We start from the raw sequence: 144,179 nt of genomic DNA on the forward strand, positions 1-144,179 counted from the left end.
AGGAGAGTACTGTTGGTTTTGTTGTATCTAGTGTAGCTAGGGCTTATTTTTGGGGAGGCCTTATATTTTAAGCACCCCTCCCGAAAATTAGGATAGGCCTTATTCTGGGGTAGGTCTTATTTTTGGGGAACATGGTGAGTACTGCTCATCAGTTTCCAAAAGAAACCTGGATTCAATGTTGAAGACAACTCTGTTCAACTCCATAGCAGTCCAGTTTTGTTTTTCACGACACCACTACAAAGTAAGGCTATGGCAGGTAGTTATCAAAGGCAGTGTTACGTCCACAAATGACGCCCGGACCTGCACCTGCGATTATAATAATAATAATAATCTTTATTTGTATAGCGCCAACATATTCCGCAGCGCTTACATAGAGAGGGGGGAATACAGAAAGACAAAATACAAACATTACAGAACCACGGTTACATATAGTAATCAGTTGATGGAAACAATAGGGGTGAGGGTCCTGCTCCAACGAGCTTACATACTACAAGTAATGGGGTGATACAGAGGGTAAAGGGGCTGGAGATGTGCACAGTATGGCGAGGTGGAGAGTGAGCGATGCTATACACATAGACAATGGTCAGACATTTAGCCGTGTGACGGCAGAAACGGTGTGACTGCAGGAGCGGTTTATGATGGCTAGCAGGGATTGCAGTCAGTAGGTCAGGGAGCATGTTATCAGGCGGAGTACAGAGAGGTTTGTTTAGGGAATGCGGTATGCCTCCCTGAAGAGGTGCGTTTTTAGAGCACGCCTGAAATTCTGCGAGTCCTGGATTGCTCGGGTAGCTTTTGGTAGTGCGTTCCAGAGGATCGGTGCTGCTCTGGAGAAGTCTTGGAGGCGGGAATGAGAAGTTCGAATGAAAGGGGCACTCAGTCTGGTTTCATTAGCAGAGCGGAGAGCCCGGGCTGGTTGATGGATTGAGATGAGGGAGGCGATATAGGGTGGCGCTGTACTGTGGAGGGCTTTGTGGATGAAGGTAGCGAGTTTGAATTGAATTCTGTATTTAACGGGCAGCCAGTGCAGTGACCGGCACAGGACAGAGGCGTCCGAGTAGCGGCTGGACAGGAAGATGAGCCTGGCTGCCGCATTCAGGATGGACTGGAGAGGGTAGAGTCTGGTGCAGGGGAGGCCGATCAGCAACGAGTTGCAATAATCGAGCTGGGAGTGGATGAGGGCGACAATAAGCGTTTTTAACGTCTCCACAGTGAGAAAAGAGCGGATTCTTGCGATTATGCACAATAATAGCCCAAAGTGCAGCAACGCAAACAAACAGTAGAAAATAAACAGGAAGTCTTTACCTAAATAGGAGACAACGAGGGAGAAAGCCCTGCCTAACACGGCAGACTAATCGTTTCAATGGATACGGGCCTGAACTCATTCCTGGGTAACCCTACTTGGCCAACAAAATAAATGACAAGAAAAACCACCAAAGGAAAACAAAATGATAAACAGCACTTAGCTGGTAATGAAACCACAACACACAAAGTCATCCTTTGTTACGTCACAACAGACTGCACGCTTTCCATGGGAGCTACTTACTGCCAGCTCAGACAGTGATCAACTGAGAGATGATGAACACACCACTCAACCTCGCACACTAAAGCAGATGGTAAAGCTAGATATAAAAGCAAGGGATTAGTTTGTACATTGGCCAATGAAATTAAGCCGCAAAGCCGCGATCAAGGCTCCTCGTGTCTTGCGGTCCCTACTCTAGCAAGAAACAAAACAGGCAGCACAGGACACAAAACACCCAACAAGCTGCAAGCTGATCAGACACTACACACACAGCAGACTGCAAGCTGTCATGACCCAAACACAGGCAGACAAGACTGAGAAGATAACGCTTCCTCTTGCAGAGGGGCTGGAGTACATATCTACACCCAGACCCAGGGGATTGACTGACCTGAGCAACCACACCCAGCCAGCTCAATTAACTCCTACCTGTGAAGGTGTACTTCTGGGACCCTGAAATACAACACAGAGTCCAGCAGTACATGTAATGGGCGGCACGAAACCAAATATTCTTCAGCCAAGCGCTTGGAAATTTTTCCGACCGATGTAAACACCTGTAACAATGGTGCCACCTGTTTCTAGATGGCAAACAAAACAGCTGCTCGTGCTTGTCGGACAATCCTCTCTACTGGTGGTCTGTTGAGGGCATCCTGACCCTGTCGCCTTATGTGTGTGCCCTTGTGCATCCACTAGTCCTGACACCCCCTAACAGCCTGGCCAGAGCGGCCCAGGTGGCATGCAATTCATTGATACAACCATCCAGCTTCTTGTATCCCAATAATGAGCCCCCTCTCCAACTCTGTTAACTGGGCAAAATCTCTAGGATTGCGTCGTAGAGGAGTCTAGTGGTCAACAAGCTCTACACAAGCGGAAAAAGCTTGACTACACACAAGGAGCCTCTGAGACCTTTTTTATAGGCCAAGGGTGGAACTACTTTTAGGGCTTCAAGTAAGTATTACGGCAAAACGAGAACTCTTTCTAGGGGGCTTGATTTTTTTTGACAAAGGGTGTATTTATAGTAGGTATTGTTATGTCAAATATGCAAGGTTTATTTTATGTGGTTTCTAGTAAATAACATGTATTTTTATTTTTAAAAAATGGTGTTGTGTCACTTTCCTTAGAAAATACACACACACACACAGATATATATATATATATATATATATATATTAGAATTAAAATATTTTATTTTAATGCAATTATAGCACTTTAAAGGGAATTCATCAGCATCTTTATGTTGCCCTATAGCTAAGGCCAGAGAGAAGACGACTGAATACGGTCGACTCCAAAAAGAGATTACACTACCTGCAATCACTGGAGATAAACGCTATTACCATGCGGCGGCTGCGGGTCCTCCCGGGGCGGCCGGGCGCTGGGTCCCGTGGCCGGGGCGCCCCCCCCCCCCCCCGGCTTGTTGTCTGGCTGCCGGGGGCGCAGGTGGCTGGTCGGCGCGGTGTGCGCGCTCGTGGGTCCGGGCGGCGCCACGCACGCCCGCGATTGCGGATCCGTGCACGAGCTTCTGTATATTAGATCCTGCTGGGAGATAGCGCCCCCCTCTCTCCGCCCCTGGGCAGAGGCTTCTGTTTATAAGGCTGTCAGTGAGGTGCATTCACTGCCAGTTATTGGTTTCTGTCAGCCTGCATGCATCCTGCCTCTGTCAGTCTCCTGTTTGTCATTCCATTTGCCTCAGTCTGCGGTTATTTTCTGTTCGGTTAGTTCATCTGCCCTTCCTGTCGGTATTCTACCCCGTTCCATCTTGGTATGCCAGTCCTCCCTCTCAGTCCCTAGTGAGTGTAGGGACTGCCGCCCAGTTGCCCGCCTGGGGTTAGCCAGGAGTGGAGGCAAGTAGGCAGGGACAGGGGTTGCGGGTAGGATACTGTAACAATTGCACTGTAACCACTATCACTGTTTGGAGCTGCTATTTGTGTATAGTGTATGGAAACGGTATTATTTAGAGGAAGGCAATGGCAAACCACTCCGCAAAAACAGTCTGCCAAGAAAACGTCACGATGTGGCTTTACCTGTATAGTCAGTCACGACTGTGCTTGCCCCAGGTAACTTTACCTTACCTAAGGCTGAGCCGCTACAGAGTATCTACACTTGCTGTACCATAAAATTGTCTTATAGAATAAATGTTTCCTAATTTTTTTGGAAAGGTGGGTGCAAGCCATGTGAACAGCCCCGCTCCCATGGTCTAGTTAAAAATCCGCCACTGCTTTTGATAGTCAGTCTCTCAGTGCTGCAGTATGTAGTACATGATGTTCATGAGCTGTGGTATACATTGCATAGGAGAAAATTCAATCAGCAGCAGGGGGGGGTAAGAACAGCTCATGAACATGGATTATGGTGCCTCAGCACAGCATGGAGTGGACTAAATGCTGATTTTTTTGGTAACCGGTTCCCCTTGTCCTTTAATAAATCCCTGGATCAACAAATCTACACTAATTAACATGCAATATTCTTACACTCAAGGAAGACATCCGGGTCTGCTTCCTGTGTGACGGTGGTCACATTAAAGGAGATGTCCCGCGCCGAAACGGGTTTTTTTTTTTTTAAACCCCCCCCCCGTTCGGCGCGAGACAACCCCGATGCAGGGGTTAAAAAAACCACCCGCACAGCGCTTACCTGAATCCCGGCGGTCCGGTGACTTCAATACTTACCGCTGAAGATGGCCGCCGGGATCCTCTATCTTCGTGGACCGCAGCTCTTCTGTGCGGTCCACTGCCGATTCCAGCCTCCTGATTGGCTGGAATCGGCACGTGACGGGGCGGAGCTACACGGAGCTACACGGAGCCCCATAGAGAACAGCAGAAGACCCGGACTGCGCAAGCGCGGCTAATTTGGCCATCGGAGGCCAAAAATTAGTCGGCTCCATGGAGACCAGGACGCTAGCAACGGAGCAGGTAAGTAAAAAACTTTTTATAACTTCTGTATGGCTCATAATTAATGCACAATGTATATTACAAAGTGCATTATTATGGCCATACAGAAGTGTATAACCCCACTTGCTGCCTCGGGACATCTCCTTTAAGAACATCCTGTCAAGGATTCTTTGTTGCTATGCATCACATATAGTATCTGTTTACTGCCGTATATAATGTATCAATATCATCTCGTGGTTGTGAATCCCTTCAGCTATGCTCCAGTGGCAAATATAATATATATGTAAATATAGCACCTAGAGTGTTTATTGTATCATCCGGTTTTGTTCTTAAGGCGTTATGTCTATCCTATTGCACTTGATGAGTACAGCCCTGTGGCACACTATACCTGTCAAACAGAAGCTTGTTTGTGTGGTTGTCTGGGACTTCATGCTCTATGTATTCATGTGCTTAACACAGACATAAGCGTATTTACGCGATGTGCATAGCATTTTTGCGTGCGTCTGTGTGTACTTTACTGTATTCTGCGTGCCTCGTCTAACAAGTGGCAGATTACCCTCCAGCTATTTAGGGTCAGCCTCGATACGTCGGGTAGAATGGTGATCTCGTTCCCATGAAAGTTGACCGGGCCCCGCTCCTACGCCAGGCGAAGAATCTCTTCCTTCTGCCTATAAAAATGGACACGACAAATCATGTCTTTTGGTAAATTTGTATTCCGGGCCTCCAACTGTACAGGCGGTGGACCCTGTCCAATTCAATTGCCCTGTCTTCCAGGTGGTTTAACTTGTTACACACCGCCATAACACAGTCAGGTAGAGCTTCTGGCTGGATGTCCTCCGGGAGACCTCTGAGTTTTAGGTTATTGCGGCGGCTGCGATTTGCAATGTCGTCTAGATGTAGCGTCCGATCTCTAAGCTGCTTTTGTTGCTTCTCTACCGTGATGACAAGCTGTTGAAAGTCCACTGAAGGAGCGCCTGTGGTCAGTTCCAGAGTAGTGACACGCTCTGTAAGTGCCTGCACTGAGTGATGTACAGCATCAATGGCCGCCTCATGTTTCTCCTCAATCTGCCTCAGCTGCATTTCCAGGTCCACTTTAGTGAGTAAAGCGCGCATCATAACCCATAGCACCTGCAGGGTTTCAGTGTTATCTATAGGTGGTTCTGAGGGGTCATGGAGGGTGGCAGGAGCAGCAGACAGCATATTGCTCGATCAAGGACTGCGCATAACATAGCTTGTGCCGCTCACTGAAGAGGCTGCTGTGTGAATGATGGGAGTAATAGTACCCCTTGTCTCTGTCCCATGTTGTGCTGGAGGACTTATTTGTGGGGATTATGGGGCAGCCTCAAGATGCAGGCTGTGTGCTGGTTTGGTGGGACTGTGTGCTGGGCCCTGGGCTTTATACATAGCATTTTCTTCCTGCTGGGGCTCCTGCATGGTGGTGGGGGTGCTTAGGGGGACCTCCGGTGGTGGCTTCCCACTCCCTTCACTAACCGAGTGTGCAGTAACTGCTCTCCTGCGCGCAGGGAGGACGGCTCCACGTGGTGTCCCGGTGCCATGTTGCTCAGCTGCCTCTCGTTTTCAGCGGCTCCCGCAGCACTCAGGAACCTGCTGATTGGCGTTCCCGCTGCTGCTGTGGGGTCTCCCCACCGCTTTCCTCCTCTGATCATTGCAGTTAAGGGCTCGACATAGCTGGGGTAAGGTCTGCTGAATGTTCGGCGGCAGCGGAGCTCCTGGCTGTGCGATCTTACTCCTCCATGTCCAACCCCCCCCCCCTCCCATTGCTTTCAATGTGGACACATCTTATCGTGTTCACCTAGCAAGTGGTGGGGTGCTGCTACCGGCCAGATTGAAAACAATGGTAGATGCGATAGTATGCTCAAAGAAAGGACGTGCCATTATTTGTTTTTGTAATGCAGGAAAACATTGCTCATGTGTATGACCCCATTCAAAAGAATGGGGTTCATATTTGTGTGAGATTTGTGCGTCTCACACTGCAAAACTCACGTAATTTTCTTGCCCCTGTGAAGCCGGCCTAACAACCTGCTACACGTTTTAGCCTTGACCAGTGATACATCTTGTTGGATGGCTCATTTCCACTAAATAATAGTTCATAATGTAACAACTGAGAATTGCAGGCCATATAAGCGCATGTACACAGAATGGTTAGTCCTTTTATGAACTCCTGTTACAATGAAAAAAGCTCGGCCCATCTGATAACATATTACACACATGGGTTTTTATTCATGGTCACTCCATTCCACAGTTTTAAAAATAAAACTTCACAATTTCAAAACTTGAAAGCAGAAATACTTTACAGTTATATGAGGTACCTGTGTAAGAGGGCATCGGGTCTTCCCCTCCAACCGGAAGGAATGGTCACATGGAACATAGTATCGGGAGCAGGGGCTCATCCTGACTCTGGAAACAGGAGAGACAGGTCCAACTCTTTTAGGGTCACCACGATGTCCCTGTCCACGTACTCAGGTAGGGGAGCCAATAAGGACTCATACCTCGGCTCTGGCCAGATCGTTTTGGGAAAGGGTCGGGTCCGGAAATAGGCTCGGCCTGCAGGCTTCGCGGGTAGCTTGCATACAATCCAGAAGCCCACATCTCCGCTTTTTAGCAATAACTTTAATGAACAAGAACAAGTAAAACACTCAGCTCACCTCTCTAGGCTTCACTTTTTCTCGACCATTAATGGGTGGGTAGTCACAGAAGTTACACATGCGTTCTTTCAAATCCTTTTTTCCAGGTAGAATGGGTTTCTCAAAAGTCCTTACTGGGATTTTCAATCCTGCAGCATAAGCAAACGAGTCCGCTGTCATTGGTTGAAGATCTATTTGCCCACAGAGCTGACCTACTACAGTAGCGCAGTACCGCAGGAGAGGCTGCAATCCACACCTGTCCGCTCACCAGCAGTGTTGCTGCACCTCCCGCTCTTCTAGTTTCCAGTCCGAGTTCTTTCCAGCTCCTTGAAAACCGAGCCGATATATGTTCGTGTGAATCCAGCCCACAACTGCAGTTAAAAACCGCATCAAAAAACTGTACGGGCTTTTTAAACAAATGCATGTATTGTTAAAAACCACTCATGCAGTTTTTAACAATACATGCATTTTTTAAATGAGTTTTTTAATTGCAATTTAAAGCAGTAACAAAAAAGACCATTTGTGAACGCAACGTTAAGGCCTTCACACAAGTGACAGTAATATTGCAGCAACAAAATCACAGCGATATCACGGTGACGTGCACGCTACATTATTGCGCCTAGGCAGCAATTTTGTAGCGGGAAAAGAATCGCATCGCATTGCAGGCACATGCGATTTTGTGACGTGGCTTTGTTGCGTGGCAGAGTGGATCAACTCTTCACTGTTAGGACTCTAAAACGTAACCTTTAATTAACCAATTAAAATTTAAAATAGTGCTGACACAGACTGACACACAAAGTACATAAAAAAGATTATCTCTGAAGCTATATCTCAGAGAGTTTTTGAGTATGTAGATCCCACTATCTTTCTTTCTCGATATAGTGAAATATCAAAACAGATATCTCTCAGAGGCAACAAATGACTGTTTTTAAATGATGATACACCCCTCTCGTCGGGGTATCAGTTATCAGGGGAAACTGATGGTCCCCAAGACAAAAGCTGTTTATACTTTGGTATTGTCACCAAGAAAACTCAGTCTATATTTGGTCCTTTGGTCCGACGCGTTTCGCTCAACTCTTGAGCTCCTCAGGGACCTCTTATAAGTTTTAGGATATGCCTCTCGAGGTGTAAACCTAAGTGTTTGATGGCGAGATGGTAAGTATAGAGTTAGTCACAGGTGAGTATACATTTCGCGGATCAGATGTTGTCTGCGAAAATGCATAATACCTATTAGTATAGCAGCCAAACCTGGACTATTCAATGTTTGCCATGTAAAGTAGTCTCATATAGTTAGTGAGTGTGTTACATGGAGTTTACACACCCATTCCTTTCATCTATCTTAATAGCTTGCTGGTCCCTCTATATAATTACTACTTTCTATCTTCCAGTGGTAAAGTTCATAGAGATATTGCCTGATGAATTTAGGCCTCACACTGGAGAGTTTCTATGTGCTATCTACCTCCACTGATTAGATTCTGTTAGTGCATATTCCTAATGGAGTTTTAATTGCAGGATAGATATCCTAAAAGATCGCATTAAGTAGCAAGTAGATCCAAAATAATAAAAGGAGAGAGCAACAGCAAGCCAACCACCCTGATGGTAGGTGATTGGTTAATTAAAGGTTACGTTTTAGAGTCCTAACAGTGAAGAGTTGCACAAAACATTTTGGACTTTATTTGCCCCGGTGAAAAGCAGAGAGGATCAAGGTCCAGGTGTTCATTTTAAAAATTGGCCCTGCCCCCTCACAATCTCCTTCAAAGTCTTTTCCCATTTTTTGTGAGGAGAGCAAAGTGTGCAGTAGTTTATGTCTATAGAGGGAGAAATGCATACCCGTGCGTGTGATTCTTTACTACCGTGGTTAATTTGGCAGTTGTTTGGTCCGCAGCACAGGCAGCTGTCCAATGCGTCACGGTTCTCCCGCCGAACGTGGGTTCACCCCATGCTTGATACGCTGTCTGCCCTAGTGCAGGAGCGTTAATAGCAGCACCACTTCTCGCTCCCTTGTGGGGGATTTTTAAAAAAAAGGAACAAAACTGCATACGCTTAGAAAAATTGCCCCTATTCTATATGCACTACTAAAAGCTACCCCTGAAAAATGCAACTTGTCCCGCAATTAACCAACCCTCATTCAGCTACGTTACTTCCAAAAAAACAGAGTTACTTTCTTTTAAATGGCTGGAGAAAACAATGAGGGGTGGGGGGGACTTAAGGGGTTAACCCCTTCCTGCCACAGGGCGTAACTGTACGCCCTGAGGATAGCGCAATATCAGAAGAGATCCTGCGCTATACGGCAGCAGGAACCAGGTGTCACCGATAGCCGGCGTTCCCCTGCAACAGTGGGGGTACATAGGGACAACGACCCCCACTGTTAACCCCTTCCCTGCAGTGTTCTATGTAGATTGCGGCATGTAAAGGGCACACAGAGGGAGGGCACTCTCTTTATGCCGTCATCGGACTCTCGCCGGAAAAAAAAGAATCACTGAGAGCCCGACGGGTTGCTATGGCAGCAAGACAACAACTCTAGGCGTCCTGTATTGCCAGTGCCTATGATCACTATAACAAGCGATAAGGCATTGCAGGGCAGGGTTCGCTACACTCGGGTGAATAAGCCCTTACTCTGCAGGAACCGGTACAATCATGAGCGCCATCATGCAATTTGCAATCAGAGTATAGTGTTCGAGTAATTTACATTTAAGAATATAGGGCAGCGAGGGTGTGCCAACAGTACACATTTCCACAGACTGACTGCACCATGAATGTGGTTGAACAGGTTGGCATTCACACTACTGCATCTGATCATAAAGATAAGCAGCACCACAATCTGGTGGCCACTTATTAATTTCTCACCATGTGAAGGTGGACCAATATCTATCACTCAGTTATCTTATCCCTATGTCCAGCTTCACACCTCATGCACACAGACTGTGAATACAGTGAGAAGTCATTTAGGTGGGCCTATGTATATACTGCCTTACAATGCAACTGTTTTTAATGTAGTCTAGATTAAACCCCCCCCCCCAAAAAAAAAACAAAAAAAAACGAATGATGCTTAGATCATGTGACTGTGCTTTAAAAAAAGTGAATGGAGACCCACAAGACTGTGGCAGGAGCGGCTGAGGGGAGCCAATGAGGCGAGATTAGTAAATACATTTTAATTAGGCCACAGAGCAAGGTGTCTTCAAGGAAATCCAGGAGGCTTAACAAGTCTGAGCACAACGTCCCATCTATTACAATATCCCCCCACAGTACCCTGTCTGCTGCATTTCAATATCCCCCAGTCATGTGTCCCACTGCAATATCCCCTGCCCCAGACAAGTCTCCCCCATGACACATCTGTCACCCCTCCTATCACCCTGTGGCTCTTCCTCCCTCTCAGCACACTGTCAGCCTAAGGCTGCCTACAGTTGGCCGAGAAACCCACATGCGATTTCTGCATTGCGGGACGTGCGAATATGAACCCGATTCTTTTTGATGGAATCATATACACGAAAAAATCGTGGCATGCTCTGTCTTTCTGCGGTCCTCGGAAAGCACCGCCCATTGATTGCGATGGGACCTTCAAAGCATCGCATGGCTGTTGCATGCCATGCGACGTGCAGATGAGCTTCCTAGTGAAACACTACCCATCCTCTATCACACATGAAACTCGTGCAAGAGGATCGGAACCTCACAGATGCAGTGCGTTCTCGCCCGACAATCGCCTCGCACTCGTGGGTAAAGCGCGTAATCGGGCTGAGTTTCTGGGCCCCATATTGCACTCGCTTGTGTATTGGTAGCCTAATACCGGCTGCTGACCCACAGATGCAGCCTATAAACATGTAGCAGGAGCCTGCACTAGGCAATGAGCACTTTCCCTGATCCGACCAAGCGCGCCACATTCTCAATTCCGCACCCCTGCTCTACCACCACTTTTTGTACGATCTGAATCCTGAGCTGACTCACTTTGTGGCTCCCTCCAATCAGCCATTGGAGAAGGAAGCTTGCTGCCCAATATTTGACCTGCCTGTCCACCTAGAAACACCCTGAGCCTCCTGTGCACCCCAAAAGCTCCCACAGCCCCCCCATGCACTTTTCAAAATCTCTCCCAGATAACCCCCCACTCCCCTACCTCCAGGCCTGCAACTGCTACAGAGAGCTCTGGTAACACTCAGAGCGAGAGTCATGTGACCAGGAATGTCAGCTGACCTGCTGACGTCACACTTCCTTTAGCCCAATCCACTCTAGCCTCTCCCCAACTGAGGCAGTGTCTGAAGGAACCGGGAGGAGTCAAAGACAAGTGAGTATAGTAATGTTTTGCTTTTAATTTTGCTGACAGGGAGGTCGGGTAGGAGCCCACGTGACCGGGGGAGCGGCCCTAAACTCGGGTGGCTTTGAGTGACTTGACAGGTCTGTGAGCAGGATGTATACACTAATGGATGGAGGACATAACAGCCCTTATGTCAGAGGCTTCCAGGATACAGCGACACAAAAAAGGCGCCCAGTTTTACTAACGTCGCGGCTGACGTTCTTCAGCGTACCGAGCTTTCTGATTGGTTAACAGCTGATGTAATCCACCAATCAGAATGCTTGGACACAGAACGCCGGGCTCCTGTGAGCAGCACTGAGCACAGCGGCGCCTGAGGAGAAAGCGCGGGAGTTCCCTCAGCCGAGCCGTGGTGTGTTGTGTCCTAGTGATGTATATCCTTATACGGTGATTGCAGCGCTCCTCCTAGTACTGAGCTGAGGCTGATAGGATATTACCGGTCATCTCCCCACTTTACAGAGCAGAACATGGAATACTAACAGGAAGGGGGAGAAGCTGGGGTGCAGCTCATGTTAGTGGATGCCCTCAGTACCACAAAAATGGTGTGCAGCCAACGTTATCCCCCTAACGCCCCCCAATGCAGGCAACGTTATCCCCCTAGCGCCCCCCAACGCAGGCAACGTTATCCTCCTAACGCCCCCCCCCCAACGCAGGCAACGTTATCCCCCTAGCGCCCCCCCCCCCCAACGCAGGCAACGTTATCCCCCTAGCGCCCCCCAACGCAGGTAACGTTATCCCCCTAGCACCCCCACCCCCCCCAACGCAGGCAAGGTTATGCCCCTGGCGCCTCCCAACGCAGGCAAGGTTATGCCCCTGGCGCCTCCCAACGCAGGCGAGGTTATTCCCCTAGCGCCCCCCCCAACGCAGGCAACGTTATCCCCCTAGCGCCCCCCAGCACAGCCAAGGTTACCCCCCCCCCCGCTGCAGCCAAGGTTACCCGCTGCGCCCCCCCCCCCCCCCCCCCGACGCAGCCAAGGTTATCCTGCTGGCATCCCCCGGCGCAGCCAACCTCATCTGCACAACCGAGATCCAGCCATGTCCAGCACGGGCAGAACTCACACTGTAAGTGAACCCATTCATTAGAATGGGTTCATTCACACAAGAGATGTTTTATTTGGATTGACAGTCTGAGATTGAAAAAACACTACGTGCCCCATTTTCATACGATTATTACATGAAAATGAGACATAAAATGCAATTTTGGTCTATGAATCTGGAACAAAATAGGATATGCCTTAAAAAAAAACAAAACGCAGCACATCGGTCTATATATAAAAATTCATGTCTGAATATACCAGTTTATTTTAATGGGTCCGTGTGCTGTCTGTATTCAGTCAGTAAAGAAATATGGGCCCCACACGGACAGAAAATACAGCCGCGTGAATGCGACCTCCTCACAGTAATAGTGTACCTCTAATTAATAGATACCAGTTCTACTCAGTGACAGCGCAGTTGCCTTCAGTGATAACAGCGCTGCCAACGGCATCCTACTAGCGCCCCACCAGCGTGGTCAACAGCATCCCACTATTGCCCCCAGCGTGGCCAGTGGCATCCCACTATCGCAGCCAGTGGCATCCCGCTAGTGCCCCTCCAGTGCGTCCAACGGCGCCCCCTCGAGCGCTTCCAACGGCATCCCACTAGCGCACCCTTCAGCGTGGCCAAGGCCATCCCACTAGTGTTCACCAGCGTGGCCAACAGAATCCCACTAGCACTACCCCTCACCCCCCCCAGCGCGGCCAGCGGCATCACACTAGCGCCCCCCCCCCCCACCCTCACCCCCAGTCCGGCCAACGGTGTCCCACTAGTGCCCCCCTAGCATGGCCAACTGCGTCCCACTAGCGCCCCCCAGCGCGGCCAACGGCATGCCACTGGTGCCCCTTCCCCCAGAGAGGCCAACGGCATGCCACTAGCACGCCCCTTTCCCCAGCGCTGCCAACGGCAAGCAACTAGCGCGGCCAACGGCGTCCCACTAGTGCCCACCCAGCGTGGCCAACGGTGTCCCACTAGCGCCCCCAACGCGGCCAACGGCATGCCACTAATGCCCCTTCCCCCAGCACGACCAACGGCGTGCCACTAGCGCCCCCCCTCCCCCCCAGCGCGGCCAACAGCGCACCACTAGCGTCCCGTCCCCCCCCACAGCGCGGCCAACGGCGTGCCACTAGCGGCCCATCCCCCCCCAGCGCGGCCAAGGGCGTGCCACTAGCGTCCCCCCCCCCCCCAGCGCGGCCAACGGCGTGCCACTAGCGTCCCCCCCCCCCCAGCGCGGCCAATGGCGTGCCACTAGCGTCCCCCTCCCCCCCAGCGCGGCCAGCGTCGTGCCACTAGCGTCCCCCCCAGCGCGGCCAACGGCGTGCCACTAGCGCAACCCCAGCACAACCTACGGCATGCCACTAGCGCCCCCCAACACAGCCAACGCCAGTCCACTAGTGGCTAACGGCATCCTACTAGCGCCCCCCTCCCCCAGCGCGGCCAACGGCATCCGACTAGCGCCCACCACCTATTAGAAGATAGCATCCCTACTGGGGGCTCTCCCTAAAGAGAAACAGTGCTCCTTCTGACCCACATAATGGGCCTCTCACTAGCAAAGCCAGAAACCTACTGCCCACTGATGAGGGGCAAAAACCAACAAACAGTGCAGGAAGACTCTGGCTTATATTCCCAATCATTGTTAAAAGGTTGGATAAAAGGTGTGACATTAATATGCGGGAATGCTACCTTCGAATAGGTGGTGTTATAGAGGTATTATTCCACTTTCCCATCTGCATGGAAGGCCTCCTGCACACTGGCGGAAATTCCGCAGTGGGATTTCCCACAGAATTTCTGCCTGTGCCCGCTGCTATAGGATTGCATTAGATATTGCAATCCTATGCAGACAGCAGCGATTTGACCGAGTGAAAACTCGCGTAGTAACCAAATCGCGGCATGCCCTATTTCTGTGCGGGCCTCTGCGCCGCACAGAAACATAGCTGGTGACGCCCCGGCTCCGTTTTATGCATGTGTCGACTAGGAGACGCTGGGAGGAGGTGAGCCGCAGTGGTCACTGCAGGGGCACGGCTCGCATCCCACTGCGAGAATTCTCGCAGCTTGATCCGACCCCGCCGTCTGCAGGAGGCCTAAGGCTGAGTGTCCAAGGGCGGAACGGAATATCGCTTGTGCCATGGGAGAGCATTAACTTCACCGAGATTTTTATACGCGAGCGGTTTTCCGCTCATGTACATTGTGCTGCGCTTTCCATAGTTATCCTATGGAAAGTGTCATGTGTGCTCCGTGTGCGATTTATCACCGCGGATCACACTATGACAAATCACCCATGGACACTCGGCCTAACATTTGGATTTAGCTGTTGATTCATTGCTGATTTTACACTGCAGAAAATAGTCCCATGTGGACATGCCCAATCAGTATAATAGTGGAAAATTTCCAAAAGGAATTCCGGACACTCCGCAGATTTAAATATAGCCGGTTTCAGAATGTAAATTCTCTTATCTTGGATTACAGGAGAATATAGTTCTATGGAGATTCCTTTTGAGTGTTTTGAATATACATTGACAACCATGAAGGAAGGAGATGGCTCTCAGTCCAAGACAACTCTGGTTTGTGCTGATTATGACAGTGATGAGACAATGGTGGATGATTCTATCCCTGGTAGTGAGGAAGAAGAGGATGAGTTGTACCTTAAAAGGTTCTTTTTTAAATTTTAGTTTGTCTTGTACATGTTTGTAATTAAAGTATTGCATACCATAGGGAGCGATTAAAATATTTCTGATCAAGAATTAAACAAATCCGCTGACTGGAAATTGGGAAGTTGATATTTGACACAATGCTCCACAGTTTGTTCCTGTGGCTAAAGCAATGTGGATGATAAAATGATATCAGGGAGTTTCTGCATATGCAATTACAACAATACCGGAGCACATTTTCCAAGAATTCTGTGTTGTGACATATATTTTTTCTTAACCCTTTCCAATCCAATGTCGGGCCTGCCCCGACATCATAATTTCCCTCCACAGCTCTGATGTCGGGACAGGCCCGACACTGCAGTGCAGGAGTTCATCTGCACCCGATCATCAGACACATCGGGTGCAGATACACTCCTTCACTGGTCCTCATCGAGGACCCCCGAGGAAAAGGCAGAAAGGGTTTTTAACCCTTCCTGCCTTCTCCTTTACACATTACATAGCGCTCAATTAGCGCTATGTAATGCAGGAGATTCCCGCTGGCGATCATGTGACCGCCGGTGTCATCTGACCCCCAGCGGTCACATGAACGCCGAGCCGGAAGCCTGCATCGTGGGGGGCCTGCTTACCTGTCTGGTGTCTTCTGCATTCTCCCTTCTGTCTCCCGGCTCAGCGATCATGTGACCGCTGGGTGCCACCGGACCCCAGCGGTCACATGATCACCGAGCCGGGAGGCAGAGGGAGAATGCGGAAGACGCCGGACAGGTAAGCAGGCCCCCCCACGGTGCAGTGAGCATCTGCACCCTCCTGAACCCTGTCAGTTCAGGAGGGTGCAGGGAAATGTATTTTTTCTCATCCATTCTCACCAGCTCCAATTTATTTGGAGCTGGGGAGAATGAATGAGAAAAAATAATTGGATTGGAAAGGGTTAAATGTCGAAATATCTTTCTGTTTTTTGTATTCAGCTCCTATGCAGACCTATATGCCTCCAAGTTTACAGACTACAAACAAAGTGTATTCTAATCCGATAGTCATACTTTCTTAAATCTGTGTCCTACTTCTTGCTTACATGCATCTGACTGAATATTCTCTGGCTAGCAGCATGAGCCATGTTAGGGTGAATTAACACCTGCGTAGGGTTCAGTTCAGCGTTTCTGTCTCTCTGCTCTGTTTTTGGAGGAAAGAATCTAAAGTAAAAATGAAAGAAGCTGGTCAGCTTTTTTTCGCAAGTTATTCCAATGGGTTTTCAAAAACACTGAATTATTTGTTTGCTTCAGTTCTGCTTTTCTTTAGTTTTTTTCTACTGGAACAAATAAGGACTTGTTCACATCAGCGTCGGAAAACAGGACGAGATAGCACAGCAAACTGCGCCATTTTGTTCTTTAAACGCCATCAAAATGCCGGACTAGAGGCCGGAAATCGAACGGACCCCATTACAGTAAAAGGTTTCAATTCGGTTTCGTGATAAGACAGTTCCATTCTGCTAGAGAGTGCTGTCTTCTTGAACCCTGAACGGAACAGAAGAACGGACCTCCCTGATGAGCTTTAACACAGCAAACTGCATATTTTTTTTCCTGTTTAAAAAAAACCAAACTGAAGTAAACTGAAAGCATTCAGTTCGTTTGGAAAACCCATTGAAATCATAAGGGAAAAAAAACTGATCAGTTTGTTTCAGTTTCACTTCAGTTTCTCTTCTCCAAAAACAGAGCAGAGAGACAGAGTCGCTGAACAAAGCCTTAACGCAGATGCACTTTGGAACTATAGCAATACAAAGTGATAAATAGTTTGATCTGATGATGTTAGATGCATTGCTGATTGTTTTACTTGGAATTTAATAGGATACTAATAAATGATGACGTCTTCTCCACATCTGCAGTTAGCTTATGTCCTAAAAAGACAAATGTTGGTAAGTATCATACCATAATCCCTAAGGCTTTCACATTATGATTTTGCCTCTATCCCTGCCCTCTGTCAGGTTTCAGACTCACATGTCGATACTTGCAATGAGACTAAAACTTGCATGAGACCATAGCTTTTAATTTGTGAAATGGAGACCACTTTGGCATTTAGCATGGTTTCCAACCTTTTGAATTTTTTAGTAGGATAGAAAAGCGCAGTGGTCGATGCTTTTCTAACGTTCAAAAAAAGATTGAAAGGGACAGAAACATTCTAAAAGCACATTGAAGACTGTGGATCCGTCAAGGTTTCTGTCTCAACTCAGTTTCTGGAATATGACATAGAAACCAGAGGTGGAGAGTGGGAATATGCTAGAAAACCCTCTGTGAAAAGAGCCTGACTCTTATTGGGCTTCTTGAATATCATATTTTGTAGATTGGTTGAATAAGTACAATATTTGTAAAACTACAGTCCAATACAAAACTGGATGAAATGTATTGGGAATTTGCTGTCACCTCTGTACAAGCAACAGGATTGGAAGCTATTCGTAAAGGGGTGTTCCATAGTTAGAAAGCATAGTTGATCAATGGTGTTGACTTTTATGACAGGTTCTAAAGATATCCACTATCGACAGGATTGGGAATAACTTTATGATTGGCTTCTGACAGGTGATGTTACTGGGTCTTCTGTTTTGATGACATCTAATAAACCTGTCACGTGGAATACTAATATAGAAACCGTTGCAAGTTTAAGAGATGTCAGCGATGTCAACGGCTGTCGGGGGGCCTCTTATAGGCTGCAGCGGTCACATGGGTAACAACCACCTAACTGCTGCAGTTGAAGTAAACAGAAGGTGGAACAGTGCGGCAGCGGAGAGGTGAGTATTGGTGTGGTTTTTTTGGGGTGGGGTGGGGGGGGGGATATTCTCCCCACTACCACAAACGTGTTAAGTACTTGGTAAAACTCCTTTAAGGATGGAGCAAAAACCCTTAACCCGTTAGGAACCGCCCATGCACCTTTTTATGGCGGTCACTAATGGGCTTTATTCAGATTCATATGCTTTTTTGCAGCGCTGCATCAGAATACTGGCACGGGTACCCCAAGGAATGGGGGACCGACACCTGTTTTAACAGCAGGGACTAGAGAAACCGCCAATTCCCGCTGTTTAATCTTTTACATGTCGCAGTCAATGCGACCACTCTATGTAAAAGGCTGACAACTTGTCTCAACAAACATGACCTCATATGGCTATGTCGACATAAAAATGAAAAAGTTATGGCTCTGGGGATGCAACAGCGAAAAAAAACTTAAAATTGGTTAGGGCATAAAATGGTCCCGTCAGTAAGGATGATGTGTGATTTAACTGTGCATGAGTTTCATTTGATATTACAAAGACTTATTTATACAAGATAGATTTTGGTGCATTTTTGCATTCACTGGATCCCCTTCTAGTATTGATTAAAATAAATGCAGCAAATGCCTTTAGAAAAAACGATTATTGTTTTAAAAATCGTTCAAATGAGCAAAGATCAATGATAATCGTTTGGTCTAAATGCGAGCCAATAACTGAACGACGAACGGTAATCGTTCAGTTTTTAGTGGTCTACCCTTTTAAATACAGACAGAGGGAAAAAAAAGGTTTACCGACGCATATCAGCTGAATGTATGTCAAAAGAACATTCTTTTGACATAAATTCAGCTCATTGTACCCCATGAACACATTCACCGTATTCCCGACTATGGTGTGATCATAAGGAAAAATTAAACCTGAACATGACCTTACATAGCAGATTTGTACGTGGAAGTTTGCGCGGTGTGTTGATTGTGTTTTCATTCCTTTTTACACTCCTCCTTTTTAAAACTTTAAACAAGAATATTGAAGTAAGAAAACTCACTTTTTACATGGTTATTTCTAGGTGAGCAGTCGCCAGAAATCCATTTTATTTCTAAATTAATTCCAGCTGCACGTATTGAAACTGCAACAAAACAGGTAGGATTTATAGTGTTTACAATATCTATAATGTGACAATTTAATTTTTTTTTTTATTGCGGATCAAATATCACTAAATATTGTACATAACAGCTGTTCAGGAGCACTCTACTTATTTTAATGTTCTCCCTAGGTTTCTAATACACCATCAGATGAGGAAGCCTCTCAGTCCTTATTAAGGTACTCAAAAGAAAATGTGAGACTTATCGCCCTTTTACAAAGGCCGACAGTCTATGACTGCACAAGCGCCAATGTCACAGCTAAGGCCGTCAGCGCTCGTGCAGAGCATTTACACTGATAGACTTCGCCGCTGGATCGCTGGCTTCTCGCTCAGTACTTTACCTTCTATGTGAAGTGCTGAGCGGGGAGCGTTTACACAGAACAAGCCCATGATCCAGTGACCCAGTTTTTAAGTTGACTGAAAATCAGTGATAAAAACCTGTGACTGAATAGTGAGTGTTTTTTTTTTTTGTTTTTTTTTTGTGCATTTACACTGCACGATAATGGCTCAAATTTGTTTGTTTGAACGAATTTTGAGTGATAATCGTCCCATGTAAATGGCTCATAAGGCTATGTTCACTTCTGTATTCGAACCTCCATTCAAAGGTTCTGTTGTAGATCCAGCATAGAATGCTGGAAGAAGTAGTCCTGCATGAAGGACTTTTTTGTCCTTTAAAATGCCGGATAGCTTAAAGGAAACCAAACAGACTCCATTATGGAGTCAATCGGGTCTGTTTGGCACCATTTGGTTCTATCATAGAACAGATCTGTTCAAGCAGAGGATTCCCTTTTCCGGCTTCTATAATGGAGCAGGTAATTGGACATGGAGATGTGGACATGGCCTAAAAGACTTATCAAAGGCAAGTGTGTTGTATTGTATGAATAACTACCTATTCATTAAAGAGGTTGTCTCGCGAAAGCAAGTGGGGTTATACACTTCTGTATGGCCATATTAATGCACTTTGTAATATACATCGTGCATTAAATATGAGCCATACAGAAGTTATTCACTTACCTGCTCCGTTGCTAGCGTCCCCGTTGCCATGGTTCCGTCTAACTTCGGTGTCTTCTTGCTTTTTTAGACGCGCTTGCGCAGATGCATCTTCTCCCTTCGGCTGGTCTTGGAAGCATCGTCGTTTAGGCTCCGCCCCCTTGTACGCATCATCGCGTAGCTCCGCCCCCATCACGTGCCCATTCCAGCCAATCGGGAGGCTGGAACCGGCACACGTCATGGGGCGGAGCTACGCGATGATGCGTACAAGGGGGCGGAGCCAAAACGACAATGCTTCCAAGACCAGCCGAAGGGAGAAGATGCATCTGCGCAAGCGCGTCTAAAAAAGCAAGAAGACACCGAAGTTAGACGGAACCATGGCAACGGGGACGCTAGCAACGGAGCAGGTAAGTGAATAACTTCTGTATGGCTCATATTTAATGCACGATGTATATTACAAAGTGCATTAATATGGCCATACAGAAGTGTATAACCCCACTTGCTGCCGCGAGACAACCCCTTCAAGGCCCAATGTCCATGAGTGGATTTGATTTGTGGGAGATCCACAAATCAAAGCCCATAGGGATGGATTAGCGTCCGCAAAACAATTAAAAGCATGCGGATATCATTTTTCCCGCACGCGCGGGAATAAAAATTGCCGCATGCTCCATTTTCTGTGGATTCCCACACAGATCGCTTGCATTGAATTTAATGGAAGCTGTCCGATTCGCAGCACACCCGCAGAGAACACTGTGGACATGCCGCTAATCCGCGGGAAAGCCAGAGATTTAGGGTTAATAAAAGGGAACTGCGCATGTGCACAGCACGCCGGCCAACGTGCTGCGCACATCTGCCATACAGAAGGAAGAAGATCCGACCGGGACAGAGAAGACTCTCACCGCAGCTGGACAGGTAAGAAAATGTCCTAAAATGTCCATGGCTGCTGGCACGGTTAGAATCTGCCGTGGGATTCCACACTTAGAATCCGTGCATGTCCGTGGACATGAGGCCTAACGGAAATCTATTATCTCCAACGAATGAGCCCAATATATTAAACACTAGTTTAATTTACTTGTTTACTTCCACAAGTAAATTGTAGATCCCCATTAGGATGAGCTCCATGTCTGGCAATGCCATCCAGTGTGCTACTTGTGCAATGTATGCGGTCCTTGATCAGCCGATCGAGGGTGCATACTGTTGCGCAAGATGCATGCACGTCGCACATTTAGAAGCCCAAATTCTGGATCTAAATGAGCAACTGGCAACACTGAGAGCCATTGACAACATGGAAAGGAGTTTGCTGCTCACTGAGCAGACACTCGCTGGTGTAGAGGCGGGGGCGGATGGTAGTACGGAAGAACAGGGGGAGCAGGCAGTCAGCTGGGTGTCAGATAGAAGGAGGCGTAGAGGGAATAGATCCAGGGAGGCTGGTCCTGAACTGGCACAACCCAACATGTCTGCAACGTTGGCAGATGAGGGCGATGCCATTACAGAGCCAGCACCGCTGCAGCACGGCATGCCCTCTGAACGCCAGGGGGATGACTGCTCCAGTGAGACGGGGACGGGGAGAGCAGGGCAGGCTAGACAGGTTCTAGTGGTGGGGGACTCAATTATTAGGGGGACAGAGAGGGCAATCTGCCATAAAGACCGGGATCGTCGAACGGTGTGTTGTCTTCCTGGCGCTCGAGTTCGACACATCGCGGATCGGATTGACAGATTACTGGGAGGGGCTGGTGAGGATCCAGCGGTCATGGTGCACGTTGGCACCAATGAACGAGTTAGAGGTCAATGGAGGGCCCTCAAAAATGATTTCAGGGACCTAGGGCCCAAGCTCAGGGCGCGGACCTCCAGGGTAGTTTTCTCGGAAATACTACCTGTACCTAAAGCCACACTAGAAAGGCAGAAGGATCTTAGGGAGGTAAACAAGTGGCTCCGGAGTTGGTGTAAGAAGGAGGGATTTGGGTTCCTGGAGAACTGGGCTGACTTTGCTGTCGGCTACAGGCTCTACCGTAGGGACGGGCTGCATCTTAATGGGGAGGGTGCAGCTGTGCTGGGGGATAAGATGGCTCGAAGGCTGGAGGAGTGTTTAAACTAGGGACTGGGGGGGAGGGTAAAATGAGAAATAGTGGGGTAGCCAGTGTAACTATAGATTCGGGTCCAAGCAAAGGGAATGGGGGTCGAGCAGGGGGTGGGGATAGTACAGTTAGAACTGATAGACCAGCCATAAGTACGAATAGAAACAAAACAAATTTAAAAAACAAAAAAAATGATATAAATTGTATGACCACGAATGCAAGGAGTCTGATTGGTAAAGTGGGTGAGCTTGAAGCGAGAATGACTGATGAAAACTATGATATAGTCGGAATAACGGAAACATGGCTTGACGATAAGTGCGATTGGGCGGTGAATTTGCAGGGGTACAATCTCTTCAGAAGAGACCGAAGGAACCAGAAAGGGGGAGGGGTATGTCTGTACGTCAAATCGAACTTGAAGCCGAGGCTACGGGAGGATATAGGGCTAGGAGACGAACAGGTGGAATCTCTGTGGGTTGAAATACAGGGAGGAAAAAATAACAAAATCCTGATAGGGGTCTTCTATAGACCACCAAAAGCAACAGAAGAAACTGAAAACTTACTACTAAGGCAGATAGAAGAGGTGTCAAACCGCAATGAAGTAATTATCATGGGGGACTTTAATTATCCAGATATAACATGGGAGAAGGAAACCTGCAAATCTCACAGGGGTGACAAATTCTTGAGAGTAATTAAAGACAATTACCTGAACCAACTTGTGCAGGAACCAACTAGAGGGAGGGCCATTCTGGACCTAGTACTAACTAACAAACCGGAACGAATAAAGGGGGTACAGGTTGAGGGGCACCTGGGGAACAGTGACCACAATATAATCAACTTCCAGCTGTCAATCTATAGGAAGCCTTATCAGGGAGCGACAAAGAAACTAAACTTTAGTAAAGCAAAATTTGATGAGCTTAGAACTACTATCGGTAACATTAATTGGGACAACATCCTCAAAAATATCAGTACGGAGGAAAAATGGGAAAAGTTCAAAAGGATCCTAATCGCCTCATGTGAGCAGTTCATTCCCTTTAAAAATAAAAAGGAACTCAACTAAAAGGAAACCAATGTGGCTCGACAAGACGGTACGAGGGGCAATAAACGAAAAGAAGAAAGCGTTCAAACTACTAAAGCAACAAGGCAGCGAAGAAGCACTAAAATCATACAGGGAAAAAAACAAAATATGCAAAGATACGATCAAAACTGCCAAGGAGGAAGCAGAAAGACGGATCGCCAAAGAGAGCAAAAACAACTCGAAGCTATTTTTCAACTACATTAACAGCAAAAGGATTTGCAGGGAGAGCACTGGCCCGCTAAAAAACAATGCAGGAGAAATCATTGATGATGACGAAGGGAAAGCAAATCTACTAAACAGTTTCTTCTCAAGTGTATTCACAAAAGAAAAGGAAATGCCACACGAGATACAGGGGAATAAAACGAACCCCTCACAAAATATCTCATACCTAACACAGGAGGAGGTGCGGAAGCGTCTAAAGAAAACTAAAATTGATAAATTGCCGGGCCCAGATGGATTACACCCAAGGATACTAAGGGAACTAAGTGACGAGATAGCTAGGCCGCTATACCTAATATTTCTAGACACTATCAAGACCGGTATAGTACCATTGGATTGGCGCATTGCCAACCTGGTTCCAATTTACAAAAAAGGGAGCAAAAGTGAGCCTGGTAACTACAGGCCAGTAAGTCTCACTTCAGTAACGGGAAAAATCTTCGAGGGGATTCTGAGAGACGCCATTGATGAGTACCTCAAGGAAAACAAGGGAATAACTCCTCACCAGCATGGATTCATGAAGGGTCGCTCATGTCAGACAAATCTGATCAGTTTCTACGATGAAGTAAGCTCTAAGCTGGACCAGGGAGAATCTATTGATCTTGTATATCTGGACTTCTCTAAAGCCTTTGACACCGTGCCACATAATAGGCTAATATACAAAATGAGGCAGCTCGGACTGGGCGAAAACGTGTGTAAGTGGGTAAAAAATTGGCTCAATGATAGAAAGCAGAGGGTGGTAATAAATGGTGCGTACTCTGATTGGACCATAGTCGCTAGTGGGGTGTCACAGGGTTCAGTTTTGGGCCCCACTCTGTTCAACATATTTATCAATGACCTGGTAGAGGGGCTGCACAGCAAAATATCAATATTTGCAGATGACACAAAATTATACAATATAATTAATACAACGGAGGACAATGTGCGGCTACAAACGGACCTGGACAAGCTGGGGGCTTGGGCAGAAAAATGGCAAATGAAGTTCAATGTTGAAAAATGTAAGACTATGCACATGGGCAGGAGAAACGGATGTCACCAATATTCACTTATTGGGGTACCACTAGGGAAAAGTGATATGGAAAAGGATCTGGGGGTATTAGTGGATAATAGACTAAACTGGAGTAACCAATGCCAGTCAGCTGCTGCAAAGGCAAATAAAGTCTTGGGGTGCATTAAAAGAGGTATAGGGGCGAAGGACGAGAACATCATCCTTCCATTATATAAGGCACTTGTCAGGCCTCACATGGAATACTGCGTACAATTCTGGACACCGGTGCTCAGGAGGGATGTTGCGGTACTGGAGGGGGTTCAAAGAAGGGCAACTAAACTAATACATGGAATGACGGGACTGGAATACCCAGAGAGGCTATCCAAATTGGGTCTATTTACTCTAGAAAAAAGAAGGTTAAGAGGGGACCAAATAACTATGTATAAGTACATGAGGGGACAACACATGGATCTCTCCCGCGATCTGTTTACACCCAGGACCACGACGGTAACAAGAGGACATCCGCTACGATTAGAGGAAAGTAGGTTTCATCACCAACATAGAAGGGGATTCTTTACTGTAAGAGCAGTGAGACTATGGAACTCTCTACCGGAGGAAGTGGTGATGGCAAAATCCACAGAGGCGTTTAAAAGGGGACTTGATGTCTTTCTGGAGAAGAAGGATATTACAGGATATAAATATTAGGTGAAGTGTCAATCCGGGTATATAGGCAGGTAGGAACTATTAGGGGTTGATCCAGGGAACAGTCTGATTGCCATTAGGGAGTCGGGAAGGAATTTTTTCCCCAAAAGGGCTAATTGGTTTCTGGCCTTGGGGTTTTTTGCCTTCCTCTGGATCAACAAAGTAGGATAGACAGGCTGGACTAGATGGACAATGTCTTCATTCAGCCTTACATACTATGTTACATAGAAGCTGAAGTGTTGAGTCTGGGGATGTGACACCTGTACTTACCTTCCCCACCATTCCCCTACTGTCTGCTTTGAAAGCCATGGGTGCATGTATCCTGGCAACTACGTAGGCGTTTATATGAAGTTGACTTCCTATCTTCTGGGTAGGATTTCTACACAATTTTGGAGAGAGTTTGTGAGATTTAGTGCCCATTGAGTTAAAAGAGCATTTGTGAGGTCCAATACTGATGTTGAACGAGAAGGTATGGGCCACAATTGATGTTTTAATTTCTAAAAAATAATTCTATGAGGTTGCGGATGACTAAGTGCATTTTTTTAAAATGCATGACATTCATGGTAAATTTTATAGAAACATATATTTCGGGAGTTTACTTAAGTGAAGTAGGAAGAAAATTAAATAGTGATTTTGGAAAAGGCCTAAGCCATTGATGTCGTTAAATGGCTGTGATTGGCTGACACCGCGTGAGTTAGCCAATCACAGCATTAGATTTCTGGAGGTGGGGATTTCAAGCCCCACATCCAGAAAGCAATGCTCTGTCGGGGAAGAGGAGGGAGTGTCAGCCCGCAGCAGCACCGCAGAACGCCGGGGGAGGTGAGTACTGTTTTTTGTTTTTTTTTGACACCTTTATATTTGTATAAGGCGTATAAGACGACGCCCGACTGCAGAGCAGATTTTTCGGGGTTAAAAGGTCGTCTTATACGCCGGAATATACGGTAACTAAGCTTCAAAATGTACAGTATGTTAGTCCCTTATATTTGTTGGAAAAGCTTAATAATTTATAATTATTTTAGGAATTGGGAAAAAAATTCAAAGCCAATATTTCCACTTCTCAAAGAAAGTTGTCCCTGTCAGCCGACCATGGATCACACTGGTATGATTCTTCAATTAACTGCTCATTCATGTGGATAAATACGGAATATTTTTTTGTTATGCATTGAAATATTACAGAACTCATATTTATTATTTTTTTACAATATCTCTCACAATAATACTATCAATCCAGCTGGTCTAGTAAAGATCTAGTTTCTATTGGCACTGATATCTATAGTTAAAACACTTTGCGGCTCTTTGGCAGCAGGCAAATGTGCAACATATTCATAGGCTTCAAAAACATTTTTGTTCATTGTAATACAGTATTAAAGGACCAAAAATATGAAGTGTGTGTAACATCTCTATCATATGTACCTTATGTTTTTCAATCAGTCCACCTCTTTGCCAGGCTCTTAATCCTCACAGCCTTTATTTATACTTTACTATATACACACAGAACTTGTTAAGGCATGAACATCTACCATGTTTCCCCCAAAATGAGACCCTGTCTTATATCAATTTTTGCCCCAAAAGAGGTATTAGATCTTTCTTTTTATGTGGTCTAGCTAGGGCATATTTTCAGGGTAAGGCTTGCCGTGTTTTTGCTTTATAATACGCACTCCCCGCCCTCTCCCCCCCCTCCCCCCAAAGTGTGTGTGTGTGGGGGGGGGGGGGGGAGTTGCTGTGTCTTATAAGGCGTATGTGCCAGAAGTCTTGGCGTTACAAGTTGGTCGCGCTAACTAAATGGTGGTCACGCTAACTAAATCGCGGTCAGTTACCAGTTTTCTCTCCTCACCACTGCCGCCCATACGTGCCGCTGATTGGTGGTGAGCGCTGGTGGAAACTGCTGCTGCTTCCCCGCCTCCACCAATCGGCTTATTACGTTCCTTATGCCGAACAAGCAGCTCTGTGACACAAAGCTCCTGTATTTCACATCTTTGCTGCTCTGTCGCCCGGCACTATCCCCTGCACTGTCCCTGGGTGAGTTCAAAATAATTTTCCCCCTCTAAAACTTTAGAAAAAAAGACCCTTAGAAAAATATAGTTTTCCCAATGAGGCGCTCATCGCGGAAGATTCCACTGTTGATATCAATATAATCAGGTCTTATTGCCAGAGTAAGCCAGGATCTAAATAAGTTGTATAGATGTGTTCTAAACCACACAATCTTTTTAACGTAGGCAGGAAAACACGAGTGGTTAATATGAGGTTTCATTTACCTGTTCTTGGATATCATCATCCCCCGTTCTACAGGCATACACACCACATTTGATTAGGATTTATCATCCAGTAATTTTATAATTTACTGTAGTTTCGGTTTGATGTGCAGATATTGTCATGCCTCAGAACCACATTTTTGATGTGCTTTCGAGACCTTTCACATGACCAGAATATTTCTGCAAGATGCACTGAAAGACATGAAACATTCCACACTAAAATCTTCATATAGCTATGCGGGTATTGTAGCAGAATTTCAAAGCTGCAGATTAAGCTGTGTCTTTTAGGCCTCGTTCACACAAGTGTAGTTTACACGTTGCTACAGTTTTTGTTTTAAAGTTGGCGGGAAGAAAATGAGAAAAGAAAAGGGCAGCGTCTTTAAGGGCATGTTAACAGACAATAAATAGAATGATATTAATTTACACCAAACACCTGCAACTGCTCTGTCTTCGACTATTTCCTGGTGATGGAGAAATTTACCGTATCTTTGCTTGTAGCCTGTGACCGAAGGCAAATATTCTCACCAGCAATTAACTACTGATCATGATCTCTCTCCCTACCTTTTATTATCTAAACACCCTCTTCCTTCCCTTAGCAGTGGATATGTTCTGGATCTGTGTTTGCCAAGTGTTGTCTGTTAAGGCTGTATTCAGTGGGTACAGTTAAAAAATACACAGAAACACATGCGAAAAACTACATGTGTTTTTACAGCATTTGTCACGATTTTTGAGGCAGTTGAGTCCTTATTGCAAAAATGCTTGCAGTCTCTGTATTGTAACTGTATTTGTAAATACGCGCTTAGGCTAACTTAACACTGGCGAGTGCGATATGGGCCGTGAATCACGGTCACATATTGCGCTCCCCACCATGTGAATTCCCAGAGGATGCAAGGAGTTTTCATGTCAAAACATCCTTGCATCACTTCGGGGATGCAGAAATCCTCCAGTACGGCTGACAGCCGTGGCGGAGGATTGCAGAGTTTTTCCCATTGTTTTCAATGGGAAACCTCGCATGACGTGCACTTTGCACGTTTTGCGATGCGGCCGCTGGCCGCATTGAAAACATTGGGCGATGCGAGAGCATGTAGAAAGATAGAACATGCCGCGATTGGTTTCCTGCATGGTGGTGCCATGCAGGTAAGCATCTCTCATGTGTATGACACCAATCAAAAGAATTGGGTTCATATTTGTGCGAGATTTGTGTGTCTCGTAATGCACAAATGTCACATAATTTTCTTACCCGTGTGAAGGCAGCCTTAGAAGGCAATATACACTTCTTCAAAAAAAAAAAATCAAGCTCCTGGAAGGAGTCGTCGGAATTGAATGAAACTTTCTTAGTGTGATTGTAACATTGATATAAGTAAATGATTACAATATCAGAGCAAAAAGACATTTATAGCGGAAAACTGAACACTTGAAGGGAGGCTCTAGTCCCCTGTTCGGCTGTTTCTACCTTAGATGAAAGATGTGATATGAATGGGTAATGGGATAGGTTCCATGTGGTATCCTGCGGCATATCGGTCCACATTTGCTGTAACACCTTGCAGGCTGTTAAAGTTGGCATCCCAGATGATCCCATACATGTTCTACTCGCAATAAATCTGACAACTGGCCAGGCCACAGAACTGTGTCATTCTTGTGACACCCTTGTGTGTGCGGCCGAGCATTATCCTGCCTCTAGGAAGCCACCATGAGAGGCAACACTGAGCTGTTATTGTCCTTTGTACCACTACTAGAGGTGACTGTTGTATGCCGTGCCCCCCAGGCTATCACACCAGCAGTGGGGGCAGTGTGCCGCTCCACAGCCAAGGCTGGATTGATGCATTCATCCCTAAGTCTCCAGACATGAACACGGCCATCATCAGTGCTCAAACTGAATTTAGATTTGTTCTTGAAGACAGCCTGGTTCCACTTTGTAGAAGTCCAGTTTCATTGTTCACAACACCACTGCAAAGGAAAGCAACGCTGGGTGTCAAAGGCAGTCACATAATAGATGTTGTGAGACCAGATGTTCTTTAGCCAAACGCCTGGAACAGATGCAGGGGCCTGTAATGATGGTGCCACATATCTGGATGGCGGACAATGAAACAGTTCAAGCTGCTCCTGCTTGCTGGACAATCGGGCGACCCTTTCTACTGGTGGTCTGTCCAGGGCATCCTGAGCCTGATCACCTTGTGTGCCCTCACACATCCACTGGTCCCAATACCTCCTAACAGTCTGTTCAGAACGGCCCAGATGGTGGGCAATTCTTCGATACGACCATCTAGCTTACCACATTCCAATAATGGACCCCCTTTTAAACTCTGTTAACTCGGCAAAATCTCTTCAGTTGCGTCTAGTGGTCAACAAGCTCTACACAAGCAGGAAAAGAGGTCACTGCACACATGGAGCCTCCGAGAGCCTTTTTATAGGCCATGGGTGGAGCCACTTTTAGGATCTCAGGTAGCAAGACCGTTAATCTAATCACACCACAACTGTAATCATTTGTGCGCCTAAGATGTAACTCCTTCTAGAGGCTGGATTTTTTTTTTTAATGACATGAGTGTATTATAGTGGGGAGTCACAGCCTGGAATAGATCTGCATCACGCTTTGAAATCAACCATTGGCATCTGTACAGGAAGGAGAGTCCAGGAAAAATGTATGAGAGACTGCCATACCCAAAACTGTAAGGGTACTTTTACATTGACTGATAATCGCCCAAATAATTGCTCAAACAAGCGATTTACGGGCGACGGTTGTCCCGTGTTTGTCTATGAATGATTGCCTGTAAACTGTGAATTGAAGAAGGCGGCTGTAAGAGATCTCCAGTGTGTTCCACCTCCATTCAGTGAGCGACTATCACTACTGTGTGAAATCACAGGAGTAATAATCATTGGAATGGATGTTGGCCACTAAAGCTTCTGACAATCGCCCAATGAAAAAGTAGCCCAAAAAGCAATATGTAGGAAAAAAAACACAGATAACACCATAAATAACACACAGTGATAACTGTCTGAATATAGATAATGTGGAAGGCGTTATCTGCATAATAACAAAGTGGTAATTCTGAGTACAGCTGATGTAGTAGATGTCATCTGCAGTCCTATGCAAATTAGGAAGATGGAACAATACCTCTGCAGCGCCACCTATTGGAATGCAATATTCCTGCAAATTAACGTCAAACCCTTAATACAATCATTGTTATGACATAGATTTACAGAAATGCTGACTTCAAATAGGTAGCGCTGCAGAGGTATTGTTCCTTTTTTTTATTTGCATACTTTCAAGTGGAGCATGGATGGCCTTATAAGTCTTCTCACACACCTAGTTCCTCTCCTTAAGGAGAGATGATACCCTTCCCGACCTGCAATCCTTTAGAGCACCTCAGATAACACTTGGTGATAACTCTCTGGGGAATGTCAGATCCCACTGACTGGAGTATAAGATGCAGGGACTTTTTAGCCAGCTTTTTTCCTTGCTTAAAAAGTGTGTTTCCATAGTCCAAAAATATGCTGTATTACCTTATCACCTGCCTAAAGCTTATAATGCTGACATGTGCATGTTCTCACAGAAGCACGGGTTTGCTGTTTCTGCAGGTTTATGTGAAGATTCTCAGCAATTATTTGATTCTTCTGAAATTGAGGTTAGTACCATAGCCAAACTGCAGTTACTTTGTTATTATTAATTCTCTCAACTGTTGTTGCTGTTCAGACCTACAACAGAAGAGGGAATTACATACACACTGAACACGTCGCTGTTCACACCAACAAACAGCAACCCCACGCAGAAAACTCATGCATACAAATATTAAACAGAAGCTAGTGTAAGTGTCCTCACACCAAGGAAAATAAACGTCCTACACCGAACTGACATAAATGGAACAGTATCAGGCATCACCCACCTGACAACTCACATGACATCGGATGTCTGGAGGCTGCACTTGTCAAAGGAGAAGGGGTCTGCATAACATGCAGATGGGGGAATACAGGTATCCAGTCCGTCCTCGGGGAAAGTGGGAGAAACGCTTCAAACTATTATGCATCACACCAAGCTTTGAGTGGGAGTGAGATAGAGAATGAATAAATGGCCAGCACCCTCTACAAAGAGGGGCTGGTATATATATGCAGCAGACCAGTGGTGATTGGCTAGCTGGAGAAATCCACACCATAAGCCAGCCAAATCAGCCACACTTGCAGCAGTGTGCTCATGGAAACCCATAGAACTACAGGTCCCAAGAGCACAACGTGACACAGAAGCACAGTTTCATTAGTCAATTGTTTCTGACAAGGCTTCTGTAACTTTATGGAATTTATGCTAAACAGAATAGAGTTGTCGACTACACTCTTTGTTCTCGCATAAATGCTGGAAAGGAATGGAAACGTCAAACAGAGATCTGATTGGTTTCCCTTTGACTAATGAAAGTCTATGGTTCTGTTCAGGGTTCCACCTAAGGCTGCCTGTCCATGGGTGTTGCGATATCCCACGGCAGACCTCCGCCACCCGGGAGCAGGAGCCGTCAGACGGATCTCCGCAGTCCGCATATCTGCGGGAAACGCAATTCAAACCCGCCCGTGGACAGGCAGCCTAAATCGTGCTTTTGAGGATTCAGATGTAACTCCTTGTTATAGGTAAGATTGTGTTCACACCATGTTTTTATTTATTAATCTGTCAACAGAATAATTTGGTGTAAACCATAGAAATCTGCTAGTGACCCTTGCTTAAAGGGGTTGTCCGGCCACACAGGGTAAAAATTTTTATAATGCTGCTGCTTTCCTTTCAGTAAGGATAGTAACACACAGCATACAGGGGCTCAAACCGGCCGGCAGATCAGCTGCAATGTCAGTTTCTTACCTTAGATTCTGATCTTCACTGCAGCTTTCAAAGATGGCGCCTCTGTGCTGCCTTCCCACAATGCTCTGCGCTCTCCCTCTTCTGTGTGCGCGCTCTCGATGGTAGTAAGAGACATGAAAAGGCAGGATTTCCCTCAGCTCACGTCCTAGCCCCGCCCATGACACGCCCACCTCTATTGAACTGATCTACAGTCTCTCCCCGCCCAGGCCCCCCCCCCTGCTGCATACTATAATCAAAGGGGGTGTGGCCAGGGGAGACTGTTATACTCTCATGGTTCACGATAAAATCCTACCATGAGTGTAAACAGCAGCACAGTGTATAGTGAATGGAGAGGGGCAGGGGAGAGCCAAGAGAGAACTCTCCTGCAGCCCCCCACTGCAAAGCTACCTACTGCCCCCCCCCCACCCTGCTAAAGTAAAGTAAAACAAAACATTTCCCCACACACACATGCCCTCATAGTGCCCCTCCCACAGCGACCCCTCTCACAATGACCCCCCCCCCCCCCGGACTTCTGTCAGCCGGGTCCCTGCACACACACACACATCACTGCACCCCCCCCCCCCTTGCATACATCCATCCATCCATCTCTCCCTCTCCACCCCCCCCCCCCCCCCGCGAGAGCCCGCCCCTCCACTCATTCTTACCTTGGAGATGAAGAGCCAGCAGCCACGCCTCCCCTGCAGGCAGAACTGAGCTTCCCAGCGGCTGAAGTTCTTCTGCACATGCGCAGAGCTGTGCCGGAGAAGCTTGTCCCCGTCATCCCGACAAGAAGAGGACAAGAGACTTGTCGGAACCCATGGCAACCGAGGAGCAACACAGGGGGGGGGCAGCCCAAGAGGTAAGTGAATAACTTCTGTTTGCCTAATTTACAATGCACAATGTATATTACAAAGTGCATTGTATTGGGCAAACAGAAGTAATGAGACCTAATGTTTATGGCCGGACAACCCCTTTAATTTAACGATCACTCAAATGTCCTTTCTCACAATAAATTGGGGCCCTTAACCTTCATCTTCTTTTAGACTCATTTCACATTGTTGTTTGTTTGTTTTTTTATAAACACACCATGATTTACGTAACGTTTTTTCAAGGTGTTTTTTGTGTGCTAAAAACCCTGCGGCTACATGGTATTTTAAAGTGTATATTGAATACAAAACACTTTGTGGCATTTTTTTTTTGTCAGTGGCTTTTTGTTTTTCAAAATGTAGCATTCTCTGGGTATGACCACTTTCATAAGGCAGTATTTTGGTTAGTATTTTGCATCAGTATTTGAAAGACAAAGTCTGAAATGGATGTAAATATTGAGGAGGTGAAAACGGTTTCTTTTAGGACACTTTCAGATGAGCATATTTTTACTTCATATTTGGTCTGTTTTGCATACTGTAATATGGAGCTAACTTAAATCTATCTACTGTATGTACTCGAGTATTAGCCGACCCGAGTATAAGCCGAGTCAATACGTTTTACCACAAAAAACTGGTAAAACTTATGGACTCGAGTATAAGCCTAGCTATACTAGAGTATATACTAGGTAAAAAAAAACCCGCAATACTCACCTCTTAGCTGGCGCCTGTGACCCCGGCGCGATGCTCTCCCCGGCAGTGCGGCAAGCTGCTTCAGACTTCTACCCTCTGTCCTCTCCCTGGCTCGGTTTTCAATTCCCCCGCTGTCAGTGCTGTGTAACTAAGCGCTGTAATTGGATTGAGCGCTGGCCAATCACAGCCGGCGCTCGCTAAACCTATCACAGCCATTCAGTCATGGCATTCACTGAATAGCTGTGAATGATCGAGCGCCGGCTGTGATTGGCCAGTGCTTTATCCAATCACAGTGCTTAGTTACACATTGCTGACAGCGGGAGAATTGAAAACCGAGCCAGGGAGATGGCAGCGGGGAGAATTCTGAAGCAGCTTGCCGCACCGCGAGGGAGACCATCGCGCCGGGGACACAGACGCCGGCTGAGCGGTGAGTATTCCTTTTTTCTTCTTTTTACCTCACTTGAGTATAAGCCGAGTGGGGCTTTTTCAGCACATTTTTTTGTGCTAAAAAACTCGGCTTCTGTATTTGCACTCATTGGTATTTTGTGAAGGTTAAATACAGATTCTTATTAGAAAATAAAGGCCCTTTTACATGAGCCAATTTGTTTGGAGCAGATGCCTGACAAGTTTTCCCAGCCATAGTCGTTCCTGTGCTTTTACAGTGGAATGAGCATCACTTGTCAATGGAGGTAGAGTGGGGCGGTGACAGACTACTGTATTTTGTCTCTGCTTTGCATCCTTAAAACAGAAGTGTGTCCTGACCTGACCGTGGGTCTCCTGACCTGAACTCCATGCATCGTACACTACTATAATGTTTGGAGTTCGGCTCAGAAGACCCACAGTCAAGCCAGGACGCACTTCCGTATTAGGGACGCAAAACTGAGGCCAAAAGATGTCAGTGTGTCACTGGTCTTATGCTCCTTTCTTGCAGGGTTTATTGCTTTATGAGAGGGATCCTGATTTGATATTACTGATGTTTAGATTATATGTCTTAGTTAGCCAACACAAATGATCAAATAAAATTCCAGCAATACACCGGATTTAAAAAAAAACAAAAAAAAAACAAACAACAAAAATTGCATTCTGTGAGTAAGAAGTAGATTAAAATGGTCGTGCATATACTTATGTGTTGAAAATATTTGTCATTCATAACTCTTACATTTATGGCATATTGACAAGATATACCATAAATATATCCCTACGGCCTCCATTGATCATTAATTTAAAGGACTGGCACTCCATTTCTCATTATTTTGTTTTTATTGGTTGAAAACCATAGCATTGTTATTTCTTTGTCAGATGCAGGAGAATAATGGTGCAGATGAATCTCCGAAGAATAGTTTGTTGTCTGCCGTAATAGTAATAGACGTCTCCTGTCTTGAAAAACAAATGGTATTATTTTTAGATAATATTGACACCTCACAACCTCATATTATTCATTGATCTATTGCTGCTAAGCAAAATTACAAACGAGAAGTTCTTAAAACACATTCTAATTAAATTGTATAAGCCTACTAGCTGCTTCATAGTGAGCTTTTTCTCAGCTGTGTTATTGGATAACACAGTGAAGACCTCAGGTATTGCTCCTGTCACTAGGAGATGGACACTAAGCAAAAGAAGAATTAACTCCTCCTACCAGCCATACATTGTCACGTCCGCGGGGCGCTAGGGCACCGCGCCTCAGCACAGATGCAGGGAAGCGTCCTAACGAAACCCCAAAAACACAATATTTGCTAGGAAAGTTTACACCACACCAGAACTCCAAGGGAAAGTGAACTTCGAACTGAACTCATGGGAAGACATGACTCACAGGCAGACATAACAGGGACTGACATACGACCCAAAACACTCACACCTGCATACGTAGCCAGATGGAATAGTTATAGAATGTACTAGCTATTAGTTCGTATTTTGGCCAAGATACTGAAGCCCACCGACAAGGGTCCTCGTCTCGTGGGTCCCTACTCTCACAAGACAAATTCCACATGAATTCTGCCTGCATGCAGGACAATCGTCTCAATAGGGATGGCCCAACACTAGAACCTACAGACTTAGCTCGCTTCTTGATAGTAATCGATCCAAACAGACAGGACACAGTTTACTCCAATACACAGGGTGATGCATGCCACACAGAACAGGACTGTTCATGTACCACATGTCTGGCCACCTTGTTGTATTTATCCTTGAAAAAGAGGCCTTGGGAACCTCGAAACGCGTTGCCACATCTACTGTACCTTCTATTTGTTGTGTCTGAATGAATAAATTTGTGATTCAAGTCCGTAGACATAAAGAGACTTTCTTCTGGCTTTGAAACCACTAAGGGGGGCCTCAAGGAGGGACCCCCGCAGCAGTTAGTAAGTGCTCCTCCTACATTATTTCATTCATTTGGGAATTGCACATATTTCCTGTGAGCATAGGTTCCTTTTTTCTTTCACCTATGTTATTTGTCCTGGATCGTTATATGCCTTCTGGTGCTTGGACTACTTGCTCTCCACCCTGGTGGATATAGGAACCACAGATTAATCCCTCCCACAATCCCTGTAAGGACTTCCACACAAGCCTATGGTCAGCTCTTTTGAGCATGTCGGTGGGCCAAAGGTGAATCCTTATTTTCTACCATCGTCATTGTGTTACAACAATTTTTTCCCTTTGGAGCGCCATCCCTCTAATATAACTGTTTCTTGGACGGTTTATTATAGTTCACAGGGTGACAGAATTCCCCTACTGAGGATGGACATAAAGGTTGCTCTAAGTCCCCTGCTGATTTCCTGCCTCACGAAGGCAAGATGACACAGAGAAGCCCTAATTTTTCTGTGATCCGTCAATGAAGATTCTCTCACTGTAATTCCCTGGGCTCCTCTTCCTCACCAAAGGAAGGTGAGAAATGACAAAGGATCATGCTGGACATCTAGGGGATGGATATGTGGCACTTTCCCTCCAGGGAAGGTAATTTGCATGGCGCGTCCCCATCCTCTATAGTCCGCCTTCTTCCTCCTCCCTTTGGTTTACCCACACCATTTGTGCTGCTCCGCGGTCCGATCTGGCCCTCTCACAATCTGAGCGAGGTAATAGAACTATTCGCTGCAGACTTTTCAGGGGGGCAGGGTCTGCTCTCTTAGATGGGGCCATGTCACTTTTCCGGGCAGTTTTGACTGCCTGGTCCTTGTAGCCTTTCATGGTCTTTTCCAGTTCTTACGGACCATAAAAGTGTAGAATTTCTTTGTACAGTGAAAAGACTATCAGCTAGACAAGTACGATGGGCTTTGTTCTTCTGCAGATTGAACTTTATTGTGTCCTACCGGCCCGATTCCAGAAATGGCAAGGCTGACGCCAATGATGTCATTGAATGGCTGTGATTGGTTAACCCAGCGCTGGCTTTCATTGACTGAAGCGCTGCTGGATTGACCAATTAGAGGATTAGCTTGCTGGAGGCGGGATATTCGAGCCTCTCTTCCAGGAATAAATGCTCTGTCGGCGTGGAGGAGGACGCAGCAGTATGCAGCAGCGCCGCAGACCATTGTGAGGACCAGAACGCCGGCAGTAGGCGAGTGTTGATGTTTTTTTTTTTTTTTTACATGTAGTGTAGTTAGTTTCCCCATTGAAATGAATTGAAATGCCTTTAATCCGGAACGCATTAATGGCAATTCAATTTCTTTCAATGGGGAAAAGTGATTTGACGTTTTGGGTTAAGAGCTCCGAATTACACTTGTATGCCAAGGCACTACTGTACTTTATTGTGGATCTTATCCTTCTAAAGAAATGACTATCATCCTGGTTACAGTGGACTAATTCACAGAAGGGGCAGTCAAAAAGTCTCCAAAAGTATATATTAAAGCCCTATCACAGAGGGGACTTAGAATAAAAGAATACATTTTTTAAAGTGGTATATTAAAATAAAGCACACTAGGGCACAACAAATAACACAGATACACGTAAGTCGTTAGATGCACGGTACGACTGATTATTTTAGGACAAACATTAGTCAATCATTGGAGATATATATCAAGTGATCACTGTAGTGGGTCTCATATGATGTATCTATATCTTCGCATGAACCCAAAAGAGATTGACGTGATAACTTGACGATATAACCCTTTAATTAGATCCACTTGGAATCTTGCCCGAGAAAAGGGAAGTTGTTATGTGGTATAACAATAGGTCGTTGTGGATCTATATAAGAAGGGTTTTGTCTCCATCAGCTGGTCAGCTTCTGATTAATTTGTGGTGTTTTTTTACCTAGACACCATCAGAAGTACTGAGTTGCACAGCTGATTGGTAATTTTTACACTATCGATAGTACTTAATTCCAACTCTTCGAACCTCTTGGTGATATAGGAATCGAGGTGTTAAACTCCGATTACAGAATTGTTGAAATCTAGCACTGTCAATAATACTAAACTTCAACTCTTCGAACCTATTGATGATATAGGAATCAAAGTGTTAAACTCCAATTTTTAGGACTGTTGGACTCAACGCTATATTAGGTGGATCATCAGGAGTGTTACAGAGCTTGAATGTCGCTTGTTAGGAGTATACGTAGTAAGATTAGTAATACAAGGGAGAGATTGTTTAGGAGTCTACATAGACAGAATTATATACCAAGGAAATGTATGTCCTAAGAACAGGATCAATTGCACTTCCAGATATGGTTGAAGGTGACCACAATGAGTCAAAAAAATTTTATTGGAGAGATGAAAAGCTGCCTATTGTTCTCACAGGTCAAACTCTTTATCAGATGCAACTGGAGAGCTAGTTTCTTTCAGCATTGAATTTTGAAGTCATACAGCCCTCACCGAACCCTTCTCAATAGTGGTCAATCTGGAGGGGGCCTGACTATTTGCTGAACTGGTCAGATGGTTAAACCCTTCTCTGTAATCTATAGCAGAAGGGCCCCAAGGCAAAGATGCCCTTTAGGGGTTATTCAATGCTGAAAGAAACTAGCTCTCCAGTTGCATCTGATAAAGAGTTTGACCTGTGAGAACAATAGGCAGCTTTTCATCTCTCTAATAAATTTTTTTTGACTCATTGTGGTCACCTTCAACCATATCTGGAAGTGCAATTGATCCTGTTCTTAGGACAAACATTTCCTTGGTATATAATTCTGTCTATGTAGACTCCTAAACAATCTCTCCCTTGTATTACTAATCTTACTACATATACTCCTAACAAGCGACATTCAAGCTCTGTAACACTCCTGATGATCCACCTAATATAGTGGTGAAACGCGTTGAGTCCAACAGTCCTAAAAATTGGAGTTTAACACTTTGATTCCTATATCATCAATAGGTTCGAAGAGTTGAAGTTTAGTATTATTGACAGTGCTAGATTTCAACAATTCTGTAATCGGAGTTTAACACCTCGATTCCTATATCACCAATAGGTTCGAAGAGTTGGAATTAAGTACTATCGATAGTGTAAAAATTACCAATCAGCTGTGCAACTCAGTACTTCTGATGGTGTCTAGGTAAAAAAAACACCACAAATTAATCAGAAGCTGACCAGCTGATGGAGACAAAACCCTTTTTATATACCACTTAATAACATTTATTCTTTTATCCTGGTTACAGTGGACTGACTCACAAAAATGGCTCACTTTATCTCAATCAAAGAGATTCCCACAGCTGAACACACTGCGGAAATGGTGATCAGGGAAATGTTTAGACTTCATTGGATTCCTGATGACGTGGTTTCGGACAGAGGGCTTCAGTTTTACATCCAGATTTTGGAGGAACTTCTGTATGGCCCTAGTGATCACTGTTAACCTGTCTTCTGCTTTCCATCCCCAGTTTAATGGTCATGCCGAGAGAACGAATTGGACTGTAGAGCAATATCTCCGCTGTTTTATTTCTCACCTCCAGGATGATTGGGTGGATTACCTACCGCCTTGGAATTCACCTATAACAATGCCAGACACAGTTCCTCCTCTCAGTCCGTTTTTTAAAATTACAGAATACATCCTGTCTTTATTCCGGGCCTGCCTGTCAATACTCTTGTTCCAACCGTCACCCACAAACTGACGGCATTACAAGAAACCCAGAAAAAGTTAAGAGGTACTACGAGAGACCCAAGAGAATTACAAGCAAGTAGCAGATAGACAGCATAACGCCTCTCCTACCTTTTAGGTAGGACATAAAGTATGGTAATCGACCAAAAACTTAAAGACACATGGTACCCACTCCCAAGCTGGGGCAAAAGTTAATTAGGCCATTCCTGATTACTGCAAAGAGAGACCAGGTGTTATTCAGTCTGGATCTTCCTGACAGCCTGAGGATCCACCTGGTTTTCCAAGTGTCACTCCTTAAACAATTTAAAGAAAATCCCTTTCCGAGAAGGACTCAGCCACCAGTGAATGTCCGAGGCGAGGAGAAGTACGAGGTGGGAGAAGATCCTGGACTCTCGGAATTTTAGAAAAAAGCTACAGTACCGGGTCCAATGGAGGGGATATGGTCATGAGGAGATATCACATCTGTCTCCTGAGACCTGTGGTACTACAGGAGCCCTGGAGTTCTCCTGCTCAGGTGTGGGGAATTGTGCTGGCTCGACATGTGTGTGTTTTGAGTCAGCCAATCACTCCAGGTCAGTACATATAAAATCTGTCTTCCCAGGTGTGGGTGTGGTCAGCTTTCTCTGTTCTCATTCTCTGGTGTAAGCAGGTTCTATGTGTGGTGGCTGTAAGAAAGGTTTTGTTTGGTTATGTCGCTTGACTCCTGGCTAGTGTAGAGAGTCTCAGGGGGGCGCTATTACTACTAGGGGTCGCTGTAGGGGGTCACTATTACTACTGGAGGCTACTGTGGGATGTCACTATCACTACTGGAGGCTACTGTGGGATGTCACCATTACCACTGAGGGCAACTGTGGGATGTCTCTATTACCACTGGGGCCTCTGTGGTATGTCCCTATTACTACTGGGGCCGCTGTGGGATGTCCCTATTACTACTGGGGCCGCTGTGGGATGTCCCTATTACTACTGGGGCCGCTGTGGGATGTCCCTATTACTACTGGGGCCGCTGTGGGATGTCCCTATTACTACTGGGGCCGCTGTGGGATGTCCCTATTACTACTGGGGCCGCTGTGGGATGTCCCTATTACTACTGGGGCCGCTGTGGGATGTCCCTATTACTACTGGGGCCGCTGTGGGATGTCCCTATTACTACTGGAGCCGCTGTGGGATATCCCTATTACTACTAGAGCCGCTGTGGGATGTCCCTATTACTACTGGAGCCGCTGTGGGATGTCCCTATTACTACTGGGGCCGCTGTGGGATGTCCCTATTACTACTGGGGCCGCTGTGGGATGTCCCTATTACTACTGGGGCCGCTGTGGGATGTCCCTATTACTACTGGGGCCGCTGTGGGATGTTCCTATTACTACTGGGGCCGCTGTGGGATGTTCCTATTACTACTGGGGCCGCTGTGGGATGTTCCTATTACTATTGGGGCCCCTGTGGGATGTCCCTATTAATACTGGGGCAGCTGTGGCATATCGCTATTACTACTGGGGCCGCTGTGGCATGTCTCTATTACCACTGGGGCCACTGTGGCATGTCTCTATTACCACTGGGGCCGCTGTGGCATGTCCCTATTAGTACTAGGGCCGCTGTGGCATGTGTGCATCTGTCCCTAGGGGCAGTAAGGGCCCTTTTGGAGCGATGTCCCCACTCAGGTAGGTCTTTGGTCATCTTGTAGAAGATAGGGAGAGGTGTAAATTGGTGGTTGTTTCACCTGGTGTTCCCTGTCTTTGGTAACATTTGTGTGGACCCGGTGCTCACTTGCCCACACAAACATAACAGGAGAATTCCTGGGCATCGGCCTCCAATGTCTATGCTGACAAGGGAGCTCCACCGCAGGTACCCAGGAAAGCCAGCTCCTGGGATGTCCAGCCATCCTGGAAGTACCCAATTTGCTGTAATTGAAAAAAAAGCGTAAATAGGCACATGTCGTTCTAAAATCCCACTATTTATACAAGGGAATATTACTATAACTTCTAAAAAGTCTTTCTTCATACAGTAAATGAATTTAGGAAATTCTAAAGCTGCTTTACATCATATACTGAATATAAGTCTGTTACCTTGCGCACCTTATCAAAAAGATGTGTGAAATCACAAAGGTAGTGGCCTAAAATAAATGCAGAGAAAAGCAATTGCCCCCACAAGTTAAAGGGAACCTCTCAGCACCTTTGAGTCCCATAAACTACATAATGGGACTCAAAAGTGAAGGAATGGGGGCAATGATTGTGCACATAGGGTGAATAGTATGATGGAAGTACTGTAGTATGACTAGTATAACATATAGTATTCATACTAAGTGCATACTCATACTCCAAGTTTTCAGTGAGAAGAACACGGCACCATGGCCCGGTCACAGCCCGCAGTGATTGCTTTAGCACGTCTGCTCGTTTCTAATCAGCATTGCGTACTGCCATGCTGGTATTAACCCAGCAACAGTGTCCAGCTCCATCCCTTGGTTCAGAGAGTGCGGTCTCCCGTATTGTCCAAGGTTAATGCTCGCTGCAAGGAGCCCTATTTCTGTTGGTCATGATCTCTTATGCGGTCAGCAGTACTGTAGTGTGGAAAAAGCATTAGATGGGCAGTCCAGCACTGGTTCCGTATCATTCGTAGCAATACTCATGGCTGTTTTTGGAGCGTAAATTTGCCTATAAAGTCATTATTGTGACCTCTGGGCGCAAGCATTGTAATGGAAGAAGTACAGTTCCGAAACTTTACAAATAAGATGAGCGTTTTAATAGTTTGAAACAATTAACAGAAATAGACGACCTGTCATTTCTGGACGTGCCTGAAGATGGCAGTGGTGAGCTGAGCCCTACCATGTTTGCAGCAATTAATTCCATTCCAAATCCACAGGTACAGTCTGCCAGAGATGGAAACAATGTAGAGGAAGATCATCCTAACAGAGGAGAGAATAGGGACTTCAGCAATGACCACACACAGATGCTTGGCTTGTTATTTACAGATGAGAGCTGTAAACATAAGCGAAAAGAAAATGAACTCTGTATACAAAAGACTGATGAGGTATGGTTAGCACAAGGCGACCAGGCTCAGGACGCTTTCCACAGACCACAAATAGAGAGAATTCTCCGATTATCCGACAAACACGAGCAGCTCCAACTGTTTCATTGACCTCCATCCAAAGACAGCTGGATCCATCATTATAGACACCTGTGTCTGAACCATTTTCAGGCATTTGGCTGAAGGTTATTTGGTCTCACAGCACCCATTATTTATATTGCCTTTGACACCCACCATTGCTTCCGTTTGCAGTGGTGTCGTGAATGATGAAATTGACCAATGGAGTGGAACCAGGTTGCCTTCAGCAACGAATCCAGGTTTGGGTACTGACGATGGCTGTGTTCGTGTCAGGAGACCTATTTGTGAGCGCCTCAATTCTGTTTTTGATGTGGAATAGCACACTGCCCCCCCCATCTGGTGTGATGGTCTGGGGGGGGAGACTGTCACCCCTAGTAGTGGTATGAGGGATAATGACAGCTCAGTGATATGTACAGGACATCCTGCAGCCACATGTGTTCCTCTCATGGCGGCTTCCAAGAGCCATTTTCTTGCAGGATAATGCAGGGTCACAATAGATAGTTGCCAATAGAACGCGTGGGACCATCCGGACGCCAACTTCGAAGGCATAAGAGTTTGCACGCTCTCGAGGCTCATTTACAGCAAATGTGGACTGATACGCCGCAGGATATCATATGGAACCTGTATGCCTCCATGCCTGTCTGTCTCACATCTTGCATCCAAGCTAGAGCCGGTACAACGGGGTACTAGAGCCTCCCTTAAAGTGTCCAGTTTTCCGCAATAAATTATCTTTTTGCTCTGATATTGTAATCACATACTTATATCAACAATACAATCACACAGAGAAAATTTCATTGGATTCCAAGAACTCCTCCTAGGTGCTTCATTTTTTTTTTCATAATGAGTGTATTGTAGGAGTAGAAGACCTGATATAACAAGACAGTGCTGCTAGATGGCAGTACGCATCTGTATTAATCATGTTAGCTGAAATGAATGTCCCGTTTGCCAATCCCATATTCCCTGGCATATAAGTGCTCACTCTCTTGTGGCTTATACGGAAACAGTAGGGTCGGGCTCACAGGACCGTATCTCACAGAGTGCAGGCTACAAGATATACGCGTGCGCCGCACACTCAGTACGCAATGACATTCCATACTGGCTGCATGCCACCCATCGTCATGTACTATCTTGGCGTGTATGTACAAGTAATACATGCCAAAATTTAAAACATGCTGCGTTTGGTACCATGTTAGCCAGTAGTGTCTCTAGTAGTAACCTACAATTCACAGCTAGAGGTACTAAGGAAGACTGCAAAGAAACTCCATCATACCCTACACAAGGATGACCGTCTGAAAGCCATATTCCCGGAACCTCCCCTCCTATGTTACAGGCAGGCAACCTCCTAATTTGAGGAACTTTATAATCAGGAGTGCATTGCCCTCAGACACAAAAGGAACTTATCCCTGCAAAACCTGCTTACATATACTGACCGTGGACAGGATACGGATCCCCAACACACAGCAGGACTATAAGATCCCGGGGACATTCACATGTTCCATGTGCAATGTAGTGTACCTGATCCTGTGCAGTAAATGTCCTGTTGGGGGGCTTTATATCGGGGAAACAGGACAAATACTGAAAGCCAGGATGAAATCTCATCGCCACTCAATTAGAGAGGGAAAGACAGAATTAACTGTGGCAAAACATTTTTGTGGTCACGGACACAGCATAGAGCAGATGAGAGTTATCATACTGAAGGGCAACTTTGAATCACAGTGTCACAGAAGAATTTAGGGGTATAAGATTATGGCCATGTTTGATACCCTTAAGAAAGGAATGAACCCCAGCCCGGGATTCTTGCATAAGTGGGGAATATGAACGGTCTAAAGGAGGTCAAGACGGGTGTCCTCTTCCCAATCATTGTTTGTTCTCATAAAAATTCAGAAATTGATTGAAGAATTTTGCCATCCCATAGGTGGTGCTGTTGAGGTAGTATTCCCATCTTCTTCTATGTGCATTAGAGATAAGAGACATCATAAAACTGTCACATTCTTCAGCTCAGTGGACTGATATAGTATTTATCTCTCTGCTCAGATTGGCTTGTGTTATTCTAAGTCTCAAATTTCTGTATGTGAACATTTATTTAGATCAAGAGGGATGTCCCCCTCCCCTCTGCATCTGTATGTTATATTTGTGCGCCATCCAAACTGGTTTACCTCAACAGCCTGGCGAAGGGTCAATAGAACCTGAAAGCTTGCTGTAACATCTATTTTTGTTAGCCTTCAAAAGGTATCCTATCTACAAGATGACTTGGTTCCTCTTACTGAGAACAATCACAGTTTTTTTTGATAAAATGCTGAATAATTTTCTGACCTGCTTTATTGCTGAAAGGAATACTAAATCCTTCTAGTGCTGTTTGTATGTCTTTGTAGGATATGCACCGACACCTTGTTGGTTTGTCAGGTGAAACATAAAGTATAACGAGATCCAGCATGTCCTCACAATAAAAACCGTGTTTTATCGAATATTCGGCATAAAACATGTTGCCAGTAATAAAATGCTTACGCATCTTGAACTTGGTTCCTTCTTAAAACATTGCTTTAAAAGCTGACAACAGGTTTTATTGCAACATGCTTTATGAACATTCAGTAAAAGCTGATTTTAATGTGAGAATGTGCTGCATCTCTTTATTATTTTTTTAAGTAGCTAGGTTGGCTCCATATCACCTTTCTCTGTTTCTGTCCAACAAAATCTAGAATGGTATACCAGGCAGATCTCGATTGAGGTTAAATGAATTGTCCGATCAGTTTGAGGCCGGATTCACATGACCGCAATATACAGTGAATAGAACCCATTGCTTTCAATGGGTTCGTTCAGAAGATTTGCTTACACAATTTTGCAGCGCAAAAAATATTTTCCTATGCATTTATGCAGGCTAACAGAACATATGAAACTAATTAACTAATTAGACTAATTAGCCATTTCAATATACGGGACCGTGACTGAGGTTTGTGTGCACGCAAAAAGTGCCACAAAAAACATACATACATGTGCAAATATGCAAATTCTGATGCACAATAATGTGGCGTAAATGCGCTTGTGCCTGTGTAAAGCCAACGTAACCCTTTACTATTTCTCCTATTAAAGCATTTGTCCGAAAGTTAAAAAACAAGGAGCAGAAGAGCAGAATATGTAATAAAAATAACATATTACTTATCTGTTAAATCTTGTGATGCTCCAACTTCTATGGTCCCTGCGGTGGATCAGCATGACGGCACAGGAGCATTGATGATGGAGTAGCAAGGTGTTTACCATATGAGTGAGAGTAAAATTTGCCTACCTGAAATTTGCTTCCTGAGTTCGAAGTAGCAACCAGGGTTTTATATCCTAAAGGCCATTTTACACAGAGTGATAACCATTCAAGTAATCAATAAATGCTTTCACGGCCGGCCAATATGCGCTGCCATCTGAGCTGTCTTTCCTCCCCCTCATCGTCTGTCATCTCCCCTCTGGCTGTTTGCAATGGGAGGGTGGGTGGAGCTAAGCTCCCACCCCTTGTCTGCAGCCAGCAATGGGAGGGGGCAGTGCTTAGCTCCGCCACCTCCCATTGCAAACAGCCAGAGGGAAGGAGAGTGCAGAAAGCCGGTGAGGGGGAGAAAAGTGGAAAGACAGCCCAGATGGTAGCGTATATCGGCCGGCCGTGAAAATGGCGGCCAATATATGCTTGTGTAAAAAAGCCATTATGGATAGATAACCTTTAGTACAGCAGTTATTGACTGATAGCAGTGTTATTGAAAAAAATTATGTGGTTTTAGCTAGAATGTTAGATATTGAAATAGCCAGAGAGCAATATCACATTCTGAAAGTGCAGGCAACTGCAGGGAATGATGGGATATCGCAGGGTATTCCGGGAGGATGCAGTTCCATAGTGCCTGTCCAACCCTGTCAAAGGAATCTGTGGATTCGCACAACAGTTTGGGGATTTTTTTTACTGGGTCTTATTCACTAAAATGGTCATTTTTACTGAGGGGAGGGGAGTAAAATTGATTTTTAAAATAAAATGTACTTTGGCATTCGTGGTGATAGGTCCTCTTTTAAAGCTTTTATTAGATATTTGTTTCCTGAAACAAATGTTCTATATTGTTAAATTATATGTTGCTAATAACCTGCAAATAATCATCTTATAGAAGTATATTTTGCTTTAGATTGTACTTTTGTTATACTTAGTATCACTTACTTCCCTTTTTAATGAAAGTTTTGCAATTACTTCCTATTTCTTTACCCACTGTATAACTACAGGAAACACTGCCAGAAAAGGATTTGACCGAGAGAAGCACTAGAAGTACACCTTCACTGTGTAATAGCTTTGGATGGGTTCCCAGTGATAGCAGCCATCTTTACAATGTGAAAGAACAATCAATTACACAAGAAACATTTCAAAACTTCAAGTAAGGAAACTGTGTTATTAAATTTTCTATATAACAGTCAGCAAACATCTGCTACCCCATATCAAGATAAGGCTGTATTAACCCTATTCTAAAATGGATTTATTTTGTATTAAAGGAGATGTCCCGCGCCGAAACGGGTTTTTTTTTTTTTAAACCCCCCCCCCGTTCGGCGCGAGACAACCCCGATGCAGGGGTTAAAAAAACCACCCGCACAGCGCTTACCTGAATCCCGGCGCTCCGGTGACTTCTCTACTCACCGCTGAAGATGGCCTCTTCCTCCGTGGACCGCAGCTCTTCTGTGCGGTCCACTGCCGATTCCAGCCTCCTGATTGGCTGGAATCGGCACGTGACGGGGCGGAGCTACACGGAGCTACACGGAGCCCCATAGAGAACAGCAGAAGACCCGGACTGCGCAAGCGCGGCTAATTTGGCCATCGGAGGCCAAAAATTAGTCGGCACCATGGAGACCAGGACGCTAGCAACGGAGCAGGTAAGTAAAAAACTTTTTATAACTTCTGTATGGCTCATAATTAATGCACAATGTACATTACAAAGTGCATTATTATGGCCATACAGAAGTGTATAACCCCACTTGCTGCCGCGGGACAACCCCTTTAAGTATATTGCATGAATTCCAAATTTTGAATTAAATGTTACCAAATGTATGTGGACATCCCTTCTAGTAAGTTTAGTTATCGTATCCGTACCCCCATTGTTAATGGGTGAAAACAATCAATAAAGTAAGGCCTCACTCACATGGTTTTATGCTTATTTTTTTACATGCAGTACGCAGCGACTGCGCATGTAATCTAGAACTGCTTGTGTATAAAAGCTCAGTGGCTTCCACTTGTCATTTATCAGATTTCCTTCTATAGCTGCCCCAGTGTTTTGTAATATACATGCAGAAAGGGAATATGTGGGTAGGGATAACTAGCTGATTAGTGGGGGTCCGACCACTGGAACCCCAACGGAGTCCCATGTCACTTGTGAAACTCGCAAAAGGAATGGAGAGGATACATGCAAACTTGGCCACTGCTCCATTCATTTCAGTGGGAGCACTGAAAATAGCCTTGTTCAAGTGCTGGGCAATATTCATCACTTTCATCAAAACAAATGTGGGACACATAATTTCTTTTGGCAATCGGTGGGGGCCCCAGTGATCTGGTTCTCTCACTGATCAGCTAGTTATCCCCAATAACCTGATGTCACCGGAATACCCCTTTAAATTTGAAAATTAGTAAAGAAACATTTACTGTACTTAAGAAGCCATCTAGAGAACAAAACACAAAAGTTCCCCTATTAAGTACTGCTGTATAATAGTTTCTTATAATAGCAATACATTTCTTAATTTCTACTGCAATTAGTGGTGGATCATCATTACAGTACATTTAAAAATGCATTTGTAGTTTGGCTGTGTTGTTTCCATCTGCCATATTGATAATACAAAAGGTCGCATTAATGTAGAATTAATGGAGCAGAAATCTGAATTTATCAACGTATTTATATCCATGTACCTCACAGTGAGAAGTCAACACTTACTAAAGGTGACTGTAAGAATGTCAGCAGGAATGATACTTCGTATTCACAGACTAGTCTGTCCCTTCTTGAACTAGTAAAGCCAGCTAGTGAAGTTTCCAAAACTGCTATTTGTGATATAGAAGTTAGGGAAAGACAGAGAATTTCCAACAACAGTAAGTTTTTTTTTTTTGTTATTTTTCAATGTTTTTTACTTTTGCTAAATTTTAACTGTTGTGACGTGAATTATCAAGAGGAGGGAGTTATATTACCTACTGACTGTCCTCTGCACTGTTGCCCTTCAGATATGCTGGTTCTTGGCCAATACGGCAGATGAAATCTTTTGACTACCTAATACCCACTGTCCATTAATAATGTGTTAGACTACGGCCATGTTGAACCTGCTCTCTGATTGGCCAGCACTGCTTACGTGATTGACAGCATGCATGCAGACATTAGCAAAATAACTGGCACCCATGACAGGGGCCAAATCTTATAAACTTTTGTTATCGCTGATTGGCGGGCCAGGAGAAACACCTCTCTGTCAACCAATTAGTCCATGAACCTCAGGAGATGCTAAAGCAGAGAGAGAAGGAACACTGAAGTATTCCCAACAGGCAAGACCTAAGGGACTTTTTGCAGTGACATGATTCACCAAGGAAATCACGACAGACAGCTTCTAAGAGAACTTCTGTACTGACAGGCAAGAGGCATGCATGTTGCGGATAACACACCCCAATCTGCTACCCTGATTGAGGCCAAAAGAGTAGCCTCTGTTTCACCGCTATAGTAGATTATATTATTCCATGCAATGGTATACAGTAAAAAACCTACACCTTTTTTGTAATGAGACTTTCTGGGTGATGGATGTCACTGTCTGCCTGGTATCCATCAGAGGTTTCCTTTCTTTTACTTTACATATTAAGAGATTTTTCCTTTGTATATGTTAAATGGAGACCATAATTATGATGGGAACGTAGCCGTACCTCTTCTCCTTGCCATAGTTTCTTGCTCCATTGCTCCAGCATTCCTAATATTTGGTGTGTGAACTTTGATCTTGCAAGTAAGCCTTGTCTGTGACCCTTACCTTGGTCTATTCTTACCCTTACCTTGGTCTAGTCTTACCCGGACTCCATATACCTCTGACTACAGTCATCTTCTAACTGTGATGAGTTCAACAATATTTGCCGCTCTTTGCTGCTTTATCCTGTGTTGTCATATTTACTAGTCCCCAAAAGAAGCAACCCTGACATTTCTTGAAATCCTAATCATTCTAGACATTGACATTATTTGAGACCAGTTGATCAAACTTTATCATTACAGTTTTTTGTCGGGACTAATAAAACGTATAATGAGCTGGGAATGTAAGAAAAGAGAAAAAGCAATACTCACCTTCTTAAGTTTTTTTTTAGTCCCAGAAATCCCATATATGGCCTATGATGTAATTATACATCATAAGTCACAGAGGGTATGGAACGGGCACGGGAACTAAGCCCACTCCTTACTTGGCAGGTGCCAGCTGTGTTTCCAGCCCCACAATGTCTCTCCACCCACATTATGATTGCGGGGTGCTGATAGATCGTCATGGGAGCTGGGCACCTAATAAAGGCCAATGAATGGTTTAACTCACTTAACTTACTAAAATAAAAAGCACAATATAATGCCATGCAGAAGTATAGTAGTATGTTGTACGAGCGCGTTCTACTAGTGGGACGAAAAAGTATAATTAAGTTTAATAACATTTCTAAAAATAATTTTTAAAATATTTTGTTAAAACTATTTTTCCAATTTTCCACATGCAAAAAATCTAAGCAAAAACATAAATCAACATAATTAGTATTGCTGCGCTCATAAAAGGCAGAACTGTTAAATTATCACATTATTTATCCTGCATGTCAATGTCGTAATATAAAATACAGAATGCCAGAATTTCTTTTTTTGGGTACCCCGCCGACCAAATAAAATTTAATAAAAAGGGTTGTAAAAAGTTGTATGGCACCAAAAAAACTGCAAAAAACAACCCCACAGACAGTTCAATTAAAAAAGTTACTGTTTGTGCCTCACAATCTGTAGAAAGTAATTTTTTAAGTTTTTAAAACCTAGTAATGCAACAAAAAAAAGTATGAGTCTGATAGCGCTGTAATAGTAATAATAATGACTCACAGTACAATTAATGGTGCCATTAATTACATGCAACTTGCCCAGCAAAAAGCAAGGCCTCATATAGATATGTTGCTAGAAAAATTAAAAAAAGTTATGTATTTTGAAAATTGGGGATGAAAAAAAGCAAATGCAAGAAAAGTGGAGGTGTGATGTACTGATTAGTCCTTTCCATCTTGTAATATACAATATATTTAACTTATACAGTTATTTTGTAACCATAGATGATATTGCGAACGAGCAACGACCATCTGCACAAGCTTTTAAGGAACAGGTAAATTTCAGCTTTTTGCTTCTTTCTACAGTGTCATGTCATATTGTTACACTGCAGGATGTTTTTAAGTTTTTTTTTTTCTTCAAGAAATCCAAGCAAGTCATGATTTGGATATTTCATAGATTATCTGTAGCAATTCCTGATGCACTAGAAATCATTAAAGGGGTTGTCTAATCAAAATAATCCCTTTTCTACATTTAAGTAGACCTGGTGACACAGTCCTCCTGCAATTTGTTGTACTTCCTTCCATGGGCTTCACATTGAGCGATGATTTTTAGCAAGATTTTGTAGCCTGTGCGGATTCAGCCTGATAGTTATATAATTTGTAGCGTAGTAATACTAGTACTACGTATTAATTAGATCATGTAATACACATTAAAACGAGAAAATCACTGTAGCAGGAGACTTAAGGTCTGAAAAGAGCTTCACTGAGTGTCTATTTTCTTTCTAAAAGATAACTTTTATTAGATCAAAATAAAATAAAACCAGCCTATGGCTAGGAAGTGAACAAACACAAAAAATGAGGACACAAGCGTCCAGAAAGTACTACGCTTGTATCTACAGTAACAGCATAAATGATTGGCTCAATAGCCAATATACCATATATACTCGAGTATAACCCAAGGCACCAAGTTTTACCCCCCAAAACTGGGAAAACTTGTTGACTCAAGTATAAGCCTAGGGTAGGTTTATACTCAAGTGAGGTCCATGCATTATTGCTTTTAATGGGGCCGCCGCTGCTGCCGGTGGTCCCATTGAAAGCAATGGGCTGCGTGCAGTGATCTTTGGGGAAGGGCTTTAAATATAAGCCCTTCCCTGAAAATCATCCGTAACATGAGTAAAAAATAAAAAAAATACCTCTCTGCCGCTGTCAGGGCTCAGGCAAAACTGCATCATCGCCGCCCCTCCATCCCACCACAAACTGCATCATCGCCGCCCCTCCATCCCACCACAAACTGCATCATCGCCGCCCCTCCATCCCACCACAAACTGCATCATCGCCGCCCCTCCATCCCACCACAAACTGCATCATCGCCGCCCCTCCATCCCACCACAAACTGTATCATCGCCGCCCCTCTATCCCACCACAAATTGCATCATCGCTGCCCCTCCATCCTACCACAAACTGCATCATCGCCGCCCCTCCATCCCACCACAAACTGCATCATCGCTGCCCCTCCATCCCACTACAAACTGCATCATCGCCGCCCCTCTATCCCACTACAAACTGCATCATGATCATCATCGCCGCCCCCTGCCCCTCCAGGGCCTGCACCGACGGAAGAAACAGGATGTAAGTGCCACCACCCAGGAGGCCCTGCATGCCTCAGGGGACAGAGAAGCAGCGGTGCAGAAGCTTACTCACCGCAGCCACCAAGGAAGAAGTCTCTGTAGCGCCGCAGGGGTGAATCCAGGCTGTCACCGCCGGAGTGGTGAGTGCAGCTAATCAACCACTGGGGGCGTCACCTGGCTACACACACCACTTCTGGCACGGACAACACAGCGGCGCCCGGCGTGCAGAAGAAATGAAGAACGGTGATATCAGCCCACCGCACCCAGATGAACGGAAGAGACCGGTGAATAGGTAAGCAGCATGGTTGGCACCGTATTCACTCGAGTATAAGCCGAGGGGGGCTTTTTCAGCACAAAAAAATGTGCTGAAAAAGTCGGCTTATACTCGAGTATATACGGTATATCCCAAAAGGGAAAATTAATTTATGCCGAACGATAATCTCTCACTTAGAATACAAAACGCTTATCCATCAAGTGTGAAAAAAAATGAGATGGATAAGCTAAGTAGTAAATGGTTCAGTTGATCGGTTCTACGTGTTTCAGCTGTAGTAGTGCAGCCTCATCAGTAACCATTGATTAAAAGCTGAGCCATAGATCAAAAAGGTACAGAGTGAATCTCAGAGAAAATTATAAATATTCAAGTGAAAGTCAGGGGATGATGCAATGGTCAGGCCCATTGAAAATAGGCATAAGGTTCAGGAGAGAAATAACCCCCGCCCCAAACAAACAAGCCCCTGTTCAAAGCAACAAAATAACAAACAGCATACCCAGCCTTGATGGTAGAGCGGGGATGAATAACCAGATAGTGATGTGTCTGTTCTTTTATAGCAGGAGAATGCACCCGCCTTATGGGGGTGTGAAAACTCACAGGCCAATCACTGTGAGAGATGTCATCCAGGAGGACCACCCACAAAAAGGGGGGAGGGGCGCGGCGGAGGAAATTATTGCATCAGTACTAAATGTCAAATTGTATATACACTTTTGAAGATCAGAGTAAACATGCCTCATGGGGCAGCTGCAGGGCAAACATCCGATCTAACTAGTAGTCAGAATAGGCCAAGGCTCATACCCTCTCAGCATAGTCTGCAACCTCCGGTATACCGGGAACACGAAAACGCCTGCTGGCTGGTGTTATATCGCGTAATCGCACATTGCCGTGGTGCATCCAATGGGGACATCAAAACGTGGTGACGTCACGCCGCAGGTGCAACCTCCGGTATACCGGGCACACCTAAGCGGATGCAGCCTAATAGTTATATAATTTGTAGTGTACTAATATTAGTACTACGTATTAATTAATTATGTAATACAAATTACAACTATTTGCTTTAACACTTGAGTACAATATAGGTAGACAAGTCACTGCTACTAGGTAAAACAAAAGGAAATTACAAACTGAGTTCCTGATATTTAATCTAAAAGAAGCACAAGAATCTACTGAGATACAAAAACATAGGAGTATCCAGATGTACACTGTGCAGGACTTCCAGGCCATAATTCCTCCAACAATAGGCCAAACAATTGGGATACATTTCAGCAAAACAAACTGATGTATAGTACCATCTTAGCATGTTTTTCATTAATGTTTCTAAATGCGTGTTACCCTTGAGACCTTTATGAGTCAGAGAAAAAGCTTGCTTCCATTCTTTGTCACTAAATTTGTGGCCCAACGCCTTCTCCCTTTCTCTTAATGGATATGTTTTTTGGAAACTAGCACGTTCGTGTAGCAACATATGTTGGTGTTTAGTTGTATTGCTCTGCTAGATTCAAGGAGATTGTGGCATGATCTGACCAGGTGATCATCTCAATTTCGGTCTCTTGAGAAAGCAATAGCAAATTCCCATGTAAAATGAACATATCAACCAGTGAATAACTTAAGAACATCTGAGTAGGAGTAATCCTTCTCAGAGCTGTGCATTGCTCGCCATACTTCAAAAAGTTCTTCCTTCCACCATATGTCACCTAGGAATTGAGCCTGATTGTGCAAGTTGGAGGTGGTGTCAATGCTATGTGAGACTGGATTGAAATCACCACAGAGAAGTAATTTGCCTTGTTTACACTTTTTAGGGCTCATGCCCACGAACGACGCGGGATACGCCCGTGGATTTACGCAGTGGGAGTACCGCGATTATAAACAAAAAACTGTTTTTCAATGGGACTTTCTAATGTTAAAATCGCATAGCACAAAAATCGCAAGTTTGTGCATTTGCGATTTTTATGCGATGCGATTTTAACAGTAGAAAGTCCCAGTGAAAATGTGGGACATTGCGATATTGCAGCGTTAAAAAAAACGCTGGTGGGTAAAAGCCCTTATACGGAAGGCACATACTATATATGCCTCTTATGCACAAAAAATATCCAGGGATAACTTTTTTACATTTTTCCACATAAATGCATTTTTTAGGGGCTGTTGAGCCCTTTAACATTTTGCTATACTACCTTAATCACTGTTTACCAGTAAACTAAAGGAGAATGTTTACGAAGAGTCTTTCACAGTCAAAGCTGTACAAGGTTGTCATTATAGGAACATCTTTCTTATGCCAAGCCGGGCCTCGTTTACAACAAAAAAAGAAGAGAGAGAGCAATAGAAAAACACAACAGTTACAGTAAATAGTTCCTAACAAAAATCTGATTTACAAGGAAAATATAGCCAGTCTTCCAGAGCGGAGTACCATATGTGGGGGTAAAAATTCTCTGTTGTTTCCGAAGTTTCACACCAGCAGGGCAGATTTGGCAATTAACAATAAGCTTGTTTGCAAGGATTTATGACTTGCCATTCCTCTGGCTGGTGTTGGCTGGATTGTCTAGACACTTTCGTAGGTAAGGAGACATTTAACTGCCATTTTCGCAATCCAATGATTTGACAACAAAGTATTGCTGTGGGTTATCAGCACTTGCACAGGTATTCCCCATTTATATGTGATTGCATGTGTTATAGTGGCAGGAAGCTATTGTCACCTTTGTGCCACAGTTGCCGCAGATAGATCAGGGAATTAAGAAAACTCTTGACATGGCGCAGGTAGTGGGCTCATTTTCCTGCCCACCTCCAAGAGTTTCTATTTAACATGAAAGAAGTGAATACGTGTCAAAACGTCTCTTGGTACATGATCCGCTAGATGTTTAGAATTGGGAAGTCTGTAGACCCTGTCTATTATACAATCTTGCAAGGGACATTCTGGTAACAGTGTTTTCATGAGATTTTGCCAGTATTCCATCAACTCAGAGCTTTAGAAAAGGTTTGATCACTCTTCCATGCATCTGGTTGCCCCTCTAGAGAGTACATTTTCTGTTCTTGTTTTGCTGGACTGGCTGAAAGAGAAGAAGCCATATGGCCGGGAAGATGATGATGATGACTGTGTTGTGCAGATTCCCACCTGGCTTTCCTTCAAATTTGCGAGTGAGCTTCCGAGTTTTGGCTAGAAGATCCCGTTAACCAATAGCTCAGAGCTGTTCCTTCACTGCGACCCTTTGGACTTCGCACAGTCAGGTTAGCACTCCGCAGGTTCAGACACAGAGGAACTTCCCCTACAAGCTTACAGCCATGTCATCTTGGTCCCAATCCGGGGACTGAGAGAAGTAAAAATTAATCTGCTTTTCCATCTTGGCTGTTCATCGCTTTCCTCTCCGCGGCATCCTGGATGTCTAGGCAGCAGGTAAGGCCCATTCAGCTAAAGTTTTCTCGCTTTTAGGTCGCTGTGGAGCCCTAGTTCAGGAGCTCCGCAGTTAGGCAAGTATTTACTTCTTCAGCCAAGGCATACCCCTGTTTTAAGCCATTTTCAATTCTGCATTAAAATCTGCTGATAGCCTGAAAGGTCCTATAGGCTTCCCATTGTACATGGAATGTAAAAGGAATTAGCTCACGGGATCCCATATCAGCATAGTATGTTAGGCTGAATGAAGACAATGCCCATCTAGTTCAGCCTGCTTCAACCTCACCCCTTGTTGGTCCAGAGGAAGGCAAAAAAAACCCCAACAAGCCAATTTAGCTCATTTGGAGAAAGGAAATTCCTTCCTGACTCCATAATGGCAGCCTGAATAATTTCTGGATCAACATTTGAGATCAACAACCCCACTGGACACCTAATGTCTCTATCCTGTAATATCATAACACTCTAGAAAGACATCTTTTCCCCTATTAAACTCCTGTATGGATTTTGCCATCACCACATCCTCAGGCAGAGAGTTCCACAGTCTCACTGCTCTTACAGTAAAGAACACCCTTCTATGTTGGTGATGAAACCTGCTTTCTTCTAGATGTAGAGGATGCCCTCTTGTTACCGTCGCAGTCCTGGGTATAAACAGAGCACGGGAAAGATCCTTGTATTGTCCCCTAGTGTATTTATACATAGTTATTTGATTGCCCCTTAGACATCTTTTTTTCAGGGTAAATAATCCCAATTTTGATAGCCTCTCTGGGTATTCCAGTCCTCCCATTTCATTTATTAATTTAATTGCCCTTCTTTGAACCCCCTCAAGTACTGCAACATCTTTCCTGAGCACCGGTGTCCAGAACTGACAATTGCCTTACATAGTGGAAGAATAATGTTCTCGTCCCTCGCCCCTTTACCTCTTTTAATGCACTCCCAAGACTTTATTTGCTTTTGCAGCAGCTAATTGGCATTGATTGCTCCAGTAAAACTTACAGTCCACTAGTACCCTCAGGTCTTTTTCCATATCACTTTTACTTAGCAGTACCCCATTTAGTGTATATTGGTGACATCCGTTTCTCCTCCCCTTATGCATAACCTTACATTTATCAATATTGAATTTCATTTGCCATTTTTCTACCCAATCTCCCAGTCTATCTAGGCCCTTTTGTAGCCGTACATAGTCCACTGTTGTATTAATTAACCTGTATAATTTTGTATCATCTACAAATATTGATATTTTACTGTGCAGCCACTCTATCAGGTCGTTGATAAATATGCTGAACAGAATGGGGCCTAATACTGAACCCTGTGGCACCCCACTAGCAACGGTGGCCCAATCAGAGTACAAACCATTTATTACCACCCTCTGCTTTCTATCTCTGAGCCAGTTTTTTACCCAACTACACACATTTTCCCCCAATCCGAGCTGTCTCATTTTATATATCAACCTATTATGCGGCACGGTGTCAAATGCTTTAGAGAAGTCCAGATATATGAGATCAATAGACTCTCCCAGGTCCAGCCTAGAACTTCATCATGGAAGCTGATCAGATTGGTCTGACATGATTGACCCCTCATGAACCCATGCTGATGAGGGGTTATGCCGTTGATTTCCTTGAGGTATTTTTGGATGGCGTCTCTCAGAAACCACTCAAATATTGAAGTGAGAGTTACCGGCCTGTAGTTACCAGGCTCTCATTTGGACCCCTTTTTGTATATTGGAACCACATTGGCAATGCGCCAATCCAATGGTACAACCCCGGTCTCGATAGTGTCCATAAATATAAGAAATAGCAGTCTAGCTATCATATCACTTAGTTCCCTTAGAATCCTTCGGTGTATTCCATCTGGGCCCCGCGATTTATCGATTTTAATCCTCTTTAGCCGGCTCTGCAATTCCTCCTGCGTTAAGCTTGCAATATGTAGCAGGGAGGGGGGGTTCGTTTTATTCCCCTGCATCTTGTGTGACATTTCTTTTTCATTTGTGAATACACTTGAAAAGAAACTATTTAATAGATTTGCCTTTCTTCCATCGTCTTTTATGGTTTCTCCTGCATTATTCGTTAAAGGGCGAGTGCTCTCAGTGCAAATTCGTTTACTGTTAATATAATTGAAGAATAGTTTAGGGTTATATTTGCTCTCTTTGGCGATCAGTCTTTCTGCCTCCTCATAAGCAATTTTGATCTTTACATGTTTTGTTTTTTTCCCTGTATGATTTTAGCGCTTCTTCGCTTCCTTCTTGTTTTAATGGTTTAAACGCTTCCTTTTTTTTCGTTTATTGCTCCCCTTACAGTCTTGTCGAGCCACGTTCGTTTCCTTCTGCTTGTAGTTCTTTTCTTTTTTAAAGGGTATGAACTGCTCGCATGAGGTAATTAGGATGTTTTTAGACTTCTCCCATTTCTCGTCAGTACTGATATTTTTGAGGCTATTGTCCCAATTAATGTTACCGATAGTAGTTCTGAGCTGATCAAACTTGGCTTTACTAAAGTTTAGTTTTTTTGTCGCTCCCTGATAAGGTTTCTTATTGAATGACAGCTGGAAATTAATTATATTGTAGTCACTATTTCCCAAGTGTCCCTACACCTGCACCCCTGTGATTTTCTCTTGCTTGTTAGTTAAATAAGTCCAGAGTGGCCCTCCTTCTATCTTTAATTGTTCTCAAGAACTTATCACCCTTGTAAGATTTCCAGGTTTTGTCTTCCCATATTATATCTGGATTGTTTCTTTTGGTACAGTAGCTGCACTACCATGGAAGGTATACAAAGGTTTTTTATAGCTCTGTACAAATATGTTGCTAATGGAGATGGAAAGGCAGCACATAAAGTCCTGTCCTGCCCAATAATTCTGTGCTGTGGGCATCAGTGCTTATTGTACAAATGCAAAATGCCTTCCTCACATGTGTGATAAAAAATAATTACACAGTATTTTAATTCTAAGGCTTGGAACCATATAGTATAACATAGATTGTTTTCCATTAATAAGCCAAAATCCTTTTATTTTTAAGATGAACCAGCAACAGGTGGAGCTAAGCGGATCTTCAGAGAGCAAAGAAGTACAAGATAATCACTTAAGTAAAAATAGCAGTCAAAAGACAAAGCAAAGTCAAAAGGCACGGACAAAAAGGAATTCATTTGAAAGGTATGATAACTGGAATGATTTGTACAACAATAATAATCCTTGTTACACTAATATGTTAAGCGAAAACTCAGGGGTGGGATTCAAATTTTTAAAGGAGTTTTCCATGGAAATACTATTGATGGCCTATCCTGAGGATAGGCCATCAACAGTTGATTGGCTTGGTCGATTCAGCTGATCAGGTATCCACTGTCAGTGCCACTACACACAGGGCTTTTCCTACTTGTAAGATATGCATGCCAGGTACCTGCTGTGTAGTGTGCCGCAGAAAATTATCCCTACACCTACAATCAAATAAAACTATTGCAATCCTTAAAGCTCTAAGGACATGGATGCAGTTGAAACCAGGGGGAAACCGAATCAGCATCCCTCTTGTGCCCTGTTCTGGGATTATTTTAATTTACCTGCTTAGTGACTTCTTTGTTCATTCGTCAGTCGGTTTCTTTTGTTGGTCTTGATATTATTTAACAGTCCATTATTAAACCTTAAACTTGTGTGGGATGCTGTGAACTGAAATAAGTGAGGGGAGGGGGAATTCCTTAACTAACTTGCCTACCGTGTTTCCCTGAAAATAAGACAGTGTCTTCAAACCTTTTTGAACAAAAATTAATTTAACTTTTTTACAAGTGTAGCTGCCTGGTCACTATTTAAATTGACTTTTTAAATGAACTGTTAGCATAGCTTTATTTTGGAGTAGGGCTTAGATTTCAAGCATCCTCAAAAAGCCTGAAAAATCATTTTGCATCCTCAAAAATTCTGGAAAATCATGCTATGTCTTATTTTCAGGGCATGTCTTATTTTCAGGGAAACAGGGTATTAGTGACTTTTTTGTTGCTGAATTTCATTGGCTAAATCTTCTATTGTACGTTTGTGTTCAGTCTCATTTTGTATGTTTGTGTTTAGTCTCATTATTCGGTCTTTTATGATATTTCTACTGAGCGGTAACTCAGATATCCTCTTAATAATTGTATCTTTATTCTGCATATCGTGAAATAGACCTGGTGCACATCGTAGGAGAGTGTCTTTAATAAATTCTCCCTCACAGAGTGCTTTTTCATGCTGAGCTATGGAGTGAGCGATGCTCAAACTTGCAGACGTTAAATTTGTAGAGCCTTTGACAAATTTAAGGATGGAATTAGATTGGCTCTTATAAAGGTGTAGCTGCCTGGAAATGGATTCCTTCCTTTCATCCTAATTTTTTTTCAAGAGCTGGGAATGATTAGTTTCAAAATGTCTATTTATATTCCACGTTCTGCTTAATACCGTTTCAGTACATAGAACGCAAAATGATCTGCCATTTTTTTCTATAATGCCATACATCTCGATCCACATCTCTTGAAAAGGTCGGCTACTGCTACTTACTACTACCACCACTCCCTTTACTTAACCTTGGGTTTTTATTTTTTGGGTTCTCCATCAGGGCGGCAATGACACAAGGTAGATAAAATGACAGAAGATAGGTAGAATTATACTGCTGGTAATGGTGCTGGTGCTTGCCGCTATTTAAAATGGCTGCCGCACAGGCCCTCCCCTCATTTATCTCAATAATCGTGCGCTGGGTGCCTGCTGGTAATGGTGCTGGTGCTTTTTAAAATGGCTGCTGCACAGGCCCTCCCTAGTAATGCTGGTCACGGTGGATGCTGCTGGTAAGATGGCCACCAGAGATGCCTTCTCCTGCGCACTCCGCTGCTAGAAGGTCCGCTGGCCGGAAGTGAGGTCAGCGGCCTAACTGGAAGTCCCGGCAATACTAGACGCTCTGTGCCGGAGGTCTGTGGTTTTGGCATACAGACCTCCGGCGCAAAGTGTCTACCCACCGCAATGTTTTATCCTCGGCTACTGCACCTGGCCGTGCAGGAGCCGAGGTTGAAACATCCCGATTCTCGGCATGCGGCCGCATACTCATCTGTATGTGGTCGCATGCGGCCGCGTGTCAGCGAACATGGCCGCGCGTGTCAGCACTGAGACGCGTGTCATAGGTTCGCCATCACGGTTATAGAGCATAGGGAGCTGACTAGATTGACATGTATTTTCATGTGTAAAGACTCAGTATGAGTTGTACTAGATTCATTCATATCTCTGCACATTACGAGCCAAAAAGACCGATGGCCAGGATGTGCAGAGCTATAAATGAATAACAACCTGGATCTTTCCCCACGAAACTGTATGTCAAGCAGCTCTGCTCCTCCTGCTCTAGAACATGCTGCCTGCTTTTTGGACAGCTTGTTCAAGCTGACAGACTCCCTTAAAGTGCATTTTGTAGCGGAATGATATGATGTGAAACGCCTCAAGTTATGTCAGTAATCACTCTACACGACATGTGCCTCCTGGCTGACATTTGTATATATAATTGTCAGCCAGGTAGCAGATGTGATGAATGTTCATGAAAGGTATTTTATGTAACCGTTTATCTGAGCAGATCGATCTACACTATTATGAGGAAGGTTGTATAACGCAGTCTGTTTTAAATTTAACATTTTTTAGAACTTAACAAAAAAGGTACAAAACTGTACAAAATGGGAAATGCTACATAGTAGCCCAGCAGAAGAATGTGAGACAGGCCCCATCTGCATCCGACTTCATAACAGCAACGGATTCTGAGGGTTCCGCAGATGCTGGAGAGAAGAGAAAACTATGCTTTATAAAGAACAATTATAGTATTCACTGTGCAGGAACGGAGGATGCGACGAATATGAAACGGTGCTTACTTTTCCCTTACCTCTGAGGTCCAGAGGTCACTGAACAGAAGTGCTGCTTTCTACTCGCTGCAACCCGTTCCTATGTCCCAGTAATTCCCCATTTACACTGGACGACCGATCAAGCAATCAATGCCCGACAGTTCGTCCCATTGATGCATGCTCCAGTGGTGTCGCACAGAAGCGAGTATTGCGAGCATTGCTCAGAGCGCTGCTTGCATGGAAGCACAGCAGGCTGGGGAGCGGTTTTCCCCCGCCCGCCTACATGCTCTTTAGTCTGCTTTAACTTGGCCGAGAAAATCGCTTTGTGCATTGCGAGACACAGAAATCTCGCATTAATATAGATAAGCGATTTTTTTAAAATCCTGCATCGCCGGATTACTAACTCACGAGCAGAATTAAATTTTTTTTTTTTTGCGTCAGGCAGCCATGTCAATGTACCGTTCGTAGTACCGAACTAAAAGTCTCTGTGTGTGAGACCTTTTGATCGGTACTATGAAGAATACCTCGCTTTACATAAAACACTATACAGATGAAACAAGTACATGCAAAACTCACCTTGAGGCCGCTTCCACACAAACGACGCAATAACGCATCTGTGTTCTGTTTTCTCACAAAAATTGTGATATCGCAATTTTGTGTTGCTACAAAGTTGTGCGACTTTGTAGCTCTCTTTTGTCTGGATTTTCGAGGTGGGGGCTTGAAATATAAGCCCTACTCCGAAAATAAGCCCTAGCTGCGGTAAAAAAAACATGCAAAAGAAAACATCACCTAAGAGGCGCTGTCATCTCTGACGCGTGTCTCCTCTTCACCTCCGGCACTTGTCTTTAGTCTTCCGCCAGTCCTTCCTGGATTAGAGGATCAAGATTCCCGCCTCCAGGAAGGGTTGTGATTGGCTGAGCCACGGTACTCAAGAACCAATCACAGCCAGCCCTTCCTGGAGGCAGGGATTTTGAACATCAATCCAGGAAAGGCTGGCAGAAGACTAAAAACAAGTGCCAGAGGTTAAGAGGAGATGTGCTGCGGAGATGAAAGCTCCTGTTGGGTCATGTATTTTTTTTTTTTTTTTATGCAGCTAGGACTTAGTTAAGGGCTTTTACAGTAGGATTTCAACAAGTCTTTTTTTCTTCGCAAAAATGTATTTATGCCCACCTAAACAAAGATTCATTCAAAAGCCAATCCACATACTGACAGCAGACAAGGGCTTTTTCTTCACACTACTTATGCACGCCCTGCTAGATAGAGATTCTTTCAAAAGCCAATCTACATACCTGCACAATATCAACGGTTTTTTTCTTTTATCATATACACACGCCCACCTGAACAAACAATCATCCACTTAACTTTACGTGTAAACACTACCAAAGGACCCAATGAAGGAGCGCAATGACAAGCATTTTAAACGATTATCTTTATGTGTAAACACTCATAGTTGGAAAGCAAAAGACTCGTTGAGTCATTCGCTCTTTTAAATAACAATTGTTGCATGTAAATGGGCCATAAAATATCAAGTTGTTTTATCTTGCGTAGTGAACGCTGCAAAAAATGAATAAGACCACAATTGCTGGTTTTTCTTCATCTCGCTTCCTAAAATAAAAGCAAAAAAATGTGATCAAAAGGTCATACATACCCCCAAATGGTACAAATGAAAACTGCAACTTGCCTCACAAAAAATGACCTCAAACTCAACAGAAAAATAAGTAATGCTTCAAAATATGACAAATGTTTTTTTTTATTTTAAAAAGGGTTTTCTTTTGTAAAATTAGTAAAACATAACTTAAACTATATAAAATTGATGTTGCAGTAATCAAAATGACCCACAGAAAAAGATAATTCACCAAAGGGTGAATGCTGTAAAAACTCTACAGCGCCACCTATTAGAGGGTAGCACTCCTGCAAGTCATTGTCTGACCCAATGATAGCTAAAAAAAACAAACAATTGCAGCATTACTGTCTTTTTCTATCCCCCCCTCCCCTGACCAAAAAAAAATGTTCATAGTGAATCTTATATACTCAAAATGCTCATCCCTTACTACAATAAACCCTCATACTACAACCTTAGGGCTTATTCAGACGACTGTATATCGGCCGGGTATTCACGCTGGACGGTATAAAGCGTCCCTCTCTGCAGGGGGAGGAGCCTGGAAGAGTCGGGAGCAGTGCACTGAGCTCCTGCCTCCTCTCCGCCCCTCGGCGCTATTGGCAATGGAAAGGGGTCGGCCGGGGACGGAGCTAAGTTGCAGGACTTAGCTCCGCCCCCTCCCATTGCAAATAGTGCCGAGGGGCGGAGAGGGGGTGGGAGCTCAGTGCACTGCTCCCGGCTCTTCTAGCCTCCTTTCCCTGCAGAGAGGGACGCCGTATATCGGCCGGCGTGAATACCCGGCCGATATACGATCGTCAGAATAAGCCCCTAATGAAAAAATTAAAAGGGTATGGCTTTCAGAACATAAAACAAACAAAAAAAAATTGCTGCTTCGTCAGTTTTTTTTTTTTTTAAACTTTGTTTTATTCAAAGATGTTGCAACATTGGTACAAGATGCATAATTGTACATAGATTTTACAGCGTTCATTCTGTCTTTGTACACAAAGCAATACAAAATAAGCAAAAATTATAAAGAGAATGCAAAATTTCTTCACACATTTCCCCTCCTCCCTCTCCTTTTTTTTCCTGCTTCTTATAAACAGAATTATTCTGATTTTTTTTTTACCTCAGAGGGTTAAGTCCAATTTTGTGTAAAATGAGTTCTTTACTAATATCAATCATGTGACAATCTTTTAGCCATATAAATGATTTTTTGTGGTGTTTTCTTCTAGATCGTGCAGAGTCTGTGACGATGAACAAGCTTGCCCAAAAGGTAAGTCAGTGACTGAATTAAGGGATAGCAGAAGCAAGAACACAACAGGTGATGGAAATAAATAAAGTTATCCATTATGTGATTGCGTGACATGATGCTGTGCTATTCAGTAGCTATTATAATTGTTGTAGGGTAGTTAAACATTATATTTATATTTGAAGGAAATGTAAAGGCGGCTTCACCCAGAGTGTAAATACTACGGAATATCCTCAGCTTATTTTGCTGCAGAAAATCGGCAGCATTTTCAGTTCAAGCCAAGTGGAGGAGATTTTCTAAATCTGTACATGGAGCAAAAACCATGGCCAAATCCACATCATTTAGGTGAGGAAGTGGGCATTAAGGATTTCCAACTAATGTGCTGCTGGTTTTCTGCTGCAGGATACAGATGAATGTACCATAAAGGTGTCCGTACATGCAGCGGTTTACTGCCACAAAATGCATGCAGATCTCTGTGGATTGCTGGGAGTCACCTGGTCTTGTCAGTTGGAATAATAGTAACATAGTATGATATGTGTAGTGCACCATGCCAGTTTGCAACATGTTCATGAATTAATGATACCACATACAATTCAGCCCAGGGGGTTGCCCTGCACTTCATAGTGAACCACAGTGGTCCAACACCCAGGACCCCCTCAGGATCTAAGGTTCCCTGTCCACGGGCGTTGCGTTATCCCGCAGCGTGTCGGCGCCGCCCGGGAGCAGGAGCCGCCGCCGAATCTCCACCGGTCAGCCCTATCTGATAGATAGGCTGACTGCAGAGAATCAGGGCAATTCGCAACATGCTGCGAATTGCCTGCTGCGAGTGGAGGATCGCAATTATTCTCCGCTCATGTAAAGTGTGCCAGCGCTCTCCATAGCAGTGCTATGGAAAGCTTCAGAGGGCGTGATTCGCCGGCGGCTTACAAGCACCCTAAAGCCAGAATGCTTTCAGCAAATAATAATAAACACAAGTATAAGTCGATATTTTAGCCAAAATACACAAGCTACCAGTCATATTTGAGTTTTTGTCCCTTTGTAGTGTTAGATTTTTTGAACGTTCGTGTAGGGACTTGCAAGATAATAGGGGTTTCTTAATGTGGGTTGCGAGCTTGCGTGATCAAGGCTGTTAACCCTTTAAAGGCCATTGTCAAGTCTGACAGCTACATTTATATGTCCCGGTGGATTGGGATTTAAATACCCTTCCTCCCCATGATGACATGGCACCCTGGAGCCTTCTGAAGTCTGTGGCACGTCTTAATAAGATTCCTGTTGAATCAGATGCCTATCTCAATAGAATGCCAGTTACAATGCATTATAATGGAGTACCATGGTATTGCATTAGGGTGGCTTCACACGAGCGTGTTTTTGTGCGTACATAGGTGCGCACCCATGTACGCCCAAAAACACACGTGTACGAAGGTCCGTGTATTGCCTTCAATGGAGCTGCGGCTGCTGCCGGCGGCTCCATTGAAGGCAATGGTCTGCTGGCACCCCTAAATTGTTTTTCAGGGAATGTTTAAATATAAGCCCTTCCCTGAAAAACAAGAATTTTAGTGTAAAAAAAAAAAAATACCTGTCCGCCACTGCTGTGTCCCCGCGGGGATAAAGAACACATCTGTCGCATGGAAAAAGAATTTACTGCTGCACCTGCCACATCTGTGACAGATGCAGCAAAGGAATTCTTTATCCCTGCAGGGAATAAAGAATTGCTTTGCTGCATCTGTCACAGATGTGGCACGTGCAGCAAGGAATTCCTTTTCCACGCGGGGACGAAGAAAACATCTGTGTTCTTCATCTTCGCGGGGACATGGCAGCGGCGGACAGTTGAGTATGTGTGTGTGTGTGTGTGTGTGTGTGTGTGTGTGTATATATGTATATGTGTAAAAAAAAAATATATATATATATATATCTTTTTTTTTTTTTTACACTACACTGTTTGTTTCTCAGGGAAGAGCTTATATTTAAAGCTCTTCCCTGAAAAACAATGACAGGGTGCGGCTCCATTGAAGACAATGCGTGCATTCTCTATTGTGCACACATGTCCTATCTTTACAGGCACGCACCTGTAAAACACGGACATGTGAACACACCATAGGGAATGCATGTGTTGTAATAGAGGAGTGTTTCTGTGTGCGGATGCATGCACAAAAACACGCTCATGTGAAGCCACCCTTATACTGTATGGCTGGGTTCACATGGGGCGGATTTGCCACGGGAATTCTGTCCGGAATTACGCCGCGGCAGATCCGCCTGCGGCCGCTAATCCCGGTATTAGCCAGCCATGTGGACGAGATTTCTCAGAAATCTCATCCACACAGGACGGCAAATCCACCGTGGCAAAGCCGGCACTGCAGCGCAGATTAGCCGGCCGCAGCATGTTCATTCTTTTTCTTCCTCCGCTGAGGCCGCGCTCTCCTCTATGGGAGCGCCGGTAGCAGCAGAAGAGCGAGCAGCTGGGCCGCTTCAAAACCCGCGGCTAAGTGCCGCCGGTTTTGAAGCAGCGCCTCTCCCGGCGGAAATCTCGCTGTTTTTCGCTGCGGCCAAACCGTGAGATTTACGCCGGGATTCCGCTGTGTGGGAACCCAGGCTATAAGCGATCAAACAATCGCGAGTTCAGTCCCCTACAGGAACTATAAATAAAAGTAGAAATAGTAATAATTAAAGATTTTTATAATTATTTAAAGTAATGATATTATTAAAACAAGAAAATAAAAATTTAATGAAAATATGTAATTAATCCCACACGGTGAACACCATTTTGAAAAAAAATAGACACAGTTCCAGAATTGCACTTTTTAAAAACAAAATGGTACCAATAAAAACTACAGGTAACCTTGCAAGAAAATTTAACCTTCACACAGCTATATCAACGGAAAAATAAAAAAGTTATGGGTATTAAAAGATGGTGACAGAAAGCATATTTTTTTAAGGTAATTTTTAAAGTAGTACTACATAAAAACTATAATTGAAATTTGGTATCGCCATAATTCTACTGACCCTCGAAAAACATATAACACGTCAACTTTACTCCACAGTGAACGCCGTAACAACAAACCCCTCAAAATGCTTACTTCCCATTTTGCACCACTTTGAAATTTATAAAATTCTTCCAATACCTTACATGATGTGTTAAATGGTGCCACTGAAAAATACACCTTACCCTGCAAAAAGAACAAGCCCTTATGTAGATATGTCACCAGAAAAATAAAAAGGTTATGATTTTTTGAAAGTGGGGATACCAGAACTGGACACAGGAGCATCAGTGACCCTTGGTCATGAAAGGTGTTTAATATGCATGTGAAAGCAACAGAGAAAAAATCACTTCCAACACTCTTTTCTTGTAGCAAGCCATTTGAGGAAAAGAAAATGTAACACTAGCCACCCGGAAGAGCATGAAAAGGTAATTTTCAACATTTTTGTTCCACTTTAACTGTACTTTAGAAGCATAAACTGTGGAGATTAATACAACCCGCTGGTACCCTGTTTCCCTGAAAATAAGACATACCATGAAAATAAGACATAGCATGATTTTTCAGAATTTTTGAGGATGCAAAATGATTTTTCAGGCTTTTTGAAAATGCTTGAAATATAAGCCCTACTCCAAAATTAAGCCCTGCTAACAGTTAATTAAAAAAGTCAATTTAAATAGTGTCCAGGCAGCTATACATGTAAAAGAGTTAAACCTTTTTGAACAAAAATTAATATGACACTGTCTTACTTTCAGGGAAATACGGTAATATGCTCCGCTGTCCTTCAGCAGGCTTCAGCTGACCACTGTGCATGACTACCTAAGCGGTATAGTTGTGAGCCACCTGACAGCATAGAAATAGTTTCCACTGCTGGATAGCTTAGGGGCTTAAAGGGGTTGTCCCGCGGCAGCAAGTGGGTCTATACACTTCTGTATGGCCATAATAATGCACTTTGTAATATACATTGTGCATTAATTATGAGCCATACAGAAGTTATAAAAAGTTTTATACTTACCTGCTCCGTTGCTGGCGTCCTCGTTCCCATGGAGCCGACTAATTTTCGCCCTCCGATGGCCAAATTAGCCGCGCTTGCGCAGTCCGGGTCTTCTGCAGTCTTCTATGGGGCCGCTCGTGTAGAATGCCGGCTCCGTGTAGCTCCGCCCCGTCACGTGCCGATTCCAGCCAATCAGGAGGCTGGAATCGGCAATGGACCGCACAGAAGCCCTGCGGTCCACAGAGACAGAGGATCCCGGCGGCCATCTTCAGCAGGTAAGTATGAAGACGCCGGACCGCCGGGATTCAGGTAAGCGCTGTGCGGGTTGTTTTTTTAACCCCTGCATCGGGGTTGTCTCGCGCCGAACGGGGGGGGGGGGGGGGGGGTTAAAAAAAAAAAAAACCCGTTTCGGCGCGGGACAACCCCTTTAATGTAACAAGTTTTAATAACCAGCAGATGAAGGTGTTCTTTTTTCTGCAGACTGAATTGATTGATGTAGCATCCACTTTTGCACACAATCAATCTTCAATAATAAGGAGTCTCAGTGCCTGTTCTTAGTGAGAAAAGATGGCAGCTCATTTGCAGTGATTCTCCATTGAAATAAATGGAGGATAGAGAACAGCTAAGTGCTTTCTGACCCCCCGACAAACACAAAGTATTGAAAACAAACTACAAAAATGCCATATTTGCATTAATCATGTGGAGCTTCAGTTAAGTGTGTCTCTATTATCTAACCTCTTCACATAAAGAGAGATTTTTTTACTTGTCAAGGATGTGTGTACATACCATTGTGAATGTGTTTGCATTGTGTGTATTACTAATGCCATTAACAATTGTCGGCGTATGTTATTAAAACCATTAGTCCTAACTAATTGTTAATATTCTGCTATTGCACTTGAAATAACCCTTGATGTTAATGGCTGTTTTATGCAGAGTGTTGATTGATGGATAAGCCCAAATAAACATAGAGCAGGTTGGAAATACTGAATATGTGTGGTTTGCATATTCTGGAATATGGCCAGACGGTTTAGGTGTGTCTCAGCTGTTCACATAACAAGACCATTCATGCAAAGAGGCAATGCTGCATTAAAATTAAAGAGTATGCCCACCTTTGAACTCCCTTTTTATAGTTGTTATATACTGTACCTAATGTCTAATTAAATGTTTAATACGTTTTTAAACACATTGCATTACTTGTCTTGTTCTGATCCTGATTTACAGTCTGTATAAGGTTAAATTCACATGGGCGAGCATGATATGGCGCCGTGAATCCCACCCCATATCGCACTTCTCACCGTGTGAAAATCCCTGTGGATGCAAGGCGTTTTCATGTAAAAAACCGCCTTGCATCATTTCGGGGATGAAGGGAACCTCCGACGCAGCTGTCATAGCCGCAGCAGAGGATTGCAGAGTTTCTTCCATTGCTTTTAATGGGGTCAGCAATCCTGCCGCTGGCTCTATTGAAAACAATGGGGCTGCAGTGGGAGGTCACATGGCCAGATAGAACATGCTGCAATTTGTTTCCTGTATAGCATCCCATCGCTGCGCCATGCGGGAAAACATCGCTCATGTGTATGACCCCATTCAAAAGGATGGGGTTCATATTTGTGCGTCTCAAAACGGCTTTATAGTCCAGAGCTGCATTCACAATTCTCCATCCACACCTCATGTTTGCTAAACTCTGCCTACTACACACATGATCATCATACTTCTCACTCTGATAACAGTGTAGTTTATGAGAGTGATTTTGGCTGCTGTTCTGTATGTATTAACTTTCTATACTGCAAAGACAAACTCCCACTGTGAAATCAGAAGAAGCCATCTGTCGTGTGATAAGGTATACAAGGTGCTGCCTTCCCATCCTCACCAGGTGCCGCCCTGATACAGATCAGTGTAACCCCTGCTCAGACTCCCTTGATTTGTTCCTAAATCTCTTGCACCCGGTCTAAATGCTAGGATTATGAAACTGAATTTTGTTCCTGGAAAGAAGGAAGCAGATGCGCTGTGGTAGATTTCCATCTCTGGAATGGTAAGGGTAGGTTTCAAACTGTGCAGCAGTTGCTAGTTGAGGAATTGTCTATAGTGTTATATGAAGTAAACGTAGCTGTAACATGAATTTGCATTTCCAAAACTGAGTGGTTGGCAGTCGAGTAGTTGCCTAATATTTATTTACAGTTATATTTTAGATAATGCTACAGGCAGTTACTCAGCTGTCAACCACTCTGTGTTTTCGAAATTGAATTTAGTGCTAGAGCTACTTATATTTTAGATAATGCTACTGGCAACTGTTCAGTGTTTTGGAAATGCAAAGTCGGAAGAGCTGAAAATACTGAGAATTGACAGCCGCTAACTACACAGACCTACAGCCGCCTCAAAATCCACGCAGTATAAGAGATCACTAGAAAATGACTCCTGCGCTGATTTTTCTGTGCTTAGTGAGAGAATAATTAAAAAGTTGAAAATTTACTCCACAGAGGGAACTTGGATGCCACTAAATTTCCCCGGATCCAAGTTCGCAGATAGGAGATTCACCCCAAGGGTATGAGGGTACCTTCCAGTCATTTATTTTACAAGGTGTACAGATCAAGATTTAATTAAAAAACTGACAAAAAAAATAATTATATATATATATATATATATATATATATATATATATATATATATATGAGGGAGGGTAAGAGCAGGTTTTCGAAGGTATGCAGTAACCTTTTTTAAGCTGGTACTTTGGTAAAAATTATGTCTATTTATACATGTGTGTATGAATAGATAAAGTGATTTCAGGAGTTTTTGCTTACCAATTAAAGTGGGTGGGTGGCCTTCCATGTCCTCTAGCATGATTTAGTTTAATTTGTTTTTTTCCCTCCCTCGTTCTGCCCAGCGGTATGTCGGAGAGGTGGTGGTCGTTGTTAAATCGCTATGTAACAGCAGACATAGGATATGTCTCTATTAGCTTAGCACATCTGGACACTGGTATTCCTGCCAAGTCTTCCAAGCAAAACTGATCCAACTCCTTCAGGTTAGATTGGTTATGTTGGCTTCAAGTCATGCCACAGATTTTCAAGGGGATTGAGGTCTGAGCTTTGATTCAACTATTCCAAAACATTACCATGTCTCCCCTTTTGACCCTTCAGTGTTAAGGCCCATTTAAACCCAACGATTCTCACTCAAAAATCACTCAAAGCCGACTTTTGTGCGAGAATCATTGGGTCTAACTGCACAGACATCGTGGAGTTTTAATTAATGAGTCATTGATCGTTCTCTTTCAGCAAGCTGAAAGAGAACAGTGAGCCTTATCAGTGCCATGCATGGAGTTCTCAGCGGGATACCGCTGATACTATTGTTTCAGTTGGTATCCTGCTTAGAGAACACAGCTGGAGTATGAAGAAGACAGCGCTCCAGCTGTGTTCTGCATACCCCACTCGGAGCACTCAGCTGTATAGTGTTAGATATACGGTTACCACTGGGGGGGCGCCAGGGTCCGGTCGTTGCGGGGTGCTTGTCCAGGTGCTGTGGGGGCCCGGCCTGGCAGTTCTGTTCGGCGTTCCCCCCACTCTGGTGGTCAGTCGCGGCGGCCGGCAGCGCATCCTGTGCGTCTGTCCGCTGGTCGGACGTGCGGCGCTCGGCTGCTGCGCGCCACCGTCAGGAGGCGGCTTTATGATCCCCTCTTGGTGTCATGTGACTTCACCCCACCCCTCTGGGCGGAGAGTTTTGTATATAGACCTGACTGGCTCAGACGCTTGTGCCAGTGTTTGGTTTGATTTATCTGCCTACACCCGCATCTTCTGACCTGACTTATATGTGTTTTGACTTCGGCCTTGTATTTGACTCTGCTTCTGTTTGCCCTCCTGTACTCTGCACGTGCCTTTTGGTTTGACCCGGTTTGTTCATGACTACTCTCTAGTTTGCCTCCTTGTGTGCTTTCAGTCAGCTACGCTGTGCTCATCTGCCTGTATCCCAATCCCTCCTCCTGTGGGGTCCCTGTCACTAGTGCAGCGCAGGGACCGTCGCCCAGTTGTCGCCCTGGGGCTTAGCCCAGTGGGGCAAGTAGGTAGGGATATGGGAGAGGGCTAGCGTGGGGTTCCCCTGTCCATCTCCCCCTATGAGTTCTTCATTTACACACTTATACAAAGTGAACGCTCAAAACTGTCACTCAAACTGCCATTTGAGTAAATTTTGAGCGATCATCTTGCCGTGTAAATGCACACAAGGATTATCGCTCAAAAGATGTTTTTTGAGCGAGAATCATTGTGTCTAAACCAGGCATTACTTTAGCAGTAGGTTTAGGGTCATTATCCTGCTTGAAGGTGAATCTCACAGCCCAGTCTCACATCTCTGGCAGACAAACAGATTTTCCTCAAGAAGTGCCCTGTATTTCCTCTCATCTATCTTTCCTTCAATCCTGGCCAGTTTTCCAGTCCCCAGAGGATGATGCTGCTACCACCGTGCTTCCTTCTGGGAACAGTGTTCTGGGGGTGATGGGAACTGTTGGGTTATAGTTTCCCATGGCGGTCAAAAAGTTCTTTTTTTTTTATTGCACAAGAAATTATTTTATTGCGCAAGAAATTATTTTATTGCGCAAGAAAGGATTGTTCTAATGTCACAATTTTAAATAATGATACAAAGTCTCATCAAAAGAGAAGTACAGCTGATTTTACATATAAAAGAGCCTTTTTTCAAATTGCAAAAAAAACAAAACATAGCAGGTGGCTTGCAAATGTGGAATCACTCCAACAAGGCTCCATCTAAAAACTCAATAAGTTTATGTAATGTTAACATAAAGTATATTACAGTATATTTGCATAGTTTCCATGTATATTTGATAATGTACTCTCCAACCTGCAAGTGTTACTATAAAGGGTGGTAAATTTAGCAGAAATGTCATTAAAGGGGTTGTCCCGCGGCAGCAAGTGGGTCTATACACTTCTGTATGGCCATATTAATGCACTTTGTAATGTACATTGTGCATTAATTATGAGCCATACAGAAGTTATCAAAAGTTTTATACTTACCTGCTCCGTTGCTGGCGTCCTCGTCTCCATGGTGCCGACTAATTTTCGGCCTCTAATGGCCAAATTAGCCGCGCTTGCGCAGTCCGGGTCTTCTGCTGTCTTCAATGGGGCCGCTCGTGCAGAATGCCGGCTCCGTGTAGCTCCGCCCTGTCACGTGCCGATTCCAGCCAATCAGGAGGCTGGAATCGGCAATGAACCGCACAGAAGCCCTGCGGTCCACAGAGAGAGAGGATCCCGGCGGCCATCTTCAGCAGGTGAGTATGAAGACGCCGGACCGCCGGGATTCGGGTAAGTACTACCCGGTGTGTTTTTTTAACCCCTGCATCGGGGTTGTCTCACGCCGAACGGGGGGGGGGGGGTAAAAAAAAACAAAAAACGTTCCGGCGCGGGACAACCCCTTTAAAGAACATTAGGTGTAGAGATGAGCGAATATACTCGTTTCGAGTAATTACTCGATCGAGCACCGCGATTTTTGAGTACTTCCGTTCTCGGGTGAAAAGATTCGGGGGAGGCGTGGTGGAGCGGGGGTAGCAGCGGGGAACAGGGGGAGCTCTCTCTTTCTCCCTCTCCCCCCCACTCCCCGCTGCAACCCCCCACTCACCCACGGCGCCCCCCAAATCTTTTCACCCGAGTACGGAAGTACTCGAAAATCGCAGCGCTCGGGCGAAAAAGGGGCGTGGCCGAGTAGGTTCGTTCATCTCTAATTAGGTGATTACCTTCCCATATATCTGAGACTGACATTATCCTTGCAATAATCCAGTTAGTAATTAAGATATCTGGAAGGGGATAATAGATTTGGAAATTATTATGCATTTTTATGCTGTGACCCCCAGCTTCAATAGTAATATAAGGAGATTTAGAGGCAGAAACTCCCAGAGTTATTCTCTTTCCCCTATTGTAATTCCAGATACACCTTCTGCATTCCCTATCCATTTCGCTAAGGGCTCCATGATTAGAGTAAACATAAAGAGAGATTATGTGGAAGACCATTTCTAGAGTTAATGTAAATGCAAGGAAACACCTTGTGACTAGCTAGCATATGTGGGTATAGAATCTTCTGTAGAAACCTAGTAAATTGCAAGCACAGTTCAAAAACTGCTAGTAACACAAATTAACATCAGACATATATTTGAGTATGCAAAGACCCTTTAGTAATAATTCAAAGGGAGATTATGCTGGGTTCTCACACGGCATAATCCCGCCGGAAATCTCTCGGTTTGGCCGCAACGAAAAAACGCGAGATTTCCGCTGTGAAAGTGCTGCTTCAAAACCCGTGGCACATAGCAGCGGGTTTTGGAGCGGTTTGGCCGCATGCTTTTCCATTGTGACTGGCACTTCCATAGAGGAGAGCACGGCCGCAACGGAAAAAAAATAATTGACAAGCTGCGACCGGGGAATCCGCGCTGCAGCGCTGGCTTTGCCACGACAGATTGGCCGTCCCGTGTGGACGAGATTTTTTGACAAATCTCATCCACATGGCTAGCTAATACCGGGATTAGCGGCTGCAGGTGGATTTGCCGCAGAAAAATTCCAGACGGAATTTCCGATGCAAATCTGCCCTGTGTGAACCCAGCCTTAGAAGCTAAGAACATCTAAACAAAATGTGTGTGTATGCTACTCTTGGGCTACGATGCACATGGTATGTAGGGCATCCTGGTAAGGTTATTCAAAAGAAATATAAAAAAAGGTAACCAAAATGTAACCACAATAAATAATGTTGTAAAGTAAGAAATAGTTATGCATGCTCTTTAGAGATGAGCGAACGTACTCGTCCGAGCTTGATATTCGTGCGAATATTAGGGTGTTCGGGATGCTCGTTACTCGTAACGAGCACCACGCGGTGTTCTGGTTACTTTCAGTTTCCTCTCTGAGACGTTAGCGCGCTTTTCTGGCCAATTGAAAGACAGGGAAGGCATTACAACTTCCCCCTGTGACGTTCAAGCCCTATACCACCCCCCTGCTGTGAGTGGCTGGGGCGATCAGATGTCACCCGAGTATAAAAATCGGCCCCTCCCGCGGCTCGCCACACATGCCTTGTGACTTAGCTGAGGGAAAGTGCTGCTGCTGGTGCTGCTGTAGGGAGAGCGTTAGGAGTCAGTGTAGGCTTCAAGAACCCCAACGGCCCTTCTCAGGGCCACATCTACTAGTGTGCAGTACTGTGTTAGCACGGTATTTTTAAATTTTTTTTTGTCCAAAATTGGATCTGCAGAGCATTGCGCCCAGCAATAGGGACAGAAGTGGGGGTTAGGCAGGGAGAGTGTTAGGAGTTAGTGTAGGCTTCAAGAACCCCAACGGTCCTTTCTAGGGCCACTTCTATCCGTGTGCAGTACTGTCCAGGCTGCTGTTAGCAGTGTTGCATATTTTTTTTTCTTCTCAAAACCGGCTGTGCAGAGCATTGCACCCGGCATTAATACTACAGGGATAGAATTGTGTAGGCAGGGCCAGAAGACATACATTATTCATTGAATACACGCAGTGGGGTCTTCCCTTTGCGTGTACAACGTACAAAAATCAGACGCAACCAGCTACGCTTTACTGCAGCCTAGCGCCATTGTGTATCCTGACTGGCAAATACCTGCTCTGCTAGAGTTAATAACTCTGCTACACTATACTTGTGTGATACTTTTTGAGGGCCACACCACAGATATTAAACTTCTTGTTCATTGAATATACGCAGTGGGTGCTTCCCTAAGCTAAAAAGGAAAAGAAATTATATTTGGCCTGCCTGTGTCAGTCCTAAGGTCTGCGTGTACGTGTGTGCTGCGTGTACAACGTACAAAAATCAGACGCAACCAGCTACGCTTTACTGCAGCCTAGAGCCATTGTCTTTCCTGACTGGCAAATACCTGCTCTGCTAGAGTTAATAACTCTGCTACACTATACTTGTGTGACGCTTTTTGAGGGCCACACCACAGATATTAAACTTCTTGTTCATTGAATATACGCAGTGGGGTCTTCCCTAAGTTAAAAAGGAAAAGAAATTATATTTTGCCTGCCTGTGTCAGTCCTAAGGTCTGCGTGTACGTGTGTGCTGCGTGTCCAACGTACAAAAATCAGACGCAACCAGCTACGCTTTACTGCAGCCTAGCGCCATTGTGTATCCTGACTGGCAAATACCTGCTCTGCTAGAGTTAATAACTCTGCTACACTATACTTGTGTGATACTTTTTGAGGGCCACACCACAGATATTAAACTTCTTGTTCATTGAATATACGCAGTGGGTGCTTCCCTAAGTTAAAAAGGAAAAGAAATTATATTTTGCCTGCCTGTGTCAGTCCTAAGGTCTGCGTGTACGTGTGTGCTGCGTGTCCAACGTACAAAAATCAGACGCAACCAGCTACGCTTTACTGCAGCCTAGCGCCATTGTCTTTCCTGACTGGCAAATACCTGCTCTGCTAGAGTTAATAACTCTGCTACACTATACTTGTGTGATGCTTTTTGAGGGCCACACCACAGATATTAAACTTCTTGTTCATTGAATATTCGCAGTGGGGTCTTCCCTAAGTTAAAAAGGAAAAGAAATTATATTTTGCCTGCCTGTGTCAGTCCTAAGGTCTGCGTGTACGTGTGTGCTGCGTGTCCAACGTACAAAAATCAGACGCAACCAGCTACGCTTTACTGCAGCCTAGCGCCATTGTCTTTCCTGACTGGCAAATACCTGCTCTGCTAGAGTTAATAACTCTGCTACACTATACTTGTGTGACACTTTTTGAGGGCCACACCACAGATATTAAACTTCTTGTTCATTGAATATACGCAGTGGGGTCTTCCCTAAGCTAAAAAGGAAAAGAAATTATATTTGGCCTGCCTGTGTCAGTCCTAAGGTCTGCGTGTACGTGTGTGCTGCGTGTACAACGTACAAAAATCAGACGCAACCAGCTACGCTTTACTGCAGCCTAGCGCCATTGTCTTTCCTGACTGGCAAATACCTGCTCTGCTAGAGTTAATAACTCTGCCACACTATACTTGTGTGACACTTTTTGAGGGCCACACCACAGATATTAAACTTCTTGTTTTTCATTGAATACACGCAGTGGGGTCTTCCCTTTGCAAAAAAGCGAAAACATTATATTTGGCCTGCAGGCTTGTGCCAATTTATTTCCTGCCTGGGAAATCAAATCACTGGTAATACAGCATGCTGAGGGGTAGGGGTAAGCCTAGAGGACGTGGACGTGGCCGAGGACGCGGAGGGCCAAGTGAGGGTGTGGGCACAGGCCGAGCTCCTGATCCAGGTGTGTCGCAGCCGACTGCTGCGCGATTAGGAGAGAGGCACGTTTCTGGCGTCCCCACATTCATCGCCCAATTAATGGGTCCACGCGGGAGACCTTTATTAGAAAATGAGCAGTGTGAGCAGGTCCTGTCCTGGATGGCAGAAAGTGCTTCGAGCAAGCTATCATCCACCCACAGTTCTGCGCCGTCCAGTGCTGCAAATCCGAATCCTCTGTCTGCTGCTCCTCCTTCCTCCCAGCCTCCTCACTCCACTACAATGACACCTGCTCAGGAGCGGGAACACTCCCAGGAACTGTTCTCGGGCCCCTGCTTAGATTGGGCAGCAGCGGTTCCTCTCCCACCAGAGGAGTTTATCGTCACTGATGCCCAACCATTCGAAAGTTCCCGGGGTCCGGGGGAAGAGGCTGGGGACTTCCGCCAACTGTCTCAAGAACTTTCTGTGGGTGAGGAGGACGATGACGATGAGACACAGTTGTCTTGCAGTGAGGTAGTAGTAAGGGCAGTAAGTCCAAGGGAGCAGCGCACAGAGGATTCGGAGGAAGAGCAGCAGGACGATAAGGTGACTGACCCCACCTGGTGTGCAACGCCTACTCAGGACAGGTCTTCAGAGGGGGAGGCAAGGGCATCAGCAGGGCAGGTTGCAAGAGGCAGTGCGGTGGCCAGGGGTAGAGGCAGGGCCAGACCGAATAATCCACCAAGTGTTTCCCAAAGCACACCCTGCAGAGGCCGAGGTGCTCTAAGGTCTGGCAGTTTTTCACAGAGACGCCTGACGACCGACGAACAGTGGTGTGCAACCTTTGTCGCGCCAAGATCAGCCGGGGAGCCACCACCAACAGCCTCACCACCACCAGCATGCGCAGACATATGATGGCCAAGCACCCCACAAGGTGGGACGAAGGCCGTTCACCGCCTCCAGTTTGCACCGCTGCCTCTCCCCCTGTGCCCCAACCTGCCACTGAGATACAACCTCCCTCTCAGGACACAGGCACAACCGTCTCATGGCCTGCACCCACACCCTCATCTCCGCTGTCCTCGGCCCCATCCACCAATGTCTCGCACCGCACAGTCCAGCCGTCGCTAGCGCAAGTGTTGGAGCGCAAGCGCAAGTACGCCACCACGCACCCGCACGCTCAATCGTTAACCGTCCACATAGCCAAATTTATCAGCCTTGAGATGCTGCCGTATAGGGTTGTGGAAACGGAGTCCTTCAAAGCTATGATGGCGGCGGCGGCCCCGCGCTACTCAGTTCCCAGTCGCCACTACTTTTCCCGATGTGCCGTCCCAGCCCTGCACGACCACGTCTCCCGCAACATTGTACGCGCCCTCACCAATGCGGTTAGTGGCAAGGTCCACTTAACTACGGACACGTGGACAAGCACAGGCGGGCAGGGCCACTACATCTCCCTGACGGCACATTGGGTGAATTTAGTGGAGGCTGGGACAGAGTCAGAGCCTGGGACCTCTCACGTCCTACCCACCCCCAGAATTGCGGGCCCCAGCTCAGTGGTGGTATCTGCGGCGGTGTATGCTTCTTCCACTAAAGCACCCTCCTCCTCCTCCTCCTCCACCTCTGTCTCGCAATCTAGATGTGTCAGCAGCAGCAGGACGTCGCCAGCAGTCGGTGTCGCGCGGCGTGGCAGCACAGCGGTGGGCAAGCGTCAGCAGGCCGTGCTGAAACTACTCAGCTTAGGAGATAGGAGGCACACGGCCCACGAACTGCTGCAGGGTCTGACAGAGCAGACGGACCGTTGGCTTGCGCCGCTGAGCCTCCAACCGGGCATGGTTGTGTGTGACAACGGGCGTAACCTGGTGGCGGCTCTGCAGCTCGGCAGCCTCACGCACGTGCCATGCCTGGCCCACGTCTTTAATTTGGTGGTTCAGCGCTTTCTGAAAAGCTACCCACGCTTGTCAGACCTGCTCGTAAAGGTGCGCCAGCTCTGCGCACATTTCCGCAAGTCCCACAAGGACGCTGCCACCCTGCGCACCTTGCAACATCGCTTTAATCTGCCAGTGCACCGACTGCTGTGCGACGTGCCCACACGGTGGAACTCTACGCTCCACATGTTGGCTAGGCTCTATGAGCAGCGTAGAGCTATAGTGGAATACCAACTCCAACATGGGCGGTGCAGTGGGAGTCAGCCTCCTCAATTCTTTTCAGAAGAGTGGGCCTGGTTGGCAGACATCTGCCAGGTCCTTCGAAACTTTGATCAGTCTACCCAGGTGGTGAGCGGCGATGCTGCAATCATTAGCGTCACCATTCCTCTGCTATGCATCTTGAGAAGTTCCCTGCAAACCATAAAGGCAGCCGCTTTGCGCTCGGAAACAGAGCCGGGGGAAGACAGTATGTCGCTGGATAGTCAGAGCACCCTCCTGTCTATATCTCAGCGCGTTCAGGAGGAGGAGGATGAGGAGGAGGGGGAAGAGACAGCTTGGCCCACTGCTGACGGTACCCATGCTGGTTGCCTGTCATCATTTCAGCGTGTATGGCCTGAGGAGGAGGAGGAGGAGGATCCTGAAAGTGATCTTCCTAGTGCGGACAGCCATGTGTTGCGTACAGGTACCCTGGCACACATGGCTGACTTCATGTTAGGATGCCTTTCTCGTGACCCTCGCATTCAACGCATTCTGGCCACTACGGATTACTGGGTGTACACACTGCTCGACCCACGCTATAAGGAGAACCTTCCCAGTCTCATTCCCGAAGAGGAAAGGGGTTCGAGAGTGTTGCTATACCACAGGACCCTGGCGGACAAGCTGATGGTAAAATTCCCATCCGACAGCGCTAGTGGCAGAAGGCGCAGTTCCGAGGGCCATGTAGCAGGGGAGGTGCGTAGATCGAGCAGCATGTACAGCCCAGACAGTGCAACAGTCTTTAAGGGCCTGGCCAGCTTTATGGCTCCCCAGCAAGACTGTGTCACCGCTCCCCAGTCAAGGCTGAGTCGGCGGGAGCACTGTAAAAGGATGGTGAGGGAGTACGTAGCGGATCGCACGACCATCCTCGGTGACGCCTCTGCCCCCTACAACTACTGGGTGTCGAAGCTGGACACGTGGCCTGAACTAGCGCTGTATGCCCTGGAGGTGCTTGCTTGTCCTGCGGCTAGCGTCTTGTCGGAGAGGGTGTTTAGTGCGGCTGGGGGAATCATCACAGATAAGCGTACCCGCCTGTCAACCGACAGTGCCGACAGGCTTACACTCATCAAGATGAACAAAGGCTGGATTTCCCCAGACTTCTCTTCTCCACCAGCGGACAGCAGCGATACGTAAGCAATACGTAGGCTGCACCCGCGGATGGAAGCTACGTTCTCTCTCACCATCCAAAACGGGGACATTTCTGCTTCATCAATCTGTGTCTAATATTCCTCCTCCTCCTCCTCCTGCTCCTCCTCCTGAAACCTCATGTAATCACGCTGAACGGGCAATTTTTCTTAGGGCCACAAGGCTCACTGATAATTTTTCTAAACAATTTTTAGATGTTTCAATGCTCTGAAAAGCGTTGGAACTTTAACTTGAACCAATTTTTCGTTAAACTGGGCTGCCTCCAGGCCTAGTTACCACTTAAGCCACATTAACCAAAGCGATTAATGGGTTTCACCTGCCCTCTTGGCTGGCCATGGCCAATTTTTTTCAGGTACATTAGTACTGTTGATACAGCAATTTTTGTGAGCCCTCGCCTACACTGTAATCAAATAAATTTTTAGCCCACCTGCATTAAGCACGACATTACTACCTCAGCTGTGTTGGGCAATGCAATGGGATATTTCTATGTACCGCAGGTGGCTTCCTGGCACCCACCCATGCTGTAGGTGCACACGGAGTTTTTACTACATCGGTACACTTGAAAAGAACCCCAGTCTGACTGGGGCATGCAGTGTGGGCCGAAGCCTACCTGCATTAAGCACGACATTACTACCTCAGCTGTGTTGGGCAATGCAATGGGATATTTCTATGTACCGCGGTTGGCTTCCTGGCACCCACCCCTGCTGTGGGTCCACAGGGAATTATAAATGCATCTGTGTCCACTTGTAAAGAACCCCAGTCTGACTGGGGCATGCAGTGTGGGCCGAAGTCCACCTGCATTAAGCACGACATTACTACCTCAGCTGTGTTGGGCACTGCAATGGGATACTTTTATGTACCGCCGGTGGGTTCCAGGAAGCCACCCATGCTGTCGGTCGACAGGGACTTCACAATAGGGAGTTGTACCTGCCTGTGTCTATGAATTAAAAAGCCCGGTCTGACTGGGGCATGCAGAGACACCTTGACAGAATGAATAGTGTGTGACACATAGGTTCCCCATTGCTATGCCCACGTGTGCAGATCCTGATGGCGGTGGCACAGGATTCTATTTCTCATTGCTTCTGTACAGCATTGTGGGCTATCGCCCCGCCCCTTTTAAAGAGGGTCGCTGCCTAGCCGTGCCAACCTCTGCAGTGTGTGCCTGCGGTTCCTCCTCATGGCAGACGCACTTCTAAATAGACATGAGGGTGGTGAGGCATTAGGGCAGCTGAAGGCTGCGCAGGGACACTTTGGTGTGCGCTGTGGGGGGGAGGGGGGGGGCGGTTGGGCAGCATGTAACCCAGGAGAAGTGGCAGTGGAGTGTCATGCAGGCAGTGATTGTGCTTTGTTGGAGGTAGTGTGGTGCTTAGCTAAGGTATGCCATGCTAATGAGGGCTTTTCAGAAGTAAAAGTTTTTGGGAGGGGGGGGCCCCACTCTTGCCGCTATTGTGGCTTAATAGTGGGACCTGTGAACTTGAGATGCAGCCCAACATGTAGCCCCTCGCCTGCCCTATCCGTTGCTGTGTCGTTCCCATCACTTTCTTGAATTGCCCAGATTTTCACACAAGGAAACCTTAGCGAGCATCGGCGAAATACAAAAATGCTCGCCTCGCCCATTGACTTCAATGGGGTTCGTTACTCGAAACGAACCCTCGAGCATCGCGAAAAGTTCGTTCCGAATAACGAGCACCCGAGCATTTTGGTGCTCGCTCATCTCTAATGCTCTTCAACCCTGCATGGGAGAAGGTGTATGGCCACTGAATTATATCATTTTCATCTTTAAGGGGTTGATTTTGTCACCCATTCATCTTCCAGTCTCATAGCTTGCTTTCCTCTAAATTTGGGAGAGCAGGGAGTCCCCAGTCCTGAAGAAGTTCTTCCAGCTTGGTAGGAGAGTGAAAACTGTTCTTGTCCCCTCTCTTGTTACCACTAATTTCACAGGAAATGCACATCTGTAGGGGATATTGTTGGCATGCAGAATTTTCATGGCAGTAGCAAATTTATGACATTTGTCAGAGTGGCCGCAGATAGATCGGTAAACATAAAAATGTCTTTGTCTGGAAGGTTTTGTAGAATCCTAGCCACTAGCAGTAGTTTATCTTTAAAATGGTGGAAATGTAAACGGGCAATGACCTGTCTTGGAGTTGATGTAGGCAGAGATTTAGGTTTTGGTATCCTGTGCACTTTGTCTATTAACAGATCAATTTGAGATTATCTGTAGAGATGAGCGAGCGTACTCGGAAAAGCACTACTCGCTCGAGTAATTTGCTTTATCCGAGTATCGCTGTGCTCGGGTCTAAAGATTCGGGTGCCGGCACGGAGCGGGGAGCTGCAGGGGAGAGCGGGGAGGAACGGAGGGGAGATCTTTCTCTCCCTCTCTCCCGCCCGCTCTCCCCTGCTCGCCGCTGCGACTTACCTGTCAGCCGCAGCGGCACTTGAATCCTCAGGGATGAGCACAGCGATACTCGGATAAAGCACATTACTCGAGCGAGTAGTGCTTTTCCGAGTACGCTCGCTCATCTCTAATTATCTGGAAGGAGCGCAACAAAGAAATATTTAAGATAGGCCGCCTGCACACAGGCAGACTTGCATTGTGGAACCTGGAGCATGCGTGAGCCTACGGATTCCGCAGCAAATACAGCCCATAGCATGCTAAGGCAATCCACGATTTTCATGTCCACAAGCGGAAACGATTGCGATTTTCCCCTCACGAAGAAGAAATCACACGGACGGCTTCCTTCATTACGGAAAGGTCACGGGATCCATGTCATCACCTAGCAAAGGCACGGCCTATTCTGTAGTGCGCATGTGTGTCGGGGGTCACTAGTTCACACTCCATTGTGGGATCCCGCATGCGGAGTCCGACCCGGTCGCGTGCAGGCGGTCATATTCTGCAAGCTGCTCTGCTCTGACTCTTCCAGCTACACAGCGATAGCAGAATTGCACATTGTTACAGCGAGACCAATCTTCCAAATCTGCTACTTCAGATGATCAGTGTGATCACTGGCTGCTACTGTTGTGCCCTGTGCTTACACATGTGCTGCTGCACAACCGGTGGGGGTACCATTCTTTATATTTATCTACGCTTTTCCTGTGTTCATGTTGGTCGCTCTGCACTATGTAGCACTGTTTTGTTTAATTTCAGTGCTCCTAACTCCTCCTGTAGGACATTGTTTATATCCACTAACTTTTCATGAGTTGTTGAGAATCCTGTCATTTTAGATTTAATCTGAGTAGGATGGTCTCCCAGTGCTGTAAACTCTGCTTCTATGTTTTTAAAAGCAGCGTTAATGTCATTCTGGAGTGATGCTCTTAACTCCAGCAACAATCCTCAGACACTGGTTTGAGGAAGAAGGACAGAGTGATCACACTGAAGCAAGTTCTGCTGAATAATGTGTTGCTGATCAGATACAACATGTGCAGTCACCATTTCAGAGTTAGCTGCAACACTTACATGTCTAGCAGGTTTGGTCCTCCTTTTTGCACTGTGAGTTCAAGTAAGGGGTAGATTACCGGAGCTTTCTTGTGAAGGATCAGGTGATGAAGCAGGTGAGGACACTTGTGGAGCTGCAATACTACTACCCTCTGATTCAGTGAGCGTGCTGCTGACTCCATTTGGGGACCTTGTGGAAGATAAGAACTCTGTGACTCTTGCAGAGTTCATCTTTCCCCATGATGCAGGAGCACTAGAAGAGATATGTGAACCAATTCTGTCACCAGTGACCCGCAAAGGATGCCGTGGAGAGCTGATTTTTAACTCATGGCAGTGTAACTAGTGAATATGCAGCTTTCTCCATGTGCTTTAGGTCAGCCCCACCACCCGAAAAAAAAAGAATATTTAAAAAAAAGTTCAATCTTATTCTCATCTAACCAAAGAACATTCTTCCATGAGCGGAGTCTCTAATTAACTCCCTTCTTGCTGGCTCTGTGAGTTTCGGTGGGTGGCCTTATGATGTCAGGTTTGTAGTTATGCCATATTCTTTACATTGTGTTATAATGCATGTAATTGCGCTCTGTAGGATGTTCAAAGCTTGGGATATTTTTAAGTAACTCAACCCTGATCTATACATCTCCACAACTTTGCCTCTTACCTGTTTGAAGAGTACCTTAGTGTCCATGTTACTTGCTATGTGCTGCAGACTTACGGGACCTTTCAGAATAGATGTCCATATACTGACGACGTGTGACAGATCATGTGACACTTTGATTACAAAGAGGACTGTATTCAATTAATTACGTGGCTTCTGAAATTTGTTGAACCAGACCATATCTAGGGCATTCTTAGTGGGTAAATACATAGGCATTCACAACTCTGTTTTTATTTCTTCTTTTTTTTTAACAAAGTCTTTTTTTTTATTCCCCTGCTAAAATTTGGAATATTTTGTTAAGTCCATTACAAAAAGTCAATTTTAATTCCAGGTTGTAATGCAACAAACCCTAAAAATATCAATGGGTGGGATGGTAAATACATTCATGAGGTGCTGGGAAAAAAAATTAAAATATACATATGAACACCATCTTATACTTCTGGATATGGTTGTGCTCATAATTAGCCAATCCAATTGAATCTGCCATTTATTCACAACGATTCTGATTTACAACATATAAAGTTCAGCTGTTTTACCGTAGTAGGATTTTCCTGACATTTTATTAGTTTCATTTTTCAGTAAAAGCCATGGTCTGTAAAGAGCTTACAACACATAAAAGGGATCTGATGGTTGAATGATATCCGTCATGAGAAGGGTACCAAAATATTTCCATGGCACCACATATACCATGGAACACAGTAAAGACTGTCATCAAGAAGTGGATTAAATTTGGCGAAACCGTGACATTGTCAAGAACTGGACATCCCCCAAAACACTGTTCACCACATTTTCATGGTCTTTGTATATGCAATCAAATGAGGTTATTTACATTTCTATGACCATCAGGTAATAGAATATTACCATATCGCTAAAACATTAGCTCTAATATTTAACATTTGGAGATGTGGAACAATGAAATTAATAAAATACACAATTCATGGTTACAAGGTGAAATTTATTTGGAATTTTTATGACAAACTATCATTGCATGGGCCAAAGTACATAATAAATAACTAAATAACATTTATTGAAATCTCCCGTTTCAGCGCTTTCTATTTGCCTTCCGTTTGTATTGTATCTCTGGAGCGTCTCTCTTGATTGTCCAGCAGTGGCTCCATTACCGGGCTCCATTTCCCTTCATACCTTTTCTCATTACTTCATCTCTCACCATGTCCATCACTGACGGCTCCACTGTTTTCTGGGAGGTGGACATGAAGAAAGTGAATTTTCAGAGACATGTAAACCCCAATTTTGTGGTAGCACATGAGCATCTCATCCACCAGCTCTTTGCAATTGGACACACACTTGTTTCCCAAAAGGCCTGCAGCAACAGAAGCTCCTTTTACGTAAGGAATTTCTGGCTAGCACTGGTTGTGTAGTGCATGTAACAACCATCTCCTGTATCCATCTTATGTCTGGGCTGTTGGGTGGGTGGCAAAACAGAAGCCTTTCCTACCAAATGAAAACAACCATGCCCTGCTATGTTTTTCCAAGACCTACATCAAGTCTGCAAAAGTATGTGTGAGAACGTGTTCTGATCTGATAAGAGCAAGGTAGAACGTTTTGTACATAATTTTAAAAGGTTTGTTTGGTATAATGCCAATGCTGCGCATCACCAAAGAATGCCATACCAACAGTGAATCGTGCTGGAGGCAGCTCTATGGCTGTTTTTCTGCTTCTGGAACTGGGGTTTTAGTTAAAGGGGTTCTGTCATTAGAGAAAAAAAAATTTCTTACCTTTTCCTCCCCAGGGAATCTTCTTACCGCATCTTCTCCTCAACGATCTTCCCCTGGCTCCTGCAGGCCCCCCATGTCACGTCACCTCCAGCCAGCTGGATCATTTTCTTCTGGTGACGAAGCGTCCATTCTTGGCAGTCTCCTTTTTGCAGGGCAATGTACGCTAGCTCACTAGTGACGTAGCGTTCACTGCCTAGCAGGGAATGCCGAGCTCTTGCTGAGACTGCGCATGCACACTGTCTCTTTGCAATAGTATATGGACGTGCGCGGCGAGAAAGCACGCATGCGCAATCTCGGCAATAGCGCGGCATTTTCTGCTAGGCAGTGAACGTTACATACCTTGTGACATAACCTACACTGACCTGCAGGAAGGAGAATGCAGAGAATGGACGCTACATAACAGAAAGAAGAGAATCCGGCCAGCTGGAGGTGATGTGACTCGGGGGAACTGCAGGAGCCAGGAGAAGATGCGGTAGAAGACTGTCTGGGGAGGAATAGGTAAGTATTGATTTTTCTTTTTTTTCTAATGATAGAAACCCTTAAAGGTGGAGGGAATTATGAACCGTTTTAAATATCAGTCAATTTTGGCACAAAACCTTCAGGCCTCTGCTAAACAGTTGAAGATGAAGAAGAATTTCACTTCCTACCACGACAACGATCCAAAGCATACCTCCAAATCAACAAAAGCATGCTTTCACCAGAAGATCAAAGTTTTAGCATGGCCTAGCCAGAGAGAGACCAGACATGAATCTCATTGAAAATGTGGGTTGACCTGAAAGGGCAGTACACAAGAGATGTCCTCGCAATTTGACAGATTTGAAGTGCTTTTGCAAGAAAGAGTCAAGATGTGCCCTGCTGTTTAACACCTACTCAAAAAGACAGAATGCTACCAATAAAGTCAAAGAGTACATCAACAAAGTATTAGATTTCAGTTGTTTTTCAATGGAATTGTAAAGATAATGAGTCACAATGAAGGTGCAAATAAATCTGAAATGATTCATCTTTATTGGATTTTGTAATATGACAAAATCATGAAATTTTAACACGAGTGTATAAACCTTTAATATCCACTTTATAAATATATATACATTGTCAAAAAAACAGGCACCTAGAAAGAGTTGTCAGAATCAAATTAAACTTTCTATATGTGATTGTAATGTTGATATAAGTGGTTACAATATCAGAGCAAAAGGATAATTTATTGCGGAAAACCGTCCCCATGATGGGAGGCTCTAGTACCATGTTGGCCACCTTTTGCTTGGTTGCAACATACAATATGGTTGGGCATGGCGGTATTCAGGTTCAGTTTGGTATCCTGCGGCAAGTCGGTCCACATACGCTGTAACAGAGCCTCCAGATTATGCAAACTCGTAGGCTGAGGAAGTTGGCATCTCATATGGTGTCATACATGTTCTATTCGTGATAGATCTGGCATCCGGACAGGCCACGAATGTGTGGCAAAGTTTTGGAGGCATTCCTGTGACATCCTTGCTGGAAAATGCCTCTTGGAAGGCCTGCCATGACAAGAACACATGTGGCTGCAGGATGTCCTGAACATATTGCTGAGCTGTCATTGTCCCCTGTACCACTACTAAGGATGACTGTCATATGTGATGGGCCCGACAGACCATCACACCAGCAATGTGCCGCTTCACAGCAAAAACAGAATTGAGGCGCTCACCCCTAGTTTTTCAGGCAAGAGCACAGCAGCACTAAACCTGGTTTTGTCACTGAAGACAACCCGGATCCTCTCCGCAGGAGTGCAGTTTCATCGTTCACAGCATTACTAAATGGAGGTGACGGTGGGTGTCAAAGGCAGTACATGTAATGGGTGTTGTGAGACCAAATGTCCTTCAGCCAAACACCTGGAAATGGTTACAAAAGACACCGGTGCCTGTAGAGATGGTGTCATCTGTCTCTGGATGGCACTAAACAGTTGGAGCTGCTGGTGCTTATCAGACAATCCTCTCTACTGGTGGTCTGTTGAGGGTTTCCCACGCCCAGTGTCTTATGTGAAAGCCCTCATGCATCCACTGGTCCCAAATCCTCCTAAGGCCTCCCTCACACAGGCATTTGCAGAAACACCCGGTTATAGCAGCGCTGGCATCCGTTATGCCAGCCTTTTGGCTGCGTTTTCAGCACAGCGCTGAAAAAAATCAGTACTCTCCTAGTAGGGAAAGCTGCTGTCGGGACCTTGTGAAGCCAGTAGATTGCTGTGATTGGCTGAGTCGGATGGCTGTGATGGCTGGTTGAATGGCTGGGATTGGAACGCATTCAGCGCTGGCTCTGATTGGCTCAGCCAATTAGAGCAATTTCTTGCTGGAGGCGGGGATTTAGAAGATTTACCAGCGAAAGTTTCCCTGCCGGCTGATAAGTCCCGAGAGCACCGCCTGGGACAGCGACCTCACCTGCAAGGTGAGCATTGATTTTTAAATTTTTTTTTTTTACTTGGGCAGTGTAACTAGGGCATTTAGCACTGTCAAAAGCACAGTACCAAGTTGTGCCGCGTTTTTAGCAGCGCTGAAACCGCTGCCTATTCATTTCAATGGGCAACTCAGGGCTAAAAAACGGCCAAAAATAGAACATGCAACGCTGTCAAAGCGTTGTACAGCGTTTAGTGCTGTGCTGAAAAAGCAGCGCTAAACACTGTACAAAAACGCCTGTGTGAGGGAGGCCTAACAGTCTGGTTTGAACTGCCCACCTGGCGGGCAATTTCTCACTTTCCAATAATGCGCCCCTCTCAAACTCTGGTAACTGGGTGAAATCTCTTCTCTGTGTCGTAGAGGCGTCTAGTGGTCAACAAGCTCCACACAAGCGGAAGAAGAGGTCACTACACACAAGGAGCCTCTGAGAGCCTTTTTATAGGCCAAGGGGGGAACCACTTTTAGAGCCTCAAGTGACAAGACTGTTCATATAATCACACAATTGTAATCATTTACACATCTGCCTGATATATAAGTGCATGATGAGTTTTGCAGCAAAATTACAACTACTTCAAGGTGCTTCATTTGTTTTTTTTGGTAAACAGTATATTTATATTCGAAATCTTAAACTCAGGTAATTCTTCTTGTCTTTAAAGGAACAAAAAAGTACAGAAAGTACCACAGCAACTGAGATTGTTCTGAGGAAATCAAGTAGACTCGAAATTCACAGAAATGCAAGAAGCAGTGGTAAAAGGTACTATTCCTAAGTTTACTGAGGCCCACGCATTTAAGCCCATTTAATGTTAAGCCTTTTAAAAAATTAATTTCAGCAGTATGTTAGTGACTGCTCTACACATTTCTGTTCTATAATCTAAGCGATTGACCTATAGTAAACCATACGTTTTCAGAAAGAAAAGGACAGACTCAACAAATAGGATAGGTGGACAAGAAGAGACCAGTAACTGTACTGCTCCCATTCAGATTGCAAGCATTCGGTTAAACAGGAAAGGTAAGACTGTTCAGTGCCACATTACTGAATATTACTGTGGATAGATTGTAGACTGATCAGTTTGACTCTGGTATTTTTGATAGAGCTAGCTCATCATTTTAAACTTTTAACCCCTTAATGATGCGGCCCCCCCTTTTTTTTCCATTTTCGTTTTTTCCTCCCCCCTTTAAAAAAAAAAAAAAAAAATCCTAAATCCTTTATTTATCCATCGACGTCGCTGTATGAGGGCTTGTTTTTTGTGGGACGAGTTGAATTTTTTAATGGTGCTATTTAATGTACCATATAATGTACTAAAAAACTTTTTAAAAATTCTAAGTGGAGTAAAATGAAAGAAAAAAAAATGACATTCCGCCATATTTCAGTGCGCCTTGTTTCTACGGCGCACAAACTGCAGCAAAAACGACACAATAACTTTATTCTATGGGTCAGTACGATTACTACGATACCAAACTTGCATCGTTTTTTTTTTACTGTACTTTTTTTTTTCTTCAAAGACATTTAATTTTTTTCAATTATTTTCTGCCGCCATCTTGTGCGTGCAATAACTTTTTTATTTTTTCATCAACGTAGTTGTGCGAGGGTTCATTTTTGCGGGATGTCCTGTAGTTTACGTTAGTACCAATTCGGAATACATACGACATTTTGATCGCTTTTTATTCCGTATTTTCCGGGCGACGGTACCTGAAAAAGTGCATTTCTGGCGTTCGTTTTTTTTTTTCCGGGTGACGTTCACTGTGCCGAGTAAATAATGCGCCACTTTGATAGATCGTACTTTTACGGACGCAGCGATACCAAATATGCCGGCTTCTGCAAACAGCTTCTGGAGGTCCTTTTACTTGAAAAGGATAAAGTGCTAATGGCCATAAACACTTTATGCAAATAGATCGCAAAATCTTTCAGTCGTTTGAAAAGTTATCTTTGCGTGTAAATGGGTCTTTACTTGGACAGGGTTTATCACCGAGGCAGAAAAGTTCCCATCAGTGACTCAACTTTACTTGGACAGGGGCTTCAAATAGGAATACAAACCCTCACTGTTGTAGAACAATCGATGCAGTGTAGTGTAATGTTGAACTAGAGGGATGATCGGATCCAAAGATGTTTCAAGGCAAAAGTGTTTTTACCCATCTTTATAACTTTACTGCCTTCCATTTTTTGTTTTCACATATATAATATATTTATTTCTTTTCCTTATTTTTTCTCTTGCCCTGGGTCTCTAGACACGTATTAGCCCTCTTATAGTCCCCAGGAGGCTTGTATTATTCTTAGCCATTGGTGATTATATGACCGGGTACTGCTCACTGCGGCCCTCCGTGACACCTCCGGGTTCTCGGCTACCTTTGGCAGCCAGGAACAAGGAGATTTTAAATTTCCCAGGTCCACTATTGCTTCTGTGCTTGCGTCCGCCATTTTGCCGACAGGTGCATGTGAGTAGCCGGGAAAAAGTCCGTGGGGGAAGATAAAAGTTTAACTTTTTAACCTTTTTTTATTTTCACGTGATCGCCATTATCCATTGGATAAAGGTGATAACATGACTAGGGACCCCACACCGTTGCCCCCAGATGACAGCTCCCCGATCCCAAGGCTTTATTCTACAGGGCCACCATGTTTTTACGGCCTTATAGAATATAGCCCAAACACCCAGGATGTGAAAACACTTATGGGTGGTCACTAAGGGGTTAAAGGGAATCTGTAGCCACCTTCTTGCAGTCCCCACTGAGAGCAGCACAAGGTAGTGACAGGCACGGTGATGGGTCATATAATCACCGTTATCCAATGGCTAAGAATAATACAAACCTCATGGGGACTATAAGAGGGCTAATGTGTGTCTAGAGACGCAGGGCAAGAGAAAAAAAAGGAAAATAAATGAATATATTATATCTGTGAAAACAAAAAATGGAAGGCAGTAAAGTTATAAAGATAGTGATACCTACTGCATGAATCTGTGTTGATAGTAACTTTCATTTACAAATTAAATTACCAATTTGGTCCATTATGCAGCCTGACTGAATTAAATAACAACGGGCATTGAACGTCGCCAGAAGACAAGGATGAAATGAGAAAGAGGGGAAAAAAGGGGGGAGGAAGAGAAGAAAAGATAGAGTGAGGTAAAGGCAATATGATAAAATTGCATAAAAATTTCCTTGCTCCCGATAGCCAAGAGCCTGGAGCAGTGAGCGGAAGCCCCGGTGTGCGGTCCCCGGTCATGTGGTCGCCGTTATCCAATGATAAAAAAATGTAGCGATATACCTCTGTTGAAGTGACACATGTCAGATTTCCATAATTTGTCCTGGTCATTAAGGAGCAAACAGTCTTGGTCACTAAGGGGTTAAATAGAACTGCAGGTAATTGAACATTGTGTCTGCAGATAAAGGCATTTCCAATAGTAACTTAACATCAAGGGATTGCTATTTACATAATTACCAAATATACTCTGTTGTGTTGGACTACTTCCCAAAGGCCCATTTACACCAGCCGATGATCGCTAAAAAAATCGCTAATCGGCGATCGTTTTAGCGATAATCGGTGCGTGTAAATGTGCGCCCATTGTCCGCTTTTCGGGCACTGTTAGCTGATCGTTAAATTCAAGCTAACCTAAAAATCGTCCTTCACTCTTATCAGCAGTTCTCGCAGGTAGTGCTGATAGCATTGTTTCCTGTGGAGAACAAAGGATCTGAGCGCAGATAATAGCCCTCTGGCTATTAACTGCATTCAGTGAAGGCTTCATTTGCACACTTAATTGGTATTTAAGTAGCTGAGTAGCTACTTAATTCTTTATGCTAAATGATCACTCAAAGCTGTCAGTCAAACTGTCGTTTGAGCGATCATCGGCCCGTGTAAGCCAGCCTTTACTAAAACTTGAGATCTTATCATGTTCCCTGTGTCCAGGAGTGAATTTAAAACCTGTGATAGCACTTGAATATGAATTAATTTGCATATTGTATTGCATCACCCTAACTGGGTTGCTCTAACATTTCTTTTTACGTACTTCAAATATTGATTTTTCACCAACAAATATTGAATGCAGCATACACACTGTGTTGGCTAGGTTGCAAAAATCATCTAATGTGGGAATGATAAACAATAGAGGAGCTTTTCCTGACATGGTTCAGTAAAGCTACAAAATAGTAGGCCGAGCACAATGATGGCGTTAATTACGAAGAGAGAAATGTTTAATTTACTCCGATCATAAAATAAATATCTGCAGTATTCCATCGGTCAGAGGTCACAGTAAAGTAAATCCCCTTGTAAATGTTATATTATGTTGTATTTACAAGGCAAATTGGCTGCTTAGGGCATTTTTCACTAGTACTACAGTCATGGGGTGTGAGAAATGGCTATGTTTATATAGGTAAAGATAGATGGAATTAACTCCTACTTTATTATGTATGTCCTACATCAGGTCAGTCCCAAAGTGCAGTGTTTGGGCCTATGGTTATCTTTTTATATGGAATGCAAATGTGGAGCCTGATTTTATAAAGGATAAATTGAACTCCCTCGACAAGTCCAACGTATCCTCCTCCAACAGATGCACATTATATATTATATTCCATGTTCCCTTACAGAGGAGAGGTGGTCATACATGCACAGTCACTCTCCATTCACTATAATGAAGGGTGACCATTCATGTTTGGCCAATTCACTGCTTCAAACAGGAGACGTAACCCCTTTACTTGGCACTGGAGGGATCCAAGCAGTCTAAGTACTGGCAAACATTTTTGTTTGCATGAAGGCATGCATTAAACTCGTTACACTCCTGGGTTTGGGGTTCTTAATCCGATAAATGGAGTTCAAACTGCTATAAAGATATTTTTCTCATGATGTATTTTGGAGCGCTGTTAATTCTCGGGTGCTTTGCATTTGACAAACAGGTTTGAGGTTTAAATACATTACATTTATAAAACTACAGGAACAATAAACATCTGCTAAGAGAGAAGATTGTAAGAGGAAACCAGCTTCTATGGGCCAAAGAAATACTGTACCTGCCTCAGCAGCCATGCACGGCTTCCATTTCACCCACAGCACAACTCCTGTACTTGAGGATGATCCAACATGCAGATGTTAGATTAAAAACTCAAAGCTTATTTCATGCAGTTAAAGCGCCACCAATATGTACTGCTTACCTGTTTTAATGGAAACTAGTCCTTAAAGGAGTTGTCTGAGATAGCATTTTTTAAACCAGGTCCCTCATGACAAGAAAATTACTTAGGCTCTCCCTAGGTTCTGCACTGACAGCTTCAGGTCACCCCTGTGACACATTGTTTACAGGCTGCAGCAGCATGTGTAAAGGACTTCACAGGCTGCAGCAGCAAATCGAAGAGCCCAATCCTTGATCAATGAGTTCTGTTATTGGCTGCAGAATATCTTGGACAAATATCTTGGGCAACCCCATTAATCGTAGCTATGATGAAGGACAAATTTCCATCCAAAACCTGTTAGCGGTCTGCAATATATGTTGGTGGCTTTTTAACTGCATGCAATACGACTTTTCCGCCCGCTGTCCATGCAAGTAGCAGCTATCTACCGCCCCCAGGTGCTCCCTGCCTGTTTCTGGACCTCATCCTGACATCTCCATCTCAGTGTGTGGCACCACCATAACTTCCAGACAGCACACCCGCTGCCTTGGGGTTATATTCGACTCCGATCTCTTCTTTACCCACTATATCCGATCTCTTGCCCGAACATGTCAGCTGCACCTCAAGAACATCGCAAGAATCTGCGCTTTTCTCACCATGGACACGCTAAAAACGCTCACAGTTGCCCTCCACCATTGCATTACCAAAAGCTATCCGGACAATCACTAAAACACTAAACGTCAGGCGTGCTCTAAAAACGCACCTCTTCAGGGAAGCATACAATATCCCCTAAACCAAACTCCTCTGTACACCGCCTGATAACATGCTCCCTGTCCTACCGACTGCAGTTCCTTCTAGCCGTAATCATCCGGCACCTGCCATCATACCGATTCAGCCACTATACGGCCTGACCATTGTCTGTGTGTATAGCATCCCTCACTCTGTACCTCTCCGTACCGCGCACATCTCCAGCCCCTTTACCTTCTGTATCACCCCATTATTTGTAGTATGTAAGCTCGTTGGAGCAGGACCCTCACTCCTACTATTTCCATAAATTGATTGCTTCATGTAACCGTGGTCTTGTTTCTATTTCCCCTGTTTTGTAAGCGCTGCGGAATATGTTGGCGCTATATAAATAAAGATTATTATTATTATGCAATAAAGTACAGGATTTTTAACCTATTAACCGCATGATTCTTCATTCTCCAGAGGGAGAGAGGACCCTACTTGAGAAAGCTTGCACAAGGAAGGAGGTGGTGACCGAAGGTGAGGGTAGAAGGTGTTCATATAGTGGTGGCTGCAGGGTTACCAAAGCTAGTAGGCTTGTCTGAAGAGGTAGTTTTTCAGTTTCTTTTTGACACTTTCCAAGGTGGAAAGTCTGATGTGTTTGGGTGTGAATGAGAGACCAAATATTCCTCCACTCCCACCAGCAGAACAAAGACAGCTGTAGTTGAATCCACATAATAGTGGCATTAAACAGCCCGTTTCTACCTATGAAGTGAAAACTGCTAATGACAGTTGCTTTGGTATCAGGGCGGATTAAGGATACCAGGGGCCCGGGGCTGTATGAACTGAGCTTACTACATAGATATGGTACCACAAGTGAGCTAAATATTTACTACTGTAAGAATTAGGCCAGGGATACACAGATTTTTGACCATGATAGGTTGCACAACCAAAGATTGCTGTGTTGCCCTGCGATCCTGCACTATCAATGGGATCACGGTGCAACTCACAACTGTGTAAAAGCACAGGAGTGAGCATCATCGTCCCATGCAAAAGGTCTGATCTGATAGGGCTCTACCCAGTTGATTGTGTATTTTTGAGAGCCAACACCTGTTTGGAGAACATTACTTAGAGCAGCAGCTAAAGAACTGGGAGACTGGGAGGGAGAAGAGGAGCCCTTCAGGGGGGATCATATTTTTGTCAGAGAGGAGGGGCTTGAGGGGTAGGAAGCAGGACTACCCCTCTGACATCACCTGGAGCAACTCCAGTCTAGCCTCGTCCATTTTTGTATTCATTGGTTGCCTTAAATACCGTATTTTTCGCTTTATAAGACGCACTTTTTCTGCCTCCAAAGCGGGGATGGGGGGGGGGATTCCTGCGTCTTATAATGCGAATGTGGCGAAAATTCGTTCCGATTGCCATTTTTAGCGCGATCGCGAATTAAACGCGCGGACGCGATTTATTTAGCGTGATTGCGCGTTAAATTCGCAATCGCGTGAACAAATGTGCGATCAGTTAGAAGATTTCTCTCCTCCTGTCAAAAAAAAATCAGTACTCACCTCCCCCGGCGTTCTGCGGCGCTGCTGCAGGCTGTCGCTCCCTCCTGGTCCCCGACGCCGTCAGCCAATCACAGCCATTTAATGACATCACGTGCGCCTTCAGCCAATCACAGTATTAGCTTTCTGGAGGCGGGGATTTCAAGCCCTGCGTCCAGAAAGCAATGCTCTGCCAGGGACCAGGAGGGAGCGACAGCCTGCAGCAGCGCCGCAGAACGCCGGGGGAGGTGAGTACTGATTTTTTTCCTCCTATTTTCCAGCTCTAAAACGGGGGTGCGTCTTATAGACTGGCGCGTCTTATAAGGCGAAAAATACGGTACTTTGAGCAAAAAGAAGCGAAAATCAGGAAGCAACTTTTGAAGGCTAATTTCAGATGAGTTTATTACTGGAGTATTGTTATTGCCTGCATTACAGACTAGTCTCTCGACCCAACTGCAGGTCTGCTGAACCAAACTAACAAGATCATAAGTCCCTATCATGCTGTTAGCTCCCGTCAGCAGATCTGTGACCAGCCCACGACATTAGTCTGTAATATGCTTGTCAAGTCTCTCAAATCGTTCCTGTGATTCACTTGTATAGTGAAATAGCTCCATAGAGCATGATTGCAGAATATTGCATCTCAATGACGCAGAACACAAAGTACTATTTTTCTTCTAATAATTTGCCATGTTTTACATCTCTCTTTACATATTGGTTACTTTATGTTGTCTTACAATGTTTACTATTGTTCTGTCCTTTTTTAGAATCTACTCAACATTCTACAACCTCCAAAAGGTTTAGGAACATACACAAAAGAAATTTAATGGGTGAGACCCTGCTACATAAGGCGTGTCGAAAAGGTGAATTGGAACTAGTTATTGCTCTACTTGAGGCTGGAATAAATGTCAATCATGAAGATAATGCAGGTCAGCATTCATTTTATTCTATATGGAAATCAAGAGTTTAATATTTGTTTAAAGTGAGAATCACGCTGTTAAGAGTCATGTTCTTGTAGGTTTTCATGATAAGACAGTCTATCCAAAACATATTTCTACTGAAATGCAATGGCAGTCATATATAAATGCAGCACGGGGAGTATTTTACCCAGTTATTGAATAACCACTACTGTAGTTAAACCCTTGCCCAACATTTAACATTAATCTACAGCAGCTAGCACTGTTCTAGTCTACAGAACTGCTGTATATTTACTTTAGCCAAGCCTTTGTACTCCATGGAGTGTCCAAATCTAGCAGTAACTAACAGTATCTGGTCAGGATACTGTCACTGGGACCAATTGGTTCAGGTTCCAATAATGACACATGGCCCAGAGACTTTTAATTAATGGGCACTCCTATGCTGCTGCAATGTTACAATCACCAGGTTTCAGCAACACAGCACTCTACAGTCTTGTAGTTAAACAACATTCTGTGTTCTGGATTTAAACCAATGAGGTCTCGATGATATCACATGGAACCGAGGCAGTTAATAAATATACTAAAATGTAAAAAAAAATATACAGGTAAAAATAAATGTATAAAACTGAAAAAAACAGTAACCCCCCTCCTTCTATAAAGTAGTGCACAGCTCCCAAAACCCACATGCACAATACAGTCTATACATTCTGAGAATTGGACAAAAATAGGAAATACTACAATTTTGTTTACTTGACTGTTCGTCCGAGTAAAAAAAAAAAAAAGCCAATGTGTATACACCCATTCAAATGATTGGGTGCTATTTCCATCCAATTTTCGTACGTTTTTGTGCATGTAGCCTAATACACATGGAAGAGATGAGAGCAAGCGAGGGCAGCACTTACACCTCCTTTAATGCCAACTGGTCAAACTGGTCCCAGTTTACAACTCCGACTCTAGATATGTAATTAACTCATGGCACAATGCCCTTTTAAATTAAGTTTTTATGATTGCCAACATTGACCTTACCCTCAGCGTCCTTTTCCATGTCCCCCCTGTTATTATCATCCTGCGTATCCTTGTGTTTTTATAATTGTGGTGTTGTACTATAAAATGACAACGTCTGTATCTCATATCCTTATGGTAGATAATGATTTGTCTTTGTTTGCTCACTCTTTAAAGAATTAATCCTCTTGACAATTTTCTATTATTTCTTGTTCAAGAAATGGTTATTGTTCTACTTTTCAGAGCTAATCTACACTTTGAGAACAAAGATTCTCTTATCGTTTAAGGCCGCATGCACACGGACGGGTCGGATGCCTGCTTTCTCTTTACTGTACTGTTCTTCCCGCATTATCGCCTAGCGATGATGCCGAATCCGCGACTAATGTGAATTTTGGAAGCACCACTGATTGGACAGCTTCCATTGACTTCACTGGAAGCTGTCCGCACAGAATCCACGCAAAAATGCAGCCTGTTTTCATCCAAGTGAAGAATCCTGCGTGCATGAAGAATCCCTTTCTATAGCATGGGCAGTATTTGCTACGAAATCCGAAGGCGGACGCCCACTCTGGATTCCGCAATGCAAATCTGCCCGTGTGCATGCACCCTAACACAGGCATAAAAATAGAGAAATACCTTCTGCAAAGATATATTAGGATGCTTGTGACTACAAAGCAATTTCTATATTAGGCTTTTTTTTTAGAGCAAAGTAGTGTAAAACATCAAAAATTAATTTTATGGAACAGGAGCCTATTGATTCTATGAACTAAGTGTATTCTAATGTGTGTCAATTTGACATATGTTTTATGCTATATGTCATGAATACTCAGTTTTGTGTTGGGTAGCATAAGATTTCTGCTACGTGTTTACAGGAAAAAACAAAAAATATATATTTTATATCTTGTGTTAGTTTTGCACCTACAGTAAGAATGACTTTTAAATATTGAAGTTTTTAAAAACTTTTACCATATTGTGGACACACACCATTCACGTATAAACAATATAGTAAATATGTTTTCAAAAACTTCAACCTTTAAGGTGTGTTCACATGTCGAAATGCAGAGGATTCTCCTCAGTGGAATTGGCTACAGAAATTCGACAGCATTTTACTGTACAAGCATTGTGGATCAGATTTTAAGAAATCTTAAACGCTGGGGAATACAATCTGCAGCATAAATTGTCTCTTCGACTGTGGAGGACTTTGATGCAGATCAATCTTCAATAATGCAAACACAGAGCATATTTCTATCCGTTGGTTTATATAAATTTCATCAAAAATACATCCAGTATATTCACTCAAGTGCTCATACAGGCCATATGTTCATTCATTTACAGGCTGAGCAGATTGAGGCTAGAGAGATAGCATTGACACACGCAAACAGCAGCGGCAACATTTCGGTGGGGAAGGGGGGGGGGAGACTTCCATCTTTCTCAGGCTAGGTCCCCCTGAAATGTATCTGCTGATGGCATGCTTTCCTGCTGTTTCACTAGCCTCCATCTCCTCGGCCTGTGTACGAATGAAAAGGTGATTTTTACGAGCACTCGAGTGAATATACCAGATATATTTTCATGAAATTTATATAAAGCAATGGATATGAATCTGCTCTGTGTTTGCATTATTAAAGATTAATATGAGTTAGGCCGGCTGCACACGGGAATATTTACATTGCGTAATCCGGAGCAGGCTTCCGCCTCTGGATTCCGCAGCAAATACCGCCCATTTGTTTTTTTGCGGGTCATTTGACCCACGGCCCTTTTGCAATTTACATTGCGGAAAGATCACGATGACGTGGGAAAGCGGGGGTTTAAAAAAAATAAAGTAAAATCTGTACTGCGCATGTCCGACGGCTTACCATGCGGACTATCCTCAGTACAGAAAAGAAGAAGAAATTAAAGGTACGCGCAGATGCCGGACGGGCACAGGGTCGGATTCCGCGAAATCCAACCTGGGCAGGTGCAGTGAGATACACTTTTCAGCAGTGTTTGGCCTGAGGTGTATTCTTTGGTGTGCATATATGAGTATATGGACTTTCGCACACATTCGCAGCAAACTCCGCCACAAATTCCACAATGTGTGAACATACCCTTAGGCCGGCTGCACACAGCCGTGACGGGCTCCCGTCACGGCGCCCCCCCCCCAGAGACCCCATACTTACCAGCGGATCCGGCGTTCTGGGTCCCGCATGACGCTTTCCCGCCCACCGCCGCCGCATCATATGACACGCCCGCCGCGTCACATGACACGCCCACCGCGTCACATGACACGGCCGGCCGCGTCACATGACACGGCCGGCCGTGTCATGTGACGCACCGGCCGCGTCATATGCGGCGGCGGTAGGCGGGGAAGCGTTTTCACGCTATCTCCGCTGTGCTACAGCGGGAGATAGCGTGAACGGACGGCTTCCATTGACTGCAATGGAAGCCGTCTGCGCGTACACCCGCGGCAAATAGAGCATGCCGCGGGTGAGGACGGGAGATTTCACGGTGCGGAATTCCGCGGTGGAATTCCGCACCGTGTACCCTGAGCTATTAGGTTCAATAGAACCTAATAGCTGCGGGCAACGCAGCGGATTTTCGCCGCGAATTACGCGGTGGAAATCCGTTCGTGGGAAGGAGGCCTTAATGTCCTAATCATATTTTGTCCTTCCCGTAACATTTAAAGTGGATCTCACTATAAGCATAATAATATTTATAAGTCAAGCTGATTTGCAATGAGCAAAGTTCATCCTCGAGCTCTTGAATTTCTACAGCCAAACTGTTTATTGCATCAGGAAAATCTTGTCATTAACTGCATATTTGTCCCTCAGCTGTCCAGAACACTATGTGTTTTAAATCCTTTTTATAGAACAAAAAATTGACAATAAACACTGCTTAAATCACAGCTCAGCATAATCAAAGTTGTACAATAAATAGGAATAAAAGCCATATACAACCAGTTGAAAGGGCTTGTTGTCACAGTACAGCTAAAGTCAGCATGTGTGAACAATTATATCTCAGTTAGCTGGCCGGGGGTTATGGATTATACCTATCTTACTGAACACGTTTTTTTGTATTTGCATTTTTTAGAGACAGTCTATTCAAATGAATCGACTTAATATATCAAAGATTTCCATGAAAGCAAATTTAGTGCTTGAGGATTTGGAGGATACTGCCCTTCTAGTAAAGTCTCACCAGAATGAGATATGTCTGATGAATAATACACAATTTTGTGATTTTTTTATTTTTTGTTGGCAGCTAGAGAATCTAAAACTTAGAACTCAAAGATCTCTGAACAGTTCGCATCAGTAATGTCAGCACTGGCGTAACTATAGGGGATTCGGTTGCACCCGGGCCCAGGAGCCTTAAAGGGGTTGTCTCGCGGCAGCAAGTGGGGTTATACACTTCTGTATGGCCATATTAATGCACTTTGTAATGTACATCGTGCATTAAATATGAGCCATACAGAAGTTATTCACTTACCTGCTCCGTTGCTAGCGTCCCCGTCGCCATGGATCCGTCTAATTCTGATGTCTTCTTGCTTTTTTAGACGCGCTTGCGCTGTGCGGTCTTCTTCCTGGTGAATGGGGCCGCTTGTGCCGGAGAGCTGGTCCTCGTAGCTCCGCCCCGTCACGTGTGCCGATTCCAGCCAATCAGGAGGCTGGAATCGGCAATGGACCGCACAGAGCCCACGGTGCACCATGGGAGAAGACCCGCGGTGCATCGTGGGTGAAGATCCCGGCGACCATCTTGGTGAAGGAAGAAGTCGAGAGCGGGGATTCGGGTAAGTAATAAATTTTTTTTTTTTTTAACACATCCTTTGGGGTTGTCCTGCGCCGAACGGGGGGCCTATGGAAAAAAAAACCCGTTTCGGCGCGAGACAACCCCTTTAAGGGTCCCATAAGGCCTCTCTTCTCCATATAGCGAGCCCAGTACTATAAATAAAGCATTATAGCTGGGGGCCCTGTTACAGATTTTGCATTCGGTCCCACCTCTGAATGTAAGAGATATTCTATTCTGCCATTGTGAGTGCACTTGCAGAGAAATATGTGATGAGCTGCTGTTGAGGAGTAAGTATATATGGCTGAGACTAAAGGCCTATTTAGTCGGGATTAATGCCAGGCAAACGATGCCCGACACTCTTCCCAGCATACACTCGCTGCAGTGCTGTTGCATGGGAGCTAGTATTGCTGGCTCACTCACAGAACGGCCAACAGGGGAGAAGGAAGGCTGCAGGAGATTTCACTCCTCGCTCTCCCCCGCCCCTCTCCATTCACTTAACATAGCGGCCTTATAATACTGAATGGCTGCTATTTACACTAAGCGATCAGCTCATTGTCCATTGTTTATGCAGCATAAACAATGGACGATGAGCTGAATGATGAGGGTTCAGTGTAAATAGCAGCTGTTCAGTACTGAACAACCACTATTTTAAGTGAAAGGAAAGGGGCGGGGGAGCGCGAGGAGAGAAATCTCCTGCAGCTGTCCTGCTGCGTGCCAGTGATACTAGCTCCCGTGCAACAGCACGGTAGTGAGTATGTGCTGGGATGAGTGTTGGGCATCGTTTGCCCAGAATTCTTCCCGTCTATACTTAACTTCTCAATAGCAGCTTATCATATACTTCTCTGCAAGTGCACTCACAATGGCAGAATAGAATACCTGACATTCAGAGGCGTAACTTGAAGCTTCTGGGCCCCAATGCAAAACCTGTAACAGGGCCCCCAACTATAATGCTTTCATTCATAGTACTGGCCTCCCTATATGGAGAAGAGAGGCCTTATGGGCCCCCTAAGGCTCCTGGGCCCGGGTGCAACTCCATATAGAGTTTGTAATCTTATTCAGACAGCTTTGCCGCTTAGTCCACAGCGGCTATACGTGCAGAATAAATGTAGAAGAAGTGCTGTTCTGTCAGTAGAGATCCAAAACCTTTATTGTATTAAGTGTACATAAAAGATCAAATGTTGCTCAGGACGCGTTTCGACTCGGAGAAACGGAGTCTTGATCACTGATTAAGAAGGTTACATCACTTCCTTAAATAGCTATACAAATTTAAATTCAATTAAAAACATCTTAGTTCGTGGGTGGACCGATCCCTGCACCCTTTAGTGAAAAGAACTCCCAGCTATCTAATAGATAGCAAACATACAACTCAACTAATGGATAGTGTCATCTGGAATTTGGAATACAGATGGATATTGTTATTGTGTGATGTCAAAAACTTCTATTCATGTATCCCACATCATGTGGCCATGAAGGCGGTCCAATATCATCTGGTTAACTAAAGTCAATATGATTCAATGTTAATTTAAAAGCAATTAACAACGGCTGATTGTTTAACACCTTGGGACACATTATCCTACATGGATTACATCGTTCTGTGTTTCATATGAATTAGGACGGCAATTCCATTTCAGACAAATTTATCAATTTTATAGATATGCAATAATAACCATAGTGGCAATAATACTTTAAATATGCATTGAATGTACGACTCAAAAGCGTTCACTGTTGTTTCTGCAGAATTCAAGTCCACATCTTTCCAGACGATTATTATATCGTCTTTGTATCTATGATAGTTTATCAAGTGGCCCTGGAAGGGGTTACCATCTGAAAAAATGAAAAATTGCTCCCATCAACTCATAACTAAGTTTGAGGTGCTGGGAGAGAATTTAGAGCCCATGGGCGCTCCTGTTACTGGTAGATAATATTTACTATCAAAAGAAAAAATAATTATGTTTCAATAGAAATACAGTGCAATCTAAAATAAATGAAACTAACATTGAATCATATTGACTTTAGTTAACCAGATGATATCGGACCGCCTTCATGGCCACATGATGTGGGATACATGAATAGAAGTTTTTGACATCACACAATATCCATCTGTATTCCAAATTCCAGATGACACTATCCATTGGTTGAGTTGTATGTTTGCTATCTATTAGATAGCCAGGAGTTCTTTTCACTAAAGGGTGCAGCAATCGGTCCACCCACGAACTAAGATGTTTTTAATTGATTTTAAATTTGTATAGCTATTTAAGGAAGTGATGTAACCTCCTTAATCAGTGATCAAGACTCCGTTTCCGAGTCGAAACGCATCCTGAGCAACATTTGATCTTTTATGTGCACTTAAAGGTTTCGCATCCATGAATTTCTTGAGAAATAGTGATTTCCTTTTAGGAGGTACTTAGATATACAGTAGGTCGCTATGGAGGAGAAAATTTGCTAGTCAGGGCATGGCGTAAGTGGAAGAGCCTGAAGAAATTACGTGTGTTATTTAGTAGTGGATGTTTTGTTTGCAGGTTGGAGGGCAATACATGAGGCTTCCTGCAAGGGGAACTCAGAAATAATCCTGGCATTGATACAAGCAGGCGCTGATGTCAACTGCAAAGGACTTGATGGCATACTGCCTTTACACGATGCAGTATATTGCAACCATTTTAAGGTGACATTCTCATTATGTGGTAACATTTTAATAGTGTTTTACTATTAGAATTATTTAATTAGATCAAACTTTATTGAGAATTTATGAAAAATTGCACAGGGTTATATAATATTCAGATAAAAGCGTAAAAACACGAACTTGCAATATGATACATAAGGTAATGAAAGCGGTATTTGCCAAAAGTGAATAGTCCATGTGCTCACAGCAGAAATAAAAAGCAAAGTGAGAGTTACTTAAACCATTTATGGGAAAGAAAAGTGCCTGAGTATTTGCATCCAGACATCCAATATACAGAATTATTCAAAAAGAAGCAGATTTGGGAATCTTATTAAAAGCAAATTACAAAAGAGAGGTACATAATCTGCATATCACTGTAAAAAGGAAGTTTTAAAGTTTTTTTTAGTTCATACCAGTAAGGGCTCCCACACACTTGCGATTGCGTTTTTTGTTAACGCGATTGTCAATGGGACTTTCTAATGTTAAAAACGCACCACAATGCACCAAAAACGCAGTTGCGTGCATTGCGTTTTTTTACAATAGAAAGTCCCATTGACAATCGCGTTAACAAAAAACGCAATCGCAAGTGTGTGGGAGCCCTAAGTTCAATTTTTTTTACCATATCGCAGCGCTGGTTGTCTCATTTACAATTTTATGGCCCTAGAATTCACATTGCTCTTGAACAATGTATTGACACTGCAAACTCAAGCACACAAAACGATTTCTACGATGATGTTGCCATTTTTGCTCAAAAACAACAAGAAACAGCACTGTGGTGTGGCGGAAAAGGGTAATTGATTTTTGGTATGCGACACATGCTGCCTATTCTGAGGGTGGCTTTACACGAGCGTTCTTTTGTGCGTACATAGGTGCGCACCCATGTACATGCAAAAACAGGTCCATGCATTGTTTTCAATGGAGCCGCGGCTGCTGCCTGCAGCTTCATTGAAAACAATGGTCTGCCGGCACCCCTGCATTCTTTTTCAGAGAAGGGCTTTACATATAAGCCCTTCCGTGAAAAAGAAAAATTTTATTGTAAAAAAAAAATATATATATATATATATACTTACCTGTCTGCCGCTGCCGAGACCCCTGCGGGGATGAAGAACACATCTGCCACGTGCGGCAGATGTTTCTTTCATCCCCGCTAGTTAAAAGAATTCCCTGCTGCTACATCTGCCACATCTGTGACAGATGCAGCAGAGGAATTCTTCAATTCTCTACCGCGGCTGTCACACATGTCAGCTGCGGTGGAGGATTCTGCTGACTGCAATTGATTTCAGTGAAGGGCTTTAAATATAAGCCCTTCTCTGAAAATCAAGTAAAAGTGGTTTAAAAAACAAAATAAAATAGATACTCACCTTGCTTCAGCTGCTGGGGCTCAGCTGTGTCTTCTCCTGCTGTCCCCTGCACTGTGGTGCTGATCTATCAGCATGTGGGGATTTAACCCTTTGCAATCCAATTTTGGATTCAGAGTTTCCTAGGGGGCTTTCTCTTTCTGCTATTATACAATGGCGCCATCTGCTGGCTAGAGCCAGTACTGCGATATGGCTGCTCAAGGGCTGTACAAGTGGGCAATGGGGCCTAAATCACCTTCAAGCAAAATGTTTGTTCTGAAAACCACCGGCTGCTCCTTTCGTTGTGCATACGGACAGAAGATTAGGGCCACAGTGGGTATGTTTCTGAACACAGGACAAACGGGGGTATGCATTTTGCGGTGTAAATCCTAATTTTCATGTTCACTATAGGAAACAAAGTATGTCAATAAAATGACATATTTGCAAAAATATGAAATTTGATTTTTTTTCTCCTCTAAATTACATTAATTCCTGAAAAAAAATTGGGGTCAAAATACTCATGACACCTCTAATTAAATACACTAAGAGGTGTAGTTTTTAAAATGGGGTCATTTGTGGGGGGTGTCTATCATTCTGACAGCTATGAGCCTATGCAATCTTGGTGTAGGAAAACAAAATGATCCTCAAAATGTTGATAAGTAATGTTAAATTTGTACGTTTCTTAAATGGTTTAAAAAAACCCAAAAGTTTTCAAATGTGCTTCCAGAATAAAGTAAACAGATGGAAATATATATCTTAGCAGGAATGTGTACAGTATGTTTGCACATATTTGAGATATTGCAATTGAAAATGTGAACAAATGACAATTTTTAAATTTTTTCCCCCTATTTTGGTGCTTTTAATAAATATACACAAATTCTATCGGTCTATTTTTACCACCTAATTGAAGTACAACATGTGGTGAAAAAACTGCGTCAGAATCACGTGGATTTGCAAAATCTTTACAGAGTTATTCTATGTTAAAGTGACACGTGTCAGATTTCCAAAATTTGGCTTGGTCATTAAGGCGCAAAGAGGCTTGGCCACTAAGGGGTTAAAGATATTGAACTGTAAAGACAGACTGATGTCACTTGAAGATTTCTCTGCGCATTTCACAGCACACCATGAGTTTATCTTCAATTACAATACGTTGTATATCATTGACAACTACTGGGTACCTCTGTTTAGCATCATTCATTCTTTTTCCTATTAGGCAGCTGAGATTTTGATGAAATTTGGTGCAGATCCATATGAAAAAGATGATAAGATGGAAAATGCTTTTGACAAATGTTGCAGCGATAAGATGATGGAAATCTTAACATCATATTGTGGATCTGTCGACACACCAAGAGAACATGTTATTGCTAGTAAGTGAATAAGTTATTGCTTTACAGGAAGTCTATCACTTGATTTTACCATTTTAGGATAATTGTGTTACAAGATGGGCCATGTGTGGATGAAGGTACCTGTACCTTTTTCATCAGATATTCAAATACCAAGATATCCTTCATGCTGTGGTTTGAGTGTGGTATAGTAGTGACAGATGAATTATCCAATGTGCAATTCACCTCCTTCTTTGGTCCAGGCCTTCTGCCTCCTCTTTGAACCCAGGACACGTATGTACCGTGCTCATGTATTTTTTTTTCTGAAACACTGCATGATTTCAGAACAAACATACATTGAAGATGTAGTCGTAATAGAATTACAAGTCATGTGGGGCTGTACTGCGCCAGACTCTCCCAGTCAGCATTGTGTAAACTGATGGCTCTCTTCCTCGACAGAAAAGGGGCGAGAGTTGGCACTCTACATGATACGGGTGGGAAGAGTCTGGGATGGCTCTACCCCTATGACTCAGAACTACTTTCCAACTGCATCTTGAATGTACATTTATTCTGAAATGCTACAGAGTTTTAGAATAAAACATGGGGGCAATGTACATACCTGTCTGGGGTTCAGGCAATATAAACCTGGTTATAGGTTAATTTAACAACATTTCCACATAAATATTAAATTGCATACATTTTTGCTATGATTCAGTACTTTTGCAAAGAAAAATCTTTCCAAACATAGCAAAGTATGTATCCATGTTATTTGCAGTGGGCCTCGGCTCCCCTGACTTTTCAATTTTAGTAAATACTTAAATTATCCATGGAATAACCATTCTGGAGCATCCTTTCTCATAACTAAATTGTTGCAACACCCCAGAGTGATGGCCCCAGACACTTGACTACTGTGCAGAGCTCGGAGGGAAAAGTCTTGGCTTGTCATGACGGCACTTACCAGGATCTGGCCCCTGAGGGATATCACTAAGCCAAGGCCAGAGCAGGATCGCAGGCCACCTTTGACACCCCTAGTATAGGGAATGCCAACAAACAGGTTGATAGGGGTAGTAGTACTTATCACTCATGACGCCACCGTTCCCACACACCAGTATGCTACGTGGCGGAGAAAAGAACACAGAGACTTGTGTATAGTACCTGGGGTTCCCAGGAATGGTTGAGGCCCGGTATAACTTTACTTAAAGATTTAACTTTACAAAACAGTTATTCAAAGCAAGGCAGGTACAATTCACTTTTAACGCCAGCAGGATAGAGCTCAGAAGTCAGGGAGGATACACAGGATGAATACGGTCCTACAGTCCACGTTATATGTACGGTACCGTTCCCGGACAGGGAGCATTCCAGAGGAGGAAGGAGGGCAGGGGTTGCTCGGCAGACACTCCGGTAGACAATTATTAACAGGAAGGCTTAAATATAACCCCGCACGGCAGGCGTGTGAGCGTGTCTGTAGCGTACCTCTGTGCGGTGATCCGGACATTGGACGGCCACACAGGAAAAACCTGATGTGTGAACTGGTACCTGTATGATGGATTCCTCTATACAGAACTAGTTTTGGATTGCTCTCTCTCTCTGATGGTAGGACTCACTCAATTCACATCCAGACTTCACTCGCTATGGGATATCTTTCCTCTTCTTTCATCTTCACCTACATGGAAGCTGAAGGTGCTTCCATGTGGCTCTGTGTTAGCACTCTCTCAGGTAGCCAAGATGGAACTCCTTTCCTGCTCTCAAGCACTCCTATTTATACCTTCACTCACACCACATGACAAACTGATACATCTACATGCAGGCAATGATTTTATTACTGTTAACCTCTCAGGCGTCGCAGCTGTGCAACACACACGGGATATGACAAGATTGTCACCGCGCTACGTGGTACTTGTATTATATGTATGGAAACACTTCGTCTTTAGCGGTGAGCATAAAGGCGAGTGGTAATATAAGAAAGACACTTACTGGGGAGGAGGGGTGTGTGTATGTAATACAGAAGCCCCCTCCTTGAAGTGTAGACTCCAATCACTGACGAAGGTACACAGCGGTGTACTGGGTAAAATCCAAGGTTTTATTTCATAATCCACCGATTGTGGAAAACGTAACAGGCAGGCAACGCGTTTCGGTGTCTCAGTGACACCTTTATCAAGCCATATAGTGCATAAAAGACATACAGAACATATACTCACATTTATAGTGAAACCGAAAATGAAAACACTCAATGCATCCGTGGACAGCGCCATATTGTGGGTGGGATCCATTGTAACAGCATGTGACGTGATAGTAGGGGGAGGAGCCAGCGTTAGGACGTCTGATAGATCAAGGGGAGGGGGGAAATAAATACAAAAATGGGGGTATAGGTGGGCAGATGGTATGCGTTGAAGTTTGGGGATAACCGCTGGGGATGTAGGAGAAAACGAGTGGTGGATAGTGGGTAAATTGATAGTATAAGGGGATCGTATGGTTACGGGGGGCGTGGCTTATTATGCGTCGCGGTCACGTGGGGACCGCGTGCCGCGTCATGTAATAGGAGGGGGCATGGCTTATTATGCATCGCGGTCACGTGGGGACCGCGTGCCGCGTCATGTAATGGGAGGGGCTAGTGTATGATGCGGTCACGCTGGATTGGCGTGCCGTGTCATTTAGCAAGGGGAGATGGACTGGATGTTGCGGTCACGTGGTGGTCTGCGCCGCGTCATCCTAGTGGGAGGGGTTTGTTAATGACACGGACACTCTGTATTAGCGTGCCGTGTGGAATGAATGGTGGGGATACAAGTTGGAACGCAGTGAAGTAGGAAAGACGTGCCGCGTCCTTCTGGGGGAGCGTGACTGGATTTGAAAGTCACGTTACTGTGGGGGTCATGTGACCGGTAGCAGCCGCGGCTCCATTGAAAACAATGTGTGCATTCCCTATGGTGCACGCATGTCCTATCTTTGCAGGCACCTGTAAAACACGGACATGTGCACACACCATAGGGAATGCATTGTTTTGAATACAATCATAAATATGGAAAAGGGTTTTTTTAATACTTTTATTAGCGCTTTTTTTTTTTTTTAATAAAACTTTTTTAAAACAGTTTTTTTTACATTTTGCTTTATTTCCCATAGGGAGCTTGAACTTATGATCGTTTGATCACTCCTGCAGTATGATGTAATACAATTATACTGTGATATGATAGCTAATCTCCAATAGCAGCCCTGGGGGCTTTCAGAAGGCCCCCGACTGCCATAACAACCAAACAGCAGCTCGCAATCTCATTGAGGGATGGGGCTTCGAGACCTGATCCAAACCTGATCGGGACATTGCTGTTGTCAAAATTAACTGCAACATGTAAAGGCTTAACAGACGCGATCAGTGTGAGCGGTGATTACGGGTGTTGCCGGCGGGTATCAGCTGTGAGAAACATCTGGAACCTGCATTGTATGAATTTGCAGCTACTCTGCTCAGTTCTGCTGTATAATGTCCTCTATATTGTAGCTGCTTCTAAGAGTCTTCTACAGACAGATAGGGGAGCAGGATCACTTCTTCTCTGTGTGCTGTATAGGACACATCATAGCAGCTAGTCTACACCCACCAGCTCAGGAAAAGCTGAGAATTAGAAGTGCAGCTTGCAGGAGGAAAACTATTGATAAGAACGGGATACAAGTCAGAAATAGTAAAATGCTTTTTCTGTAGATGGGTGTGATTCTTCTGCTGTAGTTGTAAATTCCAGTATGTCTTTGTTTCTGTCCAGATCAGAATGAACCAGATCTTAGAATAGAGTCTAACCAAGTCTCAAGATCCAATGTGTGCAGAACTGAGGTATATTTATCTTTTTTACACATCTTCCAGTAAATATATCCTGTTTTTTATATACATATGCTGTATTCAGTGACCTACAAAAAGACTACTCTTAGGCTGGGAGTATATTACCGTATTGTGTTTGCCATTTTGGATCCTTAATATACAAGGGTGCCCTGCCTGTCCACGGGTCTCCTAACCTGAACTCCAAGCATCATATATTCTTATAGTGCTCGGAGTTCAGCTCAGGAGACGCATGATCAGCCAGTGCACTTCCATATTAAGGATGCGAATAGCGTCCGGAATACAGCAGTGTGCTTCCAGCCACTAAATTCTATGAAGATGTTCAGAATTGGATTCCTTTTTCATTTAATAATGTACATTCTCCAACGACCAATTCTTTATAATACCCTTGGTAATTTAATTAAAAACATTTTGGCCTGCCAGAGAGCCCAGCAAATTAATTATAGTTGTTGTTCACAAATGTGAGTACTACTTGCAGCTGACTAGACACATTAAGATATATTCACGCACGGCAGACTGGTTTCAGAAATTTCTGTGACTGTCCCATTCATCTGAATGGGGCTTTGCAGAAAACCATGTGTGTGTAGCAAAACAACACCATTTGCATGAATGGAATTGATTTTCAGGGCTAGTTTGTATCTGTGTTAGAGTTTTCCGTCTCTCTGTTTCATTTTTGGAGCAGAAAAACTGAATTAAAAAGGAATTAAACATTTTCAAAAGAACATTTTCAATGGGTTTTCAAAAAATGAAAACTTTCAGTTTGCTTCCATTCTGTTATTTTTCTATTTTTTAATGGAACATATAGCACTGCTGATTGTGTTATTTGATCCATTAAAAAGAAGGAAACGTAACAGTAAGGAAGTAAACTGATAGCATTTTTTTTAAAACCATTGAAATCAATAGGAAAACAATCGAAATGAATAATTTTATTTTCATTCAGTTTCACAAAAAAAACGTTACACAGATGCGAGCTAGCCCTTAGAGATCATTCACATGGGCGTAAGCAGTTTGAGGGCTTAAACACACGGGTGTGTTTTTGTCCCATTATGCGGCCTTGATAATCAGCTATGGCACGGAGTTTGAACGGCCGAAGAAGAGAAAAAACCTCAGTCATGCGCAACTATGCTCTGTAGCAGTAAGCGTAATTGCACTTAAGGCCGTCTGAAACCGCTCTCACTCTGTAAAAGACATGTCCTTTTTACTACGTGTGTATGTGTGTGTTACATGTGTTTTTGCTACATATGTGTGTTTCTTTACGTCTATGTTGTATTTGCATGTCATTAGTTTTCGACACATACAAGAAGGCTCTAGTAATGTCTGTCTTGTTACAACTCACAGTAAACAGGGTATGTAAAAAAAAAAAAATACCGCTGTGAACACAGATGCTAATGCATGTTTGTTACGTTTTTTTATCGCAGCCATAGACTTCGATGGCCAATTTTGGTCTGTTAGTATAGACCAAAATAGGACATGCTGCGATTTATTTTTTATTTTTTTCATGTGCAACATCAGTCCACATAAAAAACACACACGTCTGAATACACCAATTCAATTCTGACTTGCAGCTTTGCTGTTTTGATCCATCAACTATTATAAATAAAGTTCTGAAGTGAAGGAGATTTTCTTGTAGGCATCATGGATGCTTTTTGCCTATGGCGTGGAAAAAACACTGTCCATGCACAACTACGCTTCATAACGGCGAGCGTAGTAGCACTTAAGCCATGTGTTTTTACCCTAATTGACAACATGTAGTGAGGCATTCTGAAGATGCACAAAATCTATCACAGTATCGCACCTCATTTGATATATTTGGTGCATTTTTGGAGTACATTTATATTTACTGTTTACTTTAGACCAGTTTCTTTTGCCTACAAACTTGTGCATGTGAGTATTAACTCTTTCCAATCCAATCTCCCTGCCATCTACACACTCCACAGCTTTTATTTATTTTGGGTGGGAAAGCACATTGTGGATAGTGCGAGGCCCATGACTTGGATCTAGAAGAGTATCATCTCTCCTTAAGGAGAGCACCTAGAAGGTGAGTGAGGAGACTTATAAGACCATGTAAATTCCTCTGGGAAATATCCATCTTCCTTATTTGCATATATTTTCTGATCTGTGACACAGGCCTCTCACTAGCCAAGCCAGGAACTGCACACTGATGAGGGGGTAAAAAAAAAACCCAAACGGCTGTCTGTGTATGGTTTTCAGGCTTTTGGTCAATTTCCAATCATTGTTATAAAGACTTGTATAAAAAGTCTGACATTGATGTGCAGTAATTCTGCCATCCAATAGGTGGCGCTGCAGAGGTATTGTTCCATCTTCCTTATTTGCATATATTTCCCAGAGGAGCTTGCATGGCCTTATACGTCTCCTTACTCACCTCCTAGGTGTCTCCTCATACACCTAGATGCTCTCCTTAAGGAGAGACGATACCCTTCCAGGCTCACACAAGACTCGGGCAGTTTTGGTTGTCCTCGTTCCAGTAAATTTTTCCTAAATGGGTTTGTGTTTTACAAGTTTTCTCTATGTCCCAAATGCAGCTGGTTTGGAAATGAGCTGATAAATGTCATGAACCTTGTCTTTAGCCTCCTATACTTTTTACATTTTAATTCATGTTAAATATATTTTCTATAGGAAATCCTGTCCACTTTGCATGATATAGAGAGCAAACAGAAACAACTATTGTCCTCTGAACTGGAAGCTTCGGAAGATGCAGGTAAGTGGAATTGTAAGTTATATGCGCAAACTGTGATAAAAACTACTGTGTTTCCCCGATAATAGGACCTACCCCAATACTAAGACCTACCCTGGTTTTCGGGGGAGGCTTGACAGATAAGCCCTCTCCTGAAAATAAGCCCTAGCTAACCTGCGTTAAAAAAAACACCACATTGGAGGCGGGGTATTCAAAGCCCCGTCACCAGGAAGAAGCTGAGATGTCAGAGTGGAGGACACTGCAGTTTGCAACAGCACTGCCAGAGACCATCGCAAGGCATCGGGATGCCATGGACAGGTGAGTTTTATACCCCACCCCCCAAAAAATAAGACACTGTATTTCTTTTGGGGCAAAAATTATTATAAGACGGTCTTATTTTCGGGGAAACACGGTAGGAGCTGTAATAAGTTTTTGGTATGATCTATGCTAGTTTCTTTATACGACAAGTGTAAACTTTAGGTTCACCCTATACATTTTACAGTGTAGGCTCTGCTCATATCTGTGTTAGAGGCTTCATTCAGGATCTCCAGTGCAGATGCATCCAAAAATCCCAAACAAAACACATCACCATTTTGTTTTGGAAAATGCTGGACAGCATTTTGTTCTGTCGGACCCCTTCTGTCCTATCATAGGATGGATCCATTTGGGTAGGGACTCTGATTTCCTGCTTGCATAACAAAGTAGTAAAATGGAAACCAGAATGAAGACCTTAACACTGGTGTGAACCCAACTTTAGATTTCAAAGAGTTTACATGTTGAACTGCCTCAGTGTTACAGCATGTCTTATAACTAGAGATGAGGGAGTATACTCGCTAAGGCTAACTACTCGAGCGAGTAGTGCCTTAGCCGAGTATCCTCCCGTTCGTCTCTAAAGATTCGGGGGGCGGGGAGCGGCGGGGGAGAGCGGGGAGGAACGGAGGGGAGATCTCTCTCTCTCCCTCTCTCCCCCCCGCTCCCCCCTGCTCACCGCCGCAACTCACTTGTCGCCCACGCCGGCCGGCGGCCGAATCTTTAGAGACGAGCGGGCAGGTACTCGAATAAGGCACTACTCGCTCGAGTAGTTAGCTTCAGTGAGTATACTCGCTCATCTCTACTTATAACCCATTCTCATCCTGTCCTGTACTTACATTGTTTCAGATTGCTCAGCTCACATCTTGCAACAACTATTGCTGTATAACCAAGGGTGGTGATTTATTAAGATCGGTGTTTCAAGCACCAGTCTTAACCCCTTAGTGACGGAGCTATTTTGCTTTTTTCCATTTTTGTTTTTTCCTCCTCCCTTTTAAAAAATCGTAGCTCCTTTATTTATCCATCGACGTCGCTGTATGAGGGCTTGTTTTTTGCGGGACGAGTTGTATTTTTCAATGGCACTATTTATTGTACCATATAATGTACTGAAAAACTTTTAAAAAATTCTTAGCGGAGAGAAATGGAAAAAAAAATGACATTCCACCATCTTTCGGTGCGTCCTGTTTCTACGGCGCACAAACTGCAACAAAAGCGACCTGATATTTTTATTCTATGGGTCAGTAGGATTACTATGATACCAAACTTATATAGTTTTTTTTTTTTGCTGTAGTACTTGTATTTTTTTTTTAAAGATATTTAATTTTTTTCAATTATTTTCTGCGGTCATTTTGTGCGCGTAATAACTTTTTTATTTTTCTGTCGACGTAGTTGTGCCAGGGCTCAATTTTTGCGGGATGTCCTGTAGTTTCCGATAGGATGAATTTGGAATACATAATGCTTTTTGATCACTTTTTATTGCATTTTTTCTGGGAGACAGGGTAACTAAAAAAGTGTATTTCTGGCATTCTTTATTTTTTTTTTCGGACGACATTTACCATGCAGGAAAAATAATGCATTACTTTGATAGATCGGACTTTTACGGACGCGGCGATACCAAACACATATTTTTATTTTATGATTTAGATTTTTTAGTAATTGATATGGCAAAAGGGGGGTGATTTAAACTTTTATATCTTTTTTTTTTTACAATTTAAAAAACTTTATTGATCTTTTTTCTTACTTTACTTTGAAGTCCCCCTGGGGGACTTTAACATGCGATGCTTTGATCGCTCCTGCAGTATGACGTAATGCTATAGCATTACGTCATACTGCTTTTTTACAGGCAGTCTATCAAGCCACCCTGTGTGGATAGCTTGATAGGCAGTCTGCTAAGGCAGCCCTGGGGCCATGCATTAGGCCCCCAGCTGCCATGACACCTGCACGGCTCCCCCGATCTCACCACGGGGGGGCCGTGCGGGACCCCCGAACAGCGTTCGGGGGATTTAAATGCCGCTGTCAGAATTGACAGCGACATTTAAAGGGTTAATAGCCCCGAACGGCCGAGCGTGGCTATTGCCTGCAGGTGTCAGCTGTAATAAACAGCTGACGCCCGCGCTGTATGGAGGGAGATATCGGCGCTATATCCCTCCATACACGTCCTGCAACAGCAGAATGTAGTTTTACGATAGCGCCGTCACTAAGGGGTTAAAATAATTCCCACATGTGCATCTCGGGTTGTCTGTGCGCCTAAGAAGAAATCTACTTCAACTATTTGTAGGAGTAGATTTCTGCTGTAATTTATGCAGTTTTTTTTTTTTTGCATATTATGCTTAAATTTGTCAGGCTTGGGACAATCATGCCCTTTCCTAGTAAGCCGTATCTTATTTTTCCAAAACTGGCATAAGCGGCATAAAGTTTAAAAAGTCCTAAGATTTTGCCCAGGTAAGGTTTTGTGATATGCACCTTTCTCGCTCGTGTCATTGGGGTACACAGCAAAGACCGTGGGATATAGCTTCTGCCACTAGGAGGCGACACTAAGCACAAAAAGTTAGCTCCGCCCTCTGGCTATATCCCTCCTGCCGACAGCAGGCTAATCAGTTTTTAGCTTAGTGTCTCGTAGGAGGACGGTCGTGCCCGTTAGGGCTAGTTTTAAGGGCCAGGGTTAGACGGAGAGGCAGGACGCTCCCCATCAAACCCGAACGGAGAGGAGGGCGAACAACCTCGGGTTTGTCCAGGTTGCTTCTTGCCCGGCCTGCCTCAGAAGAAAAGGTGGCCCATCCGGATCATATATATCTGCATGTGGCCCGCTAGCGAGAGCCCCCCATGTTTGGTGCAGAGGTCCGCATCCCCTTCCCATGGGCAGGCGATGTTACAGGGGTAGGCTGCTGGAACTGGGGAGCCGCTATTTCCACCAGCAAGGACGCAAGAGGTGAGTATGCGCTGGCGACCTTCCCTTCCCCCCTCCCTTGGCTCTCCCCGTATGTCGCGGCATGGCGTAGGGTAAGCGCTAGCGTGCCCATATTATAGTGCAGCGGCTGGCAGGTTAATCTCTCCCTCTGCTCCCTTTGAGCTAGCAGGCAGCGCGGGGGGCTGTTTCTGGGTGATGGCTTACCTGGTGGTGTTCTGGTGCTGCTATCAGGGCACGAGCACACTGAGTTGGCATGGCTACATGCGGTGGTGTCCCGGCGAGGCACCTTAGTAGCACAGCGCGTTGACATAGTGCCGCCCGGGCTTTGGCTCCTGGCAATTGGGGGCAATCCTGCAGCATATGGGGCACAATAGGGGGCCTCTGTGCAGCCCTGGGCGCGGCAGCAACACTCTGGGCTGCGGGGGGCGTGGCCAAGACTTGACCACGCCCCTAGCGCACATGGGCGTGGCTTCGCAGGACGTGGTGTAGGGGCGGGGCCGAGCGTGGGCGTGGCCTCGTGGCACAGGGGGCGGGGCCTCTTTGGGATGCACGGCGCCCCTCTCCGTCCCCTCCTTTTCTCCCTCTCTCCCTTCCTTCCTTCCTTCCTCCCTCCCTTCCTTCCTCCCTCCCTTCCTTCCTCCCTCCCTCCCTTCCTCCCTCCCTTCCTCCCTCCCTCCCTCCCTTCCTCTCTTAAGGATTGTGAGGAGGGATGATGTGGTGAAGCAGCATATTGGGAGACAGCGCGCCAAAGATTGAGACCGCCCTGCGCGTCCACTCCTTGCTGCTGTGCTTACTCAGGCTGGTGTGCAGTACAAGTCAAAGCTCCAGGAGGCCTCTTCAGCATCTGCAGGCTCTCGACCCAGCGGCTCCCCGGACCTTGACAAGGACCCAGGGTAAGCTGCCTGGCGGCGATCTCTCCCCTCTTGCTGCTCATCCCTCCTGCTGGCGGTTGGCATAGCGGAGGATAGTTTGCAGCTTTTTGCCAGGTCGAAATCCCAGCACCATGTCCGACCTCAGAGTTCTGGAGGCTGGACCAGGGACAGCAAGAGTAACGCACTTGGCTTGCTCACCCCGTAACCTAGAGTTCACATGCGGACAGGCTGAGCTATTTTGTAGAGACTGCTCCCCAGCGAAACAAGTGACAGTGCAAAGCACCCCTCCCCCGTTCAGCCCCCATTTATGGCCGAGCTGGAGTGGGCCCGCTCCTTGTCCCTTGCAGGGTCGATCCTCACTCGGGCGTCTGGTGCGATTTTGGAGAGGTTGGCACAGGACGCTTCCGGTTCATGTGAGAGAAACAGATGGCTCGCAGCGCGGCCGTCGGCGAAGACTGGACAGGCCCCCGGACTCACGGCAGTCCTCCCGGTCTCCATCCTCCTCGCCATTTTGCGCTCCTCGGGTACAAGGTCGCGTCGATCATCGACAGAGAAGGTCTGTTCGGACGAGGATTGGTTTGACTCCTCCTCAGACTTTGTCATGGAGGAGGATCAGGTCCTTAGATTTTCGGCGATGGTGGAGAGCTTGGTGCTTCTTCAAAGGGGTCGTTAATCAATATGCCCTTTGGAGGATCTCGCCTTTTTGGCGCCGAGCTAGTCGGGCTCATCTCAGAGGGTCAACGGGCATTCTAAGCTGAATGTTCTTGCTCTCGTCAGATGGCGGCCCCCAGCCAGCATGTCCGCCTGGGAGGCCCAGGTCCCGTTGACTTCTACGGGTAAAAGGAGCTCGCTTTTGCCGCAGCAGAGACTTTTGCCCCTGTCGCCGAACGAGTTCTCGCAGGATGGGGAGGAAAGGTCCGCAGGAGTGGGTATAAAGGAAGAGGCCTCCCTTTAAACAAAGGTCTCTTGGGGTGGGCCTCAGCCTACGAAGAGTTCCAAAAGCCCTTCGCATGAGGGACTGCCCCCACCTGTTTTCGGATAGGGTGGGGGGTCGGCTTCTCCAGTTCAGCCAGGTCTGGTCGACTCATGTCTCAGATACCTGGGTGCTGGAGGTCGTGTCCAGGGGCTATGCGATAGAGTTCCTGATGCAACCACACGTCCGCCCCCTTTTTTCGGCCCAGAACCCCGAGGGACCCAGGGAAAGCAGCAGCTATCCTCAAGGCGGTCCACACTCTCTATTTTGCAGGGGGTGGTGCAAGCTCTCCCCGAGCATCACTGTGCGGGGTTCTACACTAATCCTTTGGTGGTCCCTGAAAAGGGTGGCTGTCTGTCCAATTGTGGCTCTAAAGAAGTTGATCAAGTTGGTGGCGTTTCATCATTTCCGCATGGAATCTGTACGACCACGTCATCGCATCCTTGGAGGCAGGGGAGTTCCTTTCCTCGATAGATATCCAGGATGCATATTTACAAATCCCCATTCATCAGGCGCACCAGCGCTTCCTCCGATTCGGGCACTGGATTGGATGGTTTCCAGTTCACGGCGTTGCTTTTCGGGCTGGCAACAGCTCCCAGGGTGTTTACAAGAGTCTTAGCGGCAGTAATGGCATTCGTGCATTCCAGGGGGGTCGTTGCCATGCCATATCTGGACGACATCCTGGTAAAGCCCCGACCCAGCGGGACAACCTGGAGAGCCTGCAGATTGCCTTGGACACTCTTCCAGGTTTGGCTGGCTGATTTATTACAAGAGGTCATCTCTTGTGCCAGCACAATGCATGGTGTACCTGGGATGTGCTTCGACACGATTCTGGGTCGAGTGGCTCACCCGGAGGCAAAACGCCAGCTGCTGCAGAAGCAGGTGCGGTCCCTTCTATTACGGCGACTGGTGGTTTCATTTGCCCAGTTTGGGTTGGCATGATCCCTCGATCGGAAGATAAGGATTCCACCAGGGGTTCAGCAGTCACTCCAGTGATGGTTGGACTTGCCACGCATTCAGCAGGGCAGGTCGTTCCTGCGCCTGCAATGGCAGGTGCTGGCTACAGACGCCAGCATGTCAGGCTGAGGGTGCGCGCTGGGGGATCCGGTGGCGCAGGGAACCTGGTCCAGGCAGGAATCTGGTCTCCATATAAATGTATTGGAGCTGCAGGCAGTATTCCGGACCTTGCAGTTTTTTGCACATCGGCTGGAGGGAATGCCAGTGCGACCGTGGTGGCTTACATAAGCCATCAGGGCTGGACCTGCAGCAAAGGAGTCACTGGATCGGATGGCATCCCGCTTCAGACAGAAGCTTCCAGCCTAGCTGGCCAGGTCAAGGGATCTCAGAGCACTAGCAGCAGATGCGCTAATGGCTCCCCGGACGGGTTGTCATTACCCCTAGGTCTTCCCACAAACTCCTCTCATTTCCCGGCTGCTCTGGAGTATCAGGAAGGAGGGCTACCTGTGATTCTCTTAGTCCCAGATTGTCCGCGAGAAACATGGTATGCGGAACCCGTGGACCTGGTAGCAGTCGCGCCCTGGTGGTTACCCCTGCGAAAAGATCTGCTCTCTCAGGGTCCCCTCTACCACCAGAATTTGGCTACGCTGCATTGGACGGCGTGGCGGTTGAGGCCACGGTACTGAGGGCGCGGGTTTCTCAGACCCAGTTATTCAAACAATGATTAGGGCTAGAAAGCCGTCGTCATTGAAGGTATTTCACCGGGTAATTCCAAAGAACAAACACTAGAATATGGTGTGCTGTGCTGTCAGCTTGCTCACTTCACTACCACTGACAAGGGCTCTGTGCAGCCAATACGTGTCTGGGTACACCTGGCAGTTTTAAATATGACTAAATAGAGAGGATTACAAATTTTGCTCTGCAGGCAAGCGTGGATTACACTTTTTCCTGGATGGAATTTTTTTGCCATATCACCGGCTGTGGAAAACATTCCTTCGCTGGTGCGAGCAGAGGGGGGCACACCCGAGGCATTTCTCGTTGGCTCGCCTCCTTGTCTTTTCTCCAGGACGGGTTGGACTTGGGCCTGAGCCTCAGCTCCCTTAAGGGATAGGTTCCGGCCTTTTCGGTCTCCGATGCCACCCTGGGACCTAAAACGGGTTCTGGATGCCATACAGGCCCATCCGTTTGAACCATTAGTGGAGATACCGTGGCGGCTGATGTCCTGGGAGGTTGCCTTCCTGGTGGCGGTTACCTCTTCACGCAGGGTGTCGGAGATTGCGGCGCTGTCGGCAAAACCGCCTTTTACGGTTTTTCACCAGGATAGGGTGGTGCTGTGACCGGTGCGGTCTTTTCTCCCAAAGGTGGTGTCAACCGTCCACATTAATGAAGACCTTGTACTACCATCGTGTCCAGAGACTGTTCACCCTAGGGGACGGGCTCTGCATACCTTAGACCCAGTCCACACCTGAGGACGTATTTGGACCAGACCGCGTCCTTCCGGCGCTCGGGTTCCCTGTTTGTGATACCGGATGGTCCGAGACGTGGTCTTGCAGCATCAAAGGTGACAGTTGCTCGCTGGTTTCGTTCGGCATTGGTGGAGGCCTACCGGGTTAGGGGTTAGACACCGCAGTTTCCGGTGGCGGCACACTCCGCCAGGGCACTGGGGGCTTCATGGGCGGTAAATCACGGGGCCTCAGTGTCACAAGTGTGTAGGGCGGCTTCCTGGGTATCCCTGCACGCCCTTTTCTAAATTTTATCAGATGCATACGTTTGCATCAGCCGACGCTTGCTGGGTCAAAGGGTTTTACAGACGGCTGTAAACTGACCGCATGCGTTTATGATTTATTTGTACCCACCCTCGGGGACGGCTGTGGGACGTCCCACGGTCTTTGCTGTGTACCCCAATGACAGGAGCGAGAAAAGAGGATTTTTTACTCACCGTAAAATCTCTTTCTCGTCTCGTCATTGGGGGACACAGCACCCGCCCCTCTTTCTTTATATGACACAGTGGTGGTCCTGGTCGGACTCCGGATTCTGTAAGTCGCACATGGTCATGTGTTTTTCATTACAGTTAAATTTTGTTGATGTGTCATATTGCTAACTATTGTTGTCTCTCGGTTCCCGCATGGCTACTCCAACTGCTGGCATGACAAACTGATTAGCCTGCTGTCGGCAGGAGGGATATAGCCAGAGGGCGGAGCTAACTTTTTGTGCTTAGTGTCGCCTCCTAGTGGCAGAAGCTATATCCCACGGTCTTTGCTGTGTCCCCCAATGACGAGACGAGAAACAGATTTTACGGTGAGTAAAAAATCCTCTTTTTTTTAACTGTGTTTTTCTAATGATAAATTTTCTGTTATGTTCTGATGTTTTGCATTCTAGTAATGCAAGTCTTTGGTCTTGAAAGACTATGCTAAGCTATGGGTGGAACTATCAGGGCACCGTACATAGCTGATGCAATGGTGCTCAATAGCTAAGTGGGTAACACAGGACCAGAAGGTAGAGGTCACTGCTACTATGCAGTGAGTCTGAGCTGTGAGTAGAGATGAGCGAGCATACTCGATAAGGCTAACTACTCGAGCGAGTAGTGCCTTATTTGAGTACCTGCCAGCTCGTCTCTAAAGATTCGGGTGCCAGCAGGGGACGGGGAGCAGCGGGGGAGAGCGGGGAGGAACGGAGGGGAGATCTCTCTCTCTCTCCCTCTCTCCCCCCCGCCCCACCCTGCTCACCGCCGCAACTCACCTGTCGCCCACGCCGGCAGCGGAATCTTTAGAGACGAGCGGGCAGGTACTCGAATAAGGCACTATTCGCTCGAGTAGTTTCCCTTATCGAGTATGCTCGCTCATCTCTAGCTCTGAGTGCACACATTAATGTAAATGATTGTAATTTATGCAGTTTTTTTTTTTTTTGCATATTATGCTTAAATTTGTCAGGCTTGGGACAATCATGCCCTTTCCTAGTAAGCCGTATCTTATTTTTCCAAAACTGGCATAAGCGGCATAAAGTTTAAAAAGTCCTAAGATTTTGCCCAGGTAAGGTTTTGTGATATGCACCTTTCTCGCTCGTGTCATTGGGGTACACAGCAAAGACCGTGGGATATAGCTTCTGCCACTAGGAGGCGACACTAAGCACAAAAAGTTAGCTCCGCCCTCTGGCTATATCCCTCCTGCCGACAGCAGGCTAATCAGTTTTTAGCTTAGTGTCTCGTAGGAGGACGGTCGTGCCCGTTAGGGCTAGTTTTAAGGGCCAGGGTTAGACGGAGAGGCAGGACGCTCCCCATCAAACCCGAACGGAGAGGAGGGCGAACAACCTCGGGTTTGTCCAGGTTGCTTCTTGCCCGGCCTGCCTCAGAAGAAAAGGTGGCCCATCCGGATCATATATATCTGCATGTGGCCCGCTAGCGAGAGCCCCCCATGTTTGGTGCAGAGGTCCGCATCCCCTTCCCATGGGCAGGCGATGTTACAGGGGTAGGCTGCTGGAACTGGGGAGCCGCTATTTCCACCAGCAAGGACGCAAGAGGTGAGTATGCGCTGGCGACCTTCCCTTCCCCCCTCCCTTGGCTCTCCCCGTATGTCGCGGCATGGCGTAGGGTAAGCGCTAGCGTGCCCATATTATATTGCAGCGGCTGGCAGGTTAATCTCTCCCTCTGCTCCCTTTGAGCTAGCAGGCAGCGCGGGGGGGCTGTTTCTGGGTGATGGCTTACCTGGTGGTGTTCTGGTGCTGCTATCAGGGCACGAGCACACTGAGTTGGCATGGCTACATGCGGTGGTGTCCCGGCGAGGCACCTTAGTAGCACAGCGCGTTGACATAGTGCCGCCCGGGCTTTGGCTCCTGGCAATTGGGGGCAATCCTGCAGCATATGGGGCACAATAGGGGGCCTCTGTGCAGCCCTGGGCGCGGCAGCAACACTCTGGGCTGCGGGGGGCGTGGCCAAGACTTGACCACGCCCCTAGCGCACATGGGCGTGGCTTCGCAGGACGTGGTGTAGGGGCGGGGCCGAGCGTGGGCGTGGCCTCGCGGCACAGGGGGCGTGGCCTCTTTGGGATGCACGGCGCCCCTCTCCGTCCCCTCCTTTTCTCCCTCCCTCCCTCCCTTCCTTCCTTCCTCCCTTCCTCCCTCCCTCCCTTCCTTCCTCCCTCCCTTCCTCCCTCCCTTCCTTCCTCCCTCCCTTCCTTCCTCCCTCCCTCCCTCCCTCCCTTCCTCTCTTAAGGATTGTGAGGAGGGATGATGTGGTGAAGCAGCATATTGGGAGACAGCGCGCCAAAGATTGAGACCGCCCTGCGCGTCCACTCCTTGCTGCTGTGCTTACTCAGGCTGGTGTGCAGTACAAGTCAAAGCTCCAGGAGGCCTCTTCAGCATCTGCAGGCTCTCGACCCAGCGGCTCCCCGGACCTTGACAAGGACCCAGGGTAAGCTGCCTGGCGGCGATCTCTCCCCTCTTGCTGCTCATCCCTCCTGCTGGCGGTTGGCATAGCGGAGGATAGTTTGCAGCTTTTTGCCAGGTCGAAATCCCAGCACCATGTCCGACCTCAGAGTTCTGGAGGCTGGACCAGGGACAGCAAGAGTAACGCACTTGGCTTGCTCACCCCGTAACCTAGAGTTCACATGCGGACAGGCTGAGCTATTTTGTAGAGACTGCTCCCCAGCGAAACAAGTGACAGTGCAAAGCACCCCTCCCCCATTCAGCCCCCATTTATGGCCGAGCTGGAGTGGGCCCGCTCCTTGTCCCTTGCAGGGTCGATCCTCACTCGGGCGTCTGGTGCGATTTTGGAGAGGTTGGCACAGGACGCTTCCGGTTCATGTGAGAGAAACAGATGGCTCGCAGCGCGGCCGTCGGCGAAGACTGGACAGGCCCCCGGACTCACGGCAGTCCTCCCGGTCTCCATCCTCCTCGCCATTTTGCGCTCCTCGGGTACAAGGTCGCGTCGATCATCGACAGAGAAGGTCTGTTCGGACGAGGATTGGTTTGACTCCTCCTCAGACTTTGTCATGGAGGAGGATCAGGTCCTTAGATTTTCGGCGATGGTGGAGAGCTTGGTGCTTCTTCAAAGGGGTCGTTAATCAATATGCCCTTTGGAGGATCTCGCCTTTTTGGCGCCGAGCTAGTCGGGCTCATCTCAGAGGGTCAACGGGCATTCTAAGCTGAATGTTCTTGCTCTCGTCAGATGGCGGCCCCCAGCCAGCATGTCCGCCTGGGAGGCCCAGGTCCCGTTGACTTCTACGGGTAAAAGGAGCTCGCTTTTGCCGCAGCAGAGACTTTTGCCCCTGTCGCCGAACGAGTTCTCGCAGGATGGGGAGGAAAGGTCCGCAGGAGTGGGTATAAAGGAAGAGGCCTCCCTTTAAACAAAGGTCTCTTGGGGTGGGCCTCAGCCTACGAAGAGTTCCAAAAGCCCTTCGCATGAGGGACTGCCCCCACCTGTTTTCGGATAGGGTGGGGGGTCGGCTTCTCCAGTTCAGCCAGGTCTGGTCGACTCATGTCTCAGATACCTGGGTGCTGGAGGTCGTGTCCAGGGGCTATGCGATAGAGTTCCTGATGCAACCACACGTCCGCCCCCTTTTTTCGGCCCAGAACCCCGAGGGACCCAGGGAAAGCAGCAGCTATCCTCAAGGCGGTCCACACTCTCTATTTTGCAGGGGGTGGTGCAAGCTCTCCCCGAGCATCACTGTGCGGGGTTCTACACTAATCCTTTGGTGGTCCCTGAAAAGGGTGGCTGTCTGTCCAATTGTGGCTCTAAAGAAGTTGATCAAGTTGGTGGCGTTTCATCATTTCCGCATGGAATCTGTACGACCACGTCATCGCATCCTTGGAGGCAGGGGAGTTCCTTTCCTCGATAGATATCCAGGATGCATATTTACAAATCCCCATTCATCAGGCGCACCAGCGCTTCCTCCGATTCGGGCACTGGATTGGATGGTTTCCAGTTCACGGCGTTGCTTTTCGGGCTGGCAACAGCTCCCAGGGTGTTTACAAGAGTCTTAGCGGCAGTAATGGCATTCGTGCATTCCAGGGGGGTCGTTGCCATGCCATATCTGACGACATCCTGGTAAAGCCCCGACCCAGCGGGACAACCTGGAGAGCCTGCAGATTGCCTTGGACACTCTTCCAGGTTTGGCTGGCTGATTTATTACAAGAGGTCATCTCTTGTGCCAGCACAATGCATGGTGTACCTGGGATGTGCTTCGACACGATTCTGGGTCGAGTGGCTCACCCGGAGGCAAAACGCCAGCTGCTGCAGAAGCAGGTGCGGTCCCTTCTATTACGGCAACTGGTGGTTTCATTTGCCCAGTTTGGGTTGGCATGATCCCTCGATCGGAAGATAAGGATTCCACCAGGGGTTCAGCAGTCACTCCAGTGATGGTTGGACTTGCCACGCATTCAGCAGGGCAGGTCGTTCCTGCGCCTGCAATGGCAGGTGCTGGCTACAGACGCCAGCATGTCAGGCTGAGGGGTGCGCGCTGGGGGATCCGGTGGCGCAGGGAACCTGGTCCAGGCAGGAATCTGGTCTCCATATAAATGTATTGGAGCTGCAGGCAGTATTCCGGACCTTGCAGTTTTTTGCACATCGGCTGGAGGGAATGCCAGTGCGACCGTGGTGGCTTACATAAGCCATCAGGGCTGGACCTGCAGCAAAGGAGTCACTGGATCGGATGGCATCCCGCTTCAGACAGAAGCTTCCAGCCTAGCTGGCCAGGTCAAGGGATCTCAGAGCACTAGCAGCAGATGCGCTAATGGCTCCCCGGACGGGTTGTCATTACCCCTAGGTCTTCCCACAAACTCCTCTCATTTCCCGGCTGCTCTGGAGTATCAGGAAGGAGGGCTACCTGTGATTCTCTTAGTCCCAGATTGTCCGCGAGAAACATGGTATGCGGAACCCGTGGACCTGGTAGCAGTCGCGCCCTGGTGGTTACCCCTGCGAAAAGATCTGCTCTCTCAGGGTCCCCTCTACCACCAGAATTTGGCTACGCTGCATTGGACGGCGTGGCGGTTGAGGCCACGGTACTGAGGGCGCGGGTTTCTCAGACCCAGTTATTCAAACAATGATTAGGGCTAGAAAGCCGTCGTCATTGAAGGTATTTCACCGGGTAATTCCAAAGAACAAACACTAGAATATGGTGTGCTGTGCTGTCAGCTTGCTCACTTCACTACCACTGACAAGGGCTCTGTGCAGCCAATACGTGTCTGGGTACACCTGGCAGTTTTAAATATGACTAAATAGAGAGGATTACAAATTTTGCTCTGCAGGCAAGCGTGGATTACACTTTTTCCTGCATGGAATTTTTTTGCCATATCACCGGCTGTGGAAAACATTCCTTCGCTGGTGCGAGCAGAGGGGGGCACACCCGAGGCATTTCTCGTTGGCTCGCCTCCTTGTCTTTTCTCCAGGACGGGTTGGACTTGGGCCTGAGCCTCAGCTCCCTTAAGGGATAGGTTCCGGCCTTTTCGGTCTCCGATGCCACCCTGGGACCTAAAACGGGTTCTGGATGCCATACAGGCCCATCCGTTTGAACCATTAGTGGAGATACCGTGGCGGCTGATGTCCTGGGAGGTTGCCTTCCTGGTGGCGGTTACCTCTTCACGCAGGGTGTCGGAGATTGCGGCGCTGTCGGCAAAACCGCCTTTTACGGTTTTTCACCAGGATAGGGTGGTGCTGTGACCGGTGCGGTCTTTTCTCCCAAAGGTGGTGTCAACCGTCCACATTAATGAAGACCTTGTACTACCATCGTGTCCAGAGACTGTTCACCCTAGGGGACGGGCTCTGCATACCTTAGACCCAGTCCACACCTGAGGACGTATTTGGACCAGACCGCGTCCTTCCGGCGCTCGGGTTCCCTGTTTGTGATACCGGATGGTCCGAGACGTGGTCTTGCAGCATCAAAGGTGACAGTTGCTCGCTGGTTTCGTTCGGCATTGGTGGAGGCCTACCGGGTTAGGGGTTAGACACCGCAGTTTCCGGTGGCGGCACACTCCGCCAGGGCACTGGGGGCTTCATGGGCGGTAAATCACGGGGCCTCAGTGTCACAAGTGTGTAGGGCGGCTTCCTGGGTATCCCTGCACGCCCTTTTCTAAATTTTATCAGATGCATACGTTTGCATCAGCCGACGCTTGCTGGGTCAAAGGGTTTTACAGACGGCTGTAAACTGACCGCATGCGTTTATGATTTATTTGTACCCACCCTCGGGGACGGCTGTGGGACGTCCCACGGTCTTTGCTGTGTACCCCAATGACAGGAGCGAGAAAAGAGGATTTTTTACTCACCGTAAAATCTCTTTCTCGTCTCGTCATTGGGGGACACAGCACCCGCCCCTCTTTCTTTATATGACACAGTGGTGGTCCTGGTCGGACTCCGGATTCTGTAAGTCGCACATGGTCATGTGTTTTTCATTACAGTTAAATTTTGTTGATGTGTCATATTGCTAACTATTGTTGTCTCTCGGTTCCCGCATGGCTACTCCAACTGCTGGCATGACAAACTGATTAGCCTGCTGTCGGCAGGAGGGATATAGCCAGAGGGCGGAGCTAACTTTTTGTGCTTAGTGTCGCCTCCTAGTGGCAGAAGCTATATCCCACGGTCTTTGCTGTGTCCCCCAATGACGAGACGAGAAACAGATTTTACGGTGAGTAAAAAATCCTCTTTTTTTTAACTGTGTTTTTCTAATGATAAATTTTCTGTTATGTTCTGATGTTTTGCATTCTAGTAATGCAAGTCTTTGGTCTTGAAAGACTATGCTAAGCTATGGGTGGAACTATCAGGGCACCGTACATAGCTGATGCAATGGTGCTCAATAGCTAAGTGGGTAACACAGGACCAGAAGGTAGAGGTCACTGCTACTATGCAGTGAGTCTGAGCTGTGAGTAGAGATGAGCGAGCATACTCGATAAGGCTAACTACTCGAGCGAGTAGTGCCTTATTTGAGTACCTGCCAGCTCGTCTCTAAAGATTCGGGTGCCGGCAGGGGACGGGGAGCAGCGGGGGAGAGCGGGGAGGAACGGAGGGGAGATCTCTCTCTCTCTCCCTCTCTCCCCCCCGCCCCACCCTGCTCACCGCCGCAACTCACCTGTCGCCCACGCCGGCAGCGGAATCTTTAGAGACGAGCGGGCAGGTACTCGAATAAGGCACTACTCGCTCGAGTAGTTTCCCTTATCGAGTATGCTCGCTCATCTCTAGCTCTGAGTGCACACATTAATGTAAATGATTGTAATTTATGCAGTTTTTTTTTTTTTTGCATATTATGCTTAAATTTGTCAGGCTTGGGACAATCATGCCCTTTCCTAGTAAGCCGTATCTTATTTTTCCAAAACTGGCATAAGCGGCATAAAGTTTAAAAAGTCCTAAGATTTTGCCCAGGTAAGGTTTTGTGATATGCACCTTTCTCGCTCGTGTCATTGGGGTACACAGCAAAGACCGTGGGATATAGCTTCTGCCACTAGGAGGCGACACTAAGCACAAAAAGTTAGCTCCGCCCTCTGGCTATATCCCTCCTGCCGACAGCAGGCTAATCAGTTTTTAGCTTAGTGTCTCGTAGGAGGACGGTCGTGCCCGTTAGGGCTAGTTTTAAGGGCCAGGGTTAGACGGAGAGGCAGGACGCTCCCCATCAAACCCGAACGGAGAGGAGGGCGAACAACCTCGGGTTTGTCCAGGTTGCTTCTTGCCCGGCCTGCCTCAGAAGAAAAGGTGGCCCATCCGGATCATATATATCTGCATGTGGCCCGCTAGCGAGAGCCCCCCATGTTTGGTGCAGAGGTCCGCATCCCCTTCCCATGGGCAGGCGATGTTACAGGGGTAGGCTGCTGGAACTGGGGAGCCGCTATTTCCACCAGCAAGGACGCAAGAGGTGAGTATGCGCTGGCGACCTTCCCTTCCCCCCTCCCTTGGCTCTCCCCGTATGTCGCGGCATGGCGTAGGGTAAGCGCTAGCGTGCCCATATTATATTGCAGCGGCTGGCAGGTTAATCTCTCCCTCTGCTCCCTTTGAGCTAGCAGGCAGCGCGGGGGGGGCTGTTTCTGGGTGATGGCTTACCTGGTGGTGTTCTGGTGCTGCTATCAGGGCACGAGCACACTGAGTTGGCATGGCTACATGCGGTGGTGTCCCGGCGAGGCACCTTAGTAGCACAGCGCGTTGACATAGTGCCGCCCGGGCTTTGGCTCCTGGCAATTGGGGGCAATCCTGCAGCATATGGGGCACAATAGGGGGCCTCTGTGCAGCCCTGGGCGCGGCAGCAACACTCTGGGCTGCGGGGGGCGTGGCCAAGACTTGACCAAGCCCTAGCGCACATGGGCGTGGCTTCGCAGGACGTGGTGTAGGGGCGGGGCCGAGCGTGGGCGTGGCCTCGCGGCACAGGGGGCGTGGCCTCTTTGGGATGCACGGCGCCCCTCTCCGTCCCCTCCTTTTCTCCCTCCCTCCCTCCCTCCCTCCCTTCCTTCCTTCCTTCCTCCCTCCCTTCCTTCCTCCCTTCCTTCCTCCCTCCCTTCCTTCCTCCCTCCCTCCCTCCCTTCCTCTCTTAAGGATTGTGAGGAGGGATGATGTGGTGAAGCAGCATATTGGGAGACAGCGCGCCAAAGATTGAGACCGCCCTGCGCGTCCACTCCTTGCTGCTGTGCTTACTCAGGCTGGTGTGCAGTACAAGTCAAAGCTCCAGGAGGCCTCTTCAGCATCTGCAGGCTCTCGACCCAGCGGCTCCCCGGACCTTGACAAGGACCCAGGGTAAGCTGCCTGGCGGCGATCTCTCCCCTCTTGCTGCTCATCCCTCCTGCTGGCGGTTGGCATAGCGGAGGATAGTTTGCAGCTTTTTGCCAGGTCGAAATCCCAGCACCATGTCCGACCTCAGAGTTCTGGAGGCTGGACCAGGGACAGCAAGAGTAACGCACTTGGCTTGCTCACCCCGTAACCTAGAGTTCACATGCGGACAGGCTGAGCTATTTTGTAGAGACTGCTCCCCAGCGAAACAAGTGACAGTGCAAAGCACCCCTCCCCCGTTCAGCCCCCATTTATGGCCGAGCTGGAGTGGGCCCGCTCCTTGTCCCTTGCAGGGTCGATCCTCACTCGGGCGTCTGGTGCGATTTTGGAGAGGTTGGCACAGGACGCTTCCGGTTCATGTGAGAGAAACAGATGGCTCGCAGCGCGGCCGTCGGCGAAGACTGGACAGGCCCCCGGACTCACGGCAGTCCTCCCGGTCTCCATCCTCCTCGCCATTTTGCGCTCCTCGGGTACAAGGTCGCGTCGATCATCGACAGAGAAGGTCTGTTCGGACGAGGATTGGTTTGACTCCTCCTCAGACTTTGTCATGGAGGAGGATCAGGTCCTTAGATTTTCGGCGATGGTGGAGAGCTTGGTGCTTCTTCAAAGGGGTCGTTAATCAATATGCCCTTTGGAGGATCTCGCCTTTTTGGCGCCGAGCTAGTCGGGCTCATCTCAGAGGGTCAACGGGCATTCTAAGCTGAATGTTCTTGCTCTCGTCAGATGGCGGCCCCCAGCCAGCATGTCCGCCTGGGAGGCCCAGGTCCCGTTGACTTCTACGGGTAAAAGGAGCTCGCTTTTGCCGCAGCAGAGACTTTTGCCCCTGTTGCCGAACGAGTTCTCGCAGGATGGGGAGGAAAGGTCCGCAGGAGTGGGTATAAAGGAAGAGGCCTCCCTTTAAACAAAGGTCTCTTGGGGTGGGCCTCAGCCTACGAAGAGTTCCAAAAGCCCTTCGCATGAGGGACTGCCCCCACCTGTTTTCGGATAGGGTGGGGGGTCGGCTTCTCCAGTTCAGCCAGGTCTGGTCGACTCATGTCTCAGATACCTGGGTGCTGGAGGTCGTGTCCAGGGGCTATGCGATAGAGTTCCTGATGCAACCACACGTCCGCCCCCTTTTTTCGGCCCAGAACCCCGAGGGACCCAGGGAAAGCAGCAGCTATCCTCAAGGCGGTCCACACTCTCTATTTTGCAGGGGGTGGTGCAAGCTCTCCCCGAGCATCACTGTGCGGGGTTCTACACTAATCCTTTGGTGGTCCCTGAAAAGGGTGGCTGTCTGTCCAATTGTGGCTCTAAAGAAGTTGATCAAGTTGGTGGCGTTTCATCATTTCCGCATGGAATCTGTACGACCACGTCATCGCATCCTTGGAGGCAGGGGAGTTCCTTTCCTCGATAGATATCCAGGATGCATATTTACAAATCCCCATTCATCAGGCGCACCAGCGCTTCCTCCGATTCGGGCACTGGATTGGATGGTTTCCAGTTCACGGCGTTGCTTTTCGGGCTGGCAACAGCTCCCAGGGTGTTTACAAGAGTCTTAGCGGCAGTAATGGCATTCGTGCATTCCAGGGGGGTCGTTGCCATGCCATATCTGGACGACATCCTGGTAAAGCCCCGACCCAGCGGGACAACCTGGAGAGCCTGCAGATTGCCTTGGACACTCTTCCAGGTTTGGCTGGCTGATTTATTACAAGAGGTCATCTCTTGTGCCAGCACAATGCATGGTGTACCTGGGATGTGCTTCGACACGATTCTGGGTCGAGTGGCTCACCCGGAGGCAAAACGCCAGCTGCTGCAGAAGCAGGTGCGGTCCCTTCTATTACGGCGACTGGTGGTTTCATTTGCCCAGTTTGGGTTGGCATGATCCCTCGATCGGAAGATAAGGATTCCACCAGGGGTTCAGCAGTCACTCCAGTGATGGTTGGACTTGCCACGCATTCAGCAGGGCAGGTCGTTCCTGCGCCTGCAATGGCAGGTGCTGGCTACAGACGCCAGCATGTCAGGCTGAGGGTGCGCGCTGGGGGATCCGGTGGCGCAGGGAACCTGGTCCAGGCAGGAATCTGGTCTCCATATAAATGTATTGGAGCTGCAGGCAGTATTCCGGACCTTGCAGTTTTTTGCACATCGGCTGGAGGGAATGCCAGTGCGACCGTGGTGGCTTACATAAGCCATCAGGGCTGGACCTGCAGCAAAGGAGTCACTGGATCGGATGGCATCCCGCTTCAGACAGAAGCTTCCAGCCTAGCTGGCCAGGTCAAGGGATCTCAGAGCACTAGCAGCAGATGCGCTAATGGCTCCCCGGACGGGTTGTCATTACCCCTAGGTCTTCCCACAAACTCCTCTCATTTCCCGGCTGCTCTGGAGTATCAGGAAGGAGGACTACCTGTGATTCTCTTAGTCCCAGATTGTCCGCGAGAAACATGGTATGCGGAACCCGTGGACCTGGTAGCAGTCGCGCCCTGGTGGTTACCCCTGCGAAAAGATCTGCTCTCTCAGGGTCCCCTCTACCACCAGAATTTGGCTACGCTGCATTGGACGGCGTGGCGGTTGAGGCCACGGTACTGAGGGCGCGGGTTTCTCAGACCCAGTTATTCAAACAATGATTAGGGCTAGAAAGCCGTCGTCATTGAAGGTATTTCACCGGGTAATTCCAAAGAACAAACACTAGAATATGGTGTGCTGTGCTGTCAGCTTGCTCACTTCACTACCACTGACAAGGGCTCTGTGCAGCCAATACGTGTCTGGGTACACCTGGCAGTTTTAAATATGACTAAATAGAGAGGATTACAAATTTTGCTCTGCAGGCAAGCGTGGATTACACTTTTTCCTGCATGGAATTTTTTTGCCATATCACCGGCTGTGGAAAACATTCCTTCGCTGGTGCGAGCAGAGGGGGGCACACCCGAGGCATTTCTCGTTGGCTCGCCTCCTTGTCTTTTCTCCAGGACGGGTTGGACTTGGGCCTGAGCCTCAGCTCCCTTAAGGGATAGGTTCCGGCCTTTTCGGTCTCCGATGCCACCCTGGGACCTAAAACGGGTTCTGGATGCCATACAGGCCCATCCGTTTGAACCATTAGTGGAGATACCGTGGCGGCTGATGTCCTGGGAGGTTGCCTTCCTGGTGGCGGTTACCTCTTCACGCAGGGTGTCGGAGATTGCGGCGCTGTCGGCAAAACCGCCTTTTACGGTTTTTCACCAGGATAGGGTGGTGCTGTGACCGGTGCGGTCTTTTCTCCCAAAGGTGGTGTCAACCGTCCACATTAATGAAGACCTTGTACTACCATCGTGTCCAGAGACTGTTCACCCTAGGGGACGGGCTCTGCATACCTTAGACCCAGTCCACACCTGAGGACGTATTTGGACCAGACCGCGTCCTTCCGGCGCTCGGGTTCCCTGTTTGTGATACCGGATGGTCCGAGACGTGGTCTTGCAGCATCAAAGGTGACAGTTGCTCGCTGGTTTCGTTCGGCATTGGTGGAGGCCTACCGGGTTAGGGGTTAGACACCGCAGTTTCCGGTGGCGGCACACTCCGCCAGGGCACTGGGGGCTTCATGGGCGGTAAATCACGGGGCCTCAGTGTCACAAGTGTGTAGGGCGGCTTCCTGGGTATCCCTGCACGCCCTTTTCTAAATTTTATCAGATGCATACGTTTGCATCAGCCGACGCTTGCTGGGTCAAAGGGTTTTACAGACGGCTGTAAACTGACCGCATGCGTTTATGATTTATTTGTACCCACCCTCGGGGACGGCTGTGGGACGTCCCACGGTCTTTGCTGTGTACCCCAATGACAGGAGCGAGAAAAGAGGATTTTTTACTCACCGTAAAATCTCTTTCTCGTCTCGTCATTGGGGGACACAGCACCCGCCCCTCTTTCTTTATATGACACAGTGGTGGTCCTGGTCGGACTCCGGATTCTGTAAGTCGCACATGGTCATGTGTTTTTCATTACAGTTAAATTTTGTTGATGTGTCATATTGCTAACTATTGTTGTCTCTCGGTTCCCGCATGGCTACTCCAACTGCTGGCATGACAAACTGATTAGCCTGCTGTCGGCAGGAGGGATATAGCCAGAGGGCGGAGCTAACTTTTTGTGCTTAGTGTCGCCTCCTAGTGGCAGAAGCTATATCCCACGGTCTTTGCTGTGTCCCCCAATGACGAGACGAGAAACAGATTTTACGGTGAGTAAAAAATCCTCTTTTTTTTAACTGTGTTTTTCTAATGATAAATTTTCTGTTATGTTCTGATGTTTTGCATTCTAGTAATGCAAGTCTTTGGTCTTGAAAGACTATGCTAAGCTATGGGTGGAACTATCAGGGCACCGTACATAGCTGATGCAATGGTGCTCAATAGCTAAGTGGGTAACACAGGACCAGAAGGTAGAGGTCACTGCTACTATGCAGTGAGTCTGAGCTGTGAGTAGAGATGAGCGAGCATACTCGATAAGGCTAACTACTCGAGCGAGTAGTGCCTTATTTGAGTACCTGCCAGCTCGTCTCTAAAGATTCGGGTGCCGGCAGGGGACGGGGAGCAGCGGGGGAGAGCGGGGAGGAACGGAGGGGAGATCTCTCTCTCTCTCCCTCTCTCCCCCCCGCCCCACCCTGCTCACCGCCGCAACTCACCTGTCGCCCACGCCGGCAGCGGAATCTTTAGAGACGAGCGGGCAGGTACTCGAATAAGGCACTACTCGCTCGAGTAGTTTCCCTTATCGAGTATGCTCGCTCATCTCTAGCTCTGAGTGCACACATTAATGTAAATGATTGTAATTTATGCAGTTTTTTTTTTTTTGCATATTATGCTTAAATTTGTCAGGCTTGGGACAATCATGCCCTTTCCTAGTAAGCCGTATCTTATTTTTCCAAAACTGGCATAAGCGGCATAAAGTTTAAAAAGTCCTAAGATTTTGCCCAGGTAAGGTTTTGTGATATGCACCTTTCTCGCTCGTGTCATTGGGGTACACAGCAAAGACCGTGGGATATAGCTTCTGCCACTAGGAGGCGACACTAAGCACAAAAAGTTAGCTCCGCCCTCTTGCTATATCCCTCCTGCCGACAGCAGGCTAATCAGTTTTTAGCTTAGTGTCTCGTAGGAGGACGGTCGTGCCCGTTAGGGCTAGTTTTAAGGGCCAGGGTTAGACGGAGAGGCAGGACGCTCCCCATCAAACCCGAACGGAGAGGAGGGCGAACAACCTCGGGTTTGTCCAGGTTGCTTCTTGCCCGGCCTGCCTCAGAAGAAAAGGTGGCCCATCCGGATCATATATATCTGCATGTGGCCCGCTAGCGAGAGCCCCCCATGTTTGGTGCAGAGGTCCGCATCCCCTTCCCATGGGCAGGCGATGTTACAGGGGTAGGCTGCTGGAACTGGGGAGCCGCTATTTCCACCAGCAAGGACGCAAGAGGTGAGTATGCGCTGGCGACCTTCCCTTCCCCCCTCCCTTGGCTCTCCCCGTATGTCGCGGCATGGCGTAGGGTAAGCGCTAGCGTGCCCATATTATAGTGCAGCGGCTGGCAGGTTAATCTCTCCCTCTGCTCCCTTTGAGCTAGCAGGCAGCGCGGGGGGGCTGTTTCTGGGTGATGGCTTACCTGGTGGTGTTCTGGTGCTGCTATCAGGGCACGAGCACACTGAGTTGGCATGGCTACATGCGGTGGTGTCCCGGCGAGGCACCTTAGTAGCACAGCGCGTTGACATAGTGCCGCCCGGGCTTTGGCTCCTGGCAATTGGGGGCAATCCTGCAGCATATGGGGCACAATAGGGGGCCTCTGTGCAGCCCTGGGCGCGGCAGCAACACTCTGGGCTGCGGGGGGCGTGGCCAAGACTTGACCACGCCCCTAGCGCACATGGGCGTGGCTTCGCAGGACGTGGTGTAGGGGCGGGGCCGAGCGTGGGCGTGGCCTCGCGGCACAGGGGGCGTGGCCTCTTTGGGATGCACGGCGCCCCTCTCCGTCCCCTCCTTTTCTCCCTCCCTCCCTCCCTTCCTTCCTTCCTCCCTCCCTTCCTTCCTCCCTCCCTTCCTTCCTCCCTCCCTCCCTCCCTTCCTCTCTTAAGGATTGTGAGGAGGGATGATGTGGTGAAGCAGCATATTGGGAGACAGCGCGCCAAAGATTGAGACCGCCCTGCGCGTCCACTCCTTGCTGCTGTGCTTACTCAGGCTGGTGTGCAGTACAAGTCAAAGCTCCAGGAGGCCTCTTCAGCATCTGCAGGCTCTCGACCCAGCGGCTCCCCGGACCTTGACAAGGACCCAGGGTAAGCTGCCTGGCGGCGATCTCTCCCCTCTTGCTGCTCATCCCTCCTGCTGGCGGTTGGCATAGCGGAGGATAGTTTGCAGCTTTTTGCCAGGTCGAAATCCCAGCACCATGTCCGACCTCAGAGTTCTGGAGGCTGGACCAGGGACAGCAAGAGTAACGCACTTGGCTTGCTCACCCCGTAACCTAGAGTTCACATGCGGACAGGCTGAGCTATTTTGTAGAGACTGCTCCCCAGCGAAACAAGTGACAGTGCAAAGCACCCCTCCCCCGTTCAGCCCCCATTTATGGCCGAGCTGGAGTGGGCCCGCTCCTTGTCCCTTGCAGGGTCGATCCTCACTCGGGCGTCTGGTGCGATTTTGGAGAGGTTGGCACAGGACGCTTCCGGTTCATGTGAGAGAAACAGATGGCTCGCAGCGCGGCCGTCGGCGAAGACTGGACAGGCCCCCGGACTCACGGCAGTCCTCCCGGTCTCCATCCTCCTCGCCATTTTGCGCTCCTCGGGTACAAGGTCGCGTCGATCATCGACAGAGAAGGTCTGTTCGGACGAGGATTGGTTTGACTCCTCCTCAGACTTTGTCATGGAGGAGGATCAGGTCCTTAGATTTTCGGCGATGGTGGAGAGCTTGGTGCTTCTTCAAAGGGGTCGTTAATCAATATGCCCTTTGGAGGATCTCGCCTTTTTGGCGCCGAGCTAGTCGGGCTCATCTCAGAGGGTCAACGGGCATTCTAAGCTGAATGTTCTTGCTCTCGTCAGATGGCGGCCCCCAGCCAGCATGTCCGCCTGGGAGGCCCAGGTCCCGTTGACTTCTACGGGTAAAAGGAGCTCGCTTTTGCCGCAGCAGAGACTTTTGCCCCTGTCGCCGAACGAGTTCTCGCAGGATGGGGAGGAAAGGTCCGCAGGAGTGGCTATAAAGGAAGAGGCCTCCCTTTAAACAAAGGTCTCTTGGGGTGGGCCTCAGCCTACGAAGAGTTCCAAAAGCCCTTCGCATGAGGGACTGCCCCCACCTGTTTTCGGATAGGGTGGGGGGTCGGCTTCTCCAGTTCAGCCAGGTCTGGTCGACTCATGTCTCAGATACCTGGGTGCTGGAGGTCGTGTCCAGGGGCTATGCGATAGAGTTCCTGATGCAACCACACGTCCGCCCCCTTTTTTCGGCCCAGAACCCCGAGGGACCCAGGGAAAGCAGCAGCTATCCTCAAGGCGGTCCACACTCTCTATTTTGCAGGGGGTGGTGCAAGCTCTCCCCGAGCATCACTGTGCGGGGTTCTACACTAATCCTTTGGTGGTCCCTGAAAAGGGTGGCTGTCTGTCCAATTGTGGCTCTAAAGAAGTTGATCAAGTTGGTGGCGTTTCATCATTTCCGCATGGAATCTGTACGACCACGTCATCGCATCCTTGGAGGCAGGGGAGTTCCTTTCCTCGATAGATATCCAGGATGCATATTTACAAATCCCCATTCATCAGGCGCACCAGCGCTTCCTCCGATTCGGGCACTGGATTGGATGGTTTCCAGTTCACGGCGTTGCTTTTCGGGCTGGCAACAGCTCCCAGGGTGTTTACAAGAGTCTTAGCGGCAGTAATGGCATTCGTGCATTCCAGGGGGGTCGTTGCCATGCCATATCTGGACGACATCCTGGTAAAGCCCCGACCCAGCGGGACAACCTGGAGAGCCTGCAGATTGCCTTGGACACTCTTCCAGGTTTGGCTGGCTGATTTATTACAAGAGGTCATCTCTTGTGCCAGCACAATGCATGGTGTACCTGGGATGTGCTTCGACACGATTCTGGGTCGAGTGGCTCACCCGGAGGCAAAACGCCAGCTGCTGCAGAAGCAGGTGCGGTCCCTTCTATTACGGCGACTGGTGGTTTCATTTGCCCAGTTTGGGTTGGCATGATCCCTCGATCGGAAGATAAGGATTCCACCAGGGGTTCAGCAGTCACTCCAGTGATGGTTGGACTTGCCACGCATTCAGCAGGGCAGGTCGTTCCTGCGCCTGCAATGGCAGGTGCTGGCTACAGACGCCAGCATGTCAGGCTGAGGGTGCGCGCTGGGGGATCCGGTGGCGCAGGGAACCTGGTCCAGGCAGGAATCTGGTCTCCATATAAATGTATTGGAGCTGCAGGCAGTATTCCGGACCTTGCAGTTTTTTGCACATCGGCTGGAGCGAATGCCAGTGCGACCGTGGTGGCTTACATAAGCCATCAGGGCTGGACCTGCAGCAAAGGAGTCACTGGATCGGATGGCATCCCGCTTCAGACAGAAGCTTCCAGCCTAGCTGGCCAGGTCAAGGGATCTCAGAGCACTAGCAGCAGATGCGCTAATGGCTCCCCGGACGGGTTGTCATTACCCCTAGGTCTTCCCACAAACTCCTCTCATTTCCCGGCTGCTCTGGAGTATCAGGAAGGAGGGCTACCTGTGATTCTCTTAGTCCCAGATTGTCTGCGAGAAACATGGTATGCGGAACCCGTGGACCTGGTAGCAGTCGCGCCCTGGTGGTTACCCCTGCGAAAAGATCTGCTCTCTCAGGGTCCCCTCTACCACCAGAATTTGGCTACGCTGCATTGGACGGCGTGGCGGTTGAGGCCACGGTACTGAGGGCGCGGGTTTCTCAGACCCAGTTATTCAAACAATGATTAGGGCTAGAAAGCCGTCGTCATTGAAGGTATTTCACCGGGTAATTCCAAAGAACAAACACTAGAATATGGTGTGCTGTGCTGTCAGCTTGCTCACTTCACTACCACTGACAAGGGCTCTGTGCAGCCAATACGTGTCTGGGTACACCTGGCAGTTTTAAATATGACTAAATAGAGAGGATTACAAATTTTGCTCTGCAGGCAAGCGTGGATTACACTTTTTCCTGCATGGAATTTTTTTGCCATATCACCGGCTGTGGAAAACATTCCTTCGCTGGTGCGAGCAGAGGGGGGCACACCCGAGGCATTTCTCGTTGGCTCGCCTCCTTGTCTTTTCTCCAGGACGGGTTGGACTTGGGCCTGAGCCTCAGCTCCCTTAAGGGATAGGTTCCGGCCTTTTCGGTCTCCGATGCCACCCTGGGACCTAAAACGGGTTCTGGATGCCATACAGGCCCATCCGTTTGAACCATTAGTGGAGATACCGTGGCGGCTGATGTCCTGGGAGGTTGCCTTCCTGGTGGCGGTTACCTCTTCACGCAGGGTGTCGGAGATTGCGGCGCTGTCGGCAAAACCGCCTTTTACGGTTTTTCACCAGGATAGGGTGGTGCTGTGACCGGTGCGGTCTTTTCTCCCAAAGGTGGTGTCAACCGTCCACATTAATGAAGACCTTGTACTACCATCGTGTCCAGAGACTGTTCACCCTAGGGGACGGGCTCTGCATACCTTAGACCCAGTCCACACCTGAGGACGTATTTGGACCAGACCGCGTCCTTCCGGCGCTCGGGTTCCCTGTTTGTGATACCGGATGGTCCGAGACGTGGTCTTGCAGCATCAAAGGTGACAGTTGCTCGCTGGTTTCGTTCGGCATTGGTGGAGGCCTACCGGGTTAGGGGTTAGACACCGCAGTTTCCGGTGGCGGCACACTCCGCCAGGGCACTGGGGGCTTCATGGGCGGTAAATCACGGGGCCTCAGTGTCACAAGTGTGTAGGGCGGCTTCCTGGGTATCCCTGCACGCCCTTTTCTAAATTTTATCAGATGCATACGTTTGCATCAGCCGACGCTTGCTGGGTCAAAGGGTTTTACAGACGGCTGTAAACTGACCGCATGCGTTTATGATTTATTTGTACCCACCCTCGGGGACGGCTGTGGGACGTCCCACGGTCTTTGCTGTGTACCCCAATGACAGGAGCGAGAAAAGAGGATTTTTTACTCACCGTAAAATCTCTTTCTCGTCTCGTCATTGGGGGACACAGCACCCGCCCCTCTTTCTTTATATGACACAGTGGTGGTCCTGGTCGGACTCCGGATTCTGTAAGTCGCACATGGTCATGTGTTTTTCATTACAGTTAAATTTTGTTGATGTGTCATATTGCTAACTATTGTTGTCTCTCGGTTCCCGCATGGCTACTCCAACTGCTGGCATGACAAACTGATTAGCCTGCTGTCGGCAGGAGGGATATAGCCAGAGGGCGGAGCTAACTTTTTGTGCTTAGTGTCGCCTCCTAGTGGCAGAAGCTATATCCCACGGTCTTTGCTGTGTCCCCCAATGACGAGACGAGAAACAGATTTTACGGTGAGTAAAAAATCCTCTTTTTTTTAACTGTGTTTTTCTAATGATAAATTTTCTGTTATGTTCTGATGTTTTGCATTCTAGTAATGCAAGTCTTTGGTCTTGAAAGACTATGCTAAGCTATGGGTGGAACTATCAGGGCACCGTACATAGCTGATGCAATGGTGCTCAATAGCTAAGTGGGTAACACAGGACCAGAAGGTAGAGGTCACTGCTACTATGCAGTGAGTCTGAGCTGTGAGTAGAGATGAGCGAGCATACTCGATAAGGCTAACTACTCGAGCGAGTAGTGCCTTATTTGAGTACCTGCCAGCTCGTCTCTAAAGATTCGGGTGCCGGCAGGGGACGGGGAGCAGCGGGGGAGAGCGGGGAGGAACGGAGGGGAGATCTCTCTCTCTCTCCCTCTCTCCCCCCCGCCCCACCCTGCTCACCGCCGCAACTCACCTGTCGCCCACGCCGGCAGCGGAATCTTTAGAGACGAGCGGGCAGGTACTCGAATAAGGCACTACTCGCTCGAGTAGTTTCCCTTATCGAGTATGCTCGCTCATCTCTAGCTCTGAGTGCACACATTAATGTAAATGATTGCAGAGGTGTAACTTAAAGCAACCCTCTGGTCTTTAAGAAACAAAGATGGCCCAGCCACTTCTCTGACTACCTGAGGCACACTGTGCATTAGTTACTTTAAAGCTCCAGAGTCACAATCCAAAATCTAGAATAGCCCCCACACCTATATGTGTCATTTATAATACTGGTAACTTTTAGTGTGGGAGAGGGGCCATTCAGATCCCCTCAGGCACCAGGGTAACTGCTACCTCTGCATTCCCTATAGCTACAACCACTATATGAATGTAACATAGCTGTCTTCTGACCCTTTACAGAATATATTCAGCCATGAGAAATTTATTATGTACCCCAAATATAATCTACTACCCTACAATAAATCAGTGGATTCAGATTGACCAGGTAGCCAACATTGTTTTAGATAGGATTGATCTATTTTTGTATCTCTATACATAAATTTCATCTAGTAGTAAAATGCTGATTTTCAGTCACAGTTGCAAAAAAGATTAACAGAATGAATCATTATTTAGTTATTTTTCATTTTGATCTGTACAGAAAATTGTGTTGAAGAGCTTAATGAGATACAGAATGTGCTCAATAACATAGCAAATCTGCAGAAAATTGAAAGAAACACTCTTGCAAAAAAATACAGGTAACTGATTTTTGTTTTAGCTGTAATAGGGACGGAATTGGAAATGCAAAGTTTAGCCGTATGATGTAAAGATGAAAGAAAACCTAAGAAATGTACTTTTTCTTATAGTAATAACTTTACTCAAATAGGTGTCCAGCTACTTTGCCGGCTGATCTGCAGCAAGAGATATTAAAGGAGCTGTCCCATTAGAGACAACCCCTTTTAGAATGCAGCCCCCCAGGACAAAACAGCTGATCACCCTAGATCCCATACCCAGCACGCTCTGATGTTGTCGGGCAAAGCCACAACCAGCCAGCTGCAGTGGATGTAGTATTACATGACAGCTATTCAAATGAATGGATGTCCTTTCAATACAAAGACGGCTCAAAGTCCACTGGTATGTGAGTTACTCTTGCGGAGCAACTCAGCATTTTAGCTAAGGATTCCACTCCTTGACATTCACATGCTCTAATTGGACATATGAACAGGGATTGTGTTCTTGTAAATGTACACATTTACAACTGTTTTTTAATTAGCTGAAAGCCAATGAAATGAGAAATAAAGTAACAGGTCTAGATTAAAAATGTCCTAGCATTTTGTAGTTACACTCCCTATACAGACACGTGTCTTGATGTTAATTAAATATGAGCGAACGTACTCGTAACGAGTACTTACGCACCCGAGTACCGCCATTTTCGAGTACTTCAGTACTCGGGTGAAAAGATTCGGGGGGGGGGGGCGGGGAGAGGCGTGGCGGTGCGGGGGGTAACAGGGGGGAGCCCTCTCTCTCTCCCTCTCCCCCCCACTCCCCACTGCTACCCCCCGTGCCGCCACGGCGCCCCCCGAATCTTTTCACCCGAGTACTGAAGTACTCGAAAATGGCGGTACTCGGGTGCGTAAGTACTCGTTACGAGTACGTTCGCTCATCTCTAATGTTAATGGATTACAAAAAACTCTGTGTAGTCCAGTCCTGTCTCTACCTCCTGTCCCCTACATTTTGGTAACATATCTGTACATTTGATAAGCTCATAAGAAGTAGGGGGCAAATGGATGAGAGTATGACTGCAGGTTCAGACTGCATCATCTCTTTGGAGATGCACATGTCTGCATAGAAGCCGTAAACAGAAAATTGCATTTTAAATGCAGCTATTTGCAAAGTAGTTCTATTTTTCATTGTTGAATCATTGGACAACTAAAAAAGTTGGCTACAAATATGAGAAGATACAACATGCTTTTATGCAAACCACGGAGACTGTTTCATTGATTTTTCTATGACACGTTGTCTCCATTGTTTTGTCATACAAAATTGTTTGCATTGTTCTGGTATGCTCCTTCTACTGGTTAATTACGATGGATACCAGTGGTACAGTGTACTGTGTTTCTAATGCTTGTCTTCCATTAATATACTGTTTCTGGTGGAAAAAGGAAAGTTGCTTACAAAGGTAGACATAACCTTTTAGACCTCTTACAGATGAGCATATTTCAAATCAGTATTTAATCCATGTTTTGCAACCAGTAATACGGTGTGAGGGCTTAGTCACACGGGCGCATCGGCGCCCGTGTTACTGCAGGTAGAAAACAGCTGCACTTCAGGACGGACATCTCTCTG

General features: G+C 46.2%; 1 protein-coding gene across 1 annotated transcript; it reads left to right on the forward strand.

Moving 5' to 3' along the window:
- Nucleotides 1-11,675: 11,675 nt before the first annotated feature.
- On the forward strand, nucleotides 11,676-118,949 carry ANKRD31 (ankyrin repeat domain 31). Its single transcript, XM_066604889.1, has 20 exons — nucleotides 11,676-11,698; nucleotides 14,845-15,028; nucleotides 16,862-16,929; nucleotides 18,836-18,909; nucleotides 19,043-19,089; nucleotides 25,976-26,055; nucleotides 30,785-30,831; nucleotides 46,917-47,065; nucleotides 48,587-48,756; nucleotides 55,582-55,704; nucleotides 64,600-64,640; nucleotides 90,002-90,099; nucleotides 90,254-90,354; nucleotides 95,637-95,693; nucleotides 97,453-97,614; nucleotides 104,880-105,022; nucleotides 107,570-107,723; nucleotides 111,422-111,489; nucleotides 114,130-114,211; nucleotides 118,624-118,949. The coding sequence occupies exons 2-20, from the start codon at nucleotides 14,859-14,861 to the stop codon at nucleotides 118,947-118,949; spliced, it is 2,160 nt and encodes a 719-aa protein (XP_066460986.1). The 5' UTR covers nucleotides 11,676-11,698; nucleotides 14,845-14,858.
- The last annotated feature ends 25,230 nt before the right edge of the window (nucleotides 118,950-144,179 follow it).

The sequence above is a fragment of the Eleutherodactylus coqui genome, chromosome 5 (genome assembly GCF_035609145.1).
Source record: "Eleutherodactylus coqui strain aEleCoq1 chromosome 5, aEleCoq1.hap1, whole genome shotgun sequence".
In the NCBI taxonomy this organism is placed as follows: Eukaryota; Metazoa; Chordata; class Amphibia; order Anura; family Eleutherodactylidae; genus Eleutherodactylus; species Eleutherodactylus coqui.

Excerpts from the sequence above, each read along its gene's own strand:
- ANKRD31 (XM_066604889.1), top strand. The coding sequence starts at position 14,859 with ATGGAGATTCCTTTTGAGTGTTTTGAATATACATTGACAACCATGAAG. Across the intron at positions 16,930-18,835 it reads TCCTAAAAAGACAAATGTTG|GTGAGCAGTCGCCAGAAATC; the intron begins GTAAGTATCATA and ends GGTTATTTCTAG. Across the intron at positions 48,757-55,581 it reads ACAGAGAATTTCCAACAACA|AGAGTACATTTTCTGTTCTT; the intron begins GTAAGTTTTTTT and ends TTGCCCCTCTAG.